Source organism: Hibiscus syriacus, unplaced genomic scaffold (assembly GCF_006381635.1).
Source record: "Hibiscus syriacus cultivar Baekdansim isolate YM2019G1 unplaced genomic scaffold, ASM638163v2 tig00000002_pilon, whole genome shotgun sequence".
Taxonomy (NCBI): Eukaryota; Viridiplantae; Streptophyta; class Magnoliopsida; order Malvales; family Malvaceae; genus Hibiscus; species Hibiscus syriacus.
The window spans coordinates 680,598-824,776 of NW_024061752.1; the positions used below are offsets into that span (position 1 = coordinate 680,598).

At 35.4% G+C, this 144,179-nt stretch overlaps 9 protein-coding genes, 4 long non-coding RNA genes and 1 pseudogene across 15 annotated transcripts; 8 read left to right on the top strand and 6 right to left on the bottom strand.

Annotated features, from left to right (window-relative positions):
- Nucleotides 1–31,555: 31,555 nt before the first annotated feature.
- Nucleotides 31,556–41,792, top strand: LOC120203801. The gene is made up of 7 exons (XR_005523900.1): nt 31,556–31,977; nt 32,096–32,227; nt 33,197–33,297; nt 34,527–34,588; nt 34,871–35,104; nt 41,051–41,111; nt 41,700–41,792. It is a non-coding gene; the product is annotated as an uncharacterized LOC120203801 (long non-coding RNA).
- A 220-nt stretch (nt 41,793–42,012) lies between these two features.
- On the top strand, nt 42,013–44,731 carry LOC120203865. The gene is made up of 10 exons (XR_005523905.1): nt 42,013–42,060; nt 42,416–42,475; nt 42,589–42,630; nt 42,729–42,882; nt 43,356–43,483; nt 43,838–43,879; nt 44,089–44,184; nt 44,264–44,303; nt 44,517–44,576; nt 44,669–44,731. It is a non-coding gene; the product is annotated as an uncharacterized LOC120203865 (long non-coding RNA).
- A 163-nt stretch (nt 44,732–44,894) lies between these two features.
- LOC120178893 lies at nt 44,895–52,981 on the top strand. Its single transcript, XR_005521807.1, has 3 exons — nt 44,895–44,950; nt 52,556–52,832; nt 52,929–52,981. It is a non-coding gene; the product is annotated as an uncharacterized LOC120178893 (long non-coding RNA).
- An 11-nt stretch (nt 52,982–52,992) lies between these two features.
- On the top strand, nt 52,993–63,072 carry LOC120185476. The gene is made up of 3 exons (XR_005522437.1): nt 52,993–53,079; nt 62,416–62,628; nt 62,771–63,072. It is a non-coding gene; the product is annotated as an uncharacterized LOC120185476 (long non-coding RNA).
- Nucleotides 63,073–65,719: 2,647 nt separating this feature from the next.
- LOC120191951 (zinc finger CCCH domain-containing protein 15-like) lies at nt 65,720–68,038 on the bottom strand. Of its 3 annotated transcripts, none has more exons than XM_039200657.1 (3): nt 67,876–68,038; nt 67,183–67,785; nt 65,720–66,429 (listed from the first exon to the last, which is right to left on the bottom strand). In XM_039200657.1, exons 2-3 carry the CDS (start codon nt 67,783–67,785, stop codon nt 66,118–66,120), a joined length of 915 nt encoding a protein of 304 aa, XP_039056588.1. In that variant the 5' UTR covers nt 67,876–68,038; the 3' UTR covers nt 65,720–66,117. The 3 variants fall into 3 exon arrangements, with proteins under 3 accessions (XP_039056588.1, XP_039056149.1, XP_039053213.1); XM_039200218.1 differs by having other exon boundaries at nt 65,720–66,432; XM_039197282.1 differs by having other exon boundaries at nt 65,720–66,444.
- Nucleotides 68,039–69,149: 1,111 nt separating this feature from the next.
- Nucleotides 69,150–70,530, bottom strand: LOC120141782 (GDSL esterase/lipase 6-like). Its single transcript, XM_039156857.1, has 4 exons — nt 70,287–70,530; nt 70,057–70,202; nt 69,473–69,938; nt 69,150–69,391 (listed from the first exon to the last, which is right to left on the bottom strand). Exons 1-4 carry the CDS (start codon nt 70,528–70,530, stop codon nt 69,150–69,152), a joined length of 1,098 nt encoding a protein of 365 aa, XP_039012788.1.
- A 3,804-nt stretch (nt 70,531–74,334) lies between these two features.
- LOC120203938 (transcription factor TCP20-like) lies at nt 74,335–75,425 on the top strand. The gene is made up of 3 exons (XM_039204095.1): nt 74,335–74,958; nt 75,022–75,281; nt 75,331–75,425. Exons 1-3 carry the CDS (start codon nt 74,527–74,529, stop codon nt 75,347–75,349), a joined length of 711 nt encoding a protein of 236 aa, XP_039060026.1. The 5' UTR covers nt 74,335–74,526; the 3' UTR covers nt 75,350–75,425.
- A 1,223-nt stretch (nt 75,426–76,648) lies between these two features.
- On the bottom strand, nt 76,649–77,495 carry LOC120204042 (auxin-responsive protein SAUR32-like). Its single transcript, XM_039204160.1, has 2 exons — nt 77,245–77,495; nt 76,649–77,186 (listed from the first exon to the last, which is right to left on the bottom strand). Exon 2 carries the CDS (start codon nt 77,132–77,134, stop codon nt 76,664–76,666), a length of 471 nt encoding a protein of 156 aa, XP_039060091.1. The 5' UTR covers nt 77,135–77,186; nt 77,245–77,495; the 3' UTR covers nt 76,649–76,663.
- A 31,571-nt stretch (nt 77,496–109,066) lies between these two features.
- Nucleotides 109,067–112,758, top strand: LOC120142799 (annotated as a pseudogene).
- Nucleotides 112,759–118,515: 5,757 nt separating this feature from the next.
- LOC120200290 (glutaredoxin-C1-like) lies at nt 118,516–118,908 on the bottom strand. The gene has a single exon (XM_039201417.1). It carries the CDS (start codon nt 118,879–118,881, stop codon nt 118,516–118,518), a length of 366 nt encoding a protein of 121 aa, XP_039057348.1. The 5' UTR covers nt 118,882–118,908.
- Nucleotides 118,909–125,866: 6,958 nt separating this feature from the next.
- On the top strand, nt 125,867–130,155 carry LOC120204134 (pyruvate dehydrogenase E1 component subunit beta-1, mitochondrial). The gene is made up of 15 exons (XM_039204265.1): nt 125,867–125,910; nt 126,015–126,089; nt 126,442–126,522; nt 126,627–126,653; nt 126,743–126,805; nt 126,973–127,059; nt 127,845–127,970; nt 128,485–128,618; nt 128,732–128,804; nt 128,961–129,026; nt 129,214–129,252; nt 129,342–129,466; nt 129,556–129,670; nt 129,789–129,871; nt 129,975–130,155. Exons 1-14 carry the CDS (start codon nt 125,887–125,889, stop codon nt 129,855–129,857), a joined length of 1,104 nt encoding a protein of 367 aa, XP_039060196.1. The 5' UTR covers nt 125,867–125,886; the 3' UTR covers nt 129,858–129,871; nt 129,975–130,155.
- Nucleotides 130,156–130,842: 687 nt separating this feature from the next.
- Nucleotides 130,843–137,042, top strand: LOC120204220 (uncharacterized protein At2g33490-like). Its single transcript, XM_039204370.1, has 11 exons — nt 130,843–131,104; nt 131,355–131,427; nt 132,283–132,357; nt 133,045–133,106; nt 133,212–133,280; nt 134,127–134,155; nt 134,246–134,453; nt 134,542–134,829; nt 135,055–135,108; nt 135,752–136,694; nt 136,949–137,042. Exons 1-10 carry the CDS (start codon nt 130,985–130,987, stop codon nt 136,661–136,663), a joined length of 1,890 nt encoding a protein of 629 aa, XP_039060301.1. The 5' UTR covers nt 130,843–130,984; the 3' UTR covers nt 136,664–136,694; nt 136,949–137,042.
- Nucleotides 137,043–137,498: 456 nt separating this feature from the next.
- On the bottom strand, nt 137,499–138,730 carry LOC120204510 (GSH-induced LITAF domain protein-like). The gene is made up of 3 exons (XM_039204599.1): nt 138,433–138,730; nt 138,143–138,269; nt 137,499–137,805 (listed from the first exon to the last, which is right to left on the bottom strand). The coding sequence occupies exons 1-3, from the start codon at nt 138,624–138,626 to the stop codon at nt 137,722–137,724; spliced, it is 405 nt and encodes a 134-aa protein (XP_039060530.1). The 5' UTR covers nt 138,627–138,730; the 3' UTR covers nt 137,499–137,721.
- Nucleotides 138,731–141,607: 2,877 nt separating this feature from the next.
- On the bottom strand, nt 141,608–142,996 carry LOC120204417. The gene is made up of 2 exons (XM_039204538.1): nt 142,495–142,996; nt 141,608–142,034 (listed from the first exon to the last, which is right to left on the bottom strand). The coding sequence occupies exons 1-2, from the start codon at nt 142,735–142,737 to the stop codon at nt 141,684–141,686; spliced, it is 594 nt and encodes a 197-aa protein (XP_039060469.1). The 5' UTR covers nt 142,738–142,996; the 3' UTR covers nt 141,608–141,683.
- Between the last annotated feature and the right edge of the window lie 1,183 nt (nt 142,997–144,179).

The window sequence follows — 144,179 nt, forward strand, 5'->3', positions numbered from 1 at the left end:
TCTCTCAAAATCCCGCCCAGTCCACTAGTCTTCAAATCAGCATTGACGACTGCATCCACATTCAGCTTTATAAAAGCTTTGGGAGGAGGGGACTAAGGAATCTGTTCAACTAACAGATTTTTAGAATTCGAGCAGACATCCCGTAGAGAAAGATCACTAATGAGGTCTTTGGAAATGGAAACATCATTAGTCTTTGCTAAGAACCAAGAAACAAGCCTGAACCTAGCAGTAAAAAATAATTTATTCTGATCTAACATCCCCCCCATAAAAAACAATAGCATTTCTAAATTTCCAAATTATCTAAAGAATAGCACCCGAAATGAAGGACCAAATTGTGGAATGTGTCACCAAATATTCCTAAGCTAAAAGAAACAATTTAGCATTTTCGTGAAAAACCGAAGAAATATTCCATAGATTGAGGAACCGATTCCACGAAACTGGACATGAGAAGAAAACGTGTGCGGAAGATTCCAACTCTTGCTTACGTAATGGACAAGACACGTCCACTATTCCTTGAACCCCTCTCTTTGATAATTCTGCCTTTACAGCTAATTTTTGATGAACAACCTGTCACGAAAAAGTCTCCACCCTAGGAGGCACCAGCCCCCTTCAAAGGATACTCTTCCAAAGGGGATTTGTTTCCGAGCTAAAAGAACACTACTTCACACAAGAGCTGACAGTATAAAAACCCTCCCCATTACCTTTCCAAAACAAACCATCTCTCGAAACTTTCGAAAGACTAGTTCTATTAATGATTGATAACAATTCTGTCCACTGATCCAATTCACAATCGCTTAATTTTCTTCTCATCTCTATATTATAAACCCAACCTTCATTTCGAATTTTGCCAAATTCTATTAACTTACAATTTTAATTTGTTGAAAAGACAAAAAGTCTAGGGAATGCATCTTTGAGAGTAGATTCCAACTCCCATATGTCTTGCCAAAACCAAATGAAAATGTACATTAAACAAGCTGCGAAACTTGGACCGAAAAGAATCTTCTTTAAAATGATTTTTCACCATCGATTTCTGAAGTCAAGAAGCTTGTGTCGGAATCTTACTGTTGAACAACAATAAATTCTTATCAATATTGAACTTATTGCAAATCATCTTCCTCCAATCGAATTCTTTATCATTAGAGAACCTCCAAGACCATTTTCTAAGAAGAGCTCTATTCATAAAATTGAGTTCCAACACACCGAGACCCCCATTCTCTTTGGCTTTGCACACTGTCAACCAATTAACCCAATGAATCTTATTTTTTTTTATTCACCCTCCCCATAAGAATCTAGCCATGATGGAATTGAGCTTTTTATTCACAGAAGAAGGCATCTTGAATAAGGATAAATAATAAGAAGCTTGTATAGTGGGGTGGTGCAAGGATTTTGTCAAAATTGGTCATCTCGCCAGACAAATGCAAACGAAGGGCCTCACTGGCTTCACCTTAATGAGAGCTGCAGGTAATGCGATTTTAATGATTTTCGAAGACAATGCTTCCTAGAGAAGTGTGAAGAACGATAAATCAAAGATTCTCGCAGAGTGGTTCTCCATAGTCGAAGCTTGGTCAGAGAGTTTGGTAATGGAGTGTCGTCGAGTATGGTTAGTTTGCGAGGGTGTTCCTTTTCACACATGGAATTGGGATACTTTCAAGAAAATTGTTGATAAGTGGGGTTTATTACTAGCTATCGACGAAAGTTGTCAGTCTCCATCATCCTTTGATCGGGCAAAAATTCAAATCCTTACAAAGGCTGATGCGAGAATTGATGCGATGGTGGAATTGAAGGTTGGTGACAACTTCTTCAAGATCATGGTGCATGAGATAGAGCCTTCATTCAAACCAAACACTTGGGCTCCTGAAGAAGAAGAGTCTCATTAGATCTTGTCTCTTCAATTGTGGTTGTTTTAGTCTATATGGTTGTAGGTGTTGATTTTAATTTGTATTATGTTCTGTTGCGCTGTTTTATTCCTACTGTTGGTGGTGTAATTAGAAGTAAGGTGTTTAGACTGTGGCTTTGGATGAGGTTATATGAGGTTAAAGTGTTTGTTGTAATGGTGTACATCACCATGAGAGGATATTCTATGGTGTCTTTGTATCGGGTATTTTATCAATAAAATTTGAGGTACTCTTTTCTTCCTTCTAATATTCGTTAACATACATTTAGTATGTGAACGAATACGAAGGGAGTTTTTAATGAGACCTCCAACTTTTATAAAAAAAAGGATAAATAATAAGAAGGAAGAGAACAAAGAATCGCCTTTAACAAGACCAATTTCCCTTCCAAAGAAAGAGTTGCTGCCTTCTAACCTGAAAGTTTCTTGTAAAAATTTTGAACAACCAGATCCTATAAGGCAGCAGAATTTATGTTAGCACCAAGAGGCAGCACAAGATAATCTGAAGGGAATATTCCAACTGTGCAACCAATGACACTTGCTCATTCCTTCACCTCCTCTTCACTTGTGTTAATGCCAATAATTTGCTTTTGTTAAGATTCAATTGAAGACCAGACATAACTTCAAAGACTCTTAGAACTCTCTTGACATTAAGAATCTGCATCTTCGAGGCCTTACAAAAATAATTAGATCATCTGTGAATTGCAAATGCAATAAATTGAAAGAACCTTCTTGCTTTTTGATCACCAAACCATCAAACAAGCCCAAGGAAATCGTTTTAAGTAACAATAAGTTGAGAAGTTCCCCAATCAAATTAAACAACGAAAAGAGGGAGCAACATTGTCTAAGCCCCTTTGTCATTGGGAATTCCTCAGTAGGCACCCCATTAACGAAAACTGACACCGAGACATTAGTAACTCATTTTCTAATCCAATTACACCTTTTGTCCCCGAAACCCATCTTCTTCATCACCTTAAAAAGAATTGGCCAATCCACTGTGTCATAAGCCTTTCTAAAATCCACCTTGAAAACACAACCTTTTAGACCTTTTTCCTCCAGTAGTCAATTCCTTCATGGCGATAAAAGAGCAGTCAAGGATTTGTCGACCAGAGATGAAAGCAAATTGCGAAGAACTGATGATATCCTTAATTCAACATCTCAATCTCCTCGAAAGACACTTGGAAAGAATCTTATACATCCCTCCAACAAAGCTGATATGTCTATAGTCATCTAAGCCACCAATGTTGGAACCCTTAGGGATGAGTGTAATGAAGGTATGATTGATCCCATGCTCTCAATTTTTCCAACGAAAAAGTTATGGAAAAATCTCAAATATCTTCTTTTAAAAAGGACCAAAACCTCTTGAAAAAACCCATATTATACCGTCCGACCCTGGAGCTTTATTGTTATCGCACGAGTTTAAGGCATCCCAAATTTCTTCCTCCGAAAACTCGTTTTCTAGAAGAAGACATTGTTCCAAGGAAATACTAGCAAAATTCAGCCTCACATCTTCCAGTTCCAAGGTAGATCGATTGTAAATTTCGAAAAAATGATATCGAACACTTACCTTAATGAGAGCCGAATCCTTGATGATGGTTCCTTTAATATTCAGAACATTCAAGGAATTCAACCTCTTCCTTATGGAAGCACAAGTATTGAAGAATCTTGAATTACGATCTCCGTCTTTCGCCTATTTCACTCTCGATTTTTGGAACCAAATCTGTTCCTCGATTTTATATATCCTCCCTAGTTCATTTCTCAGCGAAACCAGATCTACAACAATCCCATTCGAATTATGATTCTGCTGTAGCTTCTTTTCTAAACTGTGATTTTTCCTTCAACCTCAATGATTAATGCACTAGGACATTGACCCCTCGAACCAGACAAGTTTTTAATGGCATATTTCATGTTTCTCAGAATACTTAAAATTCCAACCTCTTCCATTAGATAATTGAACAACTTGAAAGGTCTTTTGCCTCAACTTGCTCCCCCATTTTCAAGAATGAATGATGGCATTATGGTCTTAAACCGACTTGGGAAGAAGAAACTGATTGATCTCAGGAAAGGTTGTCATGAAATTAAAATCCACCAAGAACCTGTCAAGTCTAATGAAAGTTGGATAATCCTGGTTATTGCACCAAGTGAACATTCCTCCAGATAAAGGTAAATCAATTAATCCAGTTTGAAGAATAAAAAGCCTAAAAATCTCTATGAAATTCATGTTCTGGGATCTACCTTTCTTCTCTTCATCAAATAAGTATACGTTGAAATCCCCTCCCATACATAAAGGGGTACTGTGACTAGCCAGAAACAAACAAAGTTCCTCAAGAAAGTTAGCTTTCTCATCCTCTATGGAAGGCCCATACACGTTAATAAACCATCTAAAATTATTAATTCTAAACTTCCCAAAGATGGCTATGAACCTTTTGTTAACAAAATGATCTTTCACTTTGAAAATATTGTCATCCCAACAACTTACAAGACCTCCTTAGGAGCCTTCTGTTGGTGACACTGCAACCCCTTAAAAATTGTTCAACCCCTTTGTAACCCCCTCAGACCGATGCGGATAGCCCGATCCGATCTGGAGTGTCACATTAGGCCACCAGAGCGACCCACTGTAAAAATAGCGGAAAATTTAAAACTTTTCTTCAAACATGTAAAATCATAAAATGATTATTATTATTCAGAAATTAAATAGGTTTTCAAACTCAGATATAAAACAAAATACAATCTACATGCCCCCTAATCATATGTACCATACTCTGCAAGCAACGCCGGAAGAACTCCCTTACTGATGTTGATAGCTATAATGATATAATTCTTTTAACCTGCAATTATAAGTAATAGAGTGAGCTTCGAAAAGCTCAGTAATACAGAACTACCAGATGATGCTATAGGACATGCAGATAAATTGAAAGCCATAATTTCTTTATTCAATCAGACGTATACAAATTTTCGGAATAATCTAAGGTTCCACTGGTAGTTCATCTAATAGAAGCCATGAATATGTCAATTCATAGGAAGCATTTCATACTATCACGTTTTCATGAGATCGAATAGGATGTCTAGTGTGTCCCAACAGTACAATAAAATCATAATAGGTACACTTATCAAATGATAGTTCAGTAAATCTCATACACTCTTGTATTCGTAGTTTTCCAGAACTGCTTCCATAGGGCTTACATTAAGCACACAACGAAAAGGAAGCCAACATAAGAATAGGCTTTGGGGACTGTATCCTTAAGTTCGTAAGTCCGTAGGGCTTACCCTAAGCACACAGTAAAGGGAGCCAACCTAATGGAGCATCTTGGGGCCCGTGAGCATACCCAAGAGTCACATTAGGTCTGTAAGGTTTACCAGCTTGATCAGAGCTATACTCTGTAATTCAATCCATCAAAAATCAGTATTTCAAAATACAATTTATGCAATAAGCATAATTTCCATAAATCCGTAATCATTGTTATAATATATTAGTCATAGTCCATAAACCATCACCGGTAAGTCGGTGTATCAATAAACAGTAAATCATAGATTTCAATGTACCATATTTCAAAACAGATAAAACAATTATGTAGTACATAGGGAACACACTAGAGAATCCAAGTATTTTCAGAGGCCATTGTAGTTATCAATATGGATAACACGAAACTTATGAAATTTGATCGAATTCCAGGAACGAGGTCATATTGAAGAGAACCGATTAATAACCAATCTAATCAGACATTTAAGGTTGATACTTTCGAATCCCTCTATAATTCATATATCTTAGGAAAGTGTTCAAGTATGACCAGAGTAATTTGAGCTGATAAAGTAGAAACGAAGATTCAGGGCACTTACCATCCATGTCAATCGATCGGGCTATCAACAACTCCTAAAATGATGTATTTCAATTGGTCAATTCATTGCCCTTCCAGGGTATTTATACTTTAATACAACAATTCTTGTTTATAGATCATCTTCAAAATCATCGCTAAATACATCTAAAAGAAGCAATAGAGAATCCAAATCATCTTTATTTCTATCCATATGGCAACAATATCACGAATTTTCAACGTATTTAATTCTTGGTTCATAACCCATTAGTAATCATACATCATGCAATATCATCGGAGTTCTCAGACTCATTCAATCACTTACTAAATTCTCAGTCATTAAAGTTATTCGGTTCAATTAGTAGTCAAATCAATATCCCAGTTACTTCAGAGTCTTTCCGAGTAATTCAGATGCTTTTGCGTTTCAGATACATGTTGTACTTCCGTTTAGTTCTCTTTGGTCATTTACTAAAATCATTATTTTGTGTTCGTGGTTGATTTATCTCACGAATATCCACTTCTTAATATCGAATGCGCTCTAGCGTTGAGCTGAGCTGAGTACTTCCATAAAACATTCAAGTGGTATTTATGCCATTCATGTACTGACATAGCATTAACGTTGGTCGATCGGCTTAAATTATGTTCCATAACTTTTAAAAAGGCAATGCAACATCCAGGTTTATTTGGATTCCTTAATGAATCCAATTCATTTACTTATCCTTGGTCATAAGGGTATTTTGGACATTTTTATGCTCAATGTTCTTCCATTCATTTCAAAGCTTGAGGATATCCATTCATTCCTGGCTTTGTGATATTCTTTAATCATTTCCATTACAGGGGTATTTTGGTCATCTTACAGATCCAGTGTATTCCAATCATTTCCTTCCATCTGATCTTATCATTTAATTCAAATGTATCATCTTTTCCAGATTTTTTGAACAATTCTGACAAAATAGCACCATTGATAATTAATTTTTCAGGTATTTACTCATAACTCGAAGATTTCCAGGTTAAAAGTCTTTTCAGACATTACTAACGAATTATTAGGAATTTTCCATATAAAAGTAGGATCTCAACCATTAAATCAGTAATTTATCGGTTTAAGTACAAATTCTCAGGTTACCTTCTCGCTCAGAGTCAACTTGGACTATTTTTACATCTTAATGACATTTTCGTAATTTCGTAACTAGATAATTTCGGTATTAACTCTTAATGTAAATATTTATAATATAGAAATCCTATGGTCAATTGCTTTCCTGATCGTTCTTTAATCTTGAAACGATTCCTTAACAGATTTTTAGTATCTTGCACAAATCCTCATGGGGTTTAAAAACTGGTTATCCAAATTTTCCAAGCAAAATTAGCATTTCTTATGCACAATAATAATTTTATCAGATAAATAAGTCTTTTCAGAGTTATTAATCAACTTTCAGGGACAATTCTTGTCATTTACAGCATAAGGTATTTTCGTAATTTTACCCAACCAGAGTATTCTCATAATTTCTCATCCGAGTACCTTTAGTATTTAACCTTTGTTGATATAAAATATAAGTTACAAATCCAGGGTTGATTCATTTATCACTAATCACAAAACTTGTAATTTAATTCTAACAAACTCTCAATCTCTTATATAAATCATTTGAACCATAATCAGTTGCCAAATTTCTACTGTATTCGGATCGAGTGTAGAAATTCATTAACTATACAAATGAGACCAACATTATCTTATTCATGCATTTACCAATATTCACATGTTCCATAAAGCATAAAGAGGTAGTAAAATTACCTCGATTTTCGTGTCATACTGATCGACCATTAACGTTACTCCTATTTGTAGGTAACAGGTTAAAATAACAAGGCGCAACCGTTAACGTTACTCTTACTTATAAGGTAACAGGTAAAAAAACAAAACATTGTGCAATCGTAAACATTACTCCTATCTGTAAGGTAACATGTTAAAATTAAAAAGGCACAACCTATTACGTTACTCCTTATAAGTTAATCGATAAAAAACAAAACAAGACACAATCGTAAATGTCACTCCTACTTATAAGGTAACCAGTTAAAATAACAAGAAGTAGCCTATAATATTACTCTTACTTATAAGCTAACTGGTAAAAAACAAAACCAGGTGCAACCATAAATGTTACTCATACTTTTATGGTAACCGGTTAAAAATAACAAGGTGCAACCTATAACATTACTCAAGAATGTTAACCGGTTTAATATAAGTTGGCCGGTTACCAAATTTTTAAATATTTTGTGTTTTCAACCTACAATATATTGATTATGCCAATATTTTTGGTTGCGTTTAACCGAGTTTGTTTCTCCATTTTGGTTTCTTGCAAAAAAGAAAAGACGGATTATGCTTGGAAACCAAATTCTGAACTGCTATTTGTTTCTCCTTCTTCCCCAAACCTCTTACATTCCAAGTAACAATAGCAAACCTAGGCATCGACATTTGAAAATCAAAGACCCTAATTATTCTGCTCAAAGTCAGCCACCTTACCTAGCCAAATTGATTCCTTTCTCAAAATTCATAATTTTTCCATAAAGGTTTTCTTCCCATCCTTGAAGGAAACGCCCAATAACTTGCTAACTTCCCAAGTAGCTAGAGCTTCCTCCATAAGCACCGAGAAAGTAGGGGAAGAGATTGTAGGAATACTGACCTGCTCTAACGCATCTCTTATCAAAGATCTTCTAAACCTCCTGTTAATTTTCTCATTCATGAAGTCAAAATTGCAATCACCCAAAAGACATCCTTCATTGGATTTAATTGCCCTTCTAATACTGTTTGGCCATGGGAAAAATGTGCGTGGAATCTTCTCTAGTAACATTTGCCTTCTGGTCTGATATGACTCGAACAAACAACTAAGGACATGTCCCTCTGTTCAACTTAATCCTTTGTTGTAACAGAAAGAGTGCCCTGCTCCTATTGATGCCAAATTTTCCTCTTTGTAGATCTACTGTAAACTCTGTTAAAACGACCGGACCTCCTCCTCCTTTCCTGGGCACTCTCGATGGATATATCATCTGTTTTCTGGCAGTTAATTTCGCCGCCTGAATAATTAGGAGAAAATCAGAATTTTTCTTTACCCACAAACCCATACCCATAATCACATGGATCGCGGTACGCTCCGGTACGGGAACGTGGAACGGGATCGCAATTCGCTAGGTCCCTAAAATTCGGTACGAGGGGGGTAAACTCATTTTGGATCGCTCCGGTACGATGTACCATATAAATTGGTACGATGTACCAGTTTCTTAGGTTGATATTTTTCTGCATCAAATTTTATAAGTAACTTCAAGACTTCAAATATAAATTGGTACGTGACTTGGATCGTTTGACATAATAATAATAATAATAATAAAACAAAATTCAATCTAATAAAATATAATTTAACATAAAAGTTACTTTAATCTAAGTTTGTTTAATGTTAAGGTTTTGGTTTGATCGTTGGGCGCTTGATTCCCCTCTTAAAGTGGTTTTCCAAAGATTGTTTGCTCTTTCGATAAACAAAAATGGGAAGCTTAATGAGTTTGGGGAGTTTCGGTCTTCAGGTTGGGTTTGGCATATTCAATTGAGAAGGATTTTAAGTGAATGGGAATTGGATCAGTTTGTTGAGTTAATGGCTGTAATCTATAACTTCACTCTTTATAATGAGATGTCAGATGGTATGGTTTGGAGAGGGAATGGGAAGGAATTTTTTCTGTTAATTCGTGTTTGAAGTCTTGTTGTCCTGTTTTGACAGCAGATCCTTTTTGGATGAAGCGCATTTGGAGGGGTTTGGTGCCTCATAGAGTGGAGATCTTCATGTGGCAAGTGGTGTATCAAAGGTTTCCAGTTAAACTTGAATTACAGAAGAGAGGAGTTTCAGCAATTGTTGATGTTGCTTGTCCATTATGTAAGAAGGTGGATGAATCCTCTTCTCATTTATTTTTAACTTGCTCGGTCGCGTGGTCTGTTTGGAATAATTTTTTGAGATTTTGGGGAGTTTGTTCAGTGTTACAAGCTGATGCTAAAAGTTTCTTGTTAGCTTGGGGAGATTTGGTGCCTAATTCTATAATCTGGACTTTCATTCCGGGAGTGGTGTTTTGGACAATCTGGAAATGTAGGAATGCGATTGTGTTTGATAAGGGGAGTTTAGATCAGATTGATCTGTTCTTTATGGCAAGATGTAGGTTGGCTGCATGGTTCTTAGCTGTCTATAAGGAGACGTCTATTCTAAAGGACTGTCTTATTGTGATCCTTCGCTTGGGGATTGTTGCGCTATTTCTAGATCTTCAATCATTAAAATTAAGGCCTAGACTCGGCCTCCAAAGGGCTATATTAAATTGAATGTGGATGCAGCTGTTACTGCAGATTGGAGGAAAAGTGGAGTTGGGGGAATTCTAAGAATGGAGAATGGCTCGGTGGTGGGTTCTTTTCAAGATGCTTCTGGTCCGGGTCCTCCCATTTTGATAGAGCTTATGGCAATTAAAAAGGGCTTGATTTTCTTTGCTTCAATCTAGCGGCGCTTTGAGGATCGCTTGATTGTTGAATCCGATAGTAAAGTTGCGGTGGACTGGATCAAGAACTTTGATAGATGTCCCAATGTATATGTAAACCTTGTGTACGAAATTATTACTAAGTTAAGAGGTTTGGAAGGCATCATTCGATGGGTTGCTAGGTCAGCTAATGTTGAGGCTGATGCCTTAGCAAAGGATGGTATTGGCTAGCTGTTTAGCCTTTTGGTTATGTTTGGGTTTGTTATTTTTTTACTATGGGTTGGTGTGTATAGGGAGTCTATATGATTGTTCCCTAAGTATTATGTAATTTATGTGTTTTAATGAATTATAAGGCACTCTTTTCCTCCTTCCGTTGATTAAAGAGCACTTCATGATCCATTAATCATGAAGGGGGGTTTTAATGAGGCCTGTCATTCCTATCAAAAAAAATTGAGTAGAATAGAGGATCTAAAATCAAAATTAGACCAAAACTAAATGAAATATATTTTATATAAAAACCAAGTTCTTCCCACTTCCATTTTCAATTTTACATCTCTTATTTTGCCATCTCTCTAAATCCCTTCATTTATCCTTTCTGGTTTCTCTTCTCTCCATAATCGAAGATGCGTGAGATCCTCCACATTCAAGGTGACCAGTGCGGCAACCAAATCGGAGACAAGTTTTGGGAGGTTGTTTGTGCCGAGCACGGCATATATCCAACCGATCGTTACCAAGGAGACCAAGATCTTCAACTCGAGAGAATCAATATCTACTACAACGATGATGGGCTCTTCCAGCTCCAGTGAGGCCGCGATGAAAACACCTAAGGTAAGTTTCGGGTTTTGTTTCTTTTTCTCTTTTGTTTTACCTTTGTCTTTCAATTTTCCCCTAAAAACTCAATGTTTTTTTTATTTCCCCGATCCCTCTTCTTCTCTGATTTTTTCTCGCTTAAACCCCAATCCCTTTATTTTTCTGATTGCATCTCCTCTTATCCCTGCTGCAGAACTACGATGTACCGAATCGCGATTTTGAAACGACCTGGAACTCGTTCGTACCGCGTTTTGGATCGCAGCGCACAGTACGTAGATCGTGGGCTTTTGAGCGATTTATGTAACTATGCCCATACCCTTTAAATTAATTACTGGCCCAGCAGGAATAATCCTAGAGATAGGGGAATCGGGCTCATTTTTCTGCCAAAGTCAAAGGAGTCTGACACCATGTTATTAATGCATTTCTCATTCCTTTTTCCAAATGGAGTTTGTTGTCCCTCACCAACTCCCATCAATCTGAAACCCACCCCTTGTTCAATCCACGTGACAACCTTTTGCCGTCTACTCTCTATTAACTTTCCAGCACTTACAACATCAACTGACGTTCGACTGGCAACATCCTCTTCCGAAGAAACTTCCTCAATGACTCTCATCGGAAACTTTCTCCGCAACCTTGAAAGAGCCTTTGTCATCAAATCAACAACTTACGAAATTCCATCTTGATCTTCAAATTCTTTTCAGCTTCACGAATTGCATGGAACTTTACGTTTATGTGATTTGTTCTACCATGCTGAAGTGGATTTTCAGCAATTGCTATAACATACTTTACAAAGTAGAACAGTAGCATCTTCTTGCTCAAATCGAAGATCAGAATGCAAATATTGCAACCAAATTTGATTGATTTGCAGCAGCAGCAACAACAATGTATTCAGTAACACTTGATGCTCCTTTTCAGCAACTACAAAACCTTTAGGTTGATTCACATATATGTCTACTTCAAGCTCTTCATTCAAGAAGGTAGATTTTACATCCAAATGGAATACATTCCAACCCAATTGACCTGCAATGGCAATAAGTAATCTTATGGTATCGAGTCTAGCAACCGTTTCAAATGTGTCACCGTAGTCAACTCCACCCATCTGTGCATATCCTTTTACAACCAACCTCGCCTTATGCTTGAACACAGAGCCATTTGGATTGAACTTGGTCCTATACACCCACTTCACACCTATAATGTTCTTGTCATTAGGTCGATCAGTCAAGAACCATGTACCATTTTTCTCAATAGTAGAAATTTGTGCCTTCATTGCATCAATCCATTCAGGTACCTTTGAAGCTTCAATAAAACGTGTTGGTTCAACAAAGATAAAATTGCACCTTTCATACACGCCAACTAAGGATTTGGTTTTGATAACCTCAACGGCAGTAATATTTGTTGTATCGAAACAATCACTAGTTTCATCATTCTTAATATTATCAGTTGTAATAACTTCTTCAGTTATAAGTGTATCATGTTTCTGCACATCATTCTTCTCCCAATTACAATAAGAACCTTCATCAAAAGTGACGTCTCTAGTTACCACAACTTTCTTGTTTTCCAAATTGAAGACACTATACCCTTGGATTGAGAAGAATATCCATAAAAATTCTTTTCCATGCCCTTTCATCTAACTTGGACCTCATATTGGCAGGTATATGACTGAAGCAAATTGAACCAAACATTTTAAGGTGTTTTTCAAACAACATGCATCTTAACATATTCAAAACAGTTCTATTTCTCCTTTCACAAACTACATTCTGTTGAGTGTGAGGAACAATGAGTTGATGATGAATCCCAGTGTCTGCAAAAATCATTAAACTCCTTGGACACGTATTCTCCACCATTGTCCGTTCACCTTCAACCTGCAATCACTTTGATTTTCAACAAATTTCTTGAATTCTTTTTTACCTTCTTAACCGTCAAGCTACATAGGTATCTTAACGGACATTGGAAGGAGGAAAAGAGTGTCCAAATCTCTACCTTAAAAAACACTCAACCTACACAACTAACTGAAAACACCCTACATTACCCTATGCCAGACTTAGCTAAATCATCTCCTTCCCAACTAATACATCTCTGAACATGCCTAATGATCACATTATAATCCAATACGCGCTTGGCAATTTCCTTAACCAGATGAGCAAAAGCAACAGGACTTGCTTCCGTATTTTTAATACAATTCAAAGCATTGGAAGAATCACTTTCTAAATAAGACGCCCCTTTTCGCTCCACTCTGAATCCAAAAAAAAAAAAAGATTTAAGCCAGCTTGAATTGCTTTGAACTCAGCAAGAATCGGAGGGCCTGGACCAGACACATACGAGGACCCTACTAGCTTACATTCAGCATTCCTAAGCAGTCTACCGATACCACTACACCTCCAGTAATATCTTACACCTCGTATTCCCCGATAACAATTCTCCCAATATCGAGGAGATCTGACACCCCATCATTAATATGTTCTCTATCTCTGTTCTGCATCGAAGATTATTGTCCCCCACCGCCGCCTTCAATTCCAACTGTTCTTCCCTCTTCAGTCCACGTGTCCACCCTTATTCGTGCTTCCCCAAATGGCTGTTCATTTTCATCTTCCTCCATTCTCGTCCGACCGCCTACCTTATCCTCCGACGATGCATCTTTACTCAAAAAATCATTTGAAGCCTCCTCTGGTGCTTTTTCTAGGAAATCACTCGGCTTTTTGAACACCGAACCCAACTTAATTCTTATTTTAAAGGATCTCCCATATGATCCTAAAGTAATCATATTCGGAACTTCAAAAAGGCTCACCACCCTCACTAGTAATCTCGCCTCTTTATTCTTGGTCGACTCTTGAATGCAAACCAGCATGCCCCACCTCCCAGCAAACCTTTCCAAGAACGATTCGTGCCAGCGTAAAAGTGGAACACCATACAATTCAATCAAGTAGTAGGCCATTGGGACTCCATCATCATTCAGAAGGTGAGCCAGCCAGACAAACCAGAAAAATAACTCGTCTTTCTTATTATTCCGTGTTTCCGATAACTCTTCAATCGATCTGAAAGTGATAATACAGGAATTCCATGCATAACCCCAGCTAGCGAACTTTACTTCAATTCCATCACTGAACAAAGCCTTCTGCATCAGTTCCAACTCAATAGATGATTTAATGATCCATGTTAAAGAGCATTTCATCCAATTCAATTCATCTGGATGGATATACATCTCCCAAACATTCCTCATCTCAATTGCAGGTTGCATGTTACACCCTAATATCTCCCGGGTTTCAAGTTCATCCCTCAACCTTCTAGCCTAGACCAGTGTTTCTTTGTAAGATTTGTCATCCCTTATACTTCTCGGAGACTCAACTCCCTATCTGATCTTCATTTTTTTCACCTTTAGTTTACTTCTTAGCTTCCGCCTGGGCTCTATCTGCATCAACTTCCCTTCTTTGAGGATTATGTTATTTTGCAGGCCCCACAGATACTCTTCTCCCATCAATCCACGTTCCATTGACATTTCCAATAGCCTTCCTTAGACCATCCTCGTTAGCAAACTGAACAAAAGCGAACGTAGAGGCTTTGTACTTTGGTTTGTTCTTAATACTTGGAATAAATATCCTAATGACTGGACCCTGATAATGGAAGAGTTCTCTTAACGCTCTCCTTGAGACTCTCTTGCTCATATTATCCATGAACGTTGTCCATTCCTCACCGGATGAAGAATGACTTTTCAAATTCTCTCTTGCTCCCTCTCTCCCGCTCTTCTCATGTTTTAGGCTTGATATCTGCTATTTAATATTGCTCTAGCATAAAATCTAAAATCTTAAGTGTTGGAATCATCGAGAGTGCAAGTAAAAATGGTATAACTACAACATTTAGATTTCAAAACTTTTCACTATTTTTAGTCTATAAGCAGTTAACGAAACGAAAGGAGGATAGATTTAGACTAGTTAGGGCCACAAGAATCACCAACCGAGTATTGTGAATTACGATTTTTAGGGCTATATTATTGGTTATTTTCTTGAATTCTATGAATTTAAATCTAAGCTGAATGTATTGTCAATGTGAATTCTTTGAACGTTGACAATACATTTATCTTAGACTTAAAAAATAAACCCAGCACATTCTTGTCAAGTCATCTATAAACATCATAAAATACTTGCTGCCATTAATAGAATTAGTAATTTTAGTCCTTTGCTTGCTTCTTTTTAGTCCACCAGAATTTTTCAGTGTGGCAAAGCTTATAACAAAAGGTATACTGAAATTTGGTATTGCCCTTTTCTTTGAACCGACAATCCTTTTCAGTATGATTTGTCTTCTTACAAATAGGACATGGCGGGAACTTTCTATTCTGACCAGCAGGAGAAACAAACGCCTTACCCTGGTTCGAACTTTCAAATTTTTTCCCTAAGTTGTTAAACTTCACTCCTTTATGAGCATCAATAAATGCACCTTCACTCGCCTCTTGACTTGTCACAATATTCCTCAATAGTTGAAATTTTTGCTTCGAACCAACACTGATCATGACTTTCTCCACCATATTTTCATCTGATATGTCTTGACCATAAAGACGGGTTTGGTTTACAATGTCCATCAACCTCATTGAAAAATCTTTGATTAACTCATCCTCCATTTGCAGCATAGAAAATTCTCTTTATAGTCGAAAGCTTTGTTTTCTTTACTCTATCTTCTCCCTCATAAGTTTCCTTGAGTTTATCCCAAACTCTCTTGGGTGTTTCAAGATCCATAATGTTGGTGAAAATGTGGTCTCCTAGCCCGGAGTGAATACACGTTAAAGCTTTATCCTTTTTCAATATTTCTTCATCATAAGCTTTGAGTTGAGCAAGAATGAGATTTGGTAAGAGATCTCAAATAGATTTCCATCTTAACTGCCCAAACATGGTATGAGTTCCTGTAAAATTAGGAACATGTGTTGAATGAGCATTTGAAGAAGCCATTTTAGAAAACACTCAAAAAACTCAAACTCACAAAGTGTTTTAGTCACTCTCAAATAGCAATAAAACCTCACAGCCCTCAAGAAACAACTCTGATTACCACTGTTAATGTTAAACCAAGAAAACAAGCTTGAAAGCAAAAAAGGAGAGGAGCAGCAGAAAAAGAGAAAAGAACGCAAATGGTCTAAACAAAGATGGGGAGATTTGGACTACTCTCGTCATTCTAATAATTTCATTTAAAAGGATTACAAAACACAATAATTTGAAATGCACAGCTGTCGAACAGTGGTGTAAAAGAAACACTTAAAACAAACTCAAAAACAGCTAAAAGACATCATTACACCTGACATACAAGACAAAACGGTTGCAATTGCAACCTAATTTCTCTTTTCCAGTTTAAGGTTCTAGGTTGCAGCCTAATATCTGATTTACAGTATCAAACTCAAAACATCAACATCTATGTTCCAATTCTATTACCTGGATGGTCATTATGTTCTTTTGTCTTGACATATCTTCATAGGAATTGTAATTTTCTGAGTTTTCCAAATATTAGGTTTGACATGCTCTGTTGCTTAACATTCCATTTTATTTTTATTTTTATTTATTTTTCATGTGATAGGTTTTAGTGTATTTTCTGTATGTAAATTACATGTTTCTTGCCGAATTATTAGACATTTAAATGAGGACATTACTTTTTGGGATCTCAGCCTTTTGTTGTTAGTTATACATCCTCTTTACCCCTTCTTTTGATGTAGTGCTTGACATATTGGGAAGATTGAATATAATTATGACCCTTCAATTTGTGGTGTGTGATAGAGATTGGATAGGCGTCTGTTATGTTGAGAGAAGAACCAGGCTGAGAAACTTGATTATTGGTCGAGTTATTTTCAGAATCTGTAGGCTGAGAAACAATTTGTTTCTTCAGGAAATCTCATTCAATTTCAAAAAAAAAAAGGCAAGAGTCTTTTATAGATTGTAATACATGAATTGTACTTAGTTGGGACTCTTATCTAACTACTTGAACATATTCATATAACTTTACAATATTAAACCCTAATTTAAATTACAATAGGTTATAATTTACACTTAGATTGGAATCTTGTTGAACCTTGTTGTATTTATCTTCTAGAATTGCAAGTAATATATCTATTTCTCATCAATTACAATTGTTCCAATTACTGCTCCTGTTGCAGCAATTGTGTCCCTACTACTGTTGTTCGTTATGCTTCGATCAATGTTGAAATAGACTTATTGAATGTTTTGTTTGATCCGTTTGCTATACACTTGAAAACCATGCTACTGATTCTGATGCCCGTGCCAACTCTTGTGCTATGACCACCTTTGCTACTAATCAGCCATCATCCAATTTTGGAAATCAGGTAACGTGATTCTTTTAATTAAGGAACTGGTTAAAGATTTTCCCCTATTTTCTCTGTCCTATCTCTCCCTTATTTGCTCTAAACTTTTTCTTTTTTTTTATTCCAGTGGACTTCAATATATATATATTGTTATTGATTCAGTGTTTTGATGATTACTCTGGTGATAACCCTTTTAAAGTTGTCCCTTCAGCTGATGTTAACTCAGTTGCGTAACAAATTTCTACTTACATGCCTACTTTTCGGCTTGCAACAAATCAAAATGCGGTAGTTCCTCAGCCCCTTTCTACAAATTCGGAGACAGTCACAAACTTCAACTTTGGGGATTCAATCTCTGCCAATAATGTAAGTGGTTAAAAATAACAATCACAACTGTTAACGTTACTCCTACTTATAAGGTAACCGATACAAAACAAAACAAGACTCAACCGTAAACATTACTCATATTTAATAAGGTAACCGGTCAAAAATGAAAGGCGCAACCGTTAACGTTACTTCTACTTATAAGGTAACCGATAAAAAACAAAACAATGTGCAACCGTAAACGTTACTCCTGTTTGTAGGTAACATGTTAAAAATAACAAGGCGCAACCGTTAACGTTACTCTTACTTATAAGGTAACAGGTAAAAAAACAAAACATTGTGCAATCGTAAACATTACTCCTATCTGTAAGGTAACATGTTAAAATTAAAAAGGCACAAGTTAATCGAAAAAAAAACAAAACAAGACACAATCATAAATGTCACTCCTACTTATAAGGTAACCAGTTAAAAATAACAAGAAGTAGCCTATAATATTACTCTTACTTATGAGCTAACTGGTAAAAAACAAAACTTGGTGCAACCATAAATGTTACTCATACTTTTATGGTAACCGGTTAAAAATAACAAGGTGCAACCTATAACATTACTCAATAATGTTAACCAGTTTAATATAACTTGGCCGATTATCAAATTTTTAAATATTTTGTGTTTTCAACCTACAATATAATGATTATGCCAATATTTTTGGTCGCGATTAACCAAGTTTGTTAAGTTTTTTTTTAAATTTTTGGTCACATCGTTTTTAGCCTTATATTAGTCTATTTTTCTTTAGACTTTCCCTTATATTTACCTATGTACATTTACAATGCGTTTTAACTTGTATGCATCTATGGTATGTTTTGTATAGTCCCTATTTTTATATCCACTACTTCTCATATTATATGTATATATTAATAATATATAGGTATTTTATAATTATTAATTAATGACAATATATATATATAGGTAACTTATCAATATGGTTTTGTGCATATAAGTCTAGACACATAACATCATTTTTGCATAATATATATGAGCCTCGTAAGTATAACTAGATCCAAACTTCATAATTTGACTAAGGGTAATAATTCTTTTGTTTTATATTATCGTGAAGGATTGTCTCATAGTTCGAGGGTCCAATCTGATCGTATAGAGTAAAAGTTGTATCCCATTTAGTGTCACATAAAATTGATATTTCATAAAATTTGTACAACCGAGGGAAAAATGATATGTTCTTGTATTTAAATTGATGTAGAAAAAGTCGTTTCTATTCCAAATACTTTTTTTGGCTTTTTAAATATTTGAACATTCTTTATCAGATCATATCTCTTAATTTTTATAATTCATGTGCATTTATCATATTTTTCCTCTTAGGTACATCGATAATAATTAAGATTGAGAATTACTAGAGAAGCTATGATATTTTGATATTTCGATTTTAGTAAGAAAAGTGTTTTTCATATGTTCGAAACACAAAGACTTGTTTTCTTCAAAAATTGGAATATTAAGGTATTGTCATGCTTTCTTGGAATTATCAAATTAATAAATTAAGATTTATTTGGTCACTAAAAATTGGATCTTCAATTAAATCAAATTTGAATTCGTACACTTCCTTGCAAAGACAACAACTAACTAATTAGATATCGATTTTAGGACGTTCTTGGGGTATTGATTCTTTTCTACGTAATCGACTCTCAAACTCAGTTTTTTTATACACAAACCTTAAAACGTTGTTTTGATAATTTTTAAAACTAAATTTTATTAAAATGACAATCATTTTAGGTATCTAATTACACCCTAATTAAAGATTGACGACGATTTCTTTAATCATGATTCTTTTAAAATATGGAAACTCCAATTTAATGGAGGCGACAAACAACCGTTGCAGGTGCTCGGGTACAAGCGAGCAGCAGGCGTAGGCACATAGGGGTTCTCAAATTGGAATGAATCTGGGCCGTTGGATCGTTTTGTCTTGTAATTCCTCTTTTTTTAGTTTTGTATTTTGGGCCTGAAAATTCCAAAGTTTAATATAAGTTATCATTTTATTTAGAGGTCATTTTTCATATATATATATATAATATCCATATAAATATATATTCATCTTTATAATAAAGAACACACTCCAACAACCATATTAACCCCCCCCCCCCACAGATATATATATATAATACGTAACATATTAACCTATATATATAATATATTTACAATACATAACACACGCACACGCCTTTACCATAATATATCCTCACCCATATCAACATATATACATAAGTCATATTATATACCCATATATAATTAAATGCACACACATATATATAACTAAATGAAGCCTGATAATCTCATGTATTTAAACTAATTAATATTTATATAAATACGAATGAAACTTGATGAAACCCGATCAAAACGAACATCTACAGTCACGTTCCATGTATTCATATACCAGATGTTTGTGTTCATCCTCGTAGCAATATCCAATTAAGTTCACTACGTAGGGGTTCTTTAATTGTCTAAAAAAAGTAACTTTAGCTTGTGGGAAAAAAAGAATATCAGAATTAGTAGTCATATTTTACTATATTCAACATAAATTCATCAAGAACAACATTGAAATGGTAACATATAAATGCTCACCAGCATTCCCTTTGCCCGTGTGCCATCCAAATTAGGGATCTTCATAGTAATAAATTGAGCCTTCAAGTTAGGTCTGAGATTGTCATCGATAAACCCTTGTAAACAAGTCCAAACTCATTCTCACCCAGAAGATTACTTTCAGAGAACTTATGAGTTACCAGTTCGAGCTCTTTGAAAGTAAACACACGAAGACTTAACAGAGAATTGGACAAATCACTCAATAACAGTGGAGAGACACAGTCGGTGATATAAAAGAGTGACACCGGGGTTTTATGCAATTTATGCAATTCGAGATGATGCAATTCAATAGGAAAAATTAAAATTTACTCAAATATTAGTGATTACTTGTGTAGTTTATCATTTTTAATTTTATATGTTAATTGTGTTACGTCAACAATCTATTAAAAGTCTAACAATAGTTAACCCTCAGTGACCGCATCTTAATAAAATAAAAACGAAAGTGATTAAATATTATATTTTATGAATTCAGTGAAAAAAATATACAAAATTTAATCGAAAATGATCAATATTGTAGTTTACCATTATATTATATACAAAACTAATTTGTTTATTTCGTTTTATACTTTCAAATCGGTTTTATATTATACGAGGATGATGGGAATTTGCTTCTTCAAGGTGGTTGCGGATAAAAATAATTATCTTATCAACATTCTATCTTTGTTGCTAATGCACAAATTTGTTTTTAGCAAAACATAGAGTTTAAGGATGAGTAAAATTTCACTCAACTCAAAAAAATTAATTTTTTCGAGTTGATTTGACTTCACTTGATTCGACTCAAAAAAATTTAAATTTAAGTCTGTTATAAAATAACTCGAATAGTGACTCGAATAACTCAAACCTTTTAGTGATTAGAGTATTGATTTTCAAGTTTTAGTCAAGTGCATCAATTCTATATGATATTTGTATATCACATATGAAAAAATGTGAAAAAATATATATGTATGTATATAGTTATAGAAAATTGTTTAAATTGGAATAAAAGTATACCATAATATTATACATATTTATAATTAAATTTAAACAGAAACTCGAGCAACTCGACTCGAAAAAATTTCAAATAAAGTTTGAGTTATAACATTAGGACACTAGTTAACTCAAATAACTTGACTCGTATCTCCTCGATCAAACACTCATCCCTAATAAAGCCCATGTATTGATAACAAAAATGTTATAGGTGTATTTGCTTCTTATGACCATGAAATACCAAGTTTAATTTTTTTTCTTTAAATAATCTAGGATGGTTATAAGGTGTTATTTGTTTGAAAGATTCACAATCATTTAACAATTAAAGCTCAAACATCCTTATTTAGTATTTGATGCTCGAACCTAAAACCTCTAGGAATAACAATCATCCCTTTAATCACTAAAATAGCTTGATTCGTGCCTTTTTAAAATTCTAATTATGATTCAAATAATACAAAAAATTATAATATATAGTTGATGTAAACCTCATGGACCATGATATGATTTCACAAGTTTGAATTCATAGCCTATTATATTTGCAATAATAAAATTAATCCATCTAAGATCCAATTGATATAGATGAATAATAGATATTTTAACCCTAATTATAATTTCTTTTTCTCAAACTTTAAAAAAATCAATTTAGTATTTGAATATTCTTTTTTAGTTTAATCTTGATTTTTTATTTTTTTTCAAATTAAATTAACTATAAAAGGAGTTTAAATGTTTAAAAATAAAAAAAATTTATCAAAAGTAAAAATCTAATCAAATTCATAAAATATAAAAATTTAATCGAATTTAAAATAATAAAATTAAGTATTAGTTGATTTGTATAACGATTATTGAAACATCAAGAAAATTATTAATTATTAATAAATAATTTTAAGTGAAATTAATTTTTGTTTAAGAGTCTGACTTATCATGTTGTCTTACCAATTTATGGTTAAAAAAAAGATACGGATATTTGAATTTGTTAAAATATATAAATATATATATACAAATACTTAAATTCTATGAGTATTCAAATAATAAATAAATGATATTTTCAAATTAAAATATAAATTATATATTTTATTATTTAAAAAATCAAATATTTAAATATGTGGGTACTCGAAAATACTAGTACCACTAATGAAAACCTATATTGAATATGTATTTTTTTTCAAATTGTTTTTTCAAATTGTTTAAAAGAATATTGTTTTTTATCTCATTAATAGGATGGACATTTGACAAGTATCTTATAGGTTTCGATTTGTCCGATCATATACTATTTTTTATTTTAAAATTTCGAGTTCGTTTCGGATTAAATTTGTGTTTCGTAATATCAAATGAAAGTATGAGTTCTTACCTTAAAATAGGGTCAAAAATATCGATTGAACATAATGGCTACTGGTATTTGTTATGTGCAGTAAATTACATCAGAGTGCTTTAGCCTTACACAGTCAAACTTCTCTTAATCTGAATTTGTTTTGAAAACTTAATCAAATATTTTTGAATCAAGGTTAGAACAGTAAAAAAAACTCAGCCCGTGGCCATCCTTATTCAATATTCAACAACGGCTCATATGTAACGGCTCATAGGAGCTATCATATGTAACGGCTCATAGGAGCCTATCATATGTAACGAGCCTATCATATGTAACGAGCCTATCATATGTAACGGCTCATATTCAACCAATGGCTATCATATCTAACGGGGATTTTTGCTGCTTCGTTATTTTTGAACTTTTCTTCCCGGTATGTTGCATTTATTAATGTCCCGGTGTTTCTTTTTCTTCACTGTCTTTTCTTTCTTTCTTATCTTCGAGGAACAATTTCAAGTCCAAGAAAACCCTCCTTTGCCTTGCCTTAATCCATCTCTTCCTATCCCCAAATCAAATCTTTCCAAAATTATACCAAAAAGCCTTCCCACTTTCTCTCTACTTCAACTCTTCCCATTTCCATTGGATCGATTGCGTCGTCACCAGCTTCTTCTCTCGTTAGGGTTTTGTTTCTTTTCTTTGGGGGGTGCCGTTTTCCTTCAACGAACGGGGGATCTTTTGCTGCTTCGTTATTTTTGAATTTTTCTCTCGTTATGGACTATGAAGTTTGCGATAGTAGTGGTATGTTGTATTCATTAATATTGTATTATTGTATTGAACAATGCCTGGTGCTTCTGGGTTTCTTTTTCTTCACCCCTTTTCTTTCTTTCATTTTTTGATTCGAATTGGAATATTGGGTAATGGGTGCATTTTTTTTGGGGTTGGGGTAAAATAAGAAAGGAGGGTTTAGGGTTTAATTGGGGTCATTGGCTATTTGTTCAATTTTATCAGGGAAATGATTTCTTGCGCTTTTCCTTTCTGGGTTTTGTTTGTTTCCTGCTTTTAGGTTTTATTTCCAAGCGTTTCTTTGAATTCTAATCGTGATTCAGAGAGAGAGAGAAATCCATGATATTAAAGCATTAATTTTTTTTCTCTGTTTGAAAGAAAAGTTAATTTTCTTTCGTTCTTTCATTGTTCAATTACTTTTCCATAATACGCTAGATATTTAGTTGGCTGATACAATGAATTTTTCCATAATACGCTTGATATTAAGTTGTTATAGATATATATCATGTTATATTCTCTTGTGTGTTGCCCATGATCTTTTTCATTGTTTTTGTCTCTTATTGTTCTTTATTTTTGTTTTCAGGGACAAATCTTTCTAAAAAGGATTGCGGTGAGTTACGGGAAAGATGCTTGTCTTTTCTTTTAGAGCTGCCACAGGTTAAGATGCTTGTTAATTTATTCTTAATTTAAATTTATTTATTCTTAGTTTAAATTAATATATTCTTAATTTATATTAATTTATTCTTAATTATATTAATTTATTGTTGGTATTGTAATGTCATCGTTTCGGTGCACTTTTTTCCCCTCCGATTAGTTGTAGGGAGGTTTTTTAACAGGCCCGATTCGATGTTTTGTTTTGTATGTTTTTTCTCTATCTATACAAAACACCCCTTTCAAAAAAAGAATTATATTAATTTATTCTTGAATTAAATTAATTTATTCTTAGTTATATTAATTTATTGTTGGTATTGTAATGTCATCGTTTCGGTGCACTTTTTTTCCTCCAATTAGGTGTAGGGAGGTTTTGTAACGTGACCCGATTTGATGTTTTGTTTTGTATGGTTTTTCTCTATTTATACAAAACACCCCTTTCATTTTTTCTTACTTTATATTAAGTTATTCATAATTTATGTTAACTTATTCTTAAAATGACAAAATATTATAAGAATATATTAAGTTAATTTATATTAATTTACTCTTTTTTCCTGAATGCAAAGATGTGTCTCCAACTTGTTTTGGAATATTGGGTAATGGTTGCATTTTGTTTTTGGGGTTGGGGTAAAACAAGGAAGGAGGGTTTAGGGTTTAATTGGGGTCATTGGCTATTTGTTCAATTTTATCAGGGAAATGATTTCTTGCGTTTTTCCTTTCTGGGTTTTGTTTGTTTCCAGCTTTTAGGTTTTATTTCCAAGCGTTTCTTTGAATTCTAATCGTGATTCATAGAGAGAGAGAGAGAGAGAGAGATCCATGATATTAAAGCATTAATTTTTTTCTCTGTTTGAAAGAATAGTTAATTTTCTTTCGTTCTTTCATTGTTCAATTACTTTTCCATAATACGCTAGATATTTAGTTGGTTGATACAATGAATTTTTCCATAATACGCTAGATGTTAAGTTGTTATAGATATATATCATGTTATATTCTCTTGTGTGTTGCCCATGATCTTTTCGTTGTTTTGTCTCTTATTGTTATTATTTTTGTTTTCAGGGACAAATCTTTCTAAAAAGGATTGCGGTGAGTTACGGGAAAGATGCTTGTCTTTCTTTTAGAGCTGCCACAGGTTAAGATGCTTGTTAATTTATTCTTAATTTAAATTTATTTATTCGTAATTTAAATTAATATATTTTTAATTTATATTAATTTATTCTTAATTATATTAATTTATTGTTGGTATTGTAATGTCATTGTTTCGGTGCACTTTTTTCCCTCCGATTAGGTGTAGGGAGGTTTTTTAACATGCTCGATTCGATGTTTTGTTTTGTATGGTTTTTCTCTATTTATACAAAACACCCCTTTCAAAAAAAGAATTATATTAATTTATTCTTGAATTAAATTAATTTATTCTTGATTTAAATTAATTTATTCTGAATTATATTAATTTATTGTTGGTATTGTAATGTCATCGTTTCAGTGCACTTTTTTTCCCTCCAATTAGGTGTAGGGAGGGTTTTAATGAGGCCCGATTCGATGTTTTGTTTTGTATGGTTTTCTCTATCTATACAAAACACTCCTTTCAAAACAAATTATATTAATTTATTCTTAATTTATGTTAATTTAATCTTAATTATATTAGTTTATTCTTAAATTAAATTAATTTATTCTTAATTTAAATTAATTTATTCATAATTTATATTAACTTATTCTTAATTTATATTAATATATTAATAGTTTATAAGTATAATAATATCATATTTAAATTATAAATGACAAAATATTATAAGAATATATTAAGTTAATTTATATTAATTTACTCTTTTTTCCTGAGTGCAAAGATGTGTCTCCAACTTGTTTTGAAATTAGATAGCAGCCTGGATCACTTACTCAGGTTTGTTTCCTTTAAATGAGTTTTGTTGTTTTTCTTACTTTGGCTCCTGATATTTTGGGATTTGACTTATTTGCGGTATCTTCAAATTCCATTTTTCCTCAGGCTATTCTGAATGGATTTTGGGGTTGTGTAATAGATATTGACAAAGCACCGCCGGATGTGTTGTCTATTATATTTACGTTATTGGAAGGTTCAAGCTTATTCACATCTGGTTCAGGGGAGGTATGAGTCTCTGTTCTAAAGTTTCATAATGAAACTAGTGTTCCTGTTTGACCTTGTAGCTCCAAGGATGAAAAGTTATCTTTGATCTTTTATTGGTTTAGGTAGTTTGCTTGCTTTGATTAACTTGGTCAATTATATAAATGTTAAAAGCTGTTTGCTAATTTTTTTTCATTTCCATATTGACTTTTTATTTTATTTTTTGCAAACTAATTCCATGCTTTTTTCATAATAAAGCTCTCAAGAATTATATCTCTGAATAAATATAAGACTCAAAAATAACTTTTATATCTGCGGTCTTTCCCAACTTCTTGTAATGTATAAACTATAAAGTATACTTTGCCTACTTGAAAATATTTTTCATGTGTTGGGGCTGAATTATCACTTATTATGCATTTTAAGTTCTAATAGTGTGAAACTAGACTAGTTTCATTTTTAATTTCCACTTTGTACTTGTTTTATTTTGTGTTTTCACCGTTCGTTTTGCTCTTGAGACTGCCAATGGATGTGATTGTAATATTTACTTTGTCCCGTGGAGTTGTTTTCTTATATTCTCCTCCTTTCTTTTTTTAATCATCTTGGTTGTTGAAGACCCAAACCTGAAAGAACATGTCCATGGCATTTAATGTGTTGAAATGAGGTACTCTTTTCCTCTTCCGCTAGTTGCTCCTTTCATTTATGAAAGGGACAATTATGAAGGGGATTTTTAATGAGACCTACTTTTATCAAAAAAAAATGTGTTGAATCAATCTAATGCACTAAACTAATTCATTTCTTGTACCTTACATCAATTGCAAATTGGGAGGTTTCTCACTTTTAGATATCTTCTGTCGTGGTAGCATTTGTTAATGTGTCTAAATTGGGACCTGAGGATTCATTTATTCATGGTGCCTTTTTTTGCTTGATGGGCTAAGTTTAGGTATACTCCTCTAGTATTGAATATTTATTTTAATTCCTTGTTCTTCCTGATGTGTAGAATGTGATATGGATTTATTGACATTACTGGCACTGACAACTTCCCAGTAATGCTTTTTTCTATGCAGAATTGTGACTAACCTTCATGATTAATATTGACTTCTCCTAGTATTTTTTCCTGTTCAAAGACATGGTATTTGTTTGCTGATATTTTGTAAGTTGTTTATATATATATATATATATATATCATGTTATATTCTCTTGCGTGTTGCCCATGATCTTTGTCATGGTTTTTGTCTCTTATTGTTCTTTATTTTGTTTTCAGGGACTGGTCTTTCTAAAGTGGATTGTGGTGAGTTACGGGAAAGCTGCTACAGGTAACTGTTTTATTTTTTGGGAAAAATTAAAAAGGAATTGTTAATTTTTCTTGAATTATATTAATTTATTCTTGAATTAAATTAATTTATATTCATTGGATCGATTGTGTCGTCACCAGCTTCTTCTCTCGTTAGGGTATTGTTTCTTTTCTTTCGGGGGTGCTGTTTTCCTTCAACGAATGGGGGATCTTTTGCTGCTTCATTATTTTTTAATTTTTTTCTCGGTATGGTCTGTGAAGTTTGCGATAGTAGTGGTATGTTGCATTCATTAATGTCGTATTATTGTATTGAACAATGCCTGGTGTTTCTGAGTTTCTTTTTCTTCACCCCCTTTTCTTTCTTTCATTTTTTGATTCGAATTGGAATATTGGGTTATGGGTGCATTTTGTTTTTGGGGTTGGGGTAAAATGAGAAAGGAGGGTTTAGGGTTTAATTGTGGTCATTGGCTATTTGTTCAATTTTATCAGGGAAATGATTTCTTGCGCTTTTCCTTTCTGGGTTTTGTTTGTTTCCAGCTTTTAGGTTTTATTTCCAAGCGTTTCTTTGAATTCTAATCGTGATTCAGAGAGAGAGAGAGAGAATCCTTGATATTAAAACATTAATTTTTTTCTCTGTTTGAAAGAAAAAGTTCATTTTCTTTATCTCTTTCATTGTTCAATTACTTTTCCATAATACGCTAGATATTTAGTTGGTTGATACAATGAATTTTTTCGTAATACGCTAGATATTAAGTTGTTATATATATATATATATATATCATGTTATATTCTCTTGTGTGTTGTCCATGGTCTTCGTCATTGTTTTTGTCTCTTATTGTTCGTTATTTTTGTTTTCAGGGACTGGTCTTTCTAAAAAGGATTGTGGTGAGTTACGGGAAATATGCTTTTCTCTTCTTTTAGAGCTGCTACAGGTAATGCTATGTCCCTAAGAAAATAATTGCTATGTCCCTGCTGGTGACATGAGCTCTGGGTTTTTTTTGGGAATACGTTGAGGTAGCTACACTAATCAATTTTTGACTTTTGAATTTGTCTATCCTCTTTTAATTAGTCAAAGAATTCTATAATTGTGATACAGGGTTTCTATTGAAATATCTTGGAAGAAGTGATTCAGATTTTTTAAACACATCACAAGGTAATGTCAGGTCTATTGATCTATAATCTGCATCTTCTTCTTCCTCCTTTTTTCACCCTGGTTTTCTCCACCATGCAGCTGTATGTGTTTTTGTTTTATAGTTCTTAACATCCTAAGTTGAGAAAAACAACATGGTCTAGTTTGTTTGGTTTATCAGTATTTATTTATACATGTTAGCAGATGATAAGTTGTCCATTTCGACAAAGCAACTCATTGAAATGCTGGTTTACGGAGTTTACTCTTTTGGGGGACAGAGATTATTGTTCCTCTTCCTATATGTTTTAAGCTCTTTGAAAATGATAACTGGCTTAGCTCTTTGTCTGCTTTATGCTATGCGTGCTTTGGCACTTGTCCGTATTTACCTAGTTAAATAGCAACTTCTGTAGTCTAATGCCAAAATTCTGATCTATATACCTTTTTTCGATTACATCCACCTTTCATTTAATATGAATATTGTCTTATGGGGTTTCTGGAGTTGTTAAAATCATTGTCGCTGACTATTTGGTTGATCTACTTTAAAAATAAAATTTGGGTTTGAAGGGGCCGTTTTGTTGCTAGTTAATATGTATTTGTGCATGTTTCATCATTGCCATGCATTGTACTGTTTGATCCTAAAATCTATTTACTTCAATGCAGGACAAGTACAAAGTATATAATCTTTGCACTTAGAGGCTGTATGATGCTTCATTGTTTGAAGGAAAGGTATGTTGTGGTAACTCACTATATGTTTACTTCCACCTGGGTTTTTTTTTGGTTAGCTGTTGCTGTGTGCCATGTGCCTATCATATAACTTTGATAAAAGATCTTCTTCGAGGTCTCTTAAGCAAATAACCATACCATGTTATGTCGACTTTTGAAAATATTTTTTGACTTCCGCTTGGTTGGACCTGTGGAGCAAATCAGAAAAATAAGCCACTAATTTCTTCTTAAACTATTTGGCAATTGAATCCATTAGGAGTTGATGAGAAAGAGTGTTTCACTCAATGATGACAATCAATTGTTGGCAGAAGATAATTCTTAAGAAGAGTCAGTTCCACCTTATCTTTGACAAATCTTTATGACCATTTGTTTCCCTACACGTTAATGCATAACAGCAAATGCAGCCTGTTAGAACTTACTGTGAGATGACCTATGTGAAATGAAATTATACATCTTATAGTTGATATTCAACTTTTTCTTCAGGTGGCTAGTTTTTCAGTTGAAAACCATAATTGCCCCCTCAATTCGATTGATCATATCCTTTTGTCAATGTGCTTACTCCTGGCTGAAGGAGGAAATTGAGAATGTTGTTGTTATGCACTGTAAAGCTGGGATGGTAAGGACATGGTTGATGATCTCCAGCCTTCTATACTTGAAGGTTCGACCCAATGAACATGTTCATGAAGAAATTTAGTGAATTTAATATAGCTACACATTTCTTGGTCACAATGGTTGTTTTTTTTTTCTTTAACATGTTATCTCTTTGTAGTTCTTCCCCACTGCTGAAGAGAATGGACTACTACAAATAGAAAAGACGTGTGGATGGGAAGGAGCTTGTTTTGCTAAATCAAATTGTGAGCAATTGATTTCTAGTAATTTTCAAGGTTGGTTTTTGGGAGATGCTTATATCATATCTGATTATCATATATTTTGGTTTATGATCTTTAGAGATACGTCAAGTACTTTGAAGCACCTTAACAAAAGGTTTCTTAGTATACTAGGATTATAGGATCCTACCAGTTTCTAACGGAAGAACTGCTGTTTCGGATCGCCTCTCAAGAAAAAGCATCCTTGTCATTAGCAGGATTTGATTGGTCCGAGGGGAGTGAAAGGTAAGGTAAGGGAAAGAGGGAAAATGATACTTTATTGCTAAAATTTTTCTACTGTATATAAATGTAGCCTATATACCAACATTATGAAAGTTAATCTATTTAATGTGGTGCTCAGTGTTTCATACATCAATGATACCATGTACTGTGAAATGCATATTGCTTTAGATCACAAGTCGGCGTTCATGTTATATGCATATTTGGTAATTTGAATATCTCTTGCAAAGCTTATGAATTCAGTTAATCTAAGTTTCGCTCATTCTGTTGAGTTTTACAGTTTTCCTATGAACATGGCATCTTGACTTTTCCTTGTACTCTGATTGTAACTAACTAGGGTCTGTAATAAATAATTATTATGAAGTTTTAGTTGGAATACTTATGATTGACCTTGAGATTTCAACTTCTTTTTTCAGGTTCTGGAAATTTGGATGGCTATGTTCTTGCAATATCATTAGGCCTAGTATCAGTTCTTAAGTGAGCTTTATTTTCTCTCTAAATAATCAATAATGATTTTATACGTATCTCTATTATTTTGTCTATGTTTGCGTTTCTTTGTATGTTCCGTCAGATTTTGCAACTAAGAAGTGTCCGAAAGTCGAGTTTGTCAAGAAAAGATATGTTTAACTAGCATTGGGTATATATTTAGTTGAGATCAATATCAAGTAAAGTTACAATTTTTACATGTGATGGATTCTTGTTCTTTAATTCCTTTCAGACCACTAGTAAGAAGATAACATGAGGATTGATTTTGTTGTCACAATAGTTTGCTTTCTCTTAAGCCTTATTTTTTTTTTGATAGTAATAGTAGGCCTCACTAAAAACCCCCTTCATGATTAACGGAACTTGAAAGTAGTTCCTTAATCAGCGGAAGGAGGAAAAGAGTGCCCTAGGAGTTCCTTATTTGTATATTCTTATCTACATAATTATTAAAAACATAATGCAAGTGTAAAGTTCACTTCAAACCATTAATGGGTTCCTAAGCAGATAACACGAGGATTGATTTTGTTGTCACAATAGTCTACTTTCTCTTAAGCCTTATTCGTATATTCTTATCTACATACTTATTAAAAACATAATTCAATTGTAAAGTTCACTGCAAACCATTAATGGGTTCCTAACCTGCTACACTAGCATGTTATTAAGATTTCTAATAAAATCCATGAATTAAGAGTATGCTTTCTTTTCTTCTTATTTATGTTAAGATTACATTTCATGTAACATCTTTTCTTTCTCTTTCAAAAACAGATTTTGTCTTGAAGAATGATTCCAAGCTACTTTTTTCACATTTAGATTATGCATCTGTTGTTGCTCCGGTTTGAAGTTCAAATCCTTCTTATTTATTATCATGAATCAAGCTAAGCAAGTAATATTCTGCATAGCTCCCCTTCCACATTCCCTTCAATGCTGGCTCTCTTTTATTTTTCTTTTTTGATTGGAGTAGCAAAAAGATTGTTTTTGTCTTTTTTTAACCTGAGAAATTTACTAATGTTTCAAAAATCATGTATATATGTAAAATCTAGGTAAAATTTTCAGAGAAGGTCCTACATCTTATAGTAGTCATTGGAGCATGTTTATCATGTGTGGATGTCATATTGCTTACGAAGAAAAAGATTCATGGGGATTTTCACTTATACCATGAGTGGCTTTTAAAATTTTCACATTTCATGGCCCGGGTAAGCTTTCCTACGTTTAAGTCATTGACTTTTTGCTCAAAACTTTAAGCAGTTTTCTTTCTTTTATGAACTTTGTTCTGGTATCTTAATATTGTTTGTTTGTTTCTAAAATATTTAGGCAACGATCGTGTTCTCTTTGAGGTGTATTTGTTTTCAACACATATTGTGCGGTATAATCCTCTGTAGATGGTGGATTATAAAAACTATGTTTGAAATTCCTTATTTGCATGAGGCATTCTCTTCAATGGAGGTACTTTGTTTTTCCTTTTAGAGATATTTTCCAATTTATCAAGTGCTTCTTTATAATTTATTGAGTTGTTGACCTTGCTCATCTTTAAGAATTTAATGGTGTGTTAAACATTCCAATTTATGTGCCAAGCATGCTTATGTTTGCTCTGTGGGCCATGTAATGCATTCAAGTAGGTTTGCAGGCTTGACTTCTCATATCATGATAATATAAAATTTTAATCCTGTGAGAAGATAGTATTCCATCTTGTCATGGTAAAAAGGAAACAATTAAAAGATGAACACGTTATGGATGCTTTTATGGTACAATGCCATAACCATCTAAATAGTCGGAGGAAAGATGCAACACATTATTTATATTGGCTAAAAGAAACAATCATTTCTTTCAAAATGGTGAGATGCCAAAACCATTTCAGATAATTAATATCTTACTTCTTGCAATTTCATTTTTTTTTATATTTGCCTCCATTGTCTTAACTTCTGAGTGGTCCATTATTGTCCTTCGCAAGTATCATTGGTGCACGTCTATACAAGTGTTAATGGATATGAATTTTGCATATATTATTGGAAAGCAATATTTAAGCCATTTAGTTTCCAGGTTGCAGTTTAAAAATTGTCTGAACCAAGTAGTCAATGATATTGTGAAAACAATCTTTAAGTAAAGCCTTTTCTTCTTCCATTTCAAATCGTCTTTTTGTATGTGGAATACATCTTGCAATTACATAATGTTGATCTGTCACGGTAGTTTGTTCTATTCTTATTCTTCTTCTTCTTGAAAAAGAAAGAAGAGGCAACTACAAGCTATAAGGCTTTGTCTTGTTCCTTTTGAAGTAATATTATAACTTTATTATGTTGCTCTTTGTGTACTTCATGAATAGAACTAATCTCTTAACATAGGCATTAACAATTTTAGTAACTTGGTAATGAATTTTCAGCGAACCAACTCTTATTAATTATTTATCATTTTTGGCAGGTTTTAGAGTGTCTTAAAGAAAGCTCTGCTTTATTTTTGGATATCATGTTCTGTATATCCATTAACTATATCCGAATAAAACAAGCATCTATGAACAACAGGTATGATTTCAAGTATTTAGGTTGTACCACAAGTTACATTTTAATGTTTTCAATGGTGTATTTTAAGTTTAGATTATTAAATTAGTTGGATATGTTGGTTGATATGTTGTCACTATGTCTTTCCAACTAAAAGAAGGTAAAACGAAGAAAAAGGATTCTTCAATACACTAATGTTTTTCTTATTCTTGTTACTATGTTATGTGTTGTATAAGGCTAGCGACAGGAATGTCATTCAACCACTGATAGGTTTTCTATTGACTGTGGTCTGTATTCTTTTTATGTTTCTACCTTAGTAATTGTTGTCCAAGAAGACTAGAGGAGAGACAATAGTTGAATCTCGTCAAACCCATCTCCATCCCTAACGAAGGTGTATGAGGTCCTTGGTACAATTCCTTGGGGTTTTACCAATTATGCTAGCTTGTGCTTGGACCTTTTTCTATCATGGTTGGATCCATAACTAAGTAAGATAAAAGTTCTAGGACTAGTCAAATATTTATACTTAAAAACTTTCTTGACATGCTTTTTCAATCAGAGCTAACCTATAAAATAATGGGCGAGAGATGGTATGTAAAAAGATAAATACAACTAAAAACTATTATCGAGGATTTGTGAGGAGGTCATATGAAGTGTGAAAATATTATTATGCTTCATGTGGGAAACTGTTTATTTTAATTACAACTTATATAAAGATGTTAAAAAGGATCATGATGTGCAATATATCTGATAATGACCTTGCTCAGTCACTTCATCACAAATATTCATGCATTAGTTTATTCATCCTTTTTTCTCAGATTACATGTCAGTGACTCAACATGTTAATTACATATTTGTATAGCTTTCCCATTAGTAATTCTTAGCTTATGTTTGTAACTTGTTTAATAATAATCAAATTGAAAAGGTTTCTCATCATTGTATGGATGTTAATTACATCTTCTTCTTTTTTCAGATTGCATGTTTGTGACTCAACATGTTAATTACATATTTGCATAGCTTTTATTCTCCAAATATTAATTAGTAATTCTTAGCTTATCTGTAACTTGTATAATGGTAACCAAAACTTATTTTTCCTCGGAGCAGTTTGCCAAATGTTCCTATTCATTAGATTTCCCATCTTCGATAATCAACATTTTGAGAAAAGTTTGATAAAAGTTTTCATATCAAAGCCTTATATCTTTACTCTTATGTTATTGAGACTTATTAGCTAAACATTTTTCATGCTGAGCTTGTAGCCCACTGAAAGATTCACTTCTTTATGTTGAGATGGACATTGAGGAATGCTATCACAGACTCTGTAAGAAATTCTTTCATCTCAACTTTTCTCGTGCATGCTTCCAGCCTATTTAATGTTTTAATGATTTGTATATTTATAGAAATAATTTTAAAAATTGTGCTCTAGCAGTGTTATTCCTTATTTGTTCTCACACCAAAAGAGTTTGGATCCTCGACATTATTTTATTTTTAGTTGTTTTTATTTTTTGTATTTCAGTACAAAATGTGTCTTGTTTTCCTTTTTTTATTTTCTAAATTAAATAAACTGATACTATTATTTTTCATGTTTGCTTGGTTGTCAAAGAGAAGCATGCATGGCTTTTGGGATTATATGGTGTTCAAATCAATCACTTCCATAATGAATTCTGGTTTCCTAAAGCAGCTTGACTTCGATGCTGAAATGGATCCTTCTACATGTCACGAAAAATTATTAAGTTACTGGAAAGATCAGCAAAATAATTCTTGCTGAAATGCATCATTATTTAGAGCAATATTCTATGCTTATGGATGGCCATATCTTCGTCTAGGTTTATTAAAGGTATTCTTACTCTTTAAGATTGCTTGAGATGACATCTGGAAGTTCTTTATGCTTGATTGAAAAAAAAAAGTGAAAAAAGAAAATACAAGCTTGTTTGTTGAATATATCTTTGTGTTCCCTAATGCATTAAAACATATTGAGAAATTGAGGTGTAACTGTTTATTGGGATTTATGGGGTTCACCTTTTTTTGATAGAAAGTAGGCCTCATTAAAACCTCCTGCAAGCCCTGTCATGTTATGAAGGTAACATGACGGAACAAAGAAGGAGGAAAAGAGTGCCAAGAAACTTTTATTTACCAGAGCCAAATTACAAAGACTGAACAAACTCCTAAACTTTCAACTGAAGAACATAAGACTTAAAACAAACCACCTAACAAACAGGAAAATACAATTCCTGCTAATCAGCACGATCATATAACTCAAAAATCACCCTATCCCATCTTTAGCTAGTTTGTCAGCTTCCCAGTTTGCCGCCCTCAAAATATGCCTAAATATAATTTCTTTTCCAGTCAAACTCGAAACTATATCCTTCACCAAGGATAGATGCAAAGGGGGGCTTAAACCCGGATTCTGGATCCACTTCAGAGCGTTAGATGAGTCTGATTCCACGATAAATCTCTGATTTGGGACAAAATCCAACTCCTCCATAAGACAAATCCCTCTTTTAATTGCCAACTCTGCCAAGATAGGAGGACCACCCCCTACTTATTCAGAGAACCACTGTAGCAATAGTCCACTGCTATCCCGAATCAGACCACCAATACCTCCTTTTCCCCACCCCGAAACCATCGCTCCATCAACATTCAACTTTAGAATCCCATACGGTGGAGGAACCCAACAAGCTGATTGATAGCAACCCTTTCCTGATCTGCCTGCCGAATCTGCAAGTTTCAAATCACCTACTAGAGAATCTAAAGGAATGCCCACATCCTTGAAACGAGCACTAAACCAGGAAGCCACTCTAAATCTAACAATGAAGGATAATCTGACCAAATCCAGCTTTCCTTTCTGAAAGATAATCTCATTTCTACATTTCCAGACTGACGACATCACTGCCCTAGGAATGAATTTACAAATCAAAGAGTTAGTCATAAATCATCCCACAAAATTATAAAGTCCATGGTACACTTTGGAATCACCAATGACACATTCCACATTTTCAAAAAGGAAGACCACAGACCCCACACAACCCTGCAATGCAGAAATAAATGGGAAAAGGGAGCTAACTCCTCTTTAACCGGTACTCTTTGCTGCACTAATTGCCAAACAAACATTTCCACCCTTGGAGGAGCTAAACCTGTCCAAATATTCTTTTCCCAATTCACATGATTCTGCTCCAAACGACCTTGTTCAAAGAAAGAGTTTATACAAGACATTGCTGTGAAAATTCCTTCCCCATTCCCTAACCAAATCCAACAATCATCTTCAGCAGGAAAAAGGGAGGTATTATTCAACATAGTGATCAACTGCAACCACTGTTCAATTTCCCAATCAGCCATCCTTCTCATTTGGATGTCCCACACCCAACCCGAGGCATTATTCACCATAAACTCCATCACTTTGCCCGCTCTATTATTTGATAAAACATAAAGTCTAGGAAACAAAATTTTCAAGGGAACATCACCCAACCATACATCATTCCAAAACTCCACAGCTTCCCTATTTCCTGCCTTCAAACGCATATTCCTTCTAAGACAATCTCCAAAATCATCACTGTTGAAGAAGTTTTTCACCACACCTTTCCAAATCCACGATGCACGAGCTGACCACGAATTCCCCATAATAATGGAATTCGGATCCAGATTGTAAACAACACAAACTCTCTTCCACTAAGACTTTTTTTTAGAAGTAAACTTCCATACCCATTTCCCTAGTAAGGCTCGGTTCATTAGTGCTAGATTAGGGACCCCTAGACCCCCCAATTTTTTTGGTTTAGAAACCGACTTCCAGTTGCTATATATGAATTTAAGTTTTTGCTACTACAAATACAATTTTGGTTTTTTTTTTTGCAAAATTTTATTGATTTCATTGGTTTTGCTAGACGACTGTTTCTGAATAAGCTAATTCGGTTTCTTCAACAAGGTTTTCATATCTCTAAATCTAATTCTTTTTTTTATAGGAATAGGAGGTCTCATTAAAAACCTCCCTCATAGTTGGCTCTTGTGAAAGAGGCAACTAGCGGAAGGAGGAAAATAGTATCTCATTTTATTGATAAACCATAATTACAAGATTACAGCTTACACAGTAAAAAACCTGAAATAAAATACAGAACAAAACATCAAAAAAGCTCTAAACTTTCAACCAATCCCCTCCTTAGCTAACTTGTCTGCCTCCCAATTGCAACTCCTAGGAATCCATCTAACAATAATACCCCCAGCAGATAGTGGTTGTTAAGTCTTATGCTTTCTGGGAAGGTTTACTTTGTTATAAGGGCTGACAATGTATTATTCTTCAGATCAATAAAATTATAGGTGCTCTTTTCCTCCTTTCAATGCCCTCATGTTACTTTCACAACATGGAGGGTAAAAAGGGGGTTTTTAATGAGGCCTCATCTTCTATCAAAAAAAAAATACCCCTAGCAGAAATTAAGGCTCCGATCTCCCCTACCAAAATACTGAAAAACGATGGGATAGTAGAAGGCAACAGAATCCAGTCAACTGCTACTTTGCAGTCACTCTCTAAGATTAATCTTCCCTTCAATGCCCATTCAGATGAAATGAATAACCCAATGCCTTGTTTAATGGCTTTCAGCTCGGCATACATAGGTTGAAATGGTCCCACAACAGTAGAGAAGGTAGTTAAAGTAGAGCAATTCGAATCTTTCAAACACCTCCAATTCCACCCTTTAATATCTCTCCATGCTTCAGAATGAATTTTTGCTTTTTTTTGCATTTCACTTAGTTCGATGAGTTGGGTCATGTTATTGTTTTGGTCTTTTGCTGGTTCATGCTTCTGTCCCATATGAGATGATAAAGAGAGTTTGGCAAAAGGTTTCTTAGTATATTAGGATTATCGGTTTCTACCAGTTTCTTTTTTTTTGATAAGATTAGAAGGCCTCATTAAAAACCTCCTTCTTGATTAATGGAGCTTGAAAAGAAGCTCCTTAATCATTGGAAGGAGGAAAAGAGCGCCTTAGATTTTCATTAAAGAAAATAAGATTACAACCTCGATAGATCTCTTCGAAATAACCCTTACAACAGTCTATAAATCCCACCCGAACAGGAATCAAATGCTAAACTGAAACAACAAACAACATAAAAATTAGCCTAATCCAGCCTTTGCTAAAGCATCGGCGTCCATATTAGCTGACCTTGCAACCCAATTTATAACCCCCCCAAAATCTAAGATTGTCAACTATACCACTAACAACGAATGCATAAACAACTGGGCATGAATTAACATTGTTGATCCAGTCTACTGCAACCCTGCTATCACTCTCAACAATCAGCCTATCTTTAACCCTCCCTTGAGCATAAGCATATAATGAAATACCCCTCTGAATAGCTTTAAGTTCGATCATAGTCGGAGGTCCCGGACCAGCTGACTCTTGAAAAGAACCTAGGACTAAACCTGAATGATCCCTCCAAATACCTCATATACCCGATTTCTTCCAGTCACTACTAACGGCTGCGTCCACATTCAATTTAAAAAAACCAGAAGGGGAGGTACCCAAGGGAATGAAGAAGACTTCATAGAACTGTAGGGCGAGTAGGAGTCTGCTAATGAAGGATCCATAATCAAGGAATCCTTATGAATAGAAACGTCCTTGTGCTTAGCTAGAAACCAAGAAGCCAACCTAACTCGTGATAAGAAAAATAACTCTAACTGATCAAGCTTTCCCCCTTCAAAGACAATAAAATTTCTGGCCTTCCAAATGGTCCAAATGATAGCCCCAGGAATGAAAGTCCAAATAGAAGAATTTGATTTCAACTCATCTCAAGCAGTAAGAAAGGTTTTTGCATCAGCAGGAAACACAGAACTAAATCTCCAAAAATTATAAAATTTGTACCACAAAGCCCATGCAACCGAACATGTAAAGAATAAGTGCGTGGAAGTTTCCTCAACCAATTTACAAAGAGAGCATAAATCATCCTCAATACCTTGAACACCTCTTTTAATCAGTTCGGATTTAACAGCTAGCTTGCAAAGCAAAACCTGCCACATTAAAGATCCAACTCTAGGGGGTACCAAACCTCTCCAAATAATGTTATTTCAGAAGCAAACATCTGATCCTGAAGCACAACTTTTAATACAAGAACTGACTGAAAAAACACCATCCCCACTGCCTTTCCAAAGTAAAATATCACTGGAATCTTTAGACAAAGAATAGGGAGAGATGAAGCTCACCAAGTTACACCATTGTTCAACCTCCCAATCATTTAAATTTCTTCTAACTTGAACATCCCAAACCCAGCCAGATGGAAGGAATTCCCCAATCTCACAAAGTTTACCAGATCTATTAGAAGAAACCGAAAACAATCTAGGAAAAAAAAACTGAAGCGGATAATCTTCAGCAATAAGCTTACCATTTCCAACATAAAAACTACACAACTTCGAAACTTAGAGCCAAGGAGTCTTGTTTGTAATGATTGTTAACCACCGATCTCCAAAGCCAAGAAGATTGAGGAGAAACCTTGCTATCAAACAGTAACCTTGAAGAATCAATGTTGTATTTGCTACAAATAAAATTCCTCCAAACAGAGTGTCTCTCATTTGCAAATCTCCAAAACCATTTCCCTAGCAATGCTCTATTCATACTAGTCAGATTCCGGACTCCCAGACCACCCTCGTTCTTAGGTTTACATACATCATCCCATTTAACCCAGTGAATCTTCTTTGAACCATTTCCCCCTCCCCCTCCCCATAAAAAATTAGACATGATCGAGTTGAGAGCCTTAAGGATTGAAACTGGAATCTTGAACATAGACAGGAAATACGTAGGCAGTGAGGACAGAACCGATTTGATCAAAACCAGTCTCCCTGCTAATGATAGTGTAGCAGCCTTCCAACCCGCTAATTTAGTATGAAAATTCTGCACCATCGGTTCCCAAATAGCAGATGCATTCTTAGTTGCCCCTAATGGGAGACCTAGGTAGTTAGAGGGAAACTCCCAACAGAACAACCAATAGAAGCTGCCCAGGTCTGAACCTCCTCTTGGGAAATATTAATCCCAAACAAACTGCTTTTCTTTAGGTTAAGTTGCAGCCCTGACATAACCTCAAAAACTCTGAGCACCCTTTTCACATTCATAATCTGTGTTTTCGAAGCTCCACAGAAAATAATTAAATCATCAGCAAACTGTAAATGTGAGCTTGAAGGACCCTTCCTCCTTGCCAACTGTCAAACCAGAAAATAGTCCTTCAGAAACAGCCCGCAGTATTAATAAATTCAACAACTCCCCTACTAGATTAAATAACAAAGGTGAAAGTGAACACCCTGTCTTAGTCCCCTTGTCCATCGAAAATTCCTCGGTTTGGAGACCCATGACTAACACTGAATGGAGGCAGTAGAGACACATTTCCTGATCCAACTAATCCAAGTCGAACCAAATCCCATTTTTCCATCACCTTTAATAAGATAGGCCAATCAACCGTGTCATAAGCCTTTTTGAAAAACAATATGAAGTAATCTATTTAATGTGCTGCTCATTGTTTCATACATCAATGATACCATGTTCTGTTAAATGCATATTGCTTTAGATCACAAGTCGGCGTTCATGTTATATGCATATTCAGAAATTTATATATCTGTTGCAAAGTTTATGAATTCAGTAATCTAAGTTCCGCTCATTCTGTTAAGTTTTACAGTTTTCCTATGAACATGGCATCTTGACTTTTCCTTGTACTCTGATTGTAACTAACTAGGGTCTGTAATAAATAATTATAATGAAGTTTTAGTTGGAATACTTGATTGACCTGCTATTTCGAATTCTTTTTCTTTTTTCAGGTTCTGGAAATTCGGATGGCTATGTTCTTGCAATATCGTTAGGCCTAGTATCAGTTCTCAAGTGAGCTTTTTTTTTCTCTTTAAATAATCAATAATTTTATACATATCTCTATTATTTTGTCTATGTTTGTGTCTACTTGTATTGGTCCGTCAGATTTTGTAACTAAGTGTCAAAAGTCAAGTTTGCCAAGAAAATATATGTTTAACATAGCATTGGGTATATTTAGTTGAGATCAATATCAAGAAAAGATACAATTTTACATGTTATTCCTTCCAAACCATCACTAAGCAGATAACATGAGGATGATTTTGTTGTCGCAATAGTTTACTTTCTCTTAAGCCTTACTCGTATATTCTTATCTACATACTTATTAAAACATAATACAAATGTAAAGTTCACTGCAAACCATTAATGGGTTCCTAACCTGCTACATTGGAATGTTATTCAGATTTCTAATAAAATCCATGAATTAAGAATTATGTTAACCTTTTTTTCAGTAGACTGTAATGTTGCAAGTGCTGAAGGTTCTCCTTATTGCTATAGCATCCATGAAGCTTAGACTTCAAAGTAATTGTCTAGGATCTAGTTATCTCGTTTATTGTGTGGTATATGAATTGAATCAATTGTAATTTTTTAACTGAAATGCAGTCCATGGGGGAATCTTTGCTGCTGCTTCTTATAATTTCACCTCAAAAGCAAAGAAGCTTCTCAGGGACCAAAATGATAATGGAACAAGTTTAGGGGATGCACTACTTACTTTGTCATGGATGCCACATTTTCATCTATCAAAGATCTTCAAATATTTGGTGGTGCTGTATCAAGGTGCATCTTGTATTTGTTGTTGTTTTGATTCATTGATTTCAAGGTCTCAAGTTTTATTATGATTTTCCAAGCATTTTCTTAGTGAAGAATGGAACAAGTTTAGGGGATGCACTACTTTACTTTGTCATGGATGCCACATTTCATCTATCAAAGATCTTCAAAATTTTCTGGTGGTGCTGATATCAAGGTGCATCTTTGTATTTGTTGTTGTTTTGATTCATTGATTTCAAGGTCTCAAGTTTTATATGATTTTCCAAGCATTTTCTTAGTGAAGTTTCTTTTGGTTTTCACATGGTTCTTAAGATGAAAATGTATCTGCTTTATAAGGTTTAGTTGAAACATTATCTGATTTATTGGGTTGAACTTTAGTAGACTTAATTTTATTGCATTGATTAAAGTGGTTTTTCTCTCCAAAGGTACAACTGTATTTTCTCATTCTTAAACCATCTAGGCTAAACTTAAATTGTGGTTGATCAAACTTTATTAGACAATAATTGTTGGTTTCTTGTTTCTTAAATTTTCTGAATAAAAAGTTTGTGCAGGCAGCAGGAGCGCAAGCATCTCACCAAAATTTTGACGCTCCTCGCACTTATGTAGAAGCAGTAAGTGAGATTTAGATTCCTTATAGTGAAAGGTTTCTTTTCAGAGACGTTACTTTCAATTGTGTTTTGCTTGACATGGGGAATGTAATTAGCTTGATCATCTTCTTTTTCAGGAGAAGCAGTGCTAGAGCTAATGATCACACTTAGGATGGAAGGTAACCCTTCTTATAGTGAAATGTATTTTTTTTTAGAGACGTTACTCTCAATTGTGTTATGCTTGATGATGCATACTGAAAAATATCTTTTACGATAGGGTTTGCCAAACTTTGTAGCAGTTGCTCCCAGGGTTTCTTCTCATGTTAGCGATAATAATCCTAACAAAGCAGCCATTGATCTTAATAATTCAACTTCTTGAAACCATCAAGTGTAGGACTTTGATGAATTTGATCCTACCAGTTCTGTTTCAGGTATGAATTCTATGAGTTCAATGGTTTCTGTGTTCCAATTCAAGTGGTTTTCTTACCAAAGGTACAACTGTATTTTCTCAGTAATAAACCTTTTAGAATATTAGCAATGAAATGGAACTCAAATAGAAAAGGTCTATGCTTAATCTAGTTTTTTTTTATTCAGTCCATTATTACGTTTCAGTTACATTTCTGGATCATGATCAGTAGGATCTGTATGATTACTTTCTTCTCTGTTAACAATTTGTTAAAGATATTGCTTTTGAGTTCATTCTTGATATGAGAATATTAAATAATGGGGTTGTATAAGCGTGTTCAGGGAATATGGCGACAAATATAATTATGATTGTTATGAAAACTTGGATTATGAATGATCAGAATGGTCATGGAAGAGACCTTGAGTAGGGTTATAAATATGATGTTCGATATGACAAATATGGGTATTCAAACAATTGTGATGGAGATTGTTATGGCAGAGATTATGAAGACCGCTACAGCAGGGATGATGACTACCGAGGAAGAAGTGTTGATGATTATCAATAGGCACATGATTTAGGAGTTATGGTAAAGACCATGCTTTTGACGAGGATGGTTCTTCTTGTTGGTATGCACTTATTTACTTTGAGATCTTTATATTGCTATGTTCATTCATGAAACATTATATTGTTTATTAAATAATGTTGAAATGTCTCAATTTTTGTTAAAGTATAATGAAAAAATCAAATGAAGGTGTAAATATAATAGTTTCTATTTCACTAGATTAGGATTTTTAAATGTGCATTACTTGGTAACTTCTATGGAATTTGTCTATCCAAATGTGCTTTTGGGAGTCATTTCACCATATAACATGTCCAGATTTGATACTTGAGATCCTTGTGAAATTTCGGTTACGATGCTAATACTTTTTTGTTGTGCTTTACATGGGGAATGAAATAAGCTTTATCATATTCTCTTCCAGGGGAAGTAGTGCTAAAGCTAATGATCACTCTCAGGATGGAAGGTAATCATGAAATAAGCTTGATCATCTTCCATCCAGGCGAAGCTTACAAGTGTTGAAATTTAAAGCCTAGACTTGTTGCATCCACTCTTAAGTGTGCATCTTAACCATCTAGGCTAAACTTCAATTGTAGTTGATCAATCTTTATTAGACAATAATTGTTGGTTTCTTGTTTCTTGAATTTTCTAAAGGAAAAAAATATCTTTTTGCAGGTAGCATGAGCGCAAGCATTCTCACCAAAATGTCGGTACTCCTCGCAGTTATGTAGAAGCAGTAAGTGAGATTCAGATTCCTTCTTATAGCGCAAGGTATTTCAGCGACATGTTACTTTTAATTGTGTTTTGCTTGACAGGGGAATCTAATTAGCTTGATCATCTTCTCTGTCAGGGGAAGCGCGCTAGAGCTAATGATCACTCTCAGGATGAAGGTAACCATGAAATAAGCTTGATCATTTTCTCTTCCAGGGGAAGCTTGATGCTTTACAAGTGTTGAAATTTAAAGTCTAGACTTGTTGCATCCCACCTCTTAAGTGTGTATTCTGAAACCATATAGGCTAAACTTCAATTGTAGTTGATCAATCTTTTATTTGTTGGTTTCTTGTTTCTGAACTTTCTGAAGAAAAAAAAATGTCTTTGTTCAGGTAACAGAGCACAAGCATTCTCACCAAAATGTCAGTGCTCCTTGCAGTTATGTAGAAGCAGTAAGTGAGATTCATATTCCTTCTTATAGTGAAAGGTATTTCTTTCAAAACATGTTGGGGAATCTAATTAGCTTGATGATCTTCTCTGTCAGGGGAAGCGGTGCTAGAGCTAATGATCACTCTCTGGATGGAAGGTAACCCTTTATAGTGAAAGGTATCTTTTTAGAGACATTTTTTTCAATTGTGTTTTGTTTGATGGTACATATGAAAATGTCTTTTATGATAGGATTTCAACTTCTGTAGCAGTTGCTCGGGGTTTCTCCTCATACTAGCGATAATAATCATAACAAGTAGCTCTTGATCTTAATAATTCAGCTTCTCGAAACCATCAAGTGGAGTCTTTCATGAATTTGATCCATGTGGTTCAGTTTCAGGTATGAAATTCTATATGAATTCAATGGATATGTTCCAATTCTATTACTAGATGGTCATAGTCATCTTCAATTATGAAACATGGTTTATGTTATGTTCTTTTTCTGACATATGCCCTGAAAAATGTAATTTTCTGAGTTGTCCAAATATTAGGTTGACATGCGCTGTTACTTCAATTCCATTTATTATTTTTTAATTTATCTTTTATGTGGTAGGTTTTAGTACTTTCTATCTTTGAATTACATGTTTCTTACCAAATTGTTAGTCATTTAAATAGGATATTACATTTTGGGGCATAAACCTTTTACTGTTAGTTACATACTAGTGACAATTTAATGTTAAAACCTGAAAGACTATTTTGCTGACTTATTTCAATTTTGTTTAAATTGAAAATAAAATACTTGAACCTGTTTGGATTGTTTGTATGTATGTAGAGTATTTCTTTCTCGATTTACTATTTTTGAATATTTAATTTCTTTCTGTAGTCTTTATTTTTTTATAACATTTAAGGGAAGCCATTATTCATCTGAAAGCTTTCTATTTTGAATGCTATTGTCTTCATATTATTTTGTTCAATTTGATTTTGGAAATTTAAATGTTAATTTTTGCATATGATTGCAAACATGATATGTTTTTTTATAGGAATTAGGCCCCATTAAAAACCTCCTTCTTAGTTATTGTGTTTAGAAACACAATAAACATTGGAAGGGGGAAAGGGTGCCCATAATTTATTACCAAACATAAGAATTACAACCGAAACTAAACACACAAAACGAAGACCTTCATTACACAACCCAATAACCCAAACTCAAAAACCACAACCTCAAAACACTCATTACCCTATTCCAGATTTAGCTAAACAATCAGCTTCCCCATTAGAACATCTGCTTATGCCTAGTCAGAACACTAAACTGCATAATAGTTTCTGGATTTCTGATCAAATCAACATAGAGAACCGGGAATTGATTGGTTGTTGATCCATTTCAAAGCCATAGATGAATCACTTTCCAATATCAGAGTCCCCTTATCCTCCAAACTGAATCAAAAACAACTCTAACCCTACTTTAATCGCAGAAATCTCAGCCATAATCGGAGTGCTCGGACCTGTCGCTCTCGAGAATGAAGCTAACTGCTTATCATGAGCATCCATAAGAACACCTCCAATACCACTTCTTCTCAATCAAACGTAACAGCCTCATCAACATTCATCTTAAAATGACCCGAAGGAGGAGGACACCACTTCATTTCTGCAATTGCACTTAGTATGGGAACGATGCACATCCGCTAAAGTTAAATCACCCATAAGGTTGTCAACTTGGATATACATTATCCATCTTGCCATTCTGAACACAATCTGATTCCTGCAAATCCAGACAGTCCACAAAACTGCTCATGGTATAAAATTCCAAATATCCGAGTTAGGTCTCAATTCCACCCAAGAAAGCAAGAACCCTTTAGGATTATTGGGTAGTACTGAACAAACATTCCACAACCGTAAGAATTTTACCCAAATCTCTCAGACCATGTCACAAGAAAAGAATAAATGACTCACTGACTCAGGTTCCACTCCACAAAACACATTATTGATTCTCGATACCTTTGACACCTCTGCTTAATAAAACAAATTTAACAGCCAGCTTCTGATGAATAATTTGCCACAGTAAAACCTCCACTTTTGGTGGAACTAACCCCTTCCCACAATCTCCACCAGGCGACATCAGGCTCAGATAATCTTGAAAAAACATTGTTACAAGACTTAACCAAAAACACGCCATCCCCAGTTCCTTTCCAAGCAAAGTAATCTTCTCTTGTCAACAAGGACGAAAATATCCAACAGTACCATCATTTGCAACCATTGATCAAATTCCTGTCCAATAAATCTCTCCTAAGTGAACATCCCATCCACTCTCCATTACAAACACACCCAAAAATCAGCCACAACCCCATCCTTATTAACCGATAAAGCAAATATTCTTGAAAATTGAGTCTTCAAGGGATGGTTATTCGAAAACATATCTCGAAAAGTCATTCAACCGATAGTTTTTTAATATACCTTCCTACATCCACGATGTACTGGAAGGCAAATTAGCATCTAGAACAATTGACTCCTATCACATTATACTTAGAACAGATCGTAGCCTTCCACCAAGAATCCTTTCATTACCAAACTTCCAAACCATTTGTCCATGAGAGCCCTATTCCGAAGGTCAAGATCTGCAATACCCAATCCTCCAATTCTTTATTTTTGCAAACAGTAGACCAATTAACCCAGTGGATCCTTTTCTTCCTGCCAATGAACACCGCAAGAAATTAGACATTAAAGATTCTAATTTTTTCCGAACAACCACTGGCATTTTGAAAAGCGACAGATAGTAATTTGGAAGAGCATTTAGGACTGATTTTATCAAAACAACCTTTCTTGTAATTGGGAGGTAGACAAGTTAGCTAAGGAGGGGATAGGTTGAATGTCCTTAGTGTTAGTGGTTATGTTTGGTATTTTATTTCGGGTGAGGTTGTAAATTATAGTTGTATGTAATTCTGGTTTATTAATATATTGAGATACTCTTTTCCTCCTTCCGCTAGTTGCCTCTTCTCAAGAGGCAACTATGAGGGAGGTTTTAATGAGACCTCCTATTCCTATCAAAAAATAAATATAAATAACCTGATTTCCAGCCTGCAAGTTTCTTGTAGAACTTATTCACAATCGGCTCCCAAAGGTGAATAGAATTCCTCCTAGCTCCCAAGGGTAACCCCAAATACTCCATTGGAAAAGAGCCTCGAAAACATCCTATAGAGGTAGCCAATCCCCACAACTATTTCTTGTAAATTAATATCGAAAATCCTACTCTTCAACAGATTCAGCTTAAGCCCTGTACATAACTCGAAAACAATTAAAACCCTATTCAGATTTTCCAATTGACTTTTAGAGGCTTTGCGGAAAATTATCAAGTCATCGGCAAATTGTAGATGAGATAGCATTACTGAAGAATTATCGTGACCTATCTGAAAACCTTCGAATAGCCCCAACTCTACTGCTTTAGAAATCAGAAGATTCAGAAATTCCCCCACAAAATTAAACAGCAATGGGGATAGAGAACATCCTTGCCTTAGCCCCCTCGAAACTTTAAAGCTTTATGTGGGAGAGCCATTAACAAGAACTGAAATTGAAGTTGTATTTAGACATTTTAGAATCCAAGACTTCCATCTTCGATCGAACCCCATACACTCCATAATTTGGATTAAAATATCCCAGTCCACGGTATCATACGCTCTCTTAAAGTCCACTTTAAACACGATACCTTCCCTTCATTTCCTCCTCCAAAAATCAATGGCTTCATTAGCAATTAAGGAGCAATCACAAATCTGTCTACCCGAGATAAAAGCAAATTGGGAATGACCAATCAACTCTCCTATGCACATTCTTAATCTTCTTGACAAAACTTTAGATAAAATTTTGTATAAACCCCCTACCAAACTAATTGGTCTATAGTCTTCAATATCATCCGGATTTGTCTTCTTAGGAATTAGAGTAATGAAAGAATGGTTCACACCTTCCGAACTTTTTCCCCTAATAGAAATCTCTGAAAAACTTTGAATCTCCTTTCAAAATCTACCAAAATTTCTTGAAAAAGCCCATATCAAACCATCCGACCCGAAGCTTGTTGCTATCCGATGATTGAATAGCCTCCCAAATTCCTCCTCAGAGAAATTCCTTTCTAAAAGTGTAACTTGATCCTCCGATAACCTGTTAAAATTCAGCTCAAGCTCTCCACCTCAACCGTCGGCTTGGAGTTGTAAGCCTCCTTGAAGAAATCGAAAATGCTCGATTTTATCATTATAGGATCCTCAATCACATTTCCTCTCACATCCAGAGTATTTAGAGCGTTGATCCTCCCTCTATTTGAAGCACATGGTGAAAATACCTCGAATTCCGATCTTCATCCTGGATCCAACTCGCCCTTGATTTTTGGAACCAAATTAGTTCTTTTTGTACAACGTCCATATCGCTTTTTATTTGAATATCCACTCGAAACCATTGGATTCCTTAGTTGAATTTGAGCTTCTAGGTCGAAATTAACCTCTCCTTGCTGTCAATCAATTTTGGTAATTGCAATCTGCTTTTATCAGACCATCTTTTGATCTCTTGTTTTGTATCTCTAAGAAGCACTTCAATGCTTGGCTTCTTCTGCTCTTCAAATCTTAAATTTTCCTTTCAACAGCTTCAATAAAACCCTCCTCCTCCATTATGTAATTGAACAGTTTTAAAAGGTTTCGGACCCCAATTTAACTTCCTGGATTCCAACGCCACTGCATTATGATCCGAAATAGATTTTGGTAAAGAACCTGTACAATGTCCGGGGAAAAAGACGAAGAAAATCGTTCGAAACTAGAAACCTATCCAGTCTCACGAACGTAGGATCTTCCCTGTTGTTACCCCCAGTGTATCTCCCTCCAACCAAAGGTAAATCCAATAATTTTGATTGGAACAGAAAGTCCCTGAACAACCTGGTTGAAAAAATAGTCATTGACTTTTCATTTCATCTTGAGACAAATGAGCATTAAAATCTCCAGTTACACAAGTGGACAGTCCACTTCGAAATAAAACTGAGTAATTCCTCAAAAAAACGCCTCTTATCCGCATCTACGAAGGCTCATACACATTGACAAACAACATTCATCTTGACTCTCCTTGACTACACCTTTCGAAGCTACAAACCTGGGAGAAATCTTCAACAACCGAGGAACAAACCAATTCTCATCCCATAACGACAAAATTCCTCCTGAAATTCTCTTACGGGGACTCAGCAAAGCCACCAAGGTACTTACCCCCAACGTCCTTCTCAAAGAAAGAATAATCGACTCCCAATTCGTTTCTTGCGAAAAGAAACGAAGGTTTCTTACTAAGTACTACATTATTTACTGCCTAGCCTTTTCCTTCCTAAACCCCTAACATTCCAAGTGACACAAGATACACCTACCATTACTAAAAAGAAATCACCTCCAGTAGAAAGGTAGGATTAAATCTTGCCCTCCTCACTCCCACTGGATAAAACTCCGAAAACTGACTCTTCTTTCTTGACCTGTTGTATACTCTATCGCAGAAAGTGGTAGCAGTATAATTTGGGTGTCTTCGAATTTTTGGAGGGAAAGAACACCTCCTGCGAAACAGAGTCCTGATTGACGACCACTGGATCCTTTCTGCATTGAAACATTTCTATTTCTGCCTCCTCCAGAACTGCCTGCTGTAAAGCTCCCCACTCCACCCATAAATCCTGATCTGCACACCCCCTTTAACTGACTTAGCAGGCTTATTACCATTTTTATTTGACATTGGACTTTCCTGACCAGGCCCAAAAAGCTCTAACCTGTCAGAACCAATATTAAGCCCATTATCTTGGTCAGCATTTTCAGGTTCCAAGGAATCAACCCCCATGCTCAACTCCCTTTCTCTCCCATCAATAAAGTCCCCAACATTTCCTGCTGACCTGGAACAACACCTAATATTGTCTCCTAGAACATTGATTATCGTCTCAAAAATACTAAGTCAACATTTCCTGCCACTACCCCATTGACAAGCCAGCCCCCCATGTGGAGAATCCCTGACCCATGCTGCAACTCTGGTATGAGAATCTGAAATCACATGCTTGCCCAGCAGCCATCCTGACCTTCGACATCAACCCCTTGGCACCAATCCGATGAGTTTTTTCCTCCCAAGGAACCACTGTTCGACCTCTTCCCCACATCATCCAACACAGGAAAAAATCTTCAACTCCCTCCACCTTAATTTTAATAGTAAACGACCTGCCATAGAGAAGTAATGGTAACCTGTGGAGGTATATCAAATGGACTTTCAACTCATTAACATATGAGCCACTCTACAATCCGCTCTTTGAACTGCTTGCTCCTGAATCTTAACTAACTTGCCCCCATTTCGAAGCTAAGCTTGTGAAGAAAGAGGCTGACCAGCATTTAAAGGAACCCCAATCATGGACACTGCACAGAAAGGTAACGGGACACACTTCTCATCCATAATGGGCTCCAACCTTTCGAACCAGAAGGACAATGCCTCCTCTTCTCTTCCATCAAAGCAACTTTTCTTCCATGTCCTGAAGACTATTAAGCAAGCGTTTTTAGCATAGCCCCATCTTACCACCTTGACATTAATTACCTCAGTTCTTAGAGCTTTCTGCACAAAGTCAGCTTCAAAGATGCCTTGCAGATACCTGTTAAGGACGATCTCAGCCAAGTCCTTTCCTCCATTGGAATGAAACATCGAAAGACTTCTTCACCTCCCTTGAAATACCATAGCTGCCCATTTTTTTGGCTTTCAGCCTTTTTCGCTCCCACTACCGAATCTTTATAAGACCTACCATCATAAAACTTGTTCAGCAGCCCATTCTTCCCACCATTATCAACTGTGGATAAGGTCTTTTCCTAACGCCACCTCTGCACCTGTACCTCTAGACCCCACTACGTTAATCCGCTCTGAGCTCCTCGAAACACTATTCTTCTGGTATTTTGCAATTGACACCGATATTCTCCTCCCATTAACCAAGACACTATTCATCCTTTCCTTTGCATTGAGCAAATCCTCTTTGCTTGCAAAGTGCACAAAGCAAACGTACAATCCTTGTAATTGGGTCTTCTATTAACGAACGGAATAAATCACTCTACCATGATAACTAAAGCGTTCCATAAAACTTCTAGGCACTCTCCTACTAAGGTTATCAATGAAAGCAACCCCGAAACTCCAGGCACTGATTTGCCTGATGAAGCACTTCCTTTTGAAAAACGCTCACTCTCTCTCAAACTTTCTCACTCATATTTTTTACTTAAGAATATATTAACTAAAGTTGACATGATCTGTTTTAATTCCGAAGATTAGAAACTAATTGCCAATGGATCATCTTGAGGGAGATATTGGTTTAGATGGTGGTAAAAGTTTTCCTCTGTCTACAACAAGTATATCGAATATTGTTTGTTGTTTGTTGATAATTGTTCTTTGACAGTATGGACTCTTGGTCTGTTAACCTTGATTTTCATGGTTCTTAAGATGAAATGTATTTGTTTATAAGGTTTAGATGAAACATTATATGTTTTATAGGGTTGAAGTTTATACTTGATGTGTTATGTTGTATATGTTGTTCACTAACAATGAAAGACACGGTTATGCTACTCAGTTACATTTTGATGTCACATTAATTGTCCATGGAAATTTTTTGAGATTGATTAAAGTGGTTTTTCTATCCAAAGGTGCAGCTGTATTTTCTCATCCTTGCCTTTAATTGTAAGATATTCATTGCTCATGCATTCACCAATTGACATCCATTTCTTCTTTCTTTCTTTCTTGAGTAATAAAACTTTGAGATATTAGCATATAAATGGAACTCAAATAGAAAAGCTCCATGCTTAATATAGTTCTTTTTATTCAGTTCCATTATGTACATTCTAGTTACATTTCTTGATCATGATCAGCGGGTTTATGATTACATTCCTTCTTCTGTAAACAGTTTGTAAAGATATTCCTTGGAGTTTAATTCTTGATATGAAAAATTAATTAATGGGGATGTTGTGTTCTTCCATAATATTTCTTGTTTGTTCTACAGGTTTCAAAATACATCATAGGTGGAATGTATAGGCAAGAGTCATGAGGATATGACTACAATATGATTATAATCATTATGGAAACAGAGATTATGATGATCAGAATGGTTGTGGAAGACACCTGAGTAGGGATATAGAGATGATGATCAGTAGGCAATATAGGAATTCAAACAATTGTGTTACTTTCATTGTGTTTGCTTGACATGAGGAATGTAAGCTTGATCGTCTTCTCTGTCAGGGGAAATGGTGCTAGAGCTGATGATCAATATCGAGATGAAGGTAACCCTTATAGTGAAAAGTATTTCTTTTCAAATACATGTTACTTTAATTGTGTTTTGCTTGATTATGCACACTGAAAAATATCTTTTATGATAGGTTTGACCAAACTTCTGTAGCAGCTGCTCCTGGGGGTTTCTCCTCCTGCTAGTAATAATCCTTACAAGGCGCCCTTGATCTTAATAATCCAGCTTCTTGAAATCATCAAGTGGAGGTCTTGATGAATTTGACCCATGTGGTTCAATTTCAGGTATGAAATTCTATATGGATTTTAATGGTTTCTATTGTAATCTTAAACCAAGAAAACAAGCTTGAAAGCAAAAAGGAGAGGAGGAACAGAAAAACAAAGGAGAAAAGAATGCATATTGTCTAAACAAAGATGGAGAGGTTTGGACTACTCTCGAGCAGTTTATAGGGAAGGAGTAGGCGGACAGAGAAGGATTTGGACTAGGGAAGCTTTGATGTGGCTAGTTACACACAGTTTCTTCTCCTCCTTTTCGATGTTTTGGAAGAAGCAGGGCTACGTGGGAGGTTAGTACGATGCTGGGGATCTCATTTAAAGAAGGCAAGAAGGCATTTTTAGATAAAATTATTGATCTTGAGGAAGGATTGGGGTTAGTAGGAATTGTTGAAATAAGGGGATTGTTATTGTGTTTTTTTGATTTGAGGTTTTTGGGATATTTGTTATATTATGAGTAACATTAATATATGCGTGGGAACATAAGGGGGTGGGAAGAAGGAAAAAACAAGAGCTGTAGCTAAGTTGGTCAGGAAGAATAAGTCGAGCATTCTAGTTATTCAAGAAACAAAGCTAGAAAACTGTTCTATGGCTCTAAGGAGAAGGATAGGGGGTTGTCTTCTCGAGGGATGTATTTTTCACACAGCTGTTGGGGTCTGCAGGGGGTTGTTGGTAATGTGGAATGATATGAATTTAAAGTGTCCAGTAGTTACTTAAGTAGCAGGATTATGCAATATTTGGGAAGTTTAAGAATGTTGTTGAAGAGTGTGTGATTATGAATTTGTATGGTCCCTCCACTGAATCTGAAAAGGATGAATTCTACTGGGAATTATTGGAGTTTGTTCAGCCCAATCGAATTTACTTTGTATTTGGGGGGACTTTAATACGTATCTTGATCCGGCTGAGAAGATGGGAAGGTCTCAAAACTGGCATTCTGTTGATATCTTTAGGAATTTTCTGCAGCAAACAAATTTATTGATCTTCCGTTGGTGGGAGGAACTTTTACTTGGTGTAACAACAGGGAAGAATCAACCTGGGTTAGGCTTGACAGTTTCTAATTTCTGGTAATTTTTTGACCTGCTTTCGAACGTAGTTCAAAGGCTACTGCCTAGGTCCATATCAGATCATAATCCGGTGTCATTGGAGGATTCGTATGTAGACTGGGTCCTAAACCATCAGATTTACAATTATTTATTAGAGGAAGAGGCTTCGAGGAATTGGTAAATCTTCAATGGTTGACTTGATGGAAAGGAATAATAGAAGGGGTATCTTCAGTATTTTACAGGAACTAAAAAGTCAATCAGAAATGTCAAGCAGGAAATTAAATGGGATTTCAGACTCTATTGAAACTTTAGAAGGGAATTAATGAGTTAGAATTGAAGGCACAAGGTAGTAATCTTTCTCCGCAGGAGTGGGGACCAGGTGAAGCAGTTTAGATCGAATCTCTGGAGGTACAGGATTGAAGAAAGTGTTTGGTTTCAAAGAGCAAGAACGAGATGGATTAAAAGAGGGGACAGAAATACTAGATTTTTCCACTTGTGTGCTTTAAACAGAAAGGAGAATTGCAATTACTAGTCTGAGATTAATGGGACTGTAGTTTCAGACCCGTCTCTGATCAAGACCCACATTTCTAATTTTTTTAAGACAACTTTAGTTCCATTTCTACAATGGAAGTGGGAGAACTTATTTCTGGATTTCTCTAAACTGTCAAGAGAACAGTCTACAAAAATAGAGAAGTTTTAGAACAGGAAGTTTGGCAAGCTATAGCATCCTCGGACAGTTCTAAATCTCCTGGTCCGGATGGTTCACAATGGGTTTCTTCAAGAAATGCTGGCCAGATTTAAAGGAGCAAGTACTGGAATTTTTTAACGATTTTTATTTCGGAAGGATGTGGGAGCATGGAGTAAATCACGCCTTTATACCCTAATTTCGAAATTTTAAATCCGGAAAGTGTTGAAGACTATCGACCAATTAGCCTTGTAGGAAGTTTGTATAAGATCCTATCAAAGTTCTATCCAAGAGACTTAGCAGCTGTGTTGGTGACATTATCAGCCCTTTCCAGTTTGCGTTTATACCAGGGAGACAATTGTTGGACTGTGCATTTGTGCAAATGAAGGGATCGATTATTGGAGAAACAAGGTTACAAGGGGTTGTTTTCAAAGTGACTTCGCAGAGCATACGATTCTGTTGAATGGCGATTTTGAACAAAGCAATGAAGGAGATGGCTTTGGTATTAGATGGTGTCGTGGATCTCACAATGTCTCTCTCTGCTTCAATTTCGGTTCTGGTGAACGGTTCCCCATCGGAAGAGTTTACTATGGCTAAAGGACTAAGACAAGGGTGTAGTCTCTTTCCGCTCCTATTTAATATTGTAGGTGAGTTGCTGCATTTGATGCTAGATAAAGCAGTTGACAAAGGACTTTTCCAAGGTTTTGTGATTGGGAATTCTACAGATTCACTTCGGTTATCTCATCTTCAATTTGCCGACGATCTCATCATTTTTGCCAAGCTTCACTACTCAGATTAAAATGTCAAAAGGGTGTTGAGGATTTTCAGTATAATGGCGGGGTTGCATCTAAACTTAAAGAAGAGTAAACTTTTTGGTGTAAATGTTGATGAGGATATTTTATCAGACTGGGCATTGGAAGTGGGTTGTTCTGTTGATCGTTTTCCCACAAATTATTTGGGTCTTCCAATCGGTGCTAAGAATAATTCTGAAGCTTTATGGGATCCTGTCCTTAAAAATTTTAATTCAAAAACTAGTTGGGTGGAAAGCTTCTTCTCTGTCCTGGCTGGCAGGACAGTTCTATTAAAGTCAGTGTTGACTTCCCTGCCAATATTTTTCCTATCTTTCTTTAAAATGCCTTGCAAAGTTGGGAATAAATTAAACTCCTTAATGGCCAGATTTTTATGGGGTGACAGTGCGGATAAAAGGAAGATCCACTGTGTTAGTTGGGGTACAGTTTGCAAACCAATGAATAGTGGTGGCCTTAGGGTTCTTGACTTGAATCTTTCTAATCGGGCATTATTGGGGAAATGGGTGTGGAAGTTCGCAAATGAAAAGGAATCCATATGGAAAAGAGTGTTATGTAGTAAGTAAAATATTAGTAGTAATACTATGTCTATTAGTAACGTCATTTCTCCAAAATCTTCTTGGAATTTGAGAAGTATTGCTAATAATTTTTTGAAGAATGATTCGGCGGGCGAGTGTCATAGATCATTTTCGAAGTTGCAAGTAGGCAATGGTAAGTCCATATCTTTTTGGACTGATCCATGGGTGGATGAGGTTCCTTTAAAAATTCTTTTCCCTAGAATTTTTGCACTCTCTAATAACAAATGGGGTAAGGTTGTTGATTTTGGAAGCTTTGAGTTGAATGGTTGGCAGTGGAACATTATTACTATGAGGAATTTGTCTGATTGGGAATTGGAACAATGGTTGGATTTGATGATGAAATTAAAGGAAATAAAACTCACTGATTCGGTTGAAGATTTTCTCTCTTGGTCTGCAAGTGGTGATGGGTTATTACCAGAAAATCATCCACTGATTCATTCGGTGTTATGTTGTCAATCAAAAGCATTAAGGAAAGCCACCGATCCAATTCCCAATCACAAAGATTTCTCCTTAGCTGAATGTTCCAAACCCAACCATTAGCTACAAATCCACCAAATTCAACCAATTTTCTCCTTTTGTTAGTTGACAGAGCATAGATTCTAGGAAATTGAATCTTAAGAGTAGATTCATTAACCCAATTATCATTCCAAAAATCAATTGACCTACCATTCCCCACTTGGATCTTCAAATTGGATCTCAAACAATCCCCAATCTTGTCCTTTTTCTCATAGTTACTCCGAATACCTCTCCAAACCCATGAATCTTGAAGAGAAACAACCTTGCCTATAGACAGAGACTCCATACTGACATTATGAATACAACAAATCAGTTTTTTCCATTGAGAGTCTGTCATTTGCATACTTCCAAACCCATTTCCCTAGCAAAACTCTATTAATCATACTCAAGTCCAGTACTCCTAAGCCTCCTTCTTCCAATGGTTGACAAACCGTACTCCAATTCACCCAACGAACCCTCTTCTTGTCAGATTCTTTGCCCCAAAGAAATCTTGCCAATATTGAGTTAATTTTCTGATTGACCTTAAACAGAATTTTGAAAATAGAGGTAAAAAATAGGTAAGGAGGACAATACTGATTTTATCAACACCAATCTTCCAGCCAACGATAAAGAAGTAGCTTTCCAACCTACTAATCTGATGAAAACTTTCTGTAAAACTGGTTCCCACAATAACTCTGAATTTTTCTTTGTTCCTATCGGAAGACCTAGATAAGTCATAGGAAGAGATCCCACCCCACAACCTGCTTCCAGTGCTAAATCTTTTAATTTGTCCTCTGCCACATTAACACCAAACAATTTACTCTTGGATAGATTAAGATGAAGCCCTGAAATTAAACTGAATACCCTCAATACTCTCTTTAAATTCAGAATTTGAGTTGAGGAATCTCTGCAAAATAAGATTAAGTCGTCTGCAAACTGCAGATGAGTCAACTTAAAAAGATTCTCTTCAATACCAATATTGAATCCTTCAAAAAGACCAAGGGTAGCAGCCTTACTCAACATTAAATTCAATAGCTCACCAACAATGTTAAACAGAAGAGGAGATAGACTACAACCTTGTCTCAGCCCTTTGCCCATCTGAAATTCTTGAGTTGGGGAACCATTAATTAGGACTGAAATTGAAGCAGAAGAAATACAATAATCCATCCAAGAAATCCATTTGTCTCCAAAACCCATTATCTTCAATAACCTCAAAATAATTTGCCATTCGACCGAGTCAAAGGCTCTGCGAAAATCTACTTTAAAAACAACTCCTTTCCTACCTTTTTCCTCCAGTAATCTATAGATTCATTTGCCATAAAAGCGCAATCAATAAGCTGCCTACCCGGAATAAAGGCGAATTGCAATGGGCTGATCAAAACTTTAATAACAGAAACCAATCTCCTCGATAAGATTCTAGAGATAATTTTGTACAAACTTCCAACAAGACTAATTGGTCTGTAATCTTCAATAACTTCAGGGTTGAGTTTTTTAGGAATCAAAGTAATGAAAGCATGGTTGACCCCATGCTCCCAACTCATTCCTCTGTGAAAGTCATACACAAACTTCATTAAATGATCCTTCAAAACATGCCAGAATTTTTTAAATAAACCCATCGTGAAGCCGTCTGGACCCGGGGCTTTGGAGCTGTCCGAGTGAAACACTGCTTCCCTAACTTCATGTTCTGAAAACCGTACCTCAAGTCCATTTTTCTGCTCCTCTGATAATGTCATGAAATTGAGATTAATGTCCTCTACCTCCAGCGTATTTTTAGAGTTGTAGTTCTCCTTAAAATACTCAAAGACAAATTTTTTCAGCTTCTCCGGATCAGAAATTTCTTCATCAGCCACTCTCAGGGCCAAAATTGAATTCATTCTATTTCTATTTAATGTTGTTAAATGGTAAAACTTTGTATTCCTATCCCCATCCTTGATCCACTTCAATCTTGATCTTTGTAACCAAATACTCTCAACTTCCATAATTCATTTCTGGACAGAATCAACAAATCCCTTTCTTGAATGGAAATCCCTCCTTGCAATTTGAATTCCATAATCAAGTTTTCTAGTTGAGAATTTTTTTCAGAAATCCCCTTTTGAGCCTATCCCTGATCTTCTGCTTTGTTCCTTGAAGTAAAGAAAATAGACCCCATCGACCATTCGCCTTTGCTGTAGACAATGAATTTTCAATCAACTCAACAAACCCGTCTTCCTCTAACAAATAGTTGTATAATCGAAAAGGTTTTGGTCCCCAATTGTTGCATTCTTCTACTAACACCACATGATTATGATCCGAAAGGGATTTTGGGAACAATTTTTGGATCATATTAGGAAATTGATTTAGGAAAGAACCACTGATAATAAACCGATCAAGCCTTTCCCAAGTAGAATACTCTCTGTTGTTGCACCAAGTATATCTTCCTCCAACTAATGGTAAATCCATAAGATTAAAATGTTGAACAAATGATCTAAACAAATCCATAGAATGCCAGTTTTGAGCTACACCGCATTTCTCCTCTGTATCCAAATAAGCATTAAAATCCCCTCCTATGCAGACTGTTAGGTTTAAACACTGCACAAAACACATCAGCTCCCTAAAGAATTCCTCTTTATCCTCTTCTACTGCTGGACCATATACATTTATTAAAACACAATCAAAATTATACAGCTTGAACTTTCCTGATAATGCTATGAATCTGCTATGTTTATGTTCGGCATTGACCACAAAAACATTCTCATTCCACAAACTTATCAGACCTCCTGCAGAACCCTCAGCTGGAAGAAAGACATGACCTTTCAATAGATTACCTCCTAACCTCCTCCATAAATTGCTTTTACAGACATTCAGTTTTGACTCCTGTAAGAATAGGATAAACGGCTTCTCTCTAGTAACGAGTCTGGCCACTGCTCTTATTTTTTCTCTTCTCCCAAGACCTCTAATATTCCATGTGATTAATTTTAACTTAGACATAAAATTGACAATCATAAACTCCACATCAAACCAAAGAAACCATCAGGGTCATTGAGAAGACCCCTTCAATTCCATCCTAAAAATCTCCTCCTCTAATAATTGTTGCCCCCCTTTAAAGGTGATCCCCAACATTTCACAGACCACCCTAGTAGCAGCAACTTTAATCCTAGCTTTAACAGAAGATTGGGAAGACTGAGATACCTCCCTGGCTTGCTCCACTGACTCCCTGACCTTACTTCTAAGAACCTTTCTATAGACTCTATCATAGAAGCTGATAGACACTTCAGTATCCGAGCAAACACTTCCCGATCGACGAGGTGCAATTCTCAACTTTCGTTTATTAGTAAGGCTTTTAGACCGAGGAATACACTGATCCTGCTGATTAATAGGAACTAGATGACTTTCCTTTGCTTTAAACTGATCATCTTTCTTGTGGCATGAAGTACTTCCCTATTGAATCTCATTATTTCTATTCTTTATACTCGAACTTGAGAAGATTTCCTCATTAGAGTTACATAAATTATCATTCATAACCTTCTCCATCTGCTTACCACCTTCCGATTTATCAACTGTACATTTAAACCCCTCTACATCATTATCAATCTGCAAACTAATAATGTGGTCCCCCTCCAGGCTTTTAGAACCAATGTAGTTATGCTTTCTTATTACATCTCCCTATTCACATGGATTCACTTCCTTCTCCCCCTGAAAATTTACTTTCGCCCCCTATCCTCCCCCTCATCAGCAGCACTCAAGTGAATTGCAGGACTGGCATTGGGCTGTAAGACAAACTTGTCCCCAACCCATTTAAAATTAAATGTAGGCCCACTGGGAACCCATTTTTTATTTCGAAATAATGCAGCCTCATTTTCCTCAGATTGCACTGAGTCTACCGGATCAATTGTATCTCTCAATCCCAAGCCCACGTGATTGTCGTTCTGACTTGTCTTATTTTCCAAGAAACCTGACATCCCACAATCAGAATTATCTGCTGTTGACTTTGTCGATTGGACATGTCCCCCACTGACTCCATTCACTCCACTGTTCTGCCCACAATTCAACCAAGAAATGACTTTAAGCCTAGCATCCTCTGTAGACTCATCCCTGTCTTCAACCAGAGTAGGATGTCTGCCAGATCCCTCCTCAGACACGACATAACAACTGTTCCTTTTTTTTGAAAATTTCTCCATCTTCTTCCTTCCCGCTTCTTCCTCTGGTTTAATCAAAACAGATCCCAGTGTGATCGTAACTTTGAACGATCTACCATACGAACCAATCGTCACTTTATCAGGAACATCATAAGGACTTTCCACCCTGAGCAGAACTTTTACCGTCGAGAGGTCCGATCTGCTCTCTGAATCTTTGTTAAAACATAGAAACTGACCCCACTTCCTTGTAAGCTTTCTTAAGAATGCCTCATTCCAGCACAGTAAAGGCAATCCAAATAACTCAATCTGGCTAAGTGCCGAAGGAACTCCATCCTTGTTCAAAACTGGGGCTAACCAATCAAAGCATAAGAACAACTTTTCCTTTTTATTCATCCATACCTGTGAGGCCTCCTCCACCGAGTTAAAAGTAATTATGCATGCATTCCATGCATAACCCCATCTAACAACTTGAACTTCCATGCCTTCTAACTCCAGAGCGTCCTTCACCGAGTTATGTTCAAAAGAAGACTTCATTATCCCTGATAATGAACGTTTAAACCATTCTGAATTATCTGATGGAATATGCATGTCCCAAACATTTCTCACAGTTGGAATACTCTGATTGTTACCCGGCAAGTTTACCCCTGATACTGTTTTCCTTCTCAAATCATAATCAGAGTTCACCACATCCTTATACGATCTGTCATCTCTCAAGCTTCTCAACGACACAGCTCTCCTCCCCGATCCTGATGCATCCTTAATCTCAGACCTGATCTCCAACATTCTCTTCCCCTCCACAGCTTCCCTTCTCTTAACCTTTTGATACTTAGCGACCCCTACTGAGACTCTTCTTCCATCAAGCCACTTCCCATTCACGAACCGGATTGCCTTGTTTCTACTTTCCTCACTAGCATATTGGACGAAAGCAAAAGTAGAAGATTTATAATTTGGTTTTTCTAAAAAATGAGGGATGAAAATCCTCAAGATCTGACCATAAGGACTAAAATAATTCCTTAACACCCCTCTGGAAACACTTTTGTTAAGATTATCAATGCACACTGTCCATTCCTCATCAGCATCAATGGAAATTTTTGACTTTTCTCTCACTCTCTCTCTACCTAACGCGCTCATACCTCTAACTGAACTGGACCGGATCTAAGCCTTTTATTGTTAGTTGCATCCTCTTTACCCCTTCTTTTCATGTAGTGCTTGACATATCTGGACCATTGAATATAATTATGACCCTTCAATTTGTGGTGTGATACAGATTGGATAGGCGTCTGTTATGTTGAGAGAAGAACCAGATTGAGAAACCTGATTATTGGTCGAGTTATTTTCAGAATCTGTAGGCTGAGAAACAATTTGTTTCTTCAGGAAATCTCATTCAATCTTAAAAAAAACGGCAAGTCTTTTATAGATTGTAATGCAAGAATTGTACTTAGTTAGGACTCTTATAACTTTACAACTCTTATCTAAACTACTTGAACATATACATATAACTTTACAACATTAAACCCTAATTTAAATTACAATAGGTTATAATTTACACTTAGATTGGAATCTTGTTGAATGTTGCATTTATCCCCTAGAATTGCAAGTAATATATCTATTTCTCATCAATTACAGTTGCTCCAACTACTGCTCCTGCTTCAGCAATTGTGTCCCTGCTACTGTTGTTCCTTCTGCTTCGATCAATGTTGAAATAAACTTGTTGAATGTTCTGTTTGATGCGTTTGCTATACACTTGAAAACCATGCTACTGATTCTGATGCCCGTGCCAACTCTTGTGCTATGACCAACTTTGCTACTAATCAGCCATCATCTAATTTTGGAAATCAGGTAACGTGATTCTTTTAATTGAGGAACTTGTTAAAGGTTTTCCCCTATTTTCTCTTTCCTATCTCTCCCTTATTTGCTCTAAGCTTTTTCTTTTTTTGATTCCAGTGGACTTCAATATATATATATATTGTTCTTGATTCAGTGTTTTGATGATTCCTCTGGTGATGACCCTTTTAAACTTGTCCCTTCATCTGATGTTATCTCAGCTGCGTAACAATTCTACTTGCATGCCTACTTTTCGGGTTGCAACAAATCAAAATGCGGTAGTTCCTCAGCCCATTTCTACAATGCGCAACCGTTAACCTTACTCCTACTTATAAGGTAACCTGTTAAAAATAACAAGGCCTATAACATTACTCTTACTTATAAGATAATTGGTAAAAAACAAAACATGGCGCAACCATAAATGTTACTCATACTTATAAGGTAATTGGTTAAAAATAAAAAGGCACAATCAATAACGTTACTCAATAATGTTAACCGGTTTAACATAAGTTGGCTGGTTACCAAATTTTTAAATATTTCTTCGTGTTTTTAAACTACAATATTATGATTATGTCAACATTTCCGTTTGAGTTTAACCAAGTTTGTTAAGTTTTTAATTTAATTTCTGGTCACATCGTTTTTTAGCTTTATATTAGTCTATCTTTCGTTAGACATTACCATATATTTACCTATGTACATTTATAATTCGTTTTAACTTATATGTATCTATGGTATTTTTTGTATAGTCCTTATTTTTATATTCACTATTATCATATTAATATGTATATATTAATAATAAATAGGTATTTTATAATTATTAATTAATGACTTAATATATATATATAGAAAGGTAACTTATCAATATGGTTTCGTGCATATAGGTTTAGACACAACATCATTTTTGCATAAAACTTCATAATTATTAATTAATGACTTAATATATATATATATAGAAAGGTAACTTATCAATATGGTTTCGTGCATATAGGTTTAGACACAACATCATTTTTGCATAAAACTTCATAATTTGACTAGGGTAATATTTCTTTTGTTTTATATTATTGTGAAGGATTGTCTCATGGTTCGAGGCTAGAGGGTCTAACTTGATCGTTTAGAATAAAAGTGGTATCCCATTTAGTGTCGCATAAAATTGATAATTCATAAAATTTGTACTACCGAGGGAAAAATGATATTTTGATAATAATTAACATTGAGAATTACTAGAGAAGCTATGATATTTTGATTTTAGTAAGAAAAGGGTTTTTCATATGTTCGAAACACAAAGACTTGTTTTCTTAAAAAAAATGGAAATAGTAAGATATTGTCATGCTTTCTTGGAATTATCAAATTAATAAATTAAGTTTTGTTTTGGTTTTAGAGTTTAGGACGTTATGGGGTGTTAATCTTTTCACACGTGTAATGGACTCTCTAACTCAATTTTTTGATACACAAGCCTAAAAATGTTGTTTTGATAATTTTTAAAATTAAGTTTTATTAAAATGACAATCATTTTGGGTGTCCATTCACATCCTAACTAAATATTGACGATGACTCTTTTAATCATGATTCTTTTAAAAATTGGAAAACTCCAATTTAAAGGAGGCGACTCCTTAAAATTCTCGAGACTTTCAGTTCCTCTCCTTACAGTCGAGTTTAGAGATGCACAGAAGCCGGATTTCAATCCGGATCGGATAAAAACCGATCCGGTTTTTTCTCCTAACCCAAAAATCGGATTTTAAAAAAATCGGTTCGGATCTTAACCGGTTTGGAGGGTCGGATGGTGTAACCGGTTTCGGTTTGCAAAAAACCAGTTTTTAAAAAAAACCGGATTTTTTCGGATAAAAAATCAGTTTTTTAAAAAAACCGGTATTTTATCCGGATAAAAAACCGGTTTTTTATCCGGATAAAAAACCGGTTTTTTATCCGGTTTCAAAAAAACCGGTTTTTAATCCGGTAAAAAAACCGGTTTTTCCAAAATCCGGTTTCGGATATTTTTTACCCAAAATCGAATATTCGGATTTTTTGTGCACCTCTAATCGAGTTGTTTCGTATCCTTCGACTGAGGGGGAAAGTTTCGACAGAATGTGTACGTTTCCATCCACACAAGGATATATTTCTTTTATTAGTGTATGATTAGAAATATGAATTTGTGTCAAATAAGAATCATTGTAATATAAATTTTCTTTCTTATTAATCAATTAACTTTATAAATAAATAATATCTATTAAGATTACTTAAACCTCGATTAATTCGTAAATCTCTTGTAATTTCGACATCATAATAAACTTTTTTCATTCGATTGTGATTCTTTTAGGAGATTTTCGCGTAAATTGTGTGTTCTTTATCTTTTACGACACTGTTTTCACTTACTAATTATAATTATTCTTAACACCTATAAAAGTTTAAAAATCAACAACTAATATAACATTTAGTTTTTTTATATAAGAAATGTACCCAATAATTATTCTACACATATAGCTTGCATCTCCATTTATCAAATCATACAAATTGAAAAGACCCGTTTTTTCTTTTCTTCTATACCTGAACCAAATTTATCAATCAAAACTATGTTAGTGTGGAAATAAGAATGTGTGTTAGTGAGTATATATATACACACATATCATCAAACCTATGTTATTGCACAAATAAAATAAGAATTTGTGTATGTATAAGGCTTTAATTCAAAATTCCATTATTCCGTGAACATCACCAATCAACTGATATTGAATGCCGAGAGAGATAATACAGAGAACTTTAAAAGCTTACACCATATATGTTTACACAATGTCATCAAGTACATATATTGCCAAATTTTACTTAAAAAAGAAGAGTTTAATTTTCTCTTTTCTTTTCAAAACATGAGTTATATTAAGTCTGATAATTCCTATTTTATTTTAGTATTTTAATATTTATAATCATATTTAAAGTATTATATATTTATATTTTAATGGCATATTTGCGTTATTTTCGTATTATATGGTATTTTCATGCAATACAATCATATCATACACATAATCATAAATCAAAGTTCTAAGAGGCTAAGGAAACCAATATCATATGGCTCCAATCAGAAGATGCTTAAATTGCAAAAAAGAAGAAAATCATCACTATTAATGTTTTTTCTTTACTTTTTGTTCCACGTTGGATTGGTTTAAGCACACCAAACATCCCAAGTAAGGACCTTTAATGGCATTCTTGAAGAAACAATGATATTAAAGAGAGAGAAAAAAACGAATACCTCTAATAACCGCAACAAATCTCCCACCTTCCAGGACCACAAAGCCTCTCCCAATCTCCAACTACTAACTTCGTTTCTTTTCTATTATTATTATTTTCTTTTTTTTTATGACTAATATTCCAATCGTATATACGCCCACCATACCTGTAAACTTCCTACGTTATATAATACTTTTAGCCAATTTTTAGGGGGTGTTCAGGATTATACTATGGACATTGATTGACCTCTACAACAAGCAACCCTGTTATACGATGATCACCCATGATTTACCTGGTCCTGGGCTTGAGGTGGTCCATGAACTTCTCCTGCTCTGTAAGTGCATGGCGGAAATGGCATCGATGCCCGTAGGGACAGACATCACCAGCTAGGACCATCCTGCAAACCTCAGTCTTGTAGCGAGGGTGGCGGATTACGGGGCGCAGCTCTTTGATGCCGTGAGCGAATTGGCAGTGATTACCATAAGGACAGGCACCCGTCTCTTGCCATTTGTTGCAGAGTTCAGTCTTGAGCATGCCTTGGTTGTAGACCTCCAACTCAAGCGGCTCTTCCTCCTCCTTCCCTCCCTGAACGTACACCTTCTGCTGCACATTCATCTAAATTGATTAGTTAGCGCTTCCATTTTAAGTAACGAAGAAGTACAAGAATCGATTGTGAACCAATTACTGTTCGTATTTACTATACACACACATATATCATTCGCCTTCCCAATTTACTGCCGGTGGCAACAAGGCCGTTGATAATAGATGCAACAATACACATATCTTAAACGTCTAAACAGATTTCTTGTTAGGGGTAACAAGTTTGGGACTATTTCACTAGATTTTAGTTACACCGGAAGTAAAAGAATCTAATTTCTCTAAATGGAAGAAAATGTAAATCTCAGTCGTATATATAATAAAGCGCGCATCTAACATAATTGAGTTTTAGTTGGTTTATTGCTTCATTGCCAAGCAAAAAGAAGGCATTCATTAAATAGAAGAAAAACAAAGAGGAAACTATTGCTATTACTATTAAACAGCAATATTTATTATTTGATACAATTTAATCCCATATAATTTTATATATTTTCACTAAATTATATAACAACACATCAATCAAAATTTTATTAAAAAATAAATTCAGCTAATTTTATTTTGGATGACGTGTTATATCATCTTTATTCTTTTTTTTAGCACATATATCATCTTTATTCACTTATTAAATATAAATCCATAATTTAATAAAAAAATATAAATCCATAAATATGAAACAAAAATATACTAATTGCAATAACGAATTTGCATCAAAACAGAATTAGAAAGATTAAACGAAAAGGAAAAAAATAAACTCACCGCTCCACTGAGTTGAGAGGCATTTCCAGTCCGAGTAGGTACACGAGTTTTACCACGATGACTCGCCCCAGCTTGGTTCATCATCTTCAGATATCCATTAGACCTAACGGAAATGCTCTTAGGCAACATAACCCGCTCCACGTCCACCGCACCTTCCATCACGCTTGTTGGACTCTCATCAGAAATATCCGCCTCTTCTACAGCGTCACTACCCAGACAAAGTCCTTGCAACGCGTTCGCCAACTCAAACGGCGAGGTGTCGTAATCAGACGACGATAAATGATTCTGAACAGAGGCTTGGATCAGCACGCTGAGTTGCTTGTTGAGGTCTCGGTTAACAGATCGAAGCGAGGAATTCTCTTGACGGAGTGCCTCGGCTTCCTTTGCAGCTTCACGGAGACGAGTGAGGCAGAGGTTGTGGCGGTTGATCATATCTTGATGTTGTTGCATGAGGATGCGGGGATTGTAGAGCGAGAACGCGGAGGCGACGGAAGTGGAGGATGAGGTTGTGGTGGAGGAAGAGTAAACTCCACCGCTCTGGTGATCTTTCGGCAGATTGCCTCCGAGGTCGCCATAGACGGTTGTAAAATTGTCGTTTTGCATCTGCAAATGAATAACAGAAAGATTTAACAAACATTATATCGATTATCCAATCAAAGCAATAGCGATCGAACAAGAAAATTTGAAGCTCACCTGAACCTGAACCGTAACACTTCCGATTTTCTCTTCAGAACAGCGGAAGAGAAAGAGCGTGAGAAACTTTTTTATTGCTTTGTTTTGGAGGGAGGGAAAAAGAAAGGGCGAGCGAACTTGAGAAATGGAGGACGACGGCGACTAGGTTTATAGCAAGAGGGAATTGGAGGGAAAAAGGGAAAGAAAAAGTTGGTTTTTCTAAAACCGTTTAAACAGAATTACCCTTCTGTCATGTAGTTATAGTTTCTCTACCAATTCGATTCTCAATACATTCTTTAGCATTTCCTTAAGGGTATTTAAGTCATATAATTAATCTAAGCTGTGATTTTTATAAACTATATATATGGCCATATGGGTATGAAGATTAAACGTCGCTGGATGATGTGGGCCGTTTGATTGCATCATGATATTTTGCATCAGCTGAGGCTTCAACTCGGTACAAATTTTATTTTAATTATAATTATATGTATATATGAATATGTATTGATGGTTCATTATGATTATATTAATTGATGTGTAATGAATAAGATTTTGATTGTGAAAAAAAATGAAACAAAGATACATAACATAATGAAATTAGGAAAGGTACATGAAATGGCAAGGGCCGGTTGCGGTTAGAGAGGTGCTTGATTATATAAATTGCTTGTAATTGAAGGTAATGGAGATGTGATTTTGTGTATTGGGGGGGGGGGAAGAGAGTTTTACAAAATTTTCAAGACTTTACATCCCATTTGGGAAGATCATGGAAGTCATCATCTTCCTTTATTTATTTAGGTGTTTGCTTCTTTATCACAACTATAACCACCTCTTTTCATCCATTTTTTTATCGTATTTCAGGTCAAATTTCAAAACCTTCTATTCAATTACCAAAATATTAAATGATTCTTCCAATCAGAAATCCTTTTGAGCCATTGTCATGGTTGTTAAGTTAGGCATACGCATCTGCTCATTGATATATATATATATATATATATGATCTTTGTTGGTAATTAAACATTTAGGTTTGTCTTTCATTTTCATTTCAGTTAGGGCATGCTACTGCTTTAGTTGATGAGCTCTTTGCTTTGCCCACGTAGCTGTTGCTGGGGATTTGTCAGGCAAAGAGGCTAAACCACAGTCTCCTTCATCCCAGCATATGAGAGAAGATGGTGTTTCTCTATCGTCAACCCATGTTTCGATTATGATAGTCTGGCAACATCACCAAGTAACAGATCATCATTACAAATAACAGCAAATGCACATTTTCTTGGTAGTAGTATATTGATAGTAGGTAATCAAGCAAGGAAATTTTGGGTAAGATTGGCTAGAGTCTTGAGATTAATGGGCCTAATCCGAGATTGTTTTCCACCCCATAAGGCCTTGGAGATAAGCTTGTAGGTATGTTGTGTTGGATGGAAGTAATCCCAGAACAAGTACCCTTCAGGATTTTGACAAATTTTATACCCTTCCTTCCCGCATTGCAGCTGCCCTCCAAGTGGTCCATCTCCACAACAGGCACTACTCACGTCCGAGAAACCTGCACATTCGTACAACTTATCAGGGTTTCACCTCTGGTCTCTCAAAAAATGGGTTTTGTTAAGTGACTTTTATGCTGTACCGTAACGAGTTGGAATTGCTCGGAAGTGCTGGACGGTGTCATAAACTGCACCATAGACAGCGTTGGCACCCGTGTGTCTTGTGGGGATATCGTTTACCAAATTCTCCAATGCCTTATTGTACTTCTTAACCATGACATTCATCTTTCCGTAGCAGCGATTGATAGGGGCACCGGGTAAGAGGGCTCTTGCCGGAACGCACCCCACTGGACCTAGTGAAAATACAGCGATTCTGCGAGCGCCAGCATTGTAAATTTGGTCGATTATGTTACTTACTTCTTTGATCATGGCTTGCACGTAGGCGTCTGGATCTAGTGTTGGGGGATCAAATGGGAGGAAGTAATTGAATATGTCATTGGATCCTGATTCCAAGAAGAAAAGAGATCTCTCGACTGTACTTTTGTTTATCTCTTTTTGATCTACTAATGTTTGGAATTGCCGTAGTTGTTCTTGGATTGATGTCACTCCCTGTGACATGCCATGAATAAGAACTCAGTTGATACAACATTTCATTCAAAAACTTATTTAATTATCGCTTAATTCGATATATAAGCCTAAATAAGAATGAAGAATATGTGTGACAAACCAAGTCTTTATTGGTTCCTGGCAGAACACCACTCCCAGCGGTAGCAAAGTTGATTCCGTTTGATGGGTAACCTTTCCTACTATCATTCATCACTGCCATCTGTGCCTCCAAAAACGGTTGTTGCATTCCGATGCCAATGAATTGTGCTGCATACATTCCATTTTCAATCAATCAAAATAATTAAATAAAGGAGAGAGGAATCAACTGAATTAAGTAGGGAGCTAGCTCACAAATAAAATCAGCAACCGTTCTGCCATTAGTGAACCTGCCAGTAGGATGGTGGAAAAATGCGGAGCCATATGGTGGGAAATCTGCCTGCACGCTACAGTTTTTGCTGACTCGATTGTTTCCGGCGTCGAAAACCGAGTCCCCGAAGATGAAAACGGCAGGGACATCTCGACACAACGAAAGATTAATGAAGACGATGAGAAAAATAAGTAGATGAGCCTGAAGCTTCCTCTTCCTCTTCTCCATGTTGACAGAAAACAACTGAAATGGAGAAAAGTGACGCAACGAGGAGGCTGTTATATTATATGAAACGCACAAGAAAACGAAGAACAGGTGGTCAGCAAATGTGAGTAACGTTCAAAAAGAGAAGGAAAAGGACGAAAAGAATGAAACTGAAATGCACGAGGTTGGTGTTGGTTGCAGATAAAGCTTCTTTACTTGAATGGTTATTGATTGCTTGAGAAAAAGTTTAATTATGCAGATTGTTCTTCATTTAATGGTATTTATTATTCCTTTGTGACAAGATTCTGCTTGCCATTTTGATGAAGATCGATCACTTTCCTGGATTCCTATTTCGTAAGTGGTTGGCAGCAAGCACAGTGGATCCTTGGACTATCTACATTGCTGCAGAGGATGTTTTCTGTGCCATCAATCTACTGATCATGACTGGACTGAGTTTGTGCAAAAACATAGGAAAAACCATGCCGCCATTGGGTTTTTGTTGCCAAAGTGAGCCCACAACCATACGGGCTAGCCCTAAAAAAAGAAGCTTAGATACGGATGCAAATGAACAAATAGTTCAATAAAATGTTGTCAATTGTTTGTTTATATTTATTTGCTAAATTAAATAAATGATTATAAATAAATTTTTTATATTTATTTAATAAACAAATAATCAAAAATAGAAGCGTGTTAGATTTTTTTATATTCACGAATAAACTTATTTATAAGTTTGTTTACCAATTCTCCTATTCCTTTTTTTATATTTTAAATATAGGTAAAAGTAGATGCTAAATTGAACATGCTGAATTTTAGAATTCAAACTGTGAAGTTTAAGGAGCATAAGGACTAGTAGTATAATTTCATCATTTTCTTTATCTTGCAAATAAAAGGTTAAAAAGTGAGCTTTGTTTGCCGAGGGGTCTCAAACCCATGCACATTGGCATTGGTTAAGTCATGCCCTTCCCACTTCGTCTGGCTTTTGGGTGAGTTATGAACTACCCCGAAAATCATGTTAAACTCTTCCAAACATGTTGGTGAATGCTAAACGAATATGTTCACGAATGTTTAATAAACCGAACATGAACACTTCAAAAATAAATAAAAGAACACGAATCGAACATGAATACCTTCAAATATAAACAAGCAAACACAAAAACACAATCTTATTTATTTAAACCCGATTCATTTACATCCGTAGGCATAGCGAGCTCATATCCAGCATTAGAGGTAAGCCAGTTAACAACAAGGATGCTCAAGAATCAGACATGTGGGAAAGCTCAATTCCGGTACAAATAATTGTCTGGTTTTGTAGCCAGAAAGGAATATCTATATATATCTATATGTATATACACATAGAGTTTGCTTTACAATGATAAAGAAAGGAGCAATGGGTCACGAGGCGACTGCCAAGGAACATCATATCAAAAAGTAACGGGTAGCTTTTGTAATTTTGTGCAAATTGCATCTTCCTTAGAACCAGCCATCACATGCCTCGTTTGCTAGCTTCAGGGAATTTCCTTGAGTGGCCAAAAAGCCTGCTGTTACATAAATATCAGAGGAAAATGAGGAATTTCCCCACGACCATTAGCTTTCATGATTCACCTTCGACGTCACATATCTCCATTTTTTTCTATTTTATTTCTTTAACAAATAAAATATACCATAAATTTTTGAATTGGATCAGACAAATTTTAGATGAAAAAATTCTGACACCTACTATTTTGGGAGGGTAGGTTTAACAAAGAAAGAGACTCAAATTGATTTACAACCTTAAAATGATGAAGACCTAGAATCGCAGGCACCAAGAAAATACAAAATCCCATGACAGACAAGTTGGTGGTTAAAGCATACAAATATTGACTATATAAACCAAAAACATGAAATTTGAGGACAAATTTGTGACCGAACAAGGAACAACCGCTATGATCGACCTTGTGATCTGCTCAAATTGACAACTTTCCTTCACGCAAAGAAAGAAGGTATACTTGATCGAGAACAACTAGATTTCATTTTGGCCATATTGAAACCAATGGCCCTAAATAATATGAAAACATACGGCGTTTTCATATGGAGAAAATCAATACACGTTCAAAGTCTTTGTGAGATTAATATTGGAGGTGTGAAACAAGTTCTGGAAAACGATGATAGAAGAAGCTTCAAATTTAAGTGAAGTTCGGTGATACGTCAAAGCCAAACTTTTTTTTCCTATGATTCTTTTGTCCCGACGTTAAAATATGAGAATGTTTTGTCCCCCATGTCTAAGTTCTCTTGAAAGAAAAAAAATAGAGTGTAGTTTATACATCTGTTGATTAAATTGAGAGTATTTCATTTCAAAGATAAATGTCGGAACTCGAACCCACATAAGATGAAAAAACATGAACATTCTAGATCACTCATTCAATTAACGGATCTCTTTATCCATATACATTTTGAAAGTGAGTAAATTAAAACGATTTATGATAATGTTGACTTTTTTCTTAACCATAAGAAATTAAAATGTCTATTTCTATAATATTGAGACTACAATGAACTTTTAGGTACAATATATGAAGTAGGATATTCTTAAGAGATTAAAATCAATTTTTAAATACAACACATAAAGTTTTAATAAATTTTAATCGAAATGTGAACACACATATTAGGTTAAGATTATGAAGAAGCGTGAAAACAAAAGAGATAATGGAGCTGTGGATGATGGATAGTTCGTGGGTAATAAATAAAGTAGCAACCGCCCATTGCTGCATTTATCGAGACAAGAGCATAATCTTGTTATCTGCTACAGAGGGGGATGATCATCAATTTTGGGCACGAAAGACGCGTGATTGCCATAAATTCCTAATGATAGGAAGTTTACCACACTAGACACCTTGCTGTAGTTTCCATGATTGGTTCAACATCACCACGTAAAATGTGGGGACTCATCCTCCACCCTTGTATCCTTATCCTTTCCTGCAGTTTCCTCGTGCTGTGTTTTAGTTGCTTGATTCTCATGCTTAACCCTGTAAATGGAGCTGCGTTTGTGTTCACTTGGAGATATTTGTGTTCGATTTATGTTCATTTATATTTTCAGTATCGTATTCATGTTCGTTTTTTTATTTTGGTAGGTGTTCGTGTTCGATCATTTAGTGTTCATGTTTGATCATATAATGTTCATGAACATGTTCGACGTTCGTTTTAATGTTCGGCAACCAACAATCTCTTTTTATGTTTCTATTTGCGAGCCAAAGAAAAAAAAGTGAAATTACACCACTAATCCTTAAGTTTCACAGTTTGAACTCCAAAATTTACTTTATGTTCAATTTAGATCATATCTTCACTAATATTTAAATTGTAAAAGAATAAAAAGAAAAAGATAACTGAGTAAACGAGCTTATAAATCAGTTGATAAATGAACTTATAAATGAGTATGTTCGTGAACATAAACCAACCAAATATATATTTGTTCGTGTTCGTTTGTTTATTAAATGAACATACAAATTTTGTCCATCTTCCTTTTTTTAACTTAATAAACGAACGTTATAAGAATGGTTCACAAATAATTCGTCGAATACTATGTTCATTTACACCCTTACTCATGCTAGTCAGTCTACTAAGGGATGATAATAAGTAGGATTTAGTGAAGTTTTCCATCGATTTTATATGAGCGAAAAATATATTATTTTTACACAAATTTGATTTGATTTGATTTATGTTTCGGAGATTTCAATCAATCTGATCTAAATTTAAAATCTAAAATAATAATAAAATATTTAACATTATCTTAATATAATTTGTAAATATACTGAATATTAATTCTTAAAAGTTACTGTATTATATTTCTTAGTGAGCAACAGGAAGAAAAAAAAGTATACATAAAATCATTGAGTTGGTAACTTTAAATTGAAAAATCATGGTTCCAATATATGGACAGTAAAGCAAAGCAAAAGGCATTGAAATTTGGAGGAGGGAAGAAGAGAAAAATCCAAGCGAGTTCACCTTCGCCAATCAAAGAGGAGCCCCCCCCATCATTCGTGTTTTGACATGGAAGCCAAGGGATCAAATCATCAACCACAAGAGGTGCCCGTGCCCCCCTTCTTGAACAACAAACAGCCCGCAGCGGAAACCAAGTACTTCCAAGCCATGAAAGATGATGACAACAAGAAGCAGCAATTACCACCCAAGCGAAGCTCGAACAAGGACAGGCACAAGAAAGTAGATGGACGAGGGAGAAGGATAAGGATGCCGGCTTTATGTGCAGCCAGGATTTTTCAGTTGACCAGAGAATTGGGTCACAAGTCCGACGGCGAGACGATTCAGTGGTTGTTGCAGCAATCGGAGCCGTCAATCATTGCTGTTACTGGAACCGGGACTATCCCTGCTTCGGCTCTGGCGGCTGCCGGTGCCTCTGTTTGTGGGCAGGGGAAATCTGTTTCTGCTGGTTTGCATGTGAAGATGGGAGTGGGGGCTGGTTTGGGGGCCAAAGAGAGGAACAATTGGGCAATGATGAGTGGGAATTTAGGGAGATCTCAAATCCCAGGTGGGGCATGGTGTGCTGGGAATGGAATTGGATCAGCGTTCGTTCAAGGCTCGGAGCAATCCACTTCAAATTTCGGAAGTGAAAACGCCAATAATATCCATAACTACGGATTCCAGGGGCTTGAATTTCCGAATATGAATCTGGGTTTTGTGAGTTTTTCCTCGCTGTTGAATGGCAGTACCCAGCAGGTTCCAGGTTTGGAGCTTGGGCTTTCACAGGATCAGCATTTCGGAATTTCGAATCCCCAAGCTTTTACCCAGTTTTACCAGCAGATTGGGCGGCACGTTGTTGACAAGGATGATTCCCAGGGCTCCAAGCAGTAGCTAGAATTACTAAACAAGAAGAAACGAGTCAACTCGATTATATATCATGCTCCTAGACCAGAAACTAAAGGTAAAAAAAATGCTTAAGGTGATTCCTGAGTTGTTCAATTTGCCGGGGGTGAGTCGATTTCCTTTTTGACACGGGAAACACATGCAAATTCCTTCTCCTTGGCTTGTCATTTGCAGGTGAGATTCTGAAGAGAATAACAATGGGAAGGGAATTGGATCTACTTGAGGTGCTTGTTAAACATTCATGGATATGGTTTGTTAATTATATAGTTTAGAACAATTTTGTCGGGCGAATATCGCTTGTTTGCTTTGCATTCTAGTAGGATCTGTACTTGAAAGTACCGACGACGACGATGGGATTTCCATTGTTCGAAAGTAGAGATTTTAAATTATAAGAAATAGTTCGTATCGGCTGTTATTCTATTAAAAAAATGCTCAGTTCAGCTCAATAGATTATTCAGTGACGGTTTTATGCTCATATCGTAAATTAATTGAAGATATATAGAAATGGAGTGACCGACAAAGTTATTAGGGTTGGCAATATAAAGATCTTACTCATTGATTGAGTTAATGTCCGAGTTTCGATTATTTATTATATTTTATAAAATCCGTCATTTTCTCCTGACGAGTTTAACAATGTAATATAGCAAATGGTCTAGATTTTAAATTAATTTCCAAACACCCATATTTTAAAAAAAAATTAATATTCAGCCTGGGTTATTGGGCCAACCAAATCTTGGTTAAATTATCCTCTTGTTGATTGGGCCACTACATAGGATGATTGGCCCAACTTATGGGACCATCTATTAGCCTATAGTTGCTCTAATAGACCCAACAAGCCATTGTAAACTTACACATGATTTGATTTGGTCATCTTTACTATATTGGAGTAAATATCATCACCAAGGCTCAATTTCTTAAATAACTTGAATTAGTCATCAATTTTTGTTATTTAGTTGAATATACAAGTTGAGTTATTTAAGCAATTTCCTCTTAACAACTGCATCATTTTAATCTCATTAAAAAATCCCGACGTGGTTTAAACAAAATCAAATTGAACCTGAAATTTCAAAGATGGATGCAAGGGAAAATACAGAAAAAATTTAGGGTTGAAGTTGAAATATAATTTTAAGGGCCAAAATAACTTCAGCACAATAGCAGTCCTACCATGATGGTAATGGACATTATTACTTCAACATACATGTATATATCAATCGTAGTGCAGATCGTAAATAGACTCTTACGGTACTCGAAATTGAACATCGGCTTAAACTAAATATTTATCTATAAGTTGATAGATAGACAATATTTAGATCTGATTGATCGCCATCATTCGAGGTGGACTGAGGAGTTGATACGAACCATAACGTTTAGCAAACCTGCATCCTTGTCGGACCGTATTGTCGCCGTCGTCCATTGCCGATAACACCTTGCAGAACAAGTCAACGTTGCAGGGGAGGACGAGGGGTCCTTCGCTGTTGAACCCGTATTCGGACTCAGCTTCTTCGAGCAGGATCTTGAAGAGCGGGTGGTTCGCGTACTCGGTCTTGATGACGAACCTTTGTTTCTGTGGTCCAACGTACACCGTGAAGCAACCTTCAGGGGCCACTCGGCTCTTCCTCGTGCGACGTTTCTCTTCAGCTTCGAGAGAGACGTCGATGGATGGCCACGACTTGCTCTTATAAAGACCCGGGACGCCTCCGTTGGTGCGACCGCGCCCCATCGATTTGCACCGCTCCCATGTCTTGATTATCAGGTTGCTCTTCTTGCCTTTTCCCATTAAAATTTTGCTAAAAATATATGAACAAAATGCTAAAAAAAAAAACTATGGAGCCACACAACAACACCTTGAATCAAGAAACTATGAACATGAAAAGATTGAGAGGTGAAAGATGATTTGCTTGGGATTATCTAACCTCGATCGTAAACCGAGTAAAACATGACCTTAACCCTAAACCTTAATGTATTACTCATGCTGGAAATATCCAACGAGTTAAGACTGAAATCATGCATAAAAAGGACAAGAAATCCGAAGTACTGGAAATAACAGAGGAGAAACACTGATTCAACGCAGATCAAAGCTCATGTTAAAGCGGGCGTGGGAAGAAGTGAGTCGACAACTCGGGAGTTGGGAGAGAGAATGGAGCTTAAAAGCAGCGATAATTGATAAAGATGAAGGTTTCGTTTATATAAAGGCACAATTTGACATTAAATTATTCTACGGTGAACCTATTTGTCAACTTTACAAAATTAAACTACCATTCAACGTGTAAAATTTCATTATTTTGTAATTATATGTATAATTATATTATTCTATTTTTTTTAGTTTTTTTTAGGCTCAGGAGGGTTTTACTCCGATTAATTTGAATTGATCAGTGTCGCATAACTGATTTAGGTAGGTGATTCTTCTAATAAAGATTTTTTGCATACATAAGAACTCAAAAATAAAACATGATTAAGTGAAATCAAACTACTTATCACTTGAATTAGCCCGTTATACTAATTATATTTTATAATTAATATAATTTTAAAATTTAAATTTATATAATTATTATTTATATCATTAAATATATTATAAAAACATCACAATGTAATGATGTATCGAATTTGACACTTTGAATGTATCGAAGTTTAATAATTTTAGTTTCATAACAAAATCAATGAGAATATACTAAATTATTATAGAAGATGGTAGAAAGACACATGGAATTGAGCCGCCACCGCCGGTTAACTCATGACTAGTAACAGCCATTTGCAGTGGTTGGGTGGAAGAAATAGTCATCTTATGATTATCATCAACAACCAACAAAAGCAAAGTTGACATTGATGTGTGATTTATTAAGATATGGGGTGAGATTATCACTGTACCTTTGTTGATTGTTTTCTTAAAGTGATGTATGATTGCTTCTTGAACTATTTCTAATTTTTACGGCCACACTTCAAATATGCAAATAGTCAAATTAATTAAAATATTTAGACAAATTATGGGAAAACAACATTATTGGCCCTCTTTGTTTTCCATATATTCAAAAAGTTACAATTTGGTCACTCAATTTATCAAACTGCCTTATCTTGATCATTGAGCCATTAACTCCAGTTAATACGACGATGTGACATGTTAATAAAAAATTTAATTTCTAATATAACCCCTGGACATTTATAAATTTATTTTTTTATCCTCATCAAAAAAAAAAATAAGTCCTCATTGTCCCCAAAAAGCATCTCTTCTAAAGTTATACCTCAACATTATTGTCGTTGACATCGCCTTTGCACCCTTACCCTTCTTAAATGATACTTGCCCTTACGACCAGAAGTCGAATTTCATTGATTTGTACGGGGTGGGAGTTTATAAGGGAGGGCATGCGAGCGAACATGTGGCTGATTTGGGGGCTTGGGTGTTCAATTGAGCAACACTAGAGTGCCTAGGTTTCTACATATGAGGGTGGTAACTGTTGTGAATGCCTTTGGCTCTAGATACGAGGACAATGGGTGTGAGGGCGTTAGGGTTTGGACAAACGACGATAACCAATATAGAGATGTGATTACCAATACAAAGCAAAACGATGAGAGTGTGAGGGCGTTAGGGTTTGGACAGTGTCGTAACCGTCTTTCGGTTGGGCCTCGGAATTGGGCTTCGACTTGAAAAATGTGGATTGGAGTCGCCACCGATCATTTATTTAAAGATAAATGGGTTGATCGGATACTCTATTTCTTATCTGATATGCGTCTTACCAGAAATATGTCGGGCTCGGGAGTCAGTTACGGTCAAGGAATGATTAGCACCCTTGAACCGCCCTTTCGGTACTACGTAATTTCCAGTTGTTTTAATTAAGAAAAATAACAAGTTAAATTAAAAGATAAAATAATGATCCAAAATTACTTACCTTTGACGGATTTACAAATATACCCTTTAAAAGTCAAAATATGGGTTAGAAGAGATGAATAAATGATAAATAAAGTAAAACAAATAAAATAAGGAGATTAAGTAAGAAATAAAGTAAATATAAAATGAATAGAATATATAAAATAAAAAACAATAACACTAATATAAGCACAACAAACAACTAAATAAAAATAAAATGATAATGCAAATAAATAAATAAAACAAGTAAAAGAATATAAAAACATAAAATATAGGATAAATATAAAATAGATAAATAAATGAGTAAAATATATAAAAAGTAAAAACATATATATATATATATATAAGTAAAATAATAATAATAAAAAAAGAAAATCAAAAGTAATATATACATGCAAAATAGGAAATATATAAATATATATATATATATATATAATAACACTAATAAAAAAACATATATACATATATAATAAAATTAATAGAAAGTAATATGCATATATAACAAGAATAATAAAGTAGGAAAAAAATGATTTAGGGGGAGAATTAAATATTTTAAAAAAATGAACACGCCTCGGGGGTGGATCTAGGTTCGAAACTTCGAAATCCCACCCTTTTTTAGTCATCGGCGCAACCCACGTTTTGGGATATTCGAACCAAATCTCAAGAAAAATAACGTGCACATGCAAAAGAAAGAAAAAAGAAAATGCTACCTTTTATTTCATTTTCGAATCGTTTACAACAGCTTTGTCTTTGTATTTTCCGTGCTTTCCTCTGTGTTTTGTGTGTAAATCCTGTCTTACAATGGTGAGTTACAATGGCTATTTATAGTGCTTGTGGATCCTATCTTTAGGAGTTTAAATCATAAAATTCTATCCTATTTTTTGAATCCTAGCAAAATTCTATCATATCTTTAGGAGTTTGAATCCTAAAATTCTATCCTATTTTTAGGAGTTTGAATCCTAGTAGGACGAAAAATGTGTGTTGACAGCTGCCCCTCTTTGCCTATAGTCGTGTAACGGGGATAGGGCAAAGATTAAAAGACACATTTTTCGTTCAGTGGAGTTGAAAATTAACTCTGATGTTTCAATAACTCCCTGTCGAATTGAGTTACGGATGACTCCTCCACCGTGAAGTCGAGTTCATCTTGAAATGATATGAAATTAAAGCCGTAGTTCGGAATTTGAATCAGCACGTGGCTTCCTGTTACCCTTCGGTCTTCTTCTCGGTTTAAAGACCTTGGATCGGAATAGAACTGAGAAATCTTCATTGACAGATAGCTTTTTCTTGACTTAAGCTATGCTGTTTGAAAATGTTTGCTTGTCACTAAGGCACGGCTAACCCAGGTCCTCTCCTCGACTTGAAAACCTCGACTGCAACCGGAAAGTAGTGCGATTGATGTGTCATCGAGCTGAATGGAGTCGAACTCGACAATTTTGATGGCAAATAATCCTTCTTTGAGTTGGATATCCTTCGTCATGAAGTTGAAATCCAAGTAAGTAGCATTGTTCCAAGTCCAATATCCTCCGTCGTGAAGTTGAAATTGGCTCTGGAACCGGAAAATTGTTTGTTGACAACCAGCCGTCCCTTCGTTGTGAAGTTGAACTTGTGTTGTCTCGAGTCCAATATCCTTCGTTGTGAAGTTGAGATTGGCTCCGAAATTGTTTGTTGACAGTCAGCCGCCCCTTCGCTGTGAAGTTGAGCTTGTGCTGTCTTGGGTCCAATATCCTCCGCTGTGAAGTTGAAATTGGCCCTGAAACTGGGAAATTGTTGTTGACAACCAGCCGTCCCTTCGTTGTGAAGTTGAACTTGTGTTGTCATAGGTAGCATGATATCCTCCGTCGTGAAAATCAGCTTTGAAATTGGAAAGTTGTTCGTTGACAACCAGTCGTCCCTTCGTTGTGAAGTTGAACTTGTGTTGTCTTGAGTGGCACGATATCCTCCATCGTGGAGTTGAAATCGCAGATGGCCCCTTCGTTGTGAAGTTGAGCCTTGACTTGAATATCCTTCGTCGTGAAGTTGAAATCCAAGTATTGTATGTTGCGGGTGGACACAATTCCCTTCGCCGTGAAGTTGAAACCGTGGAGACCCCTTTATTGTGAAGTTTGGCTTCGAGCTAGATATCCTTCGTCGTGAAGTTGAAATCCACTCTCGAGCAAATTGTGTCGCTTTGAGTTCAATATCATTCGCCGCGAAGTTGAAATTGACTCTAGCTAAAACCTGAAAAAGTTATGCATATATGTGATGCTATGGATGCAATGCTCTTAGGTGTGCCTAAAATGCATATGCAACATATGTTATTTTTTGGGCTAAGGAGAGAAATCTCGATCTTCGGTTGCTTCTCTGGAATCTTAGTTCTGGAATCTTCAAGTTCTGATCCCTGATCTCGAATTCTTCAAATGTTCAAATCTGATGTGCACATTCTATTTTTTGATTTGAGAAATGCTTCTCGACCATCCCAAGTATGTGCCTGAGCTGAGTGTAACGGTTTAAATGATGCTTCAAGAGAAGTTGTCTTAAAAAAGACAAAATTCGTTTCAAGGGAAACGATCTTAAAGATATATGTTGTTTCATGAGAACGGCCTCAAGGGAGACAAAATTTTGTTTTAAAGGAAATAAACTCAAAGATTTTGTGTTTCAAGAGAAACTGTCTCAAGGGAGACAAAATTTGTTTCAAGGGAAACAATCTCAAAGGTTTTGTGTTTCAAGAGAAACATTTTCAAAGGTTTTTTGTGTTTCAAGAGAAACAATTTCAAAGGTTTCTTTTTGTGTTTCAAGAGAAATTGTATCAAGGGTGACACAAAAAAAACATATTCAAGGATTGATGTTTCAAGAGAAACTGTCTCAAGGGAGACAAAATTTTGTTTTAAGAAAAACATGTCTTAAGATAGACAAAATTTGTTTCAAGAGAAACTGTCTCAAGAGAGACGAAATTTGTTTAATGTAAAACATATTCAAATATTTTGTTTCAAGGGAAACTGTTTTCAAAGTTTATGTTTCAATAGAAACTGTCTCAAAGGAGACAAAATTTGTTTCAAGGGAAACTATCTCAAGAGAGACAAAATTCATTTCAAGGGAAATGTTTTCAATGTTTATGTTTCAAGAGAAATTGTCTCAAGGGAGACAAAATTTTGTTTCAAGGGAAACTATCTCAAGAGAGACAATTTATTTCAAGGGAAATGTTTTCAATGTTTATGTTGCAAGAGAAACTGTCTCAAGGGAGAAAAAATTTTGTTTCAAGGGAAACTGTCTCAAGAGAGACAATGGTGAGCACGATTCCCTTCGTCGTGAAGTTGAAATCGTTGGTGGCCCCTTCATCGTGAAGTTGAGCCAGGAATTGGATATCCTTCGTCGTGAAGTTGAAATCCAACTTGAAAATACGAACTGGATCGGTTCTGAATTATCTCTCGAACTCGTCTGAAGTTGATTCTAAGATCTGTCAATCTTTCAATATGTCAAATTGGTTGAAGTGTAGCTTCTTGCTGCTGAGTTAAGCAACCAACATCAATCTTTAAAGGTGCTTTTGAATCGAGTATCCTTCGTCTTGAAGTCGAAACTTGACTCTAAAAGCTGCAAAAATTATGTATGTGGGAAAAAAATGATGCTCTAAAATGTATGCATAAGATGCATATAACATGAATTGGTTATATTTATCTCTTGAAAAAGGCCTGATAATTCGCATTAGGATGTTGAATCCCCAAAGATGCCCAAAAAAAGGCCCCAATATTTCACGTTGAATCTTCAAAGATGCCCAAAATGTTCCTCATTTCTTGCTTCAGTATTGATTCTGAGCATGAGTTTTGTGTCTAAGAGTCACATGTCATTTACCAAGATCCACTCTAGAGAGACTGTCTTGTTTGAAAAAAATGTTTTTCTTTCTCTTTTAATATCAATTTAAAGAGTTTCAAAAAATGTTTAATCCCAAGTTTTAAAAATATTGCCCCTTTCACGGTTTTACAATTGAGACGAATCATAAAACTAGAGTTCATTGGATATCAAAGAATTAATTACAATGTTAATCCTTCAATAAATTATAGCTATTTGACAAGTGTCAAGATCAAAGCTATCTTTGAGAGATGGTCAAGTAAGGAAAGGATAAAAAGTCTCAGGTCATTGTGTTTGGTCAAAGGTTTGGCATTTGATGCTCAAAGGTTTGATATTTGATGCTCAAAGGATTGATGGGGTAGCTTGCATGCTTCTCTACTGGAAGTGTTCTCTGACTCCCAACCTTCGTTGTCACACTCGGATTGTGCGATGCCTTATCAAGTAATTTGTGTGATCACCTCAGTTGCACAATTTTTATATTCGAGCCGCATTTTCAGGTTTTCAACTCGAATCCTCCTTTGGTTTCAAGACGTTATTCAGGATTTACGTCTTGAACCCCCCCTTTGTTATTTTTCTCTACCATACATTAATTACATTGTTTTTTTGCAAACAAAGATTAATCCTGATGGGCGGGATGAAATCTGAAGATAGTCTCTTCTATTTAGAAATCCATGTATGATTAGAAGGGACTTTTAAGGCACGTAATGTAGGCCAGGGTTCGTAGTTATGAAAGAAAAGGATAAATAGGCCCAAACAAGTGTTTCAGGGTATTGAACCAATGATCAATTCATTCTGATGCCATCGATCTTGTCTTGCTCAAAATGTCTCTTTCTCTTGATGCTCTATGATCTTCGAGTGAAGGGATTCAGTGATTCGGGAATGATTGTGCTTGATCAATCTCATTAAAGCTTGATGCACCATTTGTCTTTAGGGAATCTTTGCATGTGCTTTTTGTCCCTTTTTCTTTTTGATTTTTGCTCTTTTTTCCTTTTGTTCTTGTTTCTTTTTTTTTTTTTTGCTTTTTTGCTTCTTTTCTTTTTTGTTCTTGATTGGATCTTCGCACTTGCCATTTGGTCCACCTTTTGGTGTCTCCTTTTGATTGATGTCTTCACTCATGTGAGCAGATTTCTTCCACCTTGCCCCCCAATGTGGAGGGTGATCCTTGGTTAGGGTTGAATCAGAAGAAAAATACTACAGGCTCAAAAGGGGACACAAGGGATATATATTTTCTCCTGTTGTAAAGGGATAAAGAAAGAAAGCCGTTCATCATTTCATACATGGAAGTCCTCACAGAAGAGGTATCCCAGGGGGATAGATTTTCAGGATTAATTTCATTCACATGAAAACAGTGTAGTTAATGCGTGATAGAATTATTTCGGATGAATTCTTCTTTTTCCCCAGATGTCTCAATGTTCAAGCTCCCCGCAAGATGCCCCAAGTTGTGTCTTTAGAATAAAGCTCATGTTCAGATGAACAACTCAACGCCTTGGGTTAAAATGTCAATTTTGAGTCTAAAAAGACAGTGGTGTGATCTTATTGACTCAAAGAAAGGTATGGGTGTATCAAAAAGATAAAGGCAATGTTCAAGAATTTCAAAGGGAGGTAATGTCAAAAATTTGGTCTTTTTGGTAATGACCATGAGTTATTTTGGGCAAAGAATCAAGGTATTTTATTCTGGGGTTTGAGAGAGGATAAGAAATGTCTAATCTTGTCATATGTCAAAAAATCTATAATTCTTGAAGAATTAAAAGAATCCTTAATTCATTTAATATTCAAATAACTAAAGATTAAAAATTTGTTCAATTACTCCACCTTAGAAAGTAACATGAATTCAATCGTTTAAAAGATGTGTTCAAACAAAACAATCCTCTAAGTGCAAATGGTATATGTCATGCCCCATTCGACAAGTGCCTTACAGATTTTAGAGGAATGTTTGGGGTTTCTTATGTGGTAACAGCTAACAGCTTCAACATCGTAGCCCTTAGGATATGGAGATTCTTTAGATCATCATGGCAGGCTTTGTCCTACAATCAGCTGATCAGGCTCCCATTGTATTATTTTCAGTTTTTTTTTCTTTAAGATTACAATCTTGCTTCCATGTGGTTAAATCCACTTCATCGAATCTTCTAGGAAGAAATTTCATGAAAATGCTTAAAAATGTAGATGAAGATGCAAAAATGCATGAAATGTTCGAGGCATTGATCCAAGAAATGTGCCTGTTATTATGAATAATCCTTATTGGGGACAAAAATGTTTTATCTTTTAAGAGACAAAAATATCCTGACAGCTTCTGACATGTTGACTAGTCTTCTGCTTTCATCTTTCACCGGTTGAATAACCTGTCGAACCGCTCCGGCCTCTCTGGATGAACCGTGAAAATGTTGAGTTGTTTTTCATACTGGTCCAAGAAGTCTCGAATGATCGCATCTCGAGCATTTACTTTTGTTGAGCCTGTTCCCAACGAATTCGTCATTGGAGCCCTTAATTGATAGGAACTATGTGAAGTTCATTAATCTGTTTCTTGAATTCGCCAGCAATGGTCTCCAATTTCAGCTATTATTTTGCCATTGTCATGTTCAAAGGGACTTCCAAGATACATAACCTTCATCCTGCCCCTGCAACCTCTGCCAGTCAGTTCTTCAAAGATAAGCTTTCATTGTGCTTGATGTAGACCTGGTTCATTCTGAGTCCTTTATAATGCAGCAGAGTGATATACTCTTCAATTGTGGACACCACGTCTTCTGGATTGAATGTGACACATAGTCGCCTTGTAGACTATCCTCTGTATTTTCATCTCTTGTATTACAACACCTTTGTCCATGGATTCAGATTATTCGAGTTTTAACAAACACGTTTTAGTGGATCAATGACCTCTTTTGAATGATGCAAGTGATGAAAATAAAATAAAATAAAAGAAAGATGAAAAGAGTTAGTGAGGTGAAAAATAATAAAAAATGATCATAAAAATGAAAGTCCTACCCCACATGATATCTACCTCACATGCTTATTATTCCTACCCGAACATGATCTCTATCCCGCAAGTTGATTTTGAACAAGTCCTAACCGCATAAATTTCTAGTTCGCATGCTTTGAACATAAAGTAAACTAGGAAATAATTCCGGCATCCTAGGGTTTGGAATGAGGTTTTGGGGTAGGCTCTAATTCTTCAAAGTCTCCCGGTTTAGGTTCTAAAAACGGTACTCGAGTTCTCCTTGCTGGCGCCCCCTTGGACCAACCAGACCCTTAGTCCGAAACCCATCACAGGCTTGTGTGGACTAAGTTAAACTCGAGAGGACACATTCCCTTATGCCCATACGGAGAATAAATTCACACGAAGGCATAAGGTATATGAATCCCGAAGGCTACTTGCTAGGCCCATACGGTGAATAAATTCACACGAAGGCGTCGCTTTCACCCCCACTTAAAACGGGTTCGGAGCTCGGGTTTAGAGCCTTAGATGAAAAATGTTTGGAAAACTGAAATCATGAGAAAACGATTAGTACAACTATTTACTCGAAAAATATAATCAAAAGTAAGCAATAAGGATCGAAATGTTACCTTAAAATTTAAACTTACCCTTTTCGTTAAAAAGACAACTGGAAATTACCTTAGCCTGACTCGCTTACCTAGTTCCCCAGCGGAGTCGCCAAGCTGTCGTGACCGTCTTTCGGTTGGGCCCCGGAATTGGGCTTCGACTTGAAAAATGTGGATTGGAGTCGCCACCGATCATTTATTTAAAGATAAATGGGTTGATCGGATACCCTATTTCTTATCTGATCTGCATCTTACCAGAAATATGTCGGGCTCGGGAGTCGGTTATGGTCAAGGAAAGATTAGCACCCTTGAACCGCCCTTTCGGTACTACGTAATTTCCAGTTGTCTTAATTAAGAAAAATAACAAGTTAAATTAAAAGATAAAATAATGATCCAAAATTACTTACCTTTGACGGATTTACAAATATACCATTTAAAAGTCAAAATATGGGTTAGAAGAGATGAATAAATGATTAATAAAGTAAAACAAATAAAATAAGGAGATTAAGTAAGAAATAAAGTAAATATAAAATGAATAGAATATATAAAATAAAAAACAATAACACTAATATATGCACAACAAACAACTAAATAAAAATAAAATGATAATGCAAATAAATAAATAAAACAAGTAAAAGAATATAAAAACATAAAATATAGGATAAATATAAAAATAGATAAATAAATGAGTAAAATATATAAAAAAGTAAAAGCATATATATATATATATATATATATATATAAGTAAATAATAATAATAATAATAAAAGAAAATCAAAAGTAATATATACATGCAAATAGGAAATATAAATATATATATATATATAACACTAATAAAAAAACATATACATATATAATAAAATTAATAGAAAGTAATATGCATATATAACAAAATAATAAAGTAGGAAAAAAATGATTTAGGGGAGAATTAAATATTTTAAAAAATGAACACGCCTCGGGGGTGGATCTAGGTTCGAAACTTCGAAATCCCACCCTTTTTTAGTCATCGGCGCAACCCACGTTTTGGGTTATTCGAACCAAATCTCAAGAAAAATAACGTGCACATGCAAAAGAAAGAAAAAAGAAAATACTACCTTTTTTTTTCTTTCTCGAATCGTTTACAACAGCTTTGTCTTTGTATTTTCCGTGCTTTCCTCTGTGTTTTGTGTGTAAATCCTGTCTTACAATGGTGAGTTACAATGGCTATTTATAGTGCTTGTGGATCCTATCTTTAGGAGTTTAAATCATAAAATTCTATCCTATTTTTTGAATCCTAGCAAAATTCTATCATATCTTTAGGAGTTTGAATCCTAAAATTATATCCTATTTTTAGGAGTTTGAATCCTAGTAGGACGAAAAATGTGTGTTGACAGACAGACGACGATGACAGTGCACAGGGGTTGGAGTTTGGATAATAAGTTTAAAACGGTGGCGACAGTAAGGATGAGGGTTAAGGTTAGAGAAGATGGATTGCTTGAGAGAAAAATGAATTTTGGGTTTTTTAATTTTGTTTGAAAGTGAAAACAATAAAATTTTGAAATTTCATGGATTAAATTATAAATAAACCTTTTTAATATGGAAGTTAACGACTCAATAACTAAAATGTAATGAGCCGATAATGTAAGTGACCAAAACAGTAATTTTTCAAAACATGTGGCAAAAATACGACATGCCAAAAACAAAAGAGATCACTATTTTATAATAGATATAAAAATATAATGATCATTTTATAACCATTTGATAAATTCAACGAGCATTTTACAATTTTTAAAAGTTTAATAACCAAAATTATCATTTAAGTATAATTTAATGAACTTTAAGGTACTTTACCCTTTAAATAAATAAATAATGAATTTCTCTTTACCCGGATAGTGGACTTTGTCAAATCCACTTATTCTACTGCACTGAATTTGGTGAAATTACTGCCTTCGGCCTCAGAGAGGTGACCCACAAGGTTTGTGACTAAAATAAATAACCAAAACTACGTGGAGGCAGTCGCTACTGTTAAAATTTCATCATTCTGCATGCCACTACCAAGTTGGCTGAAGCAGAGCTTTCCATGATGCAACCACACCTTTAAAATATTATTTGAAATCCCCACCTTCATATGTATTTTAAGATGCATTCATGGTTCAATTAACTATCAGGCCATATGTATTTTAACATGTATGTTAAAGGGTTTAAATTAAATAACTATTTTTTCAAGAGCAGCTAATGTTTAACTTAACTAAAGGATTAAATTAACTATTTAATATTAAGAAGGGACTAATACTGCAAATTGTCTATGAAAGATGGAGAACCGGGGCCCCTGCTTCCCCCTTGGCTCCGAACCAATGAAATCATATTTATCTTCTTTATTCCGTCATTCCCGGCCGGCCGGCCGGCCACGTCTTAGAGAAGCTGACGTAATCTTAATCTTTTCTTAATGTGTTAAACATCGTTAATTACCTATGGTTCGCTTGGCTCATATATTCATGAAGATGAGCTTTCCCGGCACTTAAAAATATTAGCATTTGATTATGCAAATAAGGACAAGCTTTAGGCCGATGTGTCCGCTCGTAAATTCATTAACTGCAAAGAAAATGGCTGCGGACATCATCTGGCCGGTGGCTTGTGTCTTTTCTGATATGTATTAACATTAATTATAATCAAATGTCAAAGCTACTACAAATTATTTTCATATAGTTTATTAAAGTTTCAATAAAAATATATGGTTAGTTTATTTATGCTTTAAATTAAGATTATAATGATTAATACGGACCCACTAATACAATAACTTTTATATAAATTAAGATTATAGTGTAAAAATAATAAATATGATCTAAATTTTATTGTAATAATTTCAAAAATAAAATAAATACTTAAAGTTATATTTTAACACGTATAATTGTATATGTAGATAAAAACTTACATATGAGTGTATGATATAATAGAGAACTTTATCAATAAATTTTGTTTTAATTATTTTAAAATTATATTATCTTTTAAAATTTATATTTATCAATTAGTTTAATTATATTTTATGCTTAATGTTAACTTTTTAAGTAGTATATCAAGAAAATTTTTAATTATTTTTAATTATTATATTAAATACTTGTAAAATTTATGGACACTAAAAATTTAGTAATATTTTAGCACTTCATTTTTTAATTTATCAAATAACTGGAAATTAAAAAATATATTATCAGTTATTAATTAATTATATTATTGTCGCAACCGTCTTTCGAGTGGGGCCCCGGAATTGGGCTTCGACTTAGGAAAATGTGGATTGGAGTCACCACCGATCATTTATTTAAAAATAAATGGGTTGATCGGATACCCTATTTCTTACCTGATCTGCGTCTTACCAGAGATGTGTCGGATTCGGGAGTTGGTTACAGTCAAGGAAGGGCTAGCACCCTTGAACTGCCCTTTCGGTACTGTGTAATTTCCAGTTGTCTTTAATTAAGAAAATTGAAAGTTAAATTAAAAAGTAAAATATTGATCCAAATTACTTACCACTGATTGTTTGAAGTTCTCTCAAAAAGCCAAGGAAAGGGTTAGGTAATGAAAGTAATAAAATAAAAAAATAAGGCGAACAAACGAAATAATATAAAAAAAACAATGTATACAAAAAAAAAGGAAAGAATGAAATATGACTAAATACAAAATAAGATATGCAAAAGAAAAAAAAAACGAAAATACAAATAAAGAAAAAGAAGAAAATATAATAAAATATAAATGGATAAAAAAAATACACATAATAAAATAAAATATAAAACAATGAAAATGAAAAAAAGAAAAAATATGCGTAATATACATATAATAAAAATAACAGTTATAATAGTAAAAATAGTAATGAAATAATAATGATGAAAATAATAAATAATATATATATATATATGTAGAATATAAAAATACATAAAAGATATATAAAAATAAAAAGTAAAAAAATGAGTAATATACGTATATAATAATAAAAAATAATATAATAGCATAAATAAATAAATAATAATAATAGTAAAAAGTAAAAGGGGGAAATAAATAAAATAAAAATGGAATAAAAATTAATGAATGAAACGAGAGATATATATATTAAAGTATTAAAAAGGAAAAATATCAATAATAGGTAAAATGAATATATATATATATATATATATATATGTATATACATACATAAATACAAAAAAAAATGTTAATAGAAATATAATTATAAGATAAAATGAGTAAGGTTGGTAAATAATAAAAAAAATACATATATAACGTATAAAATTATAAGATGTAGTAGCTAGATAAAGAAATGACCAAAAGTAATTAAAATAATACATATGTATTAACACTAAGTATATAGATGAAATATATAGAAAATACATATATACATATATAATTACATGAATAAATAAAAAAATAGCAATAATAGAAATAATAAGGATAATATAAAGAATAATAATAATAAAGATAAAAATGGTAAAAGAGTATAAAAAGAAATAAGTAAATATATACATATATATACATATAATAATAATAATAATAACAATAATATATATATATATATATAATAAAACGTAATATATAAAAAAGATTTAAAAAATACGAATTGAATTTAACAGGGACCAAATTGAAAGTAAAACGAATTGAGTGGTCGAATTAGAATAACATTGGGGTTTGAGAACCGGATTTGGGGATCAAAATAACAGACTTTTAAAATCGGAGGGACCAAAAGCGGGTTTACCCTAATTTAAGGCAAAACTCACGGATTCTGACGTGTGTATGGGTATTATTTAACTTAAAAAAAAAAAATTAAAAGCTTTCATTTGCCTTCTCTTCATCAAACGCCCCTCCTTCTTCTCTCCCTTTTCTCTGGTTGGTTCTTGAGATTCAAGAACAGGCCACTGTGGTTCTTCAAGAACCCAGTATCCGGCCACCGTGTTCCGCCTCGCCGGCCACCGTGAACGGCGCCGGCCGCCTTCATCGGTGGCGAAAATGAAAATAAAAAAACCTTTATTATTTTTTTTTTTGAAAGATCCTTGAGCCCTTGTTTCGAAAATCATAATAGTTTCCCAAGAAAAATCGGCCTTGGAGGCTAGATCTATGAAAACAGATCTCAAAAGTGCCTTGGTTCATCGGCCAAAAAAACGTTTTCTTTTGTTTTTGTACAAATCATAGAGGAATACTAACATGCAAAGGCGAAAAAATCAACAAAAAAGGTAAGAAAAATGCTACCTTTATTTCTTTTTGAACTGGTTACAAAGTAAAACTTCGAATCTGTTATATCTCCCCTGATCTCTCGTAGTATATTGTGTGTATTTATGTGATAATCTCTGGTATCCTCCCCCCTCTGCGTATTGATTACATGAGTTTTTATAGCCTAAGAAAATCTAATTTTAGAGATTGAATCCGAGTGAAACTCGGTTTAGTTGTGGTCGTTCGAAATCCCACTAACGTACGTCGCCTTTGTTTGTGTCTCATGTGCTTACGTGTGCTTTCCTTGCGCCGAGGGAACCGGGTTTGTTGAATGGCTGATGAAACTGGCGTGGAATGCGGTCGTATGATGTAAGGACTCCTCGAGCAAGGGCTTATGGTGCCGTGGAGACTTGGAACGCTAGGGTTCTAGAAACCCTAGCTCATTGCTGGGAATCAGCTTGGCATTTGGTCTGGGCCATCCATTTAGGCCTGGAAACATGAAATGAAATAAAAAATAAATAAATAATAAAATATGCGTTTAATGTAATATATGGATGAATGTGAGATGGGATGAAATAATGTGTCTACAGCTGCCCCTCTTTGCTTATTATCGTGTAACGAAAATGTAGCAAAGATTAATAGACACAAATTTCATCCATATCGAATGTCCTCTGTCGTAGAGTTGAAATCCGATGTTGAAACTGGTTTGTCAATTTGAATCGCGAAATGACTCCCTCGTCGTGAGGCCGAGTTGAACTGGAAGTTTATGAGCACAATATCCTTCGTCGAAAAGCTGAAATTGAACTCAAAGCTTTTGGTGAGTGGCCTCTGAATCGTCTTCTGGATCAAGATACTTTGTCGTGAAGGTGGAACTTGAACTGAAGACTTTGGTGTTAACGCTACAGATGACTCCTTCGTCGTGAAGTTGGATCAATCTGTTTGTGAAGTTGGTATTGTATATGGCTCATTCGTCGTGAATTTGAGCCTGAGAATTGGAAATCCTTCGTCGTGAAGTTGAAATCCAAGTATTGTTCCGAGTCCAATATCTTTCGTTGTGAAGTTGAAATTGGCTCTTGAAATTGAGAAGTTGTCGGTTGACAGTCAGCGGTCCCTTCGTCGTGAAGTTGAACTTGTACTGTCTTGAGTCCAATATCCTTCGTTGTGAAGTCGAAATTGGCTCTGAAATTGAGAAATGTTTGTTGACAACCAGCGGTCCCTTCGTCATGAAGTTGAACTTGCGTTGTCTGGAGTCCAATATCCTTCGTTGTGAAGTTGAAATTGGCTCTGAAATTGGGAAATGTTTATTGACAACCAGCAGTCCCTTCGTCGTGAAGTTGAACTTGCGTTGTCTGGAGTCCAATATCCTTCGTTGTGAAGTTGAAATTGGCTCTGAAATTGAGGAATGTTTATTGACAACCAGCGGTCCCTTCGTCGTGAAGTTGAACTTGCGTTGTCTGGAGTCCAATATCCTTCGTTGTGAAGTTGAAATTGGCTCTGAAATTGAGAAGTTGTTTGTTGACAACCAGCGGTCCCTTCGTCGTGAAGTTGAACTTGCGTTGTCTGGAGTCCAATATCCTTCGTTGTGAAGTTGAAATTGGCTCTGAAATTGAGAAATGTTTATTGACAACCAGCGGTCCCTTCGTCGTGAAGTTGAACTTGCGTTGTCTGGAGTCCAATATCCTTCGTTGTGAAGTTGAAATTGGCTCTGAGTAAAACCTGCAAAGATGTGCATATATGCGATGGTATGGATGTCATGCTCTTAGGTATGCCTAAAAATGTATGGGCAACATATGTTATTCTGGGCTCTGGAGAGAAATCTTGATTTCCGGTGGCCTGTCGTTGTTGACTCTTGATTTTGAAAGCTTGAAGTTCCGATCTCTGATCTTGAATTCTTCAAATGTCTGAATCTGATGTGCACATTCTGGTTTTTTTTTTTTTTGGAGATGCTTCTCAACTATCTCAAGCATGCACATGAGCCTTGATCGGCTCTTGGGTACCTGTACTTTTCAATGAATCTTTGTACAGTAATATGCGATTATCTTTCATAAAAATAAATAAATCATTAGGTTTAAATCTAATTCAAGATGCTCAAAAGGAATTAGAGGAAAGATGGTCTTTATTCATAAGGGAGGAGAAGAATAAACAATACATGGCAAACATTCTAGAAAACGAATACACGATGATGTGTAAATGAACGTCTTAGATCTCGATAATGTGGGCACTTCTGAGCTGAAAAGTCGTTTGGTGACCTTGAATGCAGCCTTTGCCAAAGGACTTTTGAAAATGCGACAACGTTTGGGAGAGTGCGACATTTCTCCGATTTATTGAGTTTGTAGAAGATTCATGTGCCGGGATGTTTCCACTGTTAATATCCAAATCGCCCTTTCCGGGTTTTCAACTTGGACTCATCCTTGGTTGCAAGACGCCCTTTGCGGGTTTTCATCTTGAACCCACCTTATTTTCTCTTCTTTTATTCTCCTTTCCTCTTTTTCTTTTCTCAATTTAGGGCGCTCTTTCGGGTTTTCACCCTAAACGTTTTTTTTTTCATCTTAGGACGCCCTCTCGGGTTTTCATCCTAAGCGAAGTATTTCTTGACTGCGTCCGAGTTAATGGGATGTGGCAGCTCAGGTCCGTCCATTTCAGCCAGGATAAGGGCTCCTCCGGAGAAAGCCTTCTTCACGACATAAGGTCCTTCCCAATTTGGCGTCCATTTTCCTCGGAAATCTTTCTGGACTGGCCAAATTCTTTTTAGCACTAGATCCCCTTCACGGAATATTCTCGGGCGCACCTTTTTGTCATGTGCTCGGATCATTCGTTTCTGATAGATTTGACCATGATGAATGGCTTTCAGTCTTTTTTCATCTATCAGATTAAGCTGATCATATCTGGATTGTACCCACTCTGCATCATCCAGTTTGACTTCTGACAAGACCCTGAGAGACGGAATCTCGACTTCAATGGGTAGCACTGCTTCCATTCCATAGGCTAGTGAAAATGGAGTTGCCACAGTCGAAGTTCGTACCGAGGTTCGATAAGCGAACAAAGCAAAAGGCAACTTCTCATGCCAGTCTTTGTAAGTTTCAGTTGTTTTTTCCACTATCTTCTTAATATTTTTGTTTGCTGCTTCTACTGCTCCGTTCATCTTTGGTCTGTAAGCAGTGGAATTGTGATGTTTTATGTTGAACTGTTCGCAAGCAGCACTCATCATCTTGTTGTTCAAGTTTGTTGCGTTATCGGTGATAATCCTTTCGGGTAGACCATACCGACATATAATTTCTTTCTTCAGAAACTTGCAAATAGTGGATTGAGTGACACTGGCGTATGACGCAGCCTCTACCCATTTCGTGAAATAGTCAATTGCTACGAGAATGAAACGGTGACCATTCGAAGCCTTCGGATGGATTTGCCCGATAACGTCCATGCCCCACACGGAGAAAGGCCATGGTGACGTCATTACATGAAGCGGATGGGGTGGAACATTTATCTTGTCTCCATAATCTGACATTTATGACATCTCCTAGCATAGTTGATGCAATCACTTTCCAGTGTGGACCAAAATATCCGCATCTCATTATTTGTCTTGACATCATATGCCCATTTGCATGTGCTCCACAAACCCCATCATGTACTTCTTCCACTATCATTTTTGCCTCTTCAGCATCGACGCACCTTAACAGAACTTGGTTATGGCTTTTCTTGTATAAAACCTCTCTGTCAAGGACATATCCAGCTGCCAACCTTCTAAGGGTTCTCTTCTCGATTTCAGTGGTTTTTTCTGGATAACTCCGATGCTTGATATACTGCAGAATGTCGTAGTACCAAGGCTTAGTGTCTTTCACTTCTTCAATTTGGTAACAATGAGCTGGGTACTCATACGACTGCATGTTAATTGGCATCATTTCAGACACCCCGCCAGCCTTGAATGTGGCTGCCAAGGTAGCTAGAGCGTCAGCCATTTGATTTTCTTCTCTAGGCACGTAGTGGAAGGTGACTTCGTCGAACACTTCGAGTAGATCCAACACTAGTTTTCGGTACTCTAACAGCTTTATATCCTTGGTTTCACACTCTCCTCGGAGTTGATAGATTACTAAGGCTGAGTCTCCATACACCCGTAAAGTCTTTATATTTTGCCCCAGTGCAGCCCGAATTCCCAAGACACAGGCTTCATATTCTGCCATGTTATTGGTACAATCAAAGTTCAGTCTGCTGGTAAATGGGTAGACTAGAATTGCCCCGATGCCATGTCCTAGTGCATTTGATGCCCCATCGAAGTGCATTCTCCAGGAACCATCCGTTGAAATGCTTGCTTCCTCTAAAGATATGGCCATCAAGTCCTCGTCTGGGAAATCAAAGTCCAGCGGCTCATAGCTCTCATCAGTTCTGCTTGCCAAAAAATCGGATATGGCGCTGCCTTTTACCGCTTTTTGGCTCACGTATTCGATGTCAAATTCAGACAAAAGCATCTGCCATCGGGCTAACCTTCCGGATAGAGCAGGTACACCCATCATGTATTTTAGTGGGTCTAACTTGGAAATCAGCCAAGTGGTGTGATACAACATGTATTGTCGAAGTCTTTTTGTAGCCCATATCAGGGCACAACAAACCTTCTCAATAGGAGGATATCGGACCTCGCAATCGGTGAACTTCTTGCTTAAGTAGTAGATGGCTCTTTCCTTCTTCCCAGACTCATCGTGTTGACCCAGAACACACCCCATGGAGTTCTCGAATATGGAGAGATACAAAAACAGAGGTTTTCCTGGGATAGGGGACATCAGGACAAGAGTGTGAGACAAGTACTCTTTTACCTTCTCAAATGCAATCTGACAGTTTTTATCCCATGCTCCAGGGCTATTCTTTCGGAGGAGACGAAAGATGGGGTCACATTTGTCGGTTAACTGAGAGATGAACCGAGCTATGTAGTTTAGTCTGCCCAGAAAACCTCGGACTTCTTTTTGGGTTCGTGGTGGAGGTAGATTCTGGATAGCCTTAACCTTATCAGGATCGACATGTATTCCTCTCTTGCTGACTATAAAGCCTAGTAGTTTTCCAGATGTTACCCCGAAGGTACACTTGCTAGGGTTTAGTCTTAGTTGGAACTTTCTCAATCTCTGGAAGAGCTTCCTCAGATTCTTGACATGTTCACTTTCGGTCTGTGCCTTGACAATCATGTCGTCGACGTAAACCTCGATTTCTTTGTGCATCATGTCGTGGAACAGGGTCACCATAGCTCTCTGATATGTTGCCCCAGTATTCTTTAATCCGAAAGGTATCACTTTGTAACAGAAAGTTCCCCACATTGTGACGAAAGTGGTCTTCTCCATGTCTTCGGGATGCATCTTGATCTGATTGTACCCCGAAAATCCATCCATGAATGAAAAGTAGGCGTTCCCGGCCGTATTGTCCACCAGAGTGTCTATGTGTGGCAGAGGAAAGTTGTCCTTGGGACTGGCCTTATTAAGGTCCCGGTAATCGACACACATGCGTACTTTCCCGTCCTTCTTCGGCACAGGCACTATGTTGGCCACCCACTCAGGGTATTTGGCCACTTGGAGAAAACCGGCATCAAATTGCTTCTTGACTTCTTCCTTGATCTTAAGGAGCATTTCTGGTCGCATTCTTCTCAGTTTTTGCTGCACTGGTTTGAATTCTGGTTTGATTGGCAGTTTGTGAACTACCATATCTGTGTCTAGTCCTGGTATGTCTTGATACGACCAAGCAAACACATCTTCGTACTCCTGAAGTAAGGTTATCAGGTTTTTTCTTGCTTCAGTCGAAAGAGTTGTGCCGATTTTAACCTCCTTTCGATCTTCCTCAGTGCCCAAATTTAAGATTTCGATCGCCTCCTCATGTGGCAGTATTTGCTTTTCTTCTTTCTCTATCATTCTCAACATTTCGGTAGGCAAGTTGTACTCTTCTTCATTATCGCATTCTTCAAATTCCCCAAGACAAATGGTTGATTCAAAATCCATCTCCGGATCAGGGTCATTAGTGCCCACATTATCGTTATCTGGGAACCTGAAAGGAGGAAGATGTGTATGTGTGAGAGGATAATATCCCACACGGAATGGTCAAGAACTAACTTTGAGAATAACTGGAAATGAAGTACTGGAATGAAGGAGATAGATAATGAATAAAGAAAAATTTGTTTGCCATGAAAAGAAAAAATGCATCCTTTATTAAACTTAAACAAATATTTATTCACCCTTACAAAAGATCACCTATTGCCCCGGGTATAGGCAAATAGGGATAGTTCGAATATTACTCTGAAAGCTTCTTGTAAACCACAGGTAGTTCTTCCACCGACCAACTGCTAGGCACGAACCTATGTGGCAAAGGCATATCTCGAATCTCCGTTGTCAACATCTTCTGTGGTCACGGCATTAACATTCAGATCTTCCAGAGCCGTTTCTAACTCGGATGTGGTGGTCTCAAACACATAACCACCTGACTTGAATGTTTCTGAAAAGCGGCGGGAATGTCATGGGCTTCCTTGAATCTTCTCTCTGGCCAATTCTTTTGGATCTCCTTTCTCTTTTCATGATAACTGGCTAAAACCGAGCCCAAATTGGTCTAATTTTGAGATAGGAAGGACGGGATTGATCATCCCTTGCAAATATTTTCCAAAACCTTTCCCGGTTCTGGCGCCTTGGCCCAGGGTTTGCTTGATCTCCATCCTTGTGCATTTGGAGAGTCGAGGTCTTGGGATTCTCTTTCCTTCCGCCACAAATGTGGCATTCACAAACTCCAAGGAGCGGAACGAACATTCTACCGCTTCCTCGTCTACTTCGATGTATGGAGCCTTCGTGGTCACGCTTGCCACGATATCTTCCTCAGCGTTGATAGTTACTAAGGCTCCGTCAATAACAAATTTAACTTTCTGGTGCAACGTGGAGGGTATTGCACCTACTTGATGAATCCACGGCCTTCCCAAAGGACAGCTATAGGACGGCATGATATCCATCACAAGGAACTCAATATCATAGGTGGCTGGTCCGATGGTCAATGGTACCTCGATTTTTCCGATTACCTCTCTTTTGGTCCCATCAAATGCTCGGACCACATTCTGACAAGCTCTTAAATGAGAGGTATCGATTGGTAGCCTCTTCATGTAATCGAAGGCATCACGTTCAGGCTGAACCATTATCGATTAAGACACTTGGTAAAGCGTGCCCCTTACAGTAGGTAGTAATATGTAACGCCTTTGTTCGTCCTCTTCCTCCGGATGGAATCTCATCATCTGAAAACGAGATGAGATTATCAGCTTGAATATTGTTCACACAGTCGATCCATCTTACTGACTGGTATCTTGTGGCACGAACGTTTGATTAAGGACATTCAACAACGCTTCTCGGTGCTTCCGAGCTTAAAAATATGCTAGCATTGAAGTACGTGTAGGTAAGTTGTGGAGCTGTTCTACAATGTTGTACTCGCTGTGCTTCAAGATCTTGAGGAACTCTTTAGCTTCTTCCTCCTTTATAGGTTCATTGACAACTAATACATCTCCTTTGAACGGCTCCAGTGGTCTTTGCCCCACTTTACTATTACTTCCTCCGGAAGAACTCACCTGACACTCGTACTTCCATGGCACTTGCCGATTGTCCTTATATTGAAAAGGGCGAGGCGCGGAGATTACCACCCTGGCTGGTGTCGTTACTGTCATGCTTGCCTTAGGGGTAATTATCAAAGGACTACCCCTACCAAATTTTCTATCTGATGATTCTCTGGTGGCACAAACATCTGCTTCCAAAGAATCTTGAATTTCTTCGTAAAACTCCAGCTCTTTCTGGTTCATCATGAGTTGGACTAACGATCTGAACTCTGGGCAATCTTGTACTTTATGTCCTTCTTCGTTGTGGTAACAACAATGGTTACCATCTTCATTTTCTGTCGTATATGGATATGGTGCAAGAAGCCCTGCCTTCACCATTTGGCTCCATACCCAAGCCAAAGGAGATTTGACCTCTGAAACACTCAATTTAACTTTCCTGCCCCTTCGGTAGTAACGGCATTGATTCTTGTCTCCTGATGATTGGGCAAGGGATTCTGGGCGACGTTTGGTGCTCCGGAGTTGAAAGTGATCCAATTCTTGTTACGCATTCGTTGCACAAGTCTCTTGAATGCGAGACAACTTTCAATCGAATGCCCCTGCACACCGCCATGGTATTCGCAGTGGGCGCTCTCGTCATACCATTTCGGGTAAGGGGGATTTATTGGATTCATAGGATAAGGTGACACTGCATGAGTGTCGAAGAGCTGTTGGTATAATTCTTTATACGTCATGGGAATGGGGTCAAACTGCTCCCTTTCCCTTTCTCTTCTTGGTTCTCTCTGGTTCTGTCTAGAAGTACCGGATGGTACAGCTGCTGTGGAATTTGAGCTTGAGATCGTAACCCCCTTGCTGACGTTGTAGGTGTTCACATTGTTGATCTCTCGCTCCTTGTTTTTCATGGGAGGCTTTTTACTGGAGTCTCCTCCCTCAATCTTTCCTTGTTTAATGGCCAACTCGATCATTTCACCGGCCATGACTAAATCTGAAAAACTCCCCGACGTGATTGCTACCAAATGCCCGAAGTAAGGTGCCCTCAGGGTTTGTACAAACAACTTTCTAGTTTCCTTTTCATCCAAAGGTGGATGAACTTGCACAGATAAATCCCTCAATCTCTGTGCGTACTGTCGGAAACTCTCATTGTGTTTCTTCTCTAGGCTTTGTAACATGACCCGGTCTGGTCTCATATCGTTGATATGCTTATACTGCTCCAAGAAAGACTTGGCTAAGTCTTTCCACGTCTTGATATGAGTTCAGCTAAGCTGGTTGTACCATCGAATAGCTGAACCGGATAGGCTCTCCTGAAAACAATGGATCAGGAGTTGGTCATTCCCGCCATATCCTGTCATCTTTCGACAGAACATAGTGATATGGGCTGAAGGGCAACTGTTCCCGTCGAACTTCTCAAACTCAGGAATTTTAAACTTTGGTGGAAGCACCAAGTCTGGAACTAGGCTCAGCTCCATTGCGTCCACTCCATAATAATCATGGTCTCCCTGGACCATCTTTATTTGATCTTCTAATATTTTTATCTTTTCTTCCATCTTTTTGGCTTTATCTTCCTCATCAAAGTCTGGGACATGATAATCATCCCGGATGATCATCAGGGATGATTGTAGAAGTTTGTATCTTCACAGCAGGTGCAACTTTCGCTTTGGTAATGAATGAGTCCCCGGGTAGTGCTACTTTCCCTTTAGTAGCAGATGCGTCCCCGGGTAATATTCCGGGTGAGATAACCACTTGCGGGGTTGGTGGTATGGCCACTCCCTCGGAAGAAATGCCCCCTGATGCACTAGCTTGCTGTAGACCCGACAACTTGGCTACGATTTGGTCGACCAAGGACTCCTGATTTCTCTTGATGGACTCAAGAGTACTTTCACTATTCTGAGCCATCTTATCTTCTAGTTCCTTTTGAAGTCTTGCCATGTGCTCTTCGATCTTCTCCATTCTGGCTTCCATTTGTCTCTTTTTTGCTCGAGTATTGTGCGGGTGATGTGTATCTGATGCTTGCGGTGGTAAGCTCGGTGTCTGAGACATGTTCTGTTAGTTAATACGAATGTAAAAACATGGAAAAAATATAAAATAACATACATGAAATATAAAATGCAAGAAATGCAATGCATGATGTATGCAATTGGAGGCATTGATCCAGAAAAGTGTTCATTATTATAAATAACCCTTGTTCAGACAAAAATGTCTTATCTTTTAAGAGACATAAAAACATATTAAAGGTACATTCGGACTAAGTCCTCTAGATCCCGAACAGCTTCCAGTAGGTTGACAAGTCTTCTGCCTTCATCTGTCAGTGGTTGAATGCCTTGTCGAACCACACCAGCTTCCCTTGCTAGGCCGTGAAGATGACGGGCTGCTTTTTGCACTTGATCCAGGAAATCTCGGATGGTTGCGTCTCGGGCCCTCACCCTTCGCTGTGCTTGTTCCCAACGGAAACGCCATTGTAATCCTCCGTCGAAGGGCACCATCTGAAGCTTGTTTGCTTGCCTCTTGAACCCATCTACAATAGCTTCTAACTCAGCTATTGTCTTGCCATCTTTCTCGTGTTGTTTTTCTAAGTCAGCTACCCGAACTCTCAAGCGCTGGTTCTGATATTGACTATCTGCCAAGCGTATTTGGGCAGTCTTCATCTGTTCCTTCCAAGCTTTCTCATCAGGCCCCTCAAACTTCCTTTTCAGGCTATGAGCTTCGTCTTTCCAGTATTCGGAGGTTACCTTCAATTTGGAGTTATCCTTGACCTTATCTTGATACCCCTTTCTCAAGTCTTCGAACTCAAAACGGACTCTTTTTTGTTCTCTTTCCAGTTTTTCTGCCCGATCTTTCTGAGAGTCAGCATCAAGCTTCCACTGATAACGTTCAGCTTCAAGTTCCTTTATTTTTTGCTTCAGCTCATTATTTACGGCCTCAAACTCGGTCTTGGCTATCTCGAGTTCAGAAGGGACATGCCTGAGATGTTCTTCCATGGTCCGGGTGTCATCACAGTCTGGCACCGGGATATTGTCATTCTTTCTCAATCTTCGCCACTCCACATAATCCGGAGTGAGCATGCTTCTGGCAGCTACAACATCCATCCGGAATACTTTCCTCCACGAATCGGCTGCTTCTTTGATCATCTTCTTATAGCTGTCGCCGTGATACTCAAACTCTGACCTAGCTAACCCGCATGTTGCTGGGACAAACTGACGTGCTCCATACTGTCTAAGTGCTAATAGCGGAGCATACCCGACTGCTCCCCAAAGTCCAAGTAAGGTCACAGTGTCAGAGTCACCACATCGGAAAAGAACGTCACTGAGAAATAGCCAGGGGGCTCTCCAGACAATATCCTGATCCTGAAGATGCGTAAAGACCTTCATCCATTTTTCTTTCGAAGCGCCTTCATGCCATTTCAAGGTGATGAATTCACCTAGAGGTGAATAGGTGGTGCTGAAACGGCGGTAGGCAACCCGTTAGTCTTCCAGAAGTGGCTGTGAATCCAGACCTGAAGGAGCTGAATACACCCGGTAAATCTTCCTCCGCCAGTTCTTCGGCAATGGTTGAGCGATCGAAAGGTCTCGGCCAAGATGGCTGGTGCTGGGTTAACTCGTTTAGAAAGTTGCTCAAATAGTTCCACCACGGCAGCGTCAATGCACCCCAAAGCTTTCGGAAAGATAATCAAACCGTACAGACCCAGTGCAAAAAGGTCTATGGTCTTCCACTCATCAGGATGGTTTTTCATTAGTTGCTTTATGTGGATCCATTCAATTCCTTCTCCACTGCCTCTACGCTGAGTCCGATCGATTACCCATTTCTCATCTACTCCTGCAACTTTGGCCAGTGCATTCTTGAAGGGCTGGCTTTTGATGTGTTTAATGTAAGCTCGCTCAAGCTTAATGCTTTCACAATGCAGTAGTGTAGTGTATTCTTCGATGGTAGGCACCATGTCCTCTTGGTTAAAAGTGAAGCAACTATATCCCGGGTTCCAGAATTGGACCATGCTCTGATTAAGGGCTCATCAGTTTTAACATGAGCAAGAGTGCAATGTCACCGTACCGTTGGCTGAACTTCTGTCTCCGATCATTCTTCCAACTATCCCAGATATCGAAGCTCTTTTACATTGTTTTGTTTTAGGCTGATAGGGGTATAGCGAACCAACTCTGACACATAACTTCCTGAGACTGTCTCCCTTTCACTTTGAGTCTTCTTGGACCATAGTCGTGCCTCAGCGTTTTCATCTCTTGTATTACGACACCTTTGTCCAAAATTCAGATTATTTGAGTTTAATAAACACCTTTTTAGGGATCAATGGCCTTTGATATGATGCAAATGCTAAAAACAAACACAAGGCAAAAGGTTAGTAAAATAAAATAGATAAAAATAAAAAAATAAATGGTAAATGAAAAACATAAAAAATAAAAAGGTTAGGAAAAATGTCCTAGGTTTTGGAATGTGGTTTTGGGGTAGGCTCTATTTATTCAAAGCCTCCCGTTTGGGTTCTAAAAACTGTACTCGAGTTCTCCTTGCTGGCGCCCCCTTGGACCGACCAGACCCTTAGTCCGAAACCCATCACAGCTTGTGTGGACTAAGTTAAACTCGAGAGGACACATTCCCTTATGCCCATACGGAGAATAAATTCACACGAAGGCATAAGGTATATGAATCCCGAAGGCTACTTGCTAGGCCCATACGGTGAATAAATTCACACGAAGGCGTCGCTTTCACCCCCACTTAAAACGGGTTCGGAGCTCGGGTATAGAGCCTTAGATGAAAAAAAACTTTGAAGTCTGAAATCATGAGGAAAACGATTAGTCCAACTATTTACCCGAAATATAATCAAAAGTAAGTAAAAAGGATCGAAATATTACCTTAAAATTTAAACTTACCATTTTCGTTAAAAAGACAACTGGAAATTACCTTAGCCTGACTCACTTATCATGCCCCCAGCGGAGTCGCCAAGTTGTCGCAACCGTCTTTCGAGTGGGGCCCCGGAATTGGGCTTCGACTTAGGAAAATGTGGATTGGAGTCGCCACCGATCATTTATTTAAAAATAATGGGTTGATCGGATACCCTATTTCTTACTGATCTGCGTCTTACCAGAGATGTGTCGGATTCGGGAGTTGGTTACAGTCAAGGAAGGGCTAGCACCCTTGAACTGCCCTTTCGGTACTGTGTAATTTCCAGTTGTCTTTAATTAAGAAAATTGAAAGTTAAATTAAAAAGTAAAATATTGATCCAAATTGCTTACCACTGATTGTTTGAAGTTCTCTCAAAAAGCCAAGGAAAGGGTTAGGTAATGAAAGTAATAAAATAGAAAAATAAGGCGAACAAACGAAATAATATAAAAAAAACAATGTATACAAAAAAAAAGGAAAGAATGAAATATGACTAAATACAAAATAAGATATGCAAAAGAAAAAAAAACGAAAATACAAATAAAGAAAAAGAAGAAAATATAATAAAATATAAATGGATAAAAAAAATACACATAATAAAATAAAATATAAACAATGAAAATGAAAAAAAAAAGAAAAATATGCGTAATACATATAATAAAAATAACAGTTATAATAGTAAAAATAGTAATGAAATAATAATGATGAAAATAATAAATAAAATATATATATATATATATATATATATATATGTAGAATATAAAAAATACATAAAAGATATATAAAAATAAAAAGTAAAAAAGAGTAATACATATACGTATATAATAATAAAAATATAATAGCATAAATAAATAAATAATAATAGTAAAAAGTAAAAGGGGGAAATAAATAAATAAAAATGGAATAAATAATTAATGAATGAAACGAGAGATATATATATTAAAGTATTAAAAGGAAAAATATCAATAATAGGTAAAAATGAATATATATATATATATATATGTATACATACATAAATACAAAAAAAATGTTAATAGAAATATAATTATAAGATAAAATGAGTAAGGTTGGTAAATAATAAAAAAAATACATATATAACGTATAAAATTATAAGATGTAGTAGCTAGATAAAGAAATGACCAAAAAGTTAATTAAAATAATACATATGTATTAACACTAAGTATATAGATGAAATATATAGAAAATACGTATATATACATATATAATTACATGAATAAATAAAAAAATAGCAATAATAGAAATAATAAGGATAATATAAAGAATAATAATAATAAAGATAAAAATGGTAAAAGAGTATAAAAAGAAATAAGTAAATATATACATATATATACATATAATAATAATAATAATAACAATAATATATATATATATATATAATAAAACGTAATATATAAAAAAGATTTAAAAAATACGAATTGAATTTAACAGGGACCAAATTGAAAGTAAAACGAATTGAGTGGTCGAATTAGAATAACATTGGGGTTTGAGAACCGGATTTGGGGATCAAAATAACAGACTTTTAAAATCGGAGGGACCAAAAGCGGGTTTACCCTAATTTAAGGCAAAACTCACGGATTCTGACGTGTGTATGGGTATTATTTAACTCAAAATTTTTTTTTTAAAAGCTTTCATTTGCCTTCTCTTCATCAAGCGCCCCTCCTTCTTCTCTCCCTTTTCTCTGGTTGGTTCTTGAGATTCAAGAACAGGCCACTGTGGTTCTTCAAGAACCCAGTATCCGGCCACCGTGTTCCGCCTCGCCGGCCACCGTGAACGGAGCCGGCCGCCTTCATCGGTGGCGAAAATGAAAATAAAAAAACCTTTATTATTTTTTTTGAAAGATCCTTGAGCCCTTGTTTCGAAAATCATAATAGTTTCCCAAGAAAAATCGGCCTTGGAGGCTAGATCTATGAAAACAGATCTCAAAAATGCCTTGGTTCATCGGCCAAAAAAACGTTTTCTTTTGTTTTTGTACAAATCATAGAGGAATACTAACATGCAAAGGCGAAAAAATCAACAAAAAAGGTAAGAAAAATGCTACCTTTATTTCTTTTTGAACTGGTTACAAAGTAAAACTTCGAATCTGTTATATCTCCCCTGATCTCTCGTAGTATATTGTGTGTATTTATGTGATAATCTCTGGTATCCTCCCCCCTCTGCGTATTGATTACATGAGTTTTTATAGCCTAAGAAAATCTAATTTTAGAGATTGAATCCGAGTGAAACTCGGTTTAGTTGTGGTCGTTCGAAATCCCACTAACGTACGTCGCCTTTGTTTGTGTCTCATGTGCTTACGTGTGCTTTCCTTGCGCCGAGGGAACCGGGTTTGTTGAATGGCTGATGAAACTGGCGTGGAATGCGGTCGTATGATGTAAGGACTCCTCGAGCAAGGGCTTATGGTGCCGTGGAGACTTGGAACACTAGGGTTCTAGAAACCCTAGCTCATTGCTGGGAATCAACTTGGCATTTGGTCTGGGCCATCCATTTAGGCCTGGAAACATGAAATGAAATAAAAAATAAATAAATAATAAAATATGCGTTTAATGTAATATATGGATGAATGTGAGATGGGATGAAATAATGTGTCTACAATTATATATGCTAATTTTAAATATGAAATTTCATCAATAATATTTAAAAAAGTTTCAAGTAGTATATAATTGCAACACTCATCGAATAAGAACTGTTCTAATACTTTGTTCATTGAGAAATTTGAGTAACTTAAATTTTAATAATATATATAATAAGGTAAAACATCTCTTAGGTTACTCTCAATTTTTAAATAGAACAAATTAACCCCCCCTTTAAAAAGATGAACAATTTAACTCATGTTAATTTCAAATTTAAGTAATTAAAGATAATTTTTTTGAAAGAGGGTACTTTGTATTAAGGAAAACAAAGTACACCACCCAAGGACCTCATTAAAAAACCTCTCTATTCCTAAATGGAGGAAAAAGAGTATTCCTTGGATGGTGAAGAGCAAATACACATAGCACACAACATTCAACCAATTAAAAAAGACCACCACAGACAAACCGACAATATGAATACATTACACACTGAGAAACATACACATACAAAAACAAAACCCGACCCCATACCATGACCAAGGGTAACGCACTAAGAAAAAATAAACCCAATTTCTGACTCTAATCCACTAAAAATTAGCCTTGGAGCTCAATATAGAACATGCAGTCGCCCGACAACCTCCTGATTTCCCACAAAAGGAATAGCACGTGAGAACCCTCATGACAGAGCACCATCACCGACAACCTACTTGTATCCCAAGACAATACTTACCCGGGGAACTCAAACACCCAAACTTTGAATCACCACCCATCGAAGCTGAGAAAACGACGCAAAGACAACAATGCAATACACAAACGCATGATCGAATATTGGACAACCTCTATATACAACATCAAATGCAGCAGCAGCACACAAGCAAACACGGCAGAACACCAAGGCACAAAACAAACATCACCCACCAAAGCACAGGCTACTGGACACCTCCCAAAACAGCAAGCGGTGAAGTGAGGAAAACCACCAAAAACAACTTGGCAACCAATAAACTTGAGCCACAACAATTCAGACTAACACTAAAAAATCCTACTAACGACCTTACACTAAAAAACCATATAAAAATCTACTCCGACTCCTCTAAAAACCACTGCAAAAAACATCAAGACCAAAGCCATAAACCTCCCTAACCCCTGACAGGCACGCACCAAACTCAAATAATTATGAAGATGCTAGAACCTTGAGAACATCAAGTGCAAAACCAACATCATTAACGAAGGAATACCTGAAACACTCTCCCTCAAACTGAAATTTTCAAACGAGCAAAAAATGATCACTATGGCATTTACACAAGCACCTTGCATGCAGTTATATCTATCACAATCTGACTCTAGGAACTTACTAAAAACGCACACATAATCTCAAAAACTTTGAAATTAATTTCATAAGTGAAACAATACTCAAGCACAAAACAACACTCGATGAGAACATGAATAAATCACATATGGAAGAGAGAGAATCGATCTCACCAAACTAGAAGGGAGCACCCAATCAATCGATAAGCAAAATAGGGACGAACGTCAATAACCCTAACTCCAAAAACACCAAAACAGGGCAGACCAATCCTTTATTCAAAGAACATGAAAAAGGATTCAACGTCAATGTGTAGGGCTTTTGAGATCTTGAGAGAATCGATCGAAGGAGAACGAAAAGCAGCAAGGAAAGAGGTGGAGGCGGCTACCGCCTCGCGAAAGAGGCAGCCACCGCCTCGCTGAGCAGTAATTAATTAAAGATAATTAATCGGAGCTTGAATATTTTTCTTTAATTATAAATAATTTTGATTGAGATGATAAAAATCTAACCTCAAAGTTTATACATTATATTGATTTGACCCCAATTCTCAAAAAGTCATCACATAATTTACTTATTATGTAAATGTTGAGAGTTAAATTTGTTGAATAATATTTTAGAATTAGGACTAAATTGACATAATATGTGAAGTTTGAGAGTTAAATGTATTACTATTTCAATCAAAATTGTATAAAATTGATGAAAAGTATTAACATTTTAATTAATTGTTAACTTTTTAAATCGATAGTGATTAAATTACTTTTTTTATAAGGGATTAATTTATCTAATTTTAAAATTAGGAAGGATCTAAGAGGTATTTTCGCCTACAATATAATAAGTATATTCTAATATAAATTGTCCTTTGCCCGCGCCTTGCTTGTGTAAATAAGAAGTTAGAGCCCTAACGAAACTCGGTTTCTCTGTTGCTGTAAATATCCTAAAAAACTCTCTTTTTCTCCTTCACCAGTACCACCCAAACAAGAAGACTGCTCCCAAAACAAGGTTCTGTAATCTCAATGGCTTCTCCTCTTAATGATAGCAATCTAGTTAATGTAAAACCCGAACCCGATGTGTTCGACAACAGAATTGAACACTGTCCGACTCAGCAACTCGCCATTGATATCAGCAGCGATAGTAGCAGTTCAAGCAGTGACGATTCTGCATATATCGACGACTCATTACTGAGTTTCCTCCAATCGAATGTGGGTTCGAGAAAACGTAATCCCGATGAAGAGCCTGACGGTTCTTGTTCGACGTACAAGAAGCCGAAAACTGAGGATTCTGATCTTGCGCTGCCCACGACGTTTCTCGTTCCGCTTCCGCTAGAGGACAGGATACAGCCGTTTTCGGTGCATGTTCCGGAGACAGGGTTATTGGTGACGGAAACTGTTGGGGTTCAAGGCGTTGTTGAAAGCCGTCAACAGACTAAGGTTTCGAGGTCTTGTAAGCAGTTTTGGAAAGCGGGAGATTATGAAGGAGGCAATGAATGCGATTCTACCATGTCCCGCACTGGTTAAAACCCTACTTTTTCTTTTAAATTTCAACTTCATTTACGTTTAATTTGTCTTCCTTTGTATTATCTGAATATTGGTTTTACATACATACACAACACTTATATAATACATGTATGGATTGCAGTTGGCATGGATCATGTTAGGGTTCATCCCAAGTTTCTACATTCAAATGCAACCAGCCATAAGTGGGCTCTTGGAGGTACACATTACTTTTTTTAGAGTACTCAACATTAAAAATATATTTTTCTTATATGAACTTTGATAATTATGAATGATTAAAATTTTTCCTTCTTTGGACAGCCTTTGCTGAGCTTTTGGATAATGCACTAGATGAGGTTTTTGCCTTCTCCTTAAGGAAACCCCAGTTTTGTTTCCTCTTGTATCCATATTCTGATAGGACATTTCTTTTTCAGGCTTGCAATGGAGCTACATATGTTTGTATAGATGTGTTGCAGAATCAAAAAGATGACAGTAAGATGTTGCTTGTTGAAGGTAAATTGCCAGTGTATGCCTTCATTTAATTTCTTTAGCAGCATTATAATTCATGTGCCTTTGTTTCTGATATTGTAGATAATGGTGGAGGAATGAGCCCAGATAAAATGAGGCAATGCATGTCTCTTGGGTATTCTTCAAAAAGTAAAATGGCTAATACCATTGGTCAATGTACGTATCTATATCTATATATATTTCGCGTGTTCGTAATTTACGAGTCCTTCCGTTGATGACTAAATGCCATAACTATTGCATGTTATTTATGGTATAACTGAATTTCAGATGGAAATGGCTTTAAGACTAGTACAATGAGGCTTGGAGCAGATGTTATAGTGTTTTCTCAAAGTCCTGGGACATATGGAAAAAGGTTGGCTCTTAATTATGAAAAAACTCCATTAAAATGCAACAGAATTCTTGCTTTCATGCTATGCTTAGTGTCTGTTATAACTTCAAAGGCTGATTTTTCCTACTGTCTTAGCCCAACGAGGAGTATCGGAGTACTTTCCTACACATTTTTGACAGAAACCGGAAAGGAGGACATTGTAGTTCCAATTGTAAGAATACTTCAATTATGTTATTTCTGCATATATATATATATATATATATATATATACACGAGAAACAACATGCATTCTAACTTTCTGTCTTGGAATTGAAAAGATTGATTATGACAAAGAGGACAGAGTTGGACCAAGATGACTCGGTCATTTGAGGATGATTGGAACATAAATTTGGAAACTATAATCCGTTGGTCACCATACGCGTCTGAAACTGATCTGCTCGAGCAAGTAAGTTTTGTTATTTCGATACGCTTTCTGATTCGATGTTGATTTGCTAGCATGGAAGTAAAAGAAACGTACTAACTGTTGTCCTGTTGTTATTTCTGTCGAACTTTAGTTCAACTTTCTTAAAGATCATCATGGTACCCGCATAATAATTTACAATCTGTGGGAGGACGACGAAGGGAAGCCGGAGCTAGATTTCGAGACTGATGGTCATGTACGCTTTCAACACATTCTCCTATATCACTTTTCTCATTTTCTCTCTGAAATTCCAATGACTTATGACGTTTGGAACGTCAGGATATTCAAATTAGAGGAGTCAACCGTGACGAAAAGAGCATAGAAATGGCAAAAACATTTCACAATTCGAGGCACTTCTTAACTTATCGACATTCATTGAGGGTGAGACACTGATAATTTTGCATTCGTTGAGGGACTTCATTGTTTAGTGTCTTATATTTGCCCCTTTCATTCTTTGCAGAGTTATGCATCCATCCTTTACCTCAGGCTTCCAACTGATTTTCAAATGGTTCTGCGTGGAAAAGACATTGAACATCATAACATTGTCGATGACATGATGCTCACTACGAAGATAGTATACCGGCCTCAGATAGTTCCTGGAAAAGCACCGACTAGCTCTGATGTCATCTCTATAAGACTTGATCTCTGATTTGGATTGTTCACTTGTTCTTTCCTTTACACTCTTTGAAAACTGACCATGTTTTCCTCGGAATTATGTAACAGATGGTTGCAACTGTGACAATAGGGTTTGTGAAGGACGCTCGATACCATATCGATATACAAGGATTTAATGTGTACCACAAGAACCGACTTATTAAGGTTAGATTTTTGTTTTAATTAGGCAAAATAATCTAATACCAATGGAATGCTAACCTTTTATTTTCCATTCATGCATTGGAAAAACAACACCATCAGCCATTCTGGAGGGTGTGGAATGCAGCCGGAAGTAGTGGCCGAGGAGTACTCGGTATGGATAAATGCTTATATTATACTTCGTATTTCTCATTTTAGTCTACAGATCAGTGTTTGGTACTCTTTTCCTCTTGATCTTCTACAATAGGTGTGTTGGAGGCCAACTTCGTCGAACCTGCTCATGACAAACAGGGTTTCGAGCGAACTATTGTGCTTTCAAGACTAGAGGCAAAACTAGTTGGAATTCAGAAGGACTACTGGTTTGTACTCCCCATTACAAGTGTAGGGAATCACTTGCATAATACGCAAAACTAGTATTGATCTCTGAACTATGGCTTTCTTTTCCGTTTAGGTTCAAAAATTGCCATGAAGTTGGTTACGCAGCGAGGCGGCCTGTGAAGAGCTCCCTCAAGGAAGATGCGAGCCCTGTTTCATGTGTTCGAGAGAAGTCTTCTTCACAACCGGCTCGGAACGAGCTGTGCTCCACAAGCGAGGTCCAGAACATTCAATCCAGTGTTAAAGAGAAAACATCGGTTCCGAACCAAAATGGGCGTGTTACCCCTACCTCTATGGAGAAGTTTTCTTCACAACCAAATGAAAATGATCAAGTTTCCGTAAGAAGTACTAGAACTCAATTTGGCAAGAAGGTTGAACAAATTCCACCGGTAGATGAAGTAAATCAAGATGGAAAATCTGTTAGAGCATCGTCTTCGAACGGTGAATCTCGACAACCTCCCGCAGCAAACACCACACCACGTCTATCACATTTGAGGGTAAATTGTGTCTAATGTATTTGCATTTGATTGTTTAGTGTTTCCACCATTAAAAAATGTATTTTTTCACTTGTTTGATCGAGTTTATTCCATGATTTTACAGGAAAAATATAGGGTCGACGGAGATAAGAACTTGTCGAATAATTGTGATATGCTGAGATTAAACAAGTTGGAAGCAGAGAATCATGACTTGAAGGAAAGGTATACTACTTAATTTCCTCCCTTAGCTTTGTTTATTTTTAAAGATTGTTCTTCTTTATTTAACTACTTGAATGCCCCTTTTGATGCAGGTTGAATAAAATGAATGGTGAATTACAGTTTGAAAAAGATAGATGCAAATCACTTGAATTACAAGTACGTTCATTCGATGTCTATTCATTATCAGTAAATTAGATGATGATATTATCGTGAACAACCTTTGATTTATAGACTTTGAAGCTGGTTATGTTTTTTATTTGCAAATAAGGTTAAGCAAGAACAACAACGGGGCCAAGAGTTGGACAAAGAGCAGATAGTTCTGATTGATATGATCGTGGAAGAAAGGAGCAGGCGAGACGAGGAGGAAGAGAGATTAAGGAAGAAACTAAAGGTTGGCATTATGTATATCCACTTCCCTCTGGGATTTCCTTTTTCTAATGGATTTTTTGCCTTCATTGTTTAATTCGTCTAACTTGTAGGATGCTTCTGTCACCATTGATGAACTGCTTGAGAGAGTGAAGCGGTTTGAAACCAGCGGAGTTGTGGCAACCTTCAAAACACAACATTGAACCTTACCTTAATTAAGGCTAAGGTCTCGATTCTTGAGGATTCAAATTTTGAAAAATATAATGTAATTTGTGGTATAAAATTTATAAAAATTAACTTTTAAATTTGTTAAAATAAATTTATAGATTCATATCTATTTATGCGACAAATTAATTAATTTACTTTTATTAATGTTAATAAATTTAAATTTATAAAAAAACAACTCATGTGCACAGTCTATTAAACCTCTAATAATCGGTATTGTATTTTTGATAGGTTTGTTCTTGATTTTAATTTTAAAATTTAATCTCTTAATCTCGAAGAGGGTATCAATAGTGTTTTAATGGTTTATACATTCATGTTGAAAGTTTAGAGCAATTATCATGAGTGTGTTGAGAGCTAATATGAACATTTATTGGACCGATTGGTTAGTTGTTTTGGACAATTAGCAACGAAGATTCTTTTTTAAGGAAAACGAGCCTCGTTAAAAACCCTCCTAATCAACACAAGGTGTTGAGCCTACAAGGGGAAATAGTGTCCAATTGCATAAATTAAATAAATCGTACATCATTTGTCACCTCCGAAAGGATAGTCTCAGGACAATCCAAGTCAAAAAATAAAAATGACAAGGATATACAAGCTCATTCGGCCAAAACATCTGCTATAGAATTGCAAGATCGTTGAATAAGAGAAACGTGAAATCTAGGACAAGCCTTAAAACATTCCTTCGCTATTCGAAGATGACAAGTCAAGGTACATAAATCTTCATCATCACGAATCAGCTTGTTCACCAAATGAGCACAATCATATTCAAAATGTACATTCACCGATTCGTTATCAAAGGCCGATGATAAAGCAGCACTAAAAGCACGAATCTCGATTAAGCCTGGATCACCAACACTGTGCATAGCCTGTACTAAACAACCCAAGACTCTCCCCCGTGGTCGCGAGCCACAACTCCAACAACAATACAACCAGAACTCGAGTCAAAAGAGTCGCCCAAATTGATCTTCACCACACCGGGAAAGAGGATGCAGCAATCACCAATTCATCCAAACTAGCAACAACACCAACAACATAACCTCGGCGATGCGTGCGAGAAGCCTCTAGAAAATCTCGATGAATAACCTGAGCATTAGCAACAAGAATCTAAGAAGGTTGTAGCATGTTATCATGAATAAACGCATTACGCCCATTCCACAAGTTCCAAAGAAATATAATCAAATAAACAAATTGTTTAATGCCCAACACAAGCAGGCAGTGCTCAAACCACAACAATGGATCATCAACAGTACAAAGAAAGACTCGAGCTGGAAAACCAGCAAGACGAATAGCCTCCTGTGAGCTTGGACACAAGCGTAAGGCATGCACCACCGTCTCGTCACTCATGTGTCACAGAGGACAGACCCCATTTGACAGACCTTGTTTCAAACGGCTACAAATAGGTAACGCCACATGAGCCACCCTCCAAGCAAGTATCTAAATCTTCGACAGAACTTGTAGCTTGGAAATAATCTTCCATGCTTTTCAGATCAGTCCCGGCACATGGAAAGGTCGTTGAAACTAATGATAACCAGAACGCACGGAATAGCAACCGGAATCATGGAAACCCCACACAATCGTATCACCCTGACTAAAAGCGATGATCACTACAATGATGTTATCTGCGTCTTTTGAACAAAACGACTGTCGCACTAAGTCTGCATTCCATCTGGCCATACTGGAGATCATGAAATCCCGGCATCGGACTTGATTGTCAATTGCATCAGCATATGTACCTACAAAGGAGAGTTTAGAGAACCCTCCCCAAGGGTACATGCATTCCCGTAGGGCTATCCCACCCGATACGCGAGAAGAGCCTTTCTCGCATCGCAAACAACATGTGATGTATCCCCTTCCAAGCAAACGAGCACTTATCACCAAGGTTGGCATGTAAGATATCCGCATCCAAGAAGTATTTGGCTTCGTAACACCGTTGCCACTAAACTATGGGGCTCTTTAATAATGTGTCGACTCCACTTTTGTCCACACACCAAGACCCAGAGCTGTCATAAAGCCCTCGGATCAAATTTCATTTTTATTGACCGTTCGCTCTCCCGTGAAAGTAGGAAGTATTCCTATCACCCTGGGTAAGGCACTGAACATGAGAGTGTTGTGCCCAATATAGTTTTTCTTTATCTAATAACGACTTAGCTCGGCCTTTGCTTTCACAAATCCTTCAAGAACAGCAGGAGAGGGATTACGTTGGAGCCTCTTATTAACAAACTCTTTTACCAACGAAAGATAAGTTGATCCGATGGGGATGGTAATTGATATTGTGTGTATCCTTTGTGGTTCTGCTAATGAGACAAGAGACCATATTTTGAATGCTCCTTTTCGATAGTCATTTGAAGGGTCGTTCTTGATTCGTGCAGGGTGCGTAGGATGATGCAAGGTTGGGTACAAGAGATTGGATGGGCTTGTGCGGTTCTCAAAGGTAAGTCTCTTATTACCCTTATTTTGAGACTTGCGTAGAGTGCTTTTATTTACTCCATTTGGTAAGAGAGAAATTATAGGACTTTTAGAAGTATTAGACGTGTTGGATACACGACTATACAAGACCAATAGAATAATATTAGACGTGTTGGATATATAGGACACTCTTATACAATCTTCATACACAATTCGAACAGGAATTAATTCCCTTGTAACGTTATAGGTGAAACATATATTAATTCCAGCATAGATTCGATAAGGACACATGATGAAGAATTTCACTGCATAAATTTAATGTACATTGTAAGCACCATTAAGTCCTCCATGTACAAAACTAGTTAGTACATAGAGAATATTGTCTCATGCTTGATGACTATATATATAGAAAATATAAGAGTTTTTTTAATCATGATAAACGGGCATAATAAATGGTATATGTTCCCTGCGGGTGCAATGAGATTTGTGGGGGCATTTAAGGTTCTGCGATGCTCTTAACTCTAATAATGGACCTGCAAATTCGAAGGAATTAAGGTCAGAGTGCAGAGGTGAGCATGGTCTACACGGTACAATAAAATAATATTGCTGCCTTGCAATACGCAGCAGTGCCATAAAGATGTTCCCTCTTATTCTTGCAACCACTGCTGAAATTTTAATTGATCCCCAGAGTTCGACCTTTAAAACACCTACGCTCGCTTCAATGTGCAATTTCTTTTTCTTTTCATTGGTTACAAATTAATTAGACAATTTTAATGTAGATACTCTAATTGGTAATCTTAAAATTGAGTAAATTGTACTACACATTCCTAAATTATGATTCATTTTTAAGTTAATTTCCAAATTTTTTAATATTTAAATTTCTTCATTAAATTATGACTTTCGTTCTATGTTGATCATTGAATTTTTTAACATTATAAACCCATCATCAAATTATGACCCTTATTCTATATTAATCCCTAAACTTTTGTATGTTTCAATTCTATCTCTGAACTTTAATTCGACACAATCATGAAATTTTAACAAAAAAAACTCAACCCACGACCCCAAAAATTTAATAAAAAGCTTGAAATATGTTATATAAAAATATTTATAAAATGAAAAAGGATATTTTAATAAATATATCATATTAAGATGAGTTTCAACTAAACTCCACCTTGACTATGAAAATTTTATGATATAAATTTAGATTTCTAGTATCCTTATTTTTTTTTAATGTTAATGATAAATTTATTATTATGATTTAATTTTAAAGGAAATCAAAAGTTTTATGCTAGATTTGTAGAGTTTAAGGTATATTTCATTGAAACTAATATCTTACTTGTCTTCATGGGCCCAAAAAAGAGTAAACTAAAAATTATAGGGTCCAACGATAATTGCTACGATGGTTGATGGCTATGGAAAATGATTGCTGACAATGGTGAGCACCGATTGAAGGTGAGGACTTTGATCAGATTCATAAGTTAAATTAATATTTTATCTAAAATTCATGGGTTAAATTAAGAATTAACCTCTTTTATTAACGTGACATATCATTAAACTAATTGCATCTAGTGTTTTAGTGACTAACACATTATAAATCGATAACAATTTGAGTAGGGGTGTTCATTTGGTTAAAACGGTGGCCGATCGAACCGAATTACCATTAATCGAATTAACTGAACTTTTTTTTCGTTAACCGTTAACCGAACCGAACTTTTTTTTGAAAATATTAACCGAACCGAATAAATTTCGGTTAATTTTTTAATTAACCGAATTTTTTTAAAATTTTCTAATTTATATAAAAAGTGAATATTTTTAATTAAAAAAACAGATTAAAATTAATTTAAATAATAAATAATTATAAAATAAAAATCTTATATGAATTTTTTAATTAATTAATATTGATTTATGTTTAAAAGTTATTGGATCTTAAATTATTAATTGGGTTTTAAATTGTTTGAGTTGAGTCCATATGTTATATATAATATATTTAAAATTTAAAATTTAATTTCGGTTAATTAACTGATTTTGAGCCGAATTAATCGTTAACCGAATTCAAAAAAATTTATTATCCGTTCCCGACCGAACTAATTCGGTGACCAACCAAATTAATCGAACTAATTCGATTCTATCGATTAATTCGATTAAAACCAAAAAAAATAAACACCCTATACTAAAATGTTATAAGTCGATAACATAATTGATGAAAATGTTCCATGTTCCCTTTCCGTTTAGGAAAGAATGCAGCGCCAAGCTTTGGTTTCTATTGAGTGCGCCACGCAAAAGGAGATTAAACTGTAACATTGAGATGGAGGGACGATGAGATTGGATCGGATCAACAGTCCACCTGCATTCGCTGCATCGCCAGTATGATCTCATCCTACCAAATTTATGTTCCTCCAGAGAATAAAATCTTTAATAAATTTATATAAACAACCTTATGATTATTGAAGAAACTTATTTATATAAATATTTTTTATGATTATCTAATATTGGAAGATAAAAGAATATTAGAAAAAAAATTAATTAATTAAATCAAAACTAACGATGAGAGCAAAGCAAAGATAAGTGTTAAGCTTCCATTATCTATACAATGAGACAACGCTGAGCTACATTAATTAAATGAATTTGGCAAAAGACAATACTGTAACACAACACTTAACAAACTTCTAATGGTATATAATCGAAATGCAATGAAAAAAAATAAAAACCCTAATTCCTGCTAATTTATTAACTAACCATCTAAGTCATAAAATGTTTTCTATCGGGGGAGGAATTAGAGCCAGAGAGCCCCTGCCTCCTTGAGAAGTGGCACCAACGTTCCATTAATATGCGACGCCATGACTCGATCCATGGAACCAATCAGCTTCCCTCCGATGAAAACAACCGGAACAGCTTGCGAGTTAACGAGTAGCCTCGTCAGAGCTCTCTCCATCTCTTCCCCTCTGGGATCCTGGTCCAGCTCGTACACCGCCGGGTTCACTCCCATTCCGCAGAACAGCCTCTTAACAGCATGGCACATGCAACAACTACTCACGCTGAATATCACGACGGCGCTCTCCGATGTCAGCTTCGCCAACCGCTCCATCGGGTCCGACCCAATGTTCCTTATTGCCATATAAGACTCACCCTGGTAATGCATTGTTATCTAAACGCACGATCACAGAAAGCAAAGATGAGTGATGGTACTTGATGGTGTCGAAAACTGTTGTCCCTTTTATAAGGGCGGGATGCGAGGACATGGTAGTTAATAAAGTGGGGTTTGTCCGTTGTTGTCGCCGCTGTTTTTGCAAAATTAAATACAGTTGTAGCCGAAGCTTTAATGGAAGCAAAGGGTGTGTGTCAGTTGCAGAAGGCGGCTTAGGTGCTTCTTCTTCTTTTGTTTTGGCAATGCACAAAAGGGTGATTTTTTATTAATATTAAGGGTAAACTATGTATTTTACTACCCACTATTCCTAAGGTTTTGTTTTGGTCACTAAACTATTTTTTTCTCTAAATCATACTTAGCGTTACATTTTGATTCCATTTTGATCATCAACCGTTAAAAAATTAACGATTAAAATGACTTGTCACTATAAAACAATGTCATATCATCATTGAGAAAAAATTTAAAAAAATTATCACATCAATAATTTTGTTTATTCATTAATGATAGATGATCAAAATGAAATTATAACATAACGTTAGTTATGAATTTGAAAATAAATTATTTAGATAACCAACACAAAATCACAAAAATATATTGATGACTAAATGCATAGTTTACCCTAAGGGGGCGTTTGGATGGAGGATTTTAACATTACTGATGGAAATGTTTTTTTCCTACTTGTGATTCTCATATTTGGATGAACAATATTTTTAATAGAGGGTAATAAAATATTACCAACAGTAGCTTTTTTTCAAATATAACCGGGAATCCTAATCTCATGGTGGGCTTAGGTATTTTTTGTTTCCCTTCAACTTAGACTAAAATGTCCTTGTCCTAAAAGATTTATTTCAAAAATACCCTTACTTTTATTTCAAAAGCTATAGTATATTATCATAACTTTATTTCAAAAATATTTCCAACCGGGAATTTTATTTATTTATTTATTTATTATCATAAATTTTTAAATATTAATTAAGATTAAAAGAATATATGATATATTTACTCTTTTAATCTACATATTTTTCTTTTAAATTTTGTAAAAAATATAAATTTTATGAATTTAAAATTTAATAAAAAAATATATAAATTAAAAATAATACAATAATATCTTTTCTATAAATTTTTATATAAATATTTTCATTTGACTGTTTGGAATTCAACTTGTTAAAAAAATATCATAAAAAACAATTTATGCATTCTAGTAATTATTTATTCCTTTAATCAAACAATGTAATCATACATTCCTGTCAAACAAACTAAATACAATAATGTAACATTCATAGTAATACGTAAGGTAATGTAACATTTCGATAATCTTATTCCCGAAAATAATGTTAGAACCAAACGCACTGTAATATTAAAGCATTCGGGTGTTTGAGACAAAGCAACAGTTTTTTTGTTTTTCTGTCGGGCGAAAACTAAAAGTGTTTTCTGTGTAGACGGCTGCTCCCGTCCTTCTTGTCGGGACGTCGGATTAATTAAGAATGCGTAAATTAAGTACAACTATTATTAATGATTGAATAAATTTCTTTTTTTTCATTATTAAAGTTTTAAAAATTATATTATAATTATTAATATTATTTTTAATAAAATAATTATTAATATTATTTTTAATAAAATAATTATTAATATTATTGATTTATGATAAAATGATGATCTAATTATTAATAAATGTTACCCAATAATAATAGTTTGATGTGTTATATCAAGGTAATTGATGTGATATTTTTTAATAAATTAATATTATTCAATTAAGTAATTTTTTTGTTAGTACTTTATTATAAGATAATGACATGTGTTATTAATTTATTAAAAAATATTAATTTATTATGAATGTCGTGTTTATTAATTTAATAAGAATGTCGTGTTTATTAATTTAATATCTCACTTCAAAATGTCATTATTCAGATAATTAACGTGACGGATTGAGTGATGGTTTTATTGTATCTTAATTTTATCAACGATTGTAACATAATTTATCCAATAAATTTTAATTTTAAAAGCTTTATTTTATTATTTTAAGATTAAATAAATTGTATAATTCTTTGGTCATGATTTTTTTCAAGGATAATTGTTTCAATTGATTATGTTTATATTATCCATGTTACTAGATACAAGTCATCTAAAAGTGTGTTAGTTTATTTTTCATTGATGCTAATCACAAATTTATTAGATGTGATGTTAGTAAAATCATTCAATAATAGTTTTTATTAATCACAATTTGATGCTAATCACAAACTTGATCCCAACTCGATCACTTGAATCGATTTACTCGACACAAGACCCGAACATAATGACTCAAGCTTGATCGAAATCCGAAATAAACTAACTAAATCAAAATTAAACATATATATAAATTTATATGCCATATTGATATAGTATTTGAAAGGGTTTTCCTAGGATAATAAAATAAATGACTTTAGTTTTAGAAAAGAAATATATAGAGATTTACCTTAAAAAAGCACACGTTCTATAGAAGCAACGAATGTACATTCTTTACGGAAATAGACATGATCGCATGTGTGTATTTCTTCTTCACATGCATCACAATAATCCGACTTTCAAAATTTTATTTTTTTTAAGTATTAATTTTGAGCCTTGTGAAATCATTCTAATGTTTTTTTTAGGAGTAATTGATTCTCAGGAGCGAATTAAAAAAAAATATTTGAGAGCGAACACACATATATTAATAACATAAAATGGGTGGAAATAATTTAATAGACATAGCAAATTTGATCCGAACCTGATTACCTGAATCGATTTACCCGATTCTAAAATCGAAATAGACTCGAATATGATGACTCAAACTTGATCTGAAGTTCAAAACAAACGATCTAAATCAAAATCGATCCAAATTTTAGCTAGATTTGTATTGATTCAAATCAAAAGCAATCTAAACTGAAAATAACTCAAATAAAAAATAACTTGAATCGAAAGTAACCCAAATTAAAAATAACTCGAACAAAAAACGGCCTAGAATAAAAATTACTCAAACTCAATAGCCCGAATCAAAAGAAATCTTCCATGGTTATAAAATTTCAAGGATATAGTTTGTTTGTAATGTCCCAAACATTACTATATGTGTGTTACTCCATGGCTACCTCCATTCCACAAAAGACTTGCTCCACAAGCATGGCACTTTTCATGTATCCTGTAATCTCTTCTGGTAACCTAGCACAAGATTCATGAATAAACCAATCATAACATCTCATGCACATATAAGTTGGACCCGTGATTTGCAGTCCACAAAACCGGCATTCTCTTTGACCTAACGTGTAAGTTCCAAAGATAAGCTTATGGTTGTGGCTGAAATGGAATAACTCTGTTTCCCTCTCCTACTCTTTCAATGTCGATGCTCCACTTGCAGAGGGTGCTTGGGTCTCACATTTCAAATCGAGCTTGAAGTCACACTCCTTGCAACGGTAAACGAAGCATGAAGAAATCCTTGACATTCATCACATAAAATAAAATCCATATCTCTAGCATAGAGGATTAGTTGGTGTTGGGGATGAAGAGGGTCATCCTAGGGTCGAGGCCGGCGCACATCGAGGTTCGTCTAGGACTGAGGCCAACGCACATCGGAGCGCACCTAGAGTGAAGGCTACCGCATATCGGGGTCTGCTTAGGGTAGAGGCCAGTGCACACCAAGGGCCACCTAAGGCCGAGGCCAGCACACATCAGGGTGCATCTAAGGTCGAGACTAACACCGACTTAGGACCCTCTCCACCTAGCAAGGCCGACCCTTTCTTGGAAAATAAGTCAGTGCGTTACTCCTTATTTGAGTAGAACTCAAACTTTAGATTCCCAATTTAAAGTAGGATTTGCATTTGTAATTAGATTAGGTTTAGCCATTGAATATAAGGAGATTTCATTATTATTATTTTAAAAAAAAGAGGCCTCCTCACCTTCATTGTACATACAAGTTTTATTGTGAATAAACTCAGGTATTCGTGTTAAAAATTGTCTATACGTGTTTCCTTTCTTTTTTTCATGTTACTCCTTGTGCTTGTCGCTGCAACAAAACCAAACCATCAAACTTAAGATTCTAAGTTGCCTTAGTGCCGAGCGATTGAGCAAGGAATCTAAGAGTTGCACGGACCAGATAACCAACAGTTTAGTCCCGTAACAAGACGCATGGGTTGGTTCAACGGGCACTCGTTAATATTTCATCAATATGGTTATAATATAAATATCCGAATTATATTTTTAATATTGTATTAAACTATGTCATTTTGGTAATTTATAAAACTTATTAAATTTCAAAAAGAAAAATAATAATAGATAGGATGATTTTTTTTGCCCTCTTATTTAATTGAGTTTCTCATTTTGACCCTTAATATATTTTATCACATCTTCCGACTCTCAAACTTTTATTTTTAATTTTTTTTTACTCAAACTTAACGAAAATAATAATAAAACTATTAAATTGACGTACATTATTTTATCCTTGAAAATATTGATGTTGATGGATTTATCCTTTTATGTCATGTTAAAAAATAAAAAATTAATTAAAAAAATATTATTAAAAAAAATAAAAAGTTATAAAAACATAAAAAACTGGTTTCTCTACATATATTATTTTCTTCGTAATTTTTTTCTCATAAATATTAAATAAAAAGTAAAACAAAAAAACAAATAAGAATTTGACGACCTCCCAAATCTTCAAGAGCCGCCTTTATCATTCAAGCTTCTCATATTTGACCCCAAGCAGCAGCACCTGTCAATCCCTGCCAAATATAGAATGCACGTCAAACATACCTCTATCGTGACAGCTAATAAAAATTTCGCCATTAAAAATATTATTAAATTAAATTAAAAATGTAAAACTTAGAATTATAAACAATTAGATTAAAGTTATTATCTTTATAATATATTTTATAATAATTAATTTAAATTAATTTATTAACATATCAAATTTTGATGTTATAAATACGAATTAATCGATTTTAACAGTTAAAAAATTACTATTATCTTTTGATATTTTGAGTTTGAGTATCACATATTCAAGGACATGAGTGTTTAATTTAAAAGAGTGAGAATCATTAAACATATATTTATCTCAATTATTCAAAAGAAAATATTTAATTCTTTTATTTTTTTTTATTCGGATAAATTCACTCTTAATCCCTATATTCCACATAACTTTTCGATTTATTTTTTGATTTTAATTTATTCAATTTTATTTTTTATACTTTTCAAACTATAAAGTCTTAATACTAATTTAAATGATAATATATTTAAATTATATGAGGTTAGAATTAGGGATGGGCACGACAGTGTTGGGTCGGATTTTTGGTTCACCCGACCCGACCTGAGAACAATGACTCTTCCACCCGATATCAGAGGCGGACTCAAGACAAAAATTCAGGGGTTGCACGAAAATTCAGGTGTATCCCAATTCCCACAAAACTGAAAATATGTGATTGATTCATGGGCTTAATGTTTACTTTTTGGGCTTGATCTATTTTTTTTAATTTTAAATAGGATATTAATTTTTTCTTATAATAAATAACAACAGTTACGCACAATATTAAAGGTGACACTTGTATTAATTTAAAAAAATTAGAAAAAAATAATATTAAGTAGACAATTTTGAGGGGTTGCCTGGGATTCTCAGGGCAACTATAAGGTCTGCCCCTGCCCGAAATCCGACCCGACCCGTATGAAACAAGATTTCACCGACCCGACCCGAAATAATAAAAAATATTATTTTTATTCAATAAAAACAATGACTTAATTTAAAAAAATAATATATAGAGGGATATTGTAATTATTCCTAAATATATAAAGTAACATTATATTTTTTTTTGGTCAGATATTTTTCACCATAAACCTGAAATCGACCCGACTCGAACCCAATTTTTTTAAAAAACCCGACCCGATCGAGTTGGATCGTCGGAATCTGTTGGGTTCGAGTCCCATGCTTATCCCTAGTTAGAATCATCAAATTTAAAAAATATAGATTAAATATATAATTTACGCATAATACACGAATTAATAATAAAAATTGATTTAATATAGGACCTTCTAATTGTACCAAAAAGTTAAGTCATTAATTTAAATCAATGATCAAATGAACTCTTATTTAAAAAATCATGATCAAATAACATCATAAAATTGCTTTAAATATTAAAAGTGCTCCTTCACAATTTTTTCACATAAAAGCTAAATTATTTTTAAATAATAACTCGTTTTTTTACATTAAAGTTTAGATAAGTGACTCCTCCACTCTAGGGACAAGATATACCTAATACCCGATTGAGATTTATATAGGAATTTATAAATTATCCATCAAAAGTGACAGTGATAGAATTTGAACTTGATCTTACAAGCTCAAATTCCTGAATCTCAACCACTTATACTAACATCTGTTGGCAAATAATAACTCATTTGATAATGGTTTTTATACTTTTCAAATAAGGACTAACTTGATTTTACAACAACAGTTTAATGATTAAATATGCAATGTATACATAACACAGGGACTAATAGAAGAGTTTAACCTTTTTATTTCTATTTGTATTCTGACACAGCGGGTGTATTAGCTTTAGCTGAGCACCGCCCTTGCCGGTTCTTTTTTGGTTCTTTCCTCGCCGTTTAATTTCCTTTCAGAAAACCCTAATTCCTGATTCTTTTTTTTCTGAATTTTACATTACCTAAAAATTAGGTACGTTCTTCTTCTCTCCTTGATCCTATTTTATTGTCCATCCATCACAGTTTAGTTCCCACTTCCCGACATCTTTTTTTTATACATTTTTTTTCTGATTCAGATTTCTCGATTTCGTTTCTCGATTTGTTTAAAAGTAATTTTGTTTCTTTTTTCTGAATCATATTTTAGATTTTGATTCTCTGGTTTATTTGTTCGAATAGATAAATCCTTCTAGTTAGTGAGTTAAAGAAGTATTTTACACTAACCAGTGCTCTAAAACTGGGAATAGTAATGGAACAATTAACAAATATGTTGTTTTGTTGATTATAGAAAAGTAAAGTGGAGGAAAGATGTTAGCAATATCAAGGCAAAGGGTGAGTTCTTGAAACTTTCCTGCTCTTTCATATACCTATGTTGACATTTCAGTTAATCTAATAGGCCATTGTTATTGTCATGGTTTTGATTTTTGTTTATATAGATCTTGGGGCAATCTTTTCAGAAGATTCGCCCTGCAGTGCCAGGATTGAGAAGTTACTCATCTGCAGCAAAACAGGTAATATTTTCACCTTTTTTATTCTTAGTGTAGTTCTATAGTTTTTTTGGGTTCGCTATTAGATATTAAGTTGCATACTACAAGTGTTCACTAATTCAGAATAGAGTATCTGTGTTCAATTTCAGCAGCTGCTCTGTATGTTACTTAAGTAACATATTCAGAAGAAAGATTGCTCAACACACACACACATATGCACGCAGTTATGGTTATCTTTATATTTGTGTTTGTTTGTATGTAGTGTGCATCATCTTGCAGTTGATGTTAAAATGGCTTTTGTGATTGCAAATCTCTGAGAGGCTTAATTTTCAAGCAAGTGTTGTCTTTTTGTTTGCTTAAGGATATTCATGTGCAGATTACAGTGAGAGAGGCATTAAACTCTGCTCTTGATGAGGAGATGTCAGCTGATCCAAAGGTCTTTTTGATGGGTGAAGAGGTGAGAAATATTAACAAAACGTTTTCTTAATCATATATTGGCTGTTCTTTTTTATTTTTAACCCCATTCTTGTGATTTTTGTTTCTTGAACTCATAAAATGCAGGTTGGAGAATATCAAGGTGCATACAAGGTTGGCATTTTCTTTGCTATGTATAATAGAGATCATAGAATTATTGCCGCATCTGTCTGAAGACTGATTTTTGTCTCCCTCTTTTGTAGATAACCAAGGGACTTTTGGAGAAGTATGGACCTGAAAGAGTTCTTGATACTCCGATTACTGAGGTTTTTATGTTTTTCCTTGCCTATGCTACTATTCCTTTGTTCAATTTATGAATTTCATTATTATTTTATTGAATGGCTAATCTCACATGCTTATTATATGTTTTATTGACGCTTTTAAATTTTCCATTGCGTTTTTCTCACTCAAGCTGCTAATTCTTATTTCACAGGCTGGTTTTACTGGGATTGGAGTTGGTGCTGCTTACTATGGTCTGAAGCCTGTAGTGGAGTTTATGACATTTAACTTCTCCATGCAGGTTAGATGATTCTGTTTGAATCTATGCTTTTTGTATGATCTTATTAGTTTGTGTGCTCCAGTATTAAGAAGTTTTGGAAACAAATTCTGAATGAATTAGCCTGCATGTCATAAAGAAGAAAATAGAGATGGTAGATTATCATGTGCTTTCTATTTTAGAAACAACGAAGTTAAAAATACTACAGTAATGTAGCGTTGTATCCTTTGAGCTTGTATGAGTGAAGTATGCATGTTTTCTTTGAAGGAACGCCTGTGGTTTAGATATACTGGCTGATTAATGAAGGATTAGAAAATTTTCGGATTTGTTATCTTTAACTTCTCTTTCTACATTCAATAAGACAGAGAAATAAGTTATTAATACATGTGGTTGTAGATTAATGGAAAGTGTAAAGGAAAGAGATTGCATATAAAATGTATTGTCACAGTTGGTTATTCTGTTATTAGCAATTGATCCCATCTTTTATGGTGCTGGTTAAAGAAGTGTATCATGCTGTTGGAATGCAAGTTTATTTGGCTACAAGTGATTCAAATTTTCTGTTTCAGTTTTATAATTCTCTTTGGTAAATGCTAATCATCAAAGAAGTAGTCTTAAGACAAGCCAAGAAATGGTTCTTCAGAAGATATCTTGAAAACTCTTCCAAGAAGATGCGTTTTGTTTAAATTTAATGATACATTAATATTGGTCGTTTTAATGGTAATAGACAAATTTAATGACTTATTTCTTCTCTTGAATGTGTTTTTATCCAATTCTTATCTTGATGCAAATGTGTCTGTCTTTTATTGCAGGCAATTGACCACATTATTAACTCTGCTGCAAAGTCCAACTACATGTCTGCTGGCCAGATATCCGTACCCATTGTTTTCAGAGGTCCTAATGGTGCCGCTGCTGGTGTTGGTGCCCAACATTCTCAGGTATGGTTTCTTCATACTGTTACTGATACTGTCACCCGTTATTTGGTTTGGTCACATACATTGTTGTTAGGTTAAGAGATATGGAGGGTGTTATTCGATGGGTAGCTAGGTCAGCTAATATTGAGGCTAATGGTTTAGCTAAGGCTGGTATTGGCTAGTTTCAATGTTTTTGTTTAGGTTGTTATTGTAAAGGGGGTGATATTGGATGTTTTTAAACATTATGTATCTTTCTGTTATCAATGAATTTTGAGGCACTCTTTTCCTCCTTCCGTTGATTAAGAAGCACCTTTTGGCGCTCCATTAATCATGAAGGGGGTTTTTAAAGAGGCCTCCTCTTCTTATCAAAAAAAAAATCCACTCTCTGTTCCTGAGAGCCTGCTGAGGTTGAAACTTGATTTATTTTGCACTAGTTATTGTTATTACAGTTTGATTATTTCCATTTTATTGAGGTGCAGCTGAGTTTCAGTACAGTAAGAAGCTTGTTTTGATTATTTGTTCTATGGTTAATATCCAGTGTTATGCTGCATGGTATGCTTCTTGTCCTGGGTTGAAAGTACTGTCACCATATAATTCTGAAGATGCTCGTGGACTGCTAAAAGCAGCTATTAGAGATCCCGACCCTGTTGTTTTCCTTGAAAATGAGTTATTGTAAGTGAATCGATAAAATGTGATTCTTATGTATTGAGCTGACAATCTACTGGTCCAATGTTCAATAAGAATTTTGATGTCTGACATTGCTGTGATATAATCATTCTTTTCAGATACGGTGAGTCATACCCCGTTTCTGATGAAGTTCTTGATTCCAGTTTTTGCCTTCCAATTGGGAAAGCTAAGGTAATGCCTGATATGATGCTCCTTAAATTTTACTCTCAAGCTGTTACTATTGCTATTATCGATGCTTACGCAATCAGTGATTCTGCTGTAACTTGTATCCTTGATGCAGCATTCTGATGGCATTAAAATTCATATTTTGACAATCTACTTTAACAGATAGAGAGAGAAGGAAAGGATGTGACTATTACAGCTTTTTCAAAAATGGTGGGCTATGCTCTTAAGGTAACGTCTTGTAAATGCAAGTGCACAACATAAAAAGAACAATCTTAGAGCAAATGGGATGTCCAGTGTCATGTTGGGTTGCTTAGTTTTCTACCTGTTTACCTCAGTTGTAATTTACCAAAAATTTAACACAATAGTACATTTTTGGCTTGTGGAGTTATCAACTAATAGACTGTTTTTTTTACAGGCGGCTGAGATACTTGAAAAGGATGGAATTTATGCCGAGGTAAAGTATAATTCAAAGAAGTGCGAGTACTTACAAGTTAATATGATCTTGTAGCTAAGACGTGCAGTTACTGATTTTGTTAAATACAGGTCATAAATTTACGTTCTATTAGACCACTAGATAGATCCACAATTAATGCATCAGTCCGGAAAACCAACAGACTAATAACCGTTGAAGAAGGGTTTCCTCAACATGGCGTTGGTGCTGAAATCTGGTTTGACTTCTTTTCTCCCGACTCATTTAGTTTCTTCTCGCCAGATATTCTGGCAACTTGTATATTTACGGAGTATACTTATATCACAGTGCATCTGTTGTGGAGGAGAGTTTTGCTTATCTTGATGCACCGGTTGAGAGAATTGCTGGAGCCGATGTCCCCATGCCATATGCAGCAAATCTGGAGAGAATGGCTGTGCCACAGGTGAGATGATTCCTTTACTCCCCTCCAGGACCCCTTCTTCCCAATGCAACCTTTACAGTTAAATCAGCTAGTTCAATGGTTGCATAGATTGATATTTCTTCGTTTATGAATTCTGCAGGTTGAAGATATTGTACGTGCTGCAAAGAGAGCGTGTTACCGATCTGTACCATTGGCTGCTACTGCCTAATTGAGCCAATCCAGGCAGGAAACTTCTCCTAATACTAGCTATTTGCATTATCATTTTGATTTAATAAAAAATTGAGGTCTTCTCTCCTAACATGATAAATGTTAGTTTTTTTCCCAGGAATCGGAAGGATACGATCATTTTGCTTTTGTGGCCACTGTTGTGCAGGGAATGCATCAGTCAATAACCGAGATTTGTTGGAAATTGTGACTTATTTGTCGTGGGAGCATATCCACTACAACCCAAAGTAGACAAAATATTATGTTCGATTTCAATAATTTTCATGGAAGGAATTCTTTCCTTTCCCCAGTCTTCTTCTCTGCCTTGTACCATTTGGACAGGACACTGAAAATCCACGCACGGCTTGTCTGGATTTCTTTAACGGTATAGAATCAAGGTTTTGTCGTGAAGGGTGTGATCTTAAAAATAGAAATTTAAGGTATATCAAAAGAAAACACAGAAAATTAAGAATGTTGTAATAGTGGTCATAAAACCAAGTTTATAAAATATAATCAAAACCTTTGTAAAAATAATTCCATAAAAATATTGATAAATGAATAATCAAAATTTGTTGTAAAATTAGTTTCAGAAAAATGTTAATAAATGAATAAATATACATCTCGGAATTTATATAATATAATTTATTAATACATTAAAATTTATCAAGTAAGACGCATATTAAAAGTTGTAAAATAGAAATATTTTAAACACCTTTACAATATTATAAGAAAATAAAATATTAAAGAATTTATGAATAAGTGTTTTAAGGAAAATAGATGACATTTATTTTTGGTATTTACATTTTTAATTTTTAATTATATAAAAAAACATTTCTTTATTGTTACGTTGTTTGATATTATAATTTATCTGATTTCTTATAATTATCTTAATTAAATTGACTAGATGGTATTAATTTCAATCAAAATTTCATTATTTTTAACAATTATACTATACGATATAATTAAAAAAATATAATTAATACTAATATTGCAAAGGGCAATGTTGAAGGAAGAGAAGAGCGGAGGAGGGATAGGATTTTGTTCTGCGGCTCCTTCAAATTCCAGATGATTGAAATCACGTAAACTATAAACATAAAATATTGATAAACAGTAATAGATTTGCTAAAGAAAATGAAGAATTCTCTGAGAAGATTACGAAATATTGCACTTCAACGGCACGGTGACGAAACCGAGGACCGAAAAGATCCTCCACCTTTGCCTCAATTCGATGAACTCGATCAAGCTTCTCAGGTCCTTTTAATTCCTTTTTTCTAATTTTCATTCGTTAGATGTTCTCTCTATGCTTTTGGAGCTCTTATTATGAATTTAACTCATTTTATTTTAATTTTTTTAATGAAACGTCAATGCGCTATCTATTAATTGCCATTCACTCGAAATCGTGGCTTGGAATGTCAACTCTCCTGAAGTTGTTTCCGTAGATAACCGAAAAGTAGTGATTATATTGTTGAGGCAAATGTGATCTATTTTGTATAATTTGCAGGAGATGCGGGACATGAGAGATTGCTACGACAGCTTACTTTCTGCAGCTGCAGCAGCTGCAAATAGTGCTTTTGGTAATGTGTTGACATGTTTCCTTTTTCTGTTTCTGCATTTGCTGTATTTCTTATTTCTGTAACTGAAATGAACTTTTTGTGTTATGAAATTCATTTGTTATGCTTTTGGAGGGTTGAACATTTTGATTTATGCAGCGAGTTACTGATTGTTCATGTTATGGTTGTATAGATATCATAGAATTATTTTAAGCTCTTTGCATGATGGCATGGTTTGTTTATTTTCCTGTAAACTAATACATTGATTTCAGCACTAGCATTATTGGCATCTAAAAATGGTACCCAACACATAAGGCTCCCTCTATATGCAGGGTATGGGGAAGGCAAGCTCTTTGTAATGATGGCATAATTTGTTGTTTTCGTAGTAATTAATTCATCGAGTTCAGCTCTAGCATTATCATCGTCTAAAATTCATATATTAGTGCACCAGTGTTCTTATATAAGCAGGGTTGGGAGAAGGTCCCAAATTATGTATCTTTCTCCCCTGTTTATATAGGGAGGCTTCCTGGGATTTGATTTTGTGACCAAGGATAACAAGTAGACACTTGACCACTGGGCCAGTCATAACCTAGCATTATTATCATCTGCTAGTTCTATATACTTGTTTCCGCGTGATGAATTTAAGTGTCCTTTTATTTTCTTTTCAAGGCCCTAGATGTTGACAATTTTGTAAATCTAACTGTGCAGTAGTGCTATAAGAATTATGGCATTGGTTAATTGATGGTAATTTATATGTTGGCTCAAGCTTAAGCATGATTATCAAACATTAATTATCTGGTATCTGATTTTGATATGGGAGATTTTGTATGCAATGGCAATCCTTAAATCACTGTTGCAGTCCTGTTTTTTTTTCCTCAGAATTCTCAGTGTCATTGAGGGAAATGGGTGATTGTCTTCTTGGAAAATCTTCACTTAATGATGATGAAGAAAGTGGTAAGCAGATATATATTATTCTACTATCGTGCTCAATGTTGCCAGTTACGTGAACAAATAGCATATAACTTTCCGTGTAAGACTTTACACTCAGGGACAAAGCTAGGATCAAATATTGAGGGGGTTAAATTGTTTTATATCAAAAGAACAAGGGTCTATTAAGTATTTAAATCTAAAAATTGGAAGGGCCAAAGGCCTTATTTGATTAATATTTAAACTAAAAAGGACCTAAAAATGCCATTATACCAAAAAATTGGGAGGGGAAATAGCCCCTCCCAACCCTAAATAGATCCATCTCTGTTTACACTTGAACTGATTTCCTTGTCAGTAAGCAAGTTTTCTACTATAAATTGCCAGTTTGAAGGTACTTTTATTTTAGTTGTCATATTGAATTTAAGAGATGAATCAGGTGAAATCTTAGCTTATTCACTTTCAGTATATCTGACATGAGGAATCTTCCTTAGTCTTTCAACCTTCAATCTCTGAAGTTCTATAATGATGCAATTATTTTATTTTACTTTATTTTTTCTAAATCTGTTATAGCATAGATGCTACTTTTACCCAGTTTGGCACGTTCAAATAGTAGTATTTGGTTTTATTAGTATTTGGTTTTAGGTGCATCATAGTAATATATAGCAGCTGACCAGTTTGAAAAGGGATATATGAAAATAAGCTGGTTTAATGCAGGTAAAGTATTATTAATGCTCGGAAAAGTACAGTTTGGACTCCAGAAACTTGTTGACAGCTATGTGAGTTTCCTCTGTTTCCTTTTTTTGTGGGTTTACAATCTGGAAGCTTTGCAAAAGTTTTCATCTTCTTTACTGTTCTAATAATTATTACTTTGTGTCCTTCAGCGATCTCATATAATCCAGACAATCACAAGCCCATCAGAGTCCCTTCTTAATGAACTTCGAACAGTTGAGGTTAGTTTGTATCGACTGTTTCATCCAATTTTGTCTAGTTCTGTATGATCTTTTACTGCATAAAGCTATTTCTGATCATTCTATCATGCAAATATTGTCACTTCCAGTTTCTCTTTTGAATCTTCATGTTAATTTAGTGCTCAATTATTTGATTGTAATTGGTTGTCCTTTTAGTGCTCTTTACTTTTCTACTTCCTGGACATGTACCTACCAAGATGTTGGCTAGGATGAGACTAACAAGTGAAGGTGATTAGGAGTACAATATTCTTTTAAGATTTATCAACCCTCTTTTGTGCTGTTAATGTGAACAACTTTGAAAGTTCGGAACCTATATATTGCCGAAGTGTGAACAAATGTGGGGAAGAGGAGCTTTCATCATATTTGTCTGTTTATTACTTCTTTCAAGTGATAGGATTTGCCAATGATGCCAAGAAATGCCTCTGTGTTCTACTTCATATTGTTCTTAAAACATATGAAACCCTTCGGATGACATCCAAAATGTTTTCAGAAGGCCTACCCCTGGGGAACTTGCTTTCTATACTGTAATCATTATAGTTTTGAGTTCATTCAAACATCTTAAGAGCTCACATAAGAATATGACATTGGATACATGATTTTCGTAGGCTTCTTTTGATATCTTAAATCTTTTTTCTTCTCTTTTTTTTTTTCCTTCTAAAGCATTGAGATATCATCTTTTTCTTAGGTATTCTGTGCATATTGTCAACAAAGCTTATATTTTCATAGCTGAATCACATTTTTTTTGTTACACAAAATACTGCACTACATATTATAGAGCCAGTTAAGCATTTAAACGATGCAACATTGACTTCCACTCCGTTGATACAGGAGATGAAGCGGCAATGTGATGAGAAAAGGTCCAACTTTTATTTATTTTTTAATAGATAAGCAGACACAGTTTATCTTTCAAGGATAATGGCTTCTGATATTTGATGAATTATCTGCAGAAACGTGTATGAGTATATGGCAATGAAACACGAAGAAACTGGAAGAACAATATATGGGAAAGGGGAGAATTTCTCCGCACAGCATTTACTAGCAGCACATGATGAATATCAGGAGGAAGCAACTTTACTTTTTTTCCGCTTGAAATCTCTAAAGCAAGGACAATCAAGAAGCCTTCTTACACAAGCAGCAAGACACCATGCTGCTCAGGTTTCTTTTCCATTTTTTCTTCTTTGTTGAACTCCTTTTATTGCTTCTGCTGTTGGTTATTGATCTATTTCCTTTTCCTTGAAATCAGCTGAACTTTTTTAAGAAGGCTCTTAAATCTCTTGAAGAAGTAGAGCCACATGTGCAGAAGATCACTGCAAAGCAGCATATTGATTACCACTTCCGTGGACTTGAAGATGATGGAGAAAATGGTGATCATGATGAAAATTATGAAAATAATGATGACGATGAGAGTAGTGAAGACGACGATGATGATGATGATGATGCTGATGACCACCATGATGGTGAATTGAGCTTCGATAATAGACAAAATGACCAACATCAGAACATATTTTCTACATCACAGCATTCAATGGAGGTGACTACTTAACTTGCTATTTCTCGTTAAGAAAAGCTAACAAACTTTTTCTTTGCAGAAATGATTTTGTGTTTTCTTCTTTTGTGTGAAATGGATCTCATTCTCCCAAGTGATATAAAGAAATCTCCATCTCACACAGCGTTCACATGCAGAAAACAAGAATCAGTTCTATTTTCACCTCTAAATGTATTAATTGTAGAATGATTTCCATTTGAATTTTTGCAGTTGGATCAAGTGGGCGTTACATTTTCCCAGGCTGCAGTTGTGGAGACTGCAAAGGTAAAGAACTTATTGTATTGTTAATTACAGTTTGCACTATGGGGTATTTATATGCACATGGAGCTTTCATGTTAGCATTTCCTGATAATATAATCCGTTCCATTTATTGCAGTTCGTACCATGTATCCATGATCTTCTAGTAATGAATCTAATGATATTGTTTTTTAACATACCAGTTTTATCTCACCACAGTTTCCCTTTAGTAATTACCATCGTATATATAGAAACTAATCATCCTAGCATACAAGGGCGAGGCTAGGAATTTTATATTTGGGGTCAGGATAAAAAAGCATCACATTGTATTTTTTTTTTGGGACTGGAGGGGAATAAATATTTTTCTATCTTTGAAGTGTAAAAGCACAACTTTAAATTTTGGAATAGTCCAGCCAGGACTCAGCCTCCTCCTCCTCCCCCCCCTCCCAAAAAAAAAATAACTACCCATGCTAGTTTCCTATCATGTTTTACTGGATATATAATGAACCATGCAAATTCAATAACCGAGTCTTATTGGTCAGTTGATTTATATCCATTGACATTTCCGAGCACAAAATATGTTCTGCTTCCACTGAAGAAACTTTATAGCCTCAAATTTTACACGGTTTTACGTTATTGGTAGTTTAGTTTACTGTTCTTTATGTTACAGGAAAATACAGGAAGAAGTCGTCACCATTCTTTTTCATGTAGAGGAGAAATAAGGAACAGCAGCCAATCAGCTCCACTTTTTTTTGAGAATAAATTTGACCCTTCCGAGAAAATGCAATCGTTATCGGCACGAAAGTTTGGCTCATATGTATTACCGATGCCAGTTGCCACAAGAGTTTCTACTGGATTAAGTAATCCAGCTCCACAGTCTCCAATGAAAAGTTTGAATGAGCAATCAAGCAATTTGTGGCATGTATCTCCGCTTGAACATAAGAAGTATGAGAGGATTTTGGGAGATGAGAAAATTTTTGGATCTGCTTCTGCTGTTATAAATGCACAGTCACTTCTCAAAGAATGCAATTGTCCTGCCTCTTCAACTCGACTACCCCCTCGAGCTAGTCTAACTGCCGCTTATTCTAAGAAAATCAAACGACATGCCTTTTCTGGTCCTTTGACAAGTAAACCCTGGCCTACCACATCTGTTGCAGTGGAGCATCCCCAATTGTTCTCTGGGCCAATTTTGAGAAATCCAATACCTCAACGGCCAGTATCATCTCCAAAAGCATCACCAAGTGCTTCCCCTACTTTTATTTCTTCACCTAAAATAAGTGAGCTTCATGAACTTCCTAGACCCCCAGCCAGTCCAGCCTCAAAGTCTTCAAGACCTTTCGTCTTGGTGGGGTATTCAGGTCCCTTGATGCCTAGAGGTCATGGGCTCTCTGCTACAAATCAATCAGTGGTGTCAAGAGCTGCCTCTCCACTGCCACAACCTCCTCAGGTTACTCGCAGTTTTTCCATACCCTCAAGCAGAGTGGTGTCATTACCTGAGTCCAAGCCACTGGAAACAGCCATCAGTTCAGGGATGTCTCAAGATATTGTCTCACCTCCTTTGACGCCGATATCTTTTTCTTGAAACCGGCCATCATCAACTACTTCACTGTTAGGTAAACAAAACACAATGCTTTTCCCCCCTTTTATCCGTTTAGAAAATCTAGCACTAAAATTATCAAAATTCCAGTAAGTTGGTTTGTACTATCGGAGAAACACTGGATGAGATAGCTTTAGCAGTTGGTTGATAATTCATTATATGGAACTTCCCATTTATCTTTCTTTTCTATTTCTGACTGTTGGTATGTGAATAATGCAGTAGCTGATTGGTTAATCTCATTCCAATACTGATTTCATTCCTTACCCACAGGTACGATTGTCAATGCCGTGTCGAACAGGTGCAGATGTGCATATTCTCCTCAATTAATTTTTCCTATAATCATTGTTATATATTTTTGCCGCATCTTGTCATCGTGATGAATGGCATGGATGCTTGCCGTGCGGTCCAAGTTTTGAGAAATTTTGTTTCTTCATGGTATTAATAGAGAATTCACTTATGTCTTATGGTATCTTATTCTCATAAGCTTATGATTAAGTTTTTCGTCTTTGCATTTTTCTTGAAATATCCACGTCCGACACATTTGACAACTTGAATATTCACCCTAACTGAGCCAAACATTACCCCAAGTTGACCAAACATCAGTGTTTGAGCCATTCCTCTAGGTATGAACCTCCTCATTGATATACCACAATGATAGGCTTGCATTTCCTGTAAATCTAATTATCACATACTGTGCTGCTCGTGTTAAAAATCTGGTCAAGTACAGGACTTACGGAATTTTAGATCGAATTAACAGTAAGCCAAGTGGACAGGATCTTTGTATGTTTCAACCAAAATAAATAAAAGAAAACATAAGTTCTGCATGAAAAGTTCTGTTATTTATTGTGGTGATGTAGGCAACAACAATATTCACAAGAGGCTTACAACCGAGTCGAATACCATAATACCACTAGTGGAATGACAATTCCAACTATATGAACTAAAAACCATTGTTTTTTATATTTGTGTAGCCAATAGTCTTTAGTAAAGCTAAGCACACAGAAATGGTTCAACAGCATAGGAAAATGCCTTTCCAGGAGTAATCATTCAGGCACAGCAAAACTCTCCTGCACCCATTGTGGCACGTCCACCACTGCACATGGATCTGATTTCTCAAAATTAGCAACCTACACCAACACCAGCAAACAGGTAAATGAATTAAAATGAAGACCAACAACGATCAAGTGGACAAAGACAGGCAAACGAGTCTCCAATTTCGATTACAATCAATAAGAATCAATCAGGCAATGCACAAACAGATAGGTTGATAATCCGAATACATTCAAACCTATACAACATTAAATTTGAACAAAATTCACATCTAATAGAACTTAAACCAGAATAATTTGTATTGAGAATCTACAAATGTATTTAATCAGATCCAGAGTTGAACTGAGATCTAAAGTTCAGATACTAGAGAAAAATGGAAGAGTGGGTGGAAAAAGAAAACAAGCCAAGACTCACCTGTTCATTGCATTTGGGGCAATGGTGATACTTATGCCAAAGGCAATCCATTGAAGGGCAAAGGAAGCAGACTCCAAGCATAAACGGTATCATGCATCCAACAACCGCTGCCAGACTAGGTTTAGATCTGAATTACACAACAAGATCTAAAGGTTTAATGGAGGATGTACTCGGCCATTACAGAACGCATAAACAATGACACCCGGATCAAAACATTCAGGGAGAATCAAAAAATGGATCAATTCTAAGCTGCCAATATGAAGAACAAAATGCAGGCTAGGGTTTTATACCTGACATGGGTGAGTCCGGAATTACCACAATAAGGGCAGTTAAAAGGAGCAGGGGTATCGCGATACATGGTTTGCTGAATCGGAATTCCCTTGGGATCGCCGTATATGGCGTTCGGCGGTACCATTCCAGCCTGGTACGGATTCACCCCGACATAGTATGGGACTCCTATGGCCGGCTGCTCTGTCTTCGACATATCTAAGTTTCTTTTGGGGCGTGTTGACTTTAATTGGCGATCTCAGGAAAAAATGATAAGAAAGTATCCTTTCCCCAATTAAGGCAGCAGTATAAACCCTAATTACAAGTTATTCGGCTGCGCTAATCACAACTTAATGTAAGCTTTGTCTTAACTCTTACGTTTAATTTAGAAGAAGGGCAAATTACATATATGATCATGATATTTGGGTAAATTTTTCTTTTTCTTATTAATCTCTTAAAAGAAATAATCTAGTCATTAATATTATCAATTTATAATAAATTAATTTTCAGACAACAAAATATTTATTTGACGTGTTAAACTAATGATTTGACATCGTTTTACTACACATTTAACTTCCTAAAATTTTAGACCGACGTTCTTCAGCTCTCATCTTCTTTAAGTGATTAACATCATAACACCACCACCACCATGAACTGAGAATTGCTCCATATCTCAAAGATACAACAGCTGACGGTCGAAAATCACCCTAACTGATGGAGCATCAACATCATGCATCGTCTGTTTTCTTCCCTCGGTTCATCCTCACCTCAACTTTTTCTCGGCAAGATAATCAGGAGCTTCCCGAGTCTCCTATTGTTAACAGATAGGAGTCTTATGTTGAAATATTTCTAGTTCTAAAGAGATTTTAAGAAAGTGTAGATTAATAAAGTGATAGAGGATATTAAGACGAGTTCATTGATGCCTAAAGTGATCGACGAATGATAGTTCTAGCAAAAATTTAAATGCGAAAAAACTGAATTTTGAAATCGAAGATAAACAAAAAAAAATGTATGTAAAATGCATAAAAATTTAGCTTCTAGTCAGAAAAAAGGGCATGTCAGTCAAATGTTTTAGAATTAAAATATCTAAATTGACATAAATAAAAGGAATTCTTATGACAGATATGTAAAAATATTTACCGGAGTCCTAATCTCAGATGGTGAGAAAGATGAAGGAAAAGAAAAGAAAAGGTGGATCGGTGTTTCCCCACTTGCCAGTATCACTGTGTGTCTGTGTTAAACTAATTGACCTATCCCATTCTATACCCATCGGCATTGCACCTCCTTTAGGCTTAGATTCCCTCCAAAGCAAACAAAATCAAAAGCTTCGTTTGTGTCCTAATGCAGCTCTGCACTAACCCATCGTCTTGTTCATTTTTCTGCTAATGTCTCTCTTCCCTAATCTTTTAGAACCGAGGAGTGTGTGTGAGGGCCTCTTATCTATCTGTCAGTGCTCACGTGTTAACCACAATACAAACAAACCTGATTCTTTCCAATTTGGCACTGTGCAAAACCAAATGCCAAAGACTGCACGTGATCATCTCTGCACAACCACCACAATGGGTCAGGTCGGGTTTAACCACGACTCGCTTAAATATAAACCTCCAACAATTCGTTAATATTGGTAATTGCAGTCATTAAAGTTGAGCAGATATGGGAGGATGGCGGTAAGTGAAGGTAATGATGCACAAATGATGCATTATTAATAGAGATAGATAGATAGTACTTGGGACAAGACGGAGATTGAAGTTTGCATATCATATTATCTTCACCACGTGTCCAACAGATGTGGCACTTCAGAGTTCAGACCCCCCAAAGGCAGCTTTATTCTCTGACATCGAATTTCTGTCTTGCTTTTACTTACTATTCACACTTGTTGTCTCTCTCTCTCTCTCTCTCGATTTACAATTGTTTAATGGTCCCAACATGGTAGAGATGAAATACTAGTCGTCCAAGAACCTCTTAGATCCATGTCTAGGCGTAAAAAAATAATCAAAATTAAGGGGTTTTGATTTCGCTTTATCCCCCCACATAAAATATTAGTCAATTTAATTTCCAACTTAATTCCAAGCCTAATAACTATCACACTAAAAGTCTTTGGAGAAAAATGCATGACAGATCCATAACTATACAATGTTACCTGCAACAATGTTGATTCATACATCACTAACTCATATTTATTTCAAGATTTGTGTTAAATTTTCATGTTATGTAGTGTAATAACATTATGTCCAAAGTTGCCAAATCTAGAAACCTGGCATAAAGAGTTCATTTTGGTATTTCCTCCCAAGTTTGCAATTACTAGCAACAGATATAAGCTTAGGGATGGGCATGGGACCCGAACCCGACGGGTTCCGACCCGATCGAGTTGAGTTTTTTAAAGGTGATGTTCGGTTTGGGTCGATTTAGATTGAGTTCAGATTTTATCTCAAAAAGTTAGGTAAGGATCAGATCGAGTGGAGGATATATATTTTTCGGATCGAGTAGGATCGGGTGAAGTATATAAATTTTCGGGTCGAGTCGGGTTGGCCAAAATCCGACCCATGCCCATCCCTATATAAGTTGAATGTATTAATGCTTACACTATGGCACCAATTAATTAACTTTCAAAAAGTGATAATTTTAATTGTGGATATTATTGATCAACTAATTCAAAAAGTGATAATTTATTGATCAACTAATTCAAATTAGATGTTGTATATGTTTTTTATATAATAATTTTTTCAACCTAATTTACTCCTTTCACTACGTTAAAATTTAGACTTTTAACTTTATCTTGTTTACCCTAAACCTTTTCCTTTTATAATTTTGTGTAAATACAAGATAACATATGTTCGAAGACTCTCAATCATTTAACAATAAATATTTATACACTTGCATATGCAGTGTTTGAATTTAAGACCTTAAGATATAACAACAATCGATAAATAATAATAATTTCTTAACCACTTAACTTAACCTACTAATGGGTAAAAGGGACATTCTCAACGAGGGGAAGGCATAAAACAAAGAACGATGCACATCTGTCATAAATGAAAATTCTATAATACCAATTCAGAGAAAACTAGTTTAATAAAGAATATTTGGGGAAACTAAAACAAAGGTGAATGACATGGCAAATATTATTCTTTGTTTTTCACCATTCACAGGCACAGGCACAGGCACAGGCACAGGCACAGGCACAGGCACAGGCACAGGCACAGGCACACCTAGCAAAGTCTATTAATCATCTCTGCCTGAGAATTCTTTGAAGAAAAGATACAAATTGTGGGTTTCATGGCAACCTAGTTTCTGGTCGATCAAAGTGAAGAAGTTGATCCTTACATTTGGGACAATCTTCTTCTTGCTTGGGAACCATGAAATACATCAGACAGCTCCTACAACCAGCAACGACCAACACATTATCTTTGTCTTTATCCGCCCGATGGCGGCGGTTGCTTTCGTCGTCTTCGTCTCTATCTCTTGAAGAATATGAGGGAGACGAGTCCGATGATAGCTCATCGCTGTCGTACAAGGAGTCATCGTCTTCATCGGAGTAAAAATCTCCACTGTAATCAGCTGCTGTCCTTGGATCCTCACTTGCTTTCGTTCCATTCCTCCAGTTTATGTAATAAATCTCCCCTGTCTGCCATATAACACCCCTCATCAAACAGTAACACAGAATAATCAACAAAAATCACCCAATATAATTCTTTTAAATTTCTGATTTAACAAAACAAAGAATTCTACTTTTCCGGGTTCTAAACCAACCTGTAAAAGGAGAGAGGAGAAAGAAAAGCCACGGTTTTTTTCTAAATTATTAGGGCTGTGGACTGAAAGTCTGAAACCCTAGGCTAAGCATGAGTGTGGGAGAAAGGGAGACCATGAGCAAAGCAATAAATGCAAGAAGAAAGAACCAAAAAAAGGCCATTAAAGAACAAAAACCAAAAGGAAAGAGCAAGATCTGCCATGGGGTTTCGCATTAATTGCGTTCTCAAATACGAAAATGGCCAAAAACCTGTTGTTTGTAACCATTAGCAGAGTGGGGGATATACACACACACTAACAAAAAGAAAAACGAAAGGGAGAAAAAAAAAAGCACAAACCTTTAGATCAAGGCATTGTTCGCAAAGGTAAGGAAGAGAGAGATGTGAATTGAGCTCCAAGCTAGTGCCAGAGACGGTGTTTGAAAGGTTGTTATCATCTTCTGACCTCCTCCCTATTATCCCTTCTTCAGCAGCAGCAGCCCCACCACCGTTGCTTCCGCCTCCTCTTTCGTGGTTCAGATAACAGTTTTGTAAAGATTTCTCCAGTGATTCCGTGATCGTTGCCATGTTCGGTGCTGTCATTCGATGACTCGAAATCCTATTAAAACAACGAAACGAAGATGAATTCAAACAAGCAAAAAGGGAGATGCCTGGTGATGTGGGATTATGAATGAAAACACCATGAAACAAGGAAGGGGAAAGATGGTGGTGTTGGAGAGAGATGAAGTAATTAATAACCCCGAAGGTGGAGCCCCATCTGCCACCACCAGAGAATCACTGTGGGTTTGCATTTTGTATCTCACATCTGTGTATTCTCATTACGCGCACCAGAGACGCGTAGTTTAGGGTTTGTGTAATATGTTGGGGATATTTGAATCCCAAGTTTTAATATGACTATTTCAAAACAAAATTAATATTAAAATTAAAAATAATATTGAGTGCGTGTTGGGGATAAAATTTTAGGGATAAGAATAAAAAATAAAATAAGAGTTATAGTCTAATTATTAAATAATTAATTTAAAAATTAAAAATTAAGATGCCAATATTTTAATTTGTTTAATTTTAAAATTAATAGAGATTAACACGAATTTTGTATGTATATTGAAAACCAATTTCCAAACAACAACGAAACATAGATATTTTGTTGTGAGGGTTGCGTGTATAACCTATTTAAGTAAAATGTGTGACATAATCTGTTTCATGTAAAGCTAATTTATTTATTTATTTATTTTTCATTCAGATATCTTTCATAACTATTATTATTAATTTATGAATAGATTAATTTAAACTAAATATTATAAAATTTTATTTAAAGAATATTCTCTTAATCTCATTTAAATAAAAATAGACAAATTGTAAAAAAAAACATCTACGACCATCCTCTTTTGTTGTATAATAATTTATAATAATTTTTTTTGTATGTATGCCATGGTAGTAGCACTACTATGTAAGGATAAATTACATAAATGGTCTTCCAACTATAGGATACTATTTTGTTGAGTCATCCGACTATTAAAAGTTATAATCATCAGACTATTCATATGTTTCAAACTCGTCCTTTCTGTTAAAAAATGGCAATCGTTTGAGATAGATGTTAACATGATGACTGATATATGATCAAATATTATCCCAAAATCGTTTTAGCTGTATTTTGTGGATTGAATCTCTGTTTATATTATGTTGTCGAACCAATACTTGAGACATTATGTTGGTAAGAAAGTGTTTTAATGCAATGGCAGTACTGGTAAACATTATTAAAATATAATTTTATCATATCTCACTCAACATGTTAACATAAAGCTTAAACAGATGTCGATTTTTAACGAAAAATGATGATTTTGGAATATATAAATAGTTAGGTGATCATTTTTATAATTTTTAATAGTTAGAGAACTCAACAAAACATCTTATAGTCGATGATCATTTTATAATTTTTAATAATTATGAAATTTATTAAAATAATATTTTATAGACGTTGGATCATGTGTGAACTTTATCCACTGTATAATTGGGAATATAAAATA

What these genes read in the sequence shown, in the direction of transcription:
- LOC120204510 (XM_039204599.1), bottom strand. Translation starts at nt 138,626, where the DNA reads ATGTCGAAGACAGAGCAGCCGGCCATAGGAGTCCCATACTATGTCGGG. An exon ending in TCCGGACTCACCCATGTCAG is followed by an intron (nt 138,270 to 138,432) that starts GTATAAAACCCT and finishes TGTGTAATTCAG; the next exon opens with ATCTAAACCTAGTCTGGCAG. An exon ending in GCCCCAAATGCAATGAACAG is followed by an intron (nt 137,806 to 138,142) that starts GTGAGTCTTGGC and finishes GTGTTGGTGTAG; the next exon opens with GTTGCTAATTTTGAGAAATC.
- LOC120204417 (XM_039204538.1), bottom strand. Translation starts at nt 142,737, where the DNA reads ATGACAGCACCGAACATGGCAACGATCACGGAATCACTGGAGAAATCT. An exon ending in AACAATGCCTTGATCTAAAG is followed by an intron (nt 142,035 to 142,494) that starts GTTTGTGCTTTT and finishes GTTATATGGCAG; the next exon opens with ACAGGGGAGATTTATTACAT.
- LOC120203938 (XM_039204095.1), top strand. Translation starts at nt 74,527, where the DNA reads ATGGAAGCCAAGGGATCAAATCATCAACCACAAGAGGTGCCCGTGCCC. An exon ending in TGGGAGTGGGGGCTGGTTTG is followed by an intron (nt 74,959 to 75,021) that starts GGGGCCAAAGAG and finishes TCTCAAATCCCA; the next exon opens with GGTGGGGCATGGTGTGCTGG.
- LOC120191951 (XM_039197282.1), bottom strand. Translation starts at nt 67,785, where the DNA reads ATGCAAAACGACAATTTTACAACCGTCTATGGCGACCTCGGAGGCAAT. An exon ending in CCTCTCAACTCAGTGGAGCG is followed by an intron (nt 66,445 to 67,182) that starts GTGAGTTTATTT and finishes TAATCAATTTAG; the next exon opens with ATGAATGTGCAGCAGAAGGT.
- LOC120200290 (XM_039201417.1), bottom strand. Translation starts at nt 118,881, where the DNA reads ATGCATTACCAGGGTGAGTCTTATATGGCAATAAGGAACATTGGGTCG.
- LOC120204042 (XM_039204160.1), bottom strand. Translation starts at nt 77,134, where the DNA reads ATGGGAAAAGGCAAGAAGAGCAACCTGATAATCAAGACATGGGAGCGG.
- LOC120204220 (XM_039204370.1), top strand. Translation starts at nt 130,985, where the DNA reads ATGAAGAATTCTCTGAGAAGATTACGAAATATTGCACTTCAACGGCAC. An exon ending in AACTCGATCAAGCTTCTCAG is followed by an intron (nt 131,105 to 131,354) that starts GTCCTTTTAATT and finishes TATAATTTGCAG; the next exon opens with GAGATGCGGGACATGAGAGA. An exon ending in CATCACAGCATTCAATGGAG is followed by an intron (nt 134,830 to 135,054) that starts GTGACTACTTAA and finishes GAATTTTTGCAG; the next exon opens with TTGGATCAAGTGGGCGTTAC.
- LOC120204134 (XM_039204265.1), top strand. Translation starts at nt 125,887, where the DNA reads ATGTTAGCAATATCAAGGCAAAGG. An exon ending in TTCCAATTGGGAAAGCTAAG is followed by an intron (nt 128,805 to 128,960) that starts GTAATGCCTGAT and finishes CTACTTTAACAG; the next exon opens with ATAGAGAGAGAAGGAAAGGA. An exon ending in AGAGAATGGCTGTGCCACAG is followed by an intron (nt 129,671 to 129,788) that starts GTGAGATGATTC and finishes TGAATTCTGCAG; the next exon opens with GTTGAAGATATTGTACGTGC.
- LOC120141782 (XM_039156857.1), bottom strand. Translation starts at nt 70,530, where the DNA reads ATGGAGAAGAGGAAGAGGAAGCTTCAGGCTCATCTACTTATTTTTCTC. An exon ending in AACGGTTGCTGATTTTATTT is followed by an intron (nt 70,203 to 70,286) that starts GTGAGCTAGCTC and finishes GAATGTATGCAG; the next exon opens with CACAATTCATTGGCATCGGA. An exon ending in CAGGAACCAATAAAGACTTG is followed by an intron (nt 69,939 to 70,056) that starts GTTTGTCACACA and finishes GGCATGTCACAG; the next exon opens with GGAGTGACATCAATCCAAGA.